The sequence below is a fragment of the Gobius niger genome, assembly GCF_951799975.1.
Source record: "Gobius niger genome assembly, chromosome: 10".
NCBI classification, from domain to species: Eukaryota; Metazoa; Chordata; class Actinopteri; order Gobiiformes; family Gobiidae; genus Gobius; species Gobius niger.
This window is the reverse complement of record NC_136861.1, coordinates 21901942-22046120: the sequence shown is the minus strand read 5'-3', so window position 1 is coordinate 22046120 and position 144179 is coordinate 21901942. Positions and strand designations below refer to the sequence as shown.

The window sequence follows — 144179 nt, the reverse complement described above, 5'->3', positions numbered from 1 at the left end:
TTGAATCAAAATTAACATTTGAATGAACAATAAATTGCTATAAGATAGTTTAAATTATTACTGAAACCCTTTCATAAACACAGATTCTTCTAATTCATTGTCTCTTTATTTACAGGTATCTCTTGTTCTACCATAAACAGTTCCTTGAATACGAATAGCATCTTTTGAGGCTCACGAAGAAACTGACCACTGCATTTGAAGGGGACTTGAGGACAGGGCGGAAAACACACAAACCTACCTGAATCTCTCTTGACTACAAGTCTGCTTCTACCGCACCCGGAGGACAGCAAACGTAGACAGCGTGTAGTCATGCAAACGTATAACTTATAGCACTGAGCTACTTTTTAGCATCTACTTGACAAAGGAGAGAAAGAGGAAAGTGATGCCCCCTGTTATCTGCTGCAAATGCGGAGCGTTATGTTCCCGGGTCATGCGTCTGAGGGCTCATCACAGTATTGAACCCCACCACCATCACCTTCAACTACTACCATTTCTCTCCATGGTGCTCTTCTTTCAACTTACCAAGCATTTAAACTTGATGGATGACAGTCCGGCTCATATGCATATTACAGTTAAAAAAGGACTGGCCGCAAAAACAAAAAAAAGATAAATCAATGTATTATCATAAACTTTTGAAAAGAAGACAAAAAAAACATTTCTAAAGCTATGGTTATTATCATTTGTGAATTTAATCAAATACTGTATCAATCTAGTATGCATCTATTTCTAGAAGGAAAAAAAATGTGGGAGAACCTAAAGATGCTGCCTTTACCAGTCGCTGGGGAAGCGCTGCCATGGAAACCAATTTGGACCTAAGTGTAATACATTATTTACTGTGTTGTTTTATTTTTAACGTCTTGGTCGAGGGCAGGGAATATATATATATTTTTAGCAACACATTGATTTTGTTTACTTGTTTTCTATTGTTTTTTTTGTTTGTTTTTTCAGTACGGTCGCGTGTAACTTCGTCGTCGTAGTACTGGAAATGTTATATTATACTTTCATTCTTGTGGAATTGTGGGTATCAAAATGGCAATGATTAAATTGAATTGTATGTTGATTGTTGAGCTATTGAGTTTTGTAAGGCAATTTGAAGACAATGTGAACACTTGTGTGTACAGTATCAGTATATGGGGGGAGGGAGGGGAAGAGTGCTGTGGTCTGTCATCAACGTACGGTTCAAAAGTCTGTGCAAATGCAACGCTTATTAATGGACACTCCGGATCTCGCAAAATGTGAAAACCAACCCAATAATGCCTCAAGGCCTGCAGCTCACAACTGATTTCTCTTGACATTTTATCTGCAATTTTGTGCAATATGAGAGGGTTACTCACATGCTGTCTTAAGGCGGCCTCACCGAGCCTGCCTCACAATCCGTCAGTGTTAATATTCTCCATGGCAACTGTGTGGTTGGTGTGGCGTGGACCCGAGTGGTTTGTGGTGTCTTTGCTTCTGCCGTGCAGTAAACCCAGTCTCAGACCAGTTAAATTTTGAGTAGTGTTATTCATATCACATCTTTTTTTTTTTTTTTTTAATGGTTAAAAAAAAAAAAGGGGCCCCAAGTGTAAAATGAGGATCCTAAACTGTCACGTTCAAAAGCCACTACCCCACATTGAGCTGCTCTGTTCTCCTGCATAAGCACCATATTCTTTTTGGTCTGCTGCAAGACTGATATCAAAGATGTGTATAAATGGATCTGTTGCATATTGTGGAGCAGTTGAGGTGAGCTATGGACATTCAGGGACGCAGCTGAAACGAACAGGAGAGCTCATTATACGTTTCAGTGATTAAACTCAGAACAAAACTGGAAAGTCTTTGGGCTATGTCTTGTCTCTTCTTTCGCACTTTTCGTAGGCTTTTTTTTTTATTTCGCATGCAAACCAATGCAAATAAGGATTGGCTTTCAAACATCCTTAAATAGATTGGTCAGTATTTTGCCTAAACCATAAGTACCAGTATTTGATTGTCCTCTTCAGTTCACATGTTTGTTGTCTCTTGAGTCTGGCGCCCCACTGTGGTCACAAGGGAACACGACAAATGCACACCGCCCAAACACCAGTGCATAGTTTCTTACCGGTTGAAAACACTTTTATCCAACACTGACTCTCAAAACTACTGTTTAGGAGTCACTTGAACAAATGGGGCTTTAAATTCTGTTCCAAATATAATACAGGCTTTAGGAAAACAAAACATGTCTTGAGATAAGTTTTTTACTAGGAAACACATATTTAAGTGACACAAATAGCATGGATGAGAGCAAGCAGGACATTTAAAACCATTAACTTCACACAATTTCAAAATTGATAACAATTTTAAAAAGGAACAAAACAGTACTTAGTATAAATAAAGTAACAGTCACAACTAAAGCCTCTCAAATTGTGCTACAATGTTGTCCTGCTACAAATGTAACACACACTAGAATGCAATTATACATTATTTACATGTTTCCCAGTAACCCCCCTCCTGTCCACTTTATATTTCTTCTAACAAATGGTATGACTTAAAGGCATAACCCTGGTCCAAACATCCCAAATCTTCACTTAGACACAAAATTCACAAATGTCTGCTGATACAATATGCTGAGGAAAAACTAAATCCACCACTAAAACAAACACAAAAGGCAGAGGGACTTTTAGCTGAAACTAAAAAAGTTCTTGGCTCGTTTTTCCCCACACGAGGGGGTTTGGAGCCAGCATGTTCACGTGACATCACAACAATGTAAACAGCCAATAGTTTAAAATGGAGGTGGAGCAGCTGAAAAGTCCAAGATGGTAACAATGGTAACTGGCAAACTGCAGATTTCTTTGTCTATTTGTTTAGTCATTACTAGGAGAATCCACATGAAACAAACACTGTATCAGAGTTCATCGTCTTCTCTGTCAGCATATAAAAACGAATGTCTTATTATCTCTGAAAGGCGTCCAAAAGTGGTGACAATATTCAAAATCATGAGCGTGATGTTGTCCAGTAGAAAGGACTTTGAGACATAAAAATAAAACGTATGGTTTCTGAATCATATCACTACTAAATACTGTTGAGGAAAAACATTTGGTTATTTTCATTTTGGAAATTACCGTATTACTCCCATAGAGTTGTATTGGACCCTGACCTCCACCTGACATTATGACATCACATTCTTATCTATTAGGGTTGACAATCAAATACATGTATACACAACTTACTCATGCACAAATATAAAAACTAATGTCATCAATAATTATGACAACCAAGCAATACCAAAGCCTTGATAAGTTAAGTGTTCTAGCCCTTCTCAAATTCATATCTCATCGAGTTGCAGAGTTGCTGCCTAGTACTCGAGATTTGCTCAGACTCGGGGATGAGTGCACCTGACGAGATATATGTATTTCAAGTGGCAGTGAGCCAGAACAGGTCTCAGGTCTTACTGCATTTAGAAGACACTGTAGTATCTGCCTTTTCTATTTTAACACATACTCACATGGAGACAGAATTGTATATAAAACATTTAGATTGATAAAGTGTATACATTCTAGCAGCATTTTGGTTAGTCTACCTGCATTTGTTCCACTGTAAAACAAAACGTAGCTGTTATCAGGCACAAGACTAAAAGCTGTACATTCTGCCATCAACCAGACAATGTGATTCGCATTTAAATTTTCTCTATGTTGAATTTTCCAATTCTCTACACATTAATCAATATCACATGTCGAGAACATAATCATTACTTATTTACAAGTCAGATTTACAGCTTTGAGACGAGGCTGTTTAGACCACAAAAGACAGAATGAGCAAGGAACAGGAAAACAACAAAATGTACTTTTATACATCACCGGAGTTTACTTAGTTACACAAAAGGTTTAACACACACAAAATAGAATTTGATTTTGAGACGGCGACAATCAAGACGCAAGGGGTCACAAAAAAACAATAAGCCAAGCCAACTTTCTGTGTCTCTCCCAAACTTGGATGAACTGAAGGGATTGAGTGGCAAGGGAGATTCAATGCAAAATCCAGGGGTGTCTCCAGGATTTTTACCTCTGGGGTAGCCCAATGGAGCCATAAAAAATGACTGAAGGGACAAAGTTATTTATTATTGGGAATTGAACAATTTAATTCCCACATTCTGGTAAATTCGCACACATAAATTTGTGCTTATTTCGGGGTAAGTATTTGCCATATTTGTTAGTTTGGTGCCCTTAGTCTAGTCAAATTAAGCTGAGCCTGTTACTCACCCCCAATATTCTGGGATAGCCAATCAAATTCCTAGACACAACCCTCTTTCGGGTGCTTTATACATTAAGGTCTTTTTATGATTTCTTTTTTCCAAGTCCATTCCACCATGTCCCACCACAACTTTTACACATTTTTGAGGTGGTCGCCATCGGGCAACTTTGAAAGAGACTCTCTAGTGTTACATTGTTTCACATTATTAAGAACAGTATTTGTTCTTTGTAGCAACTGTAACACGCCTCTAGTAAACCAGTATGCATTGTCTGCCTTTAAATGCTAGTTTGCAGATCCCCGTTGCAGAGCGTGCTCTGCGTCTCTGTAGGATCATTAATCATGCGAGACTTGTCCTGCCTGCTATCACTGCGGTCCGCCTCATCCAGCCCTCCGACTTTCTTCAGGCACAAAACATTCTGGAAACTCTTCTTGAAATTCTCCGACAGAAAGGCGTAGAGAATGGGGTTGGCGCAGCTGTTGGCATATCCCAGGACGACCACAAAAGCAAACGTGGATCTCAGGATGGGTGTGGTGGAGAGGGTACCTGTCACTGAAGTAACGTTGAAGACATAGAAAGGCAGCCAGCAGAAGACAAACACTGCCACTACTATAGACACCATTCTGGTTACTTTTCTCTCTGACTTTTTCCTCTTCGAAGATCCAACACGAATTCCTGAAGATTTGACTTTTACAATGATGAGCAAGTAGCACAGACAGATCACCATCAAAGGCAAGAAAAAGCCCAGGATGAAGGCGTAGAACATAAAGGCTGTGTAATAGGCCTCCTGGGGCTCGGGCCATACAATAGAACAAAAACACCCATCGCACTTTGTGATAACTCCGCTGTAGATGACAATGGGCAGGTTGACTATCAGCGAAACACCCCATACTGTGAGGTTGATGGTCTTGGCCACACGTGGTTTCCGCCATTTTGTGGACTTGATGGGATGCACCACGGCCAAGTAGCGGTCGATGCTCATGACCATGAGGCAGAAGATCGACGTGAATTGATTCAAAGAGTCCAGAGTCATCACCACTCGACACAGAATGGGCCCGAACGGCCAGTGGACCATTGCCAGTTGGATAGCTATGAACGGTAAACCCAACATGAACAGAACATCCGCAACAGCAAGATTCAGAATGTAAATATTTGTAACCGTCTTCATCTTAGCGTATCGCAGGATGACATATATGACCAAGGTGTTTCCACAGAGCCCCACGGTGCAGACCATGAAGTACATGCACGTGATGGCAATGGTGCTGGTTCGGTTGATGACGTAGTCCGTGTCGTTGCCATAATTGCAGTCTGATTTATTTTGCGTAAAGCTGTCGTACGTGAAGAGCTCAGAGAGATTTGGAGGAGAAGAGGGGATGATCCACGAGGACATGGCACGTCAGCGGGGTTCTGTCTGATGGCACTGTCCAATCTGCTCTGCTACAGACCTGCGGTGGACACAAAATAACTTGTATGAGCAGATTGACAATATACAAAGTAGCTTAGCTTGACATAAGCTATCAAAGGAATGTAACAGAATGCGCCGAAACATCAGGCATGTACTTGAACATGAATGCACAGTTATTTGATTAAAAGTCTGTCCTTCATAAACACGAACGATAGAGAAGGTGTGAGGAAAGTTTTGAACATCTGACAGCCTTCTACATTAGAATGAGGTGTTAAACAACTGTATTTCATTTATGGTAGACATGTGTTCTGTTGCCTAAAACCACTTGACAAACTAAGTAAAACACAACAGTCCACTGATCGAAATTTGAGGAGCTCACGAAATGAACCTGTCCATCAGCTCTAGTGTGAGTCTATGAGTGAGGAAACATGGAGAAGTAAAACATGACCTCCTCCGATCATTTTCAAGCAAATTTATAATATCAAGACCAACAAAGTAGCACAGAGAAGTCATGTATATGGTGAATGGTTTTGTACGTGCAAAGGAAGATACAATATTTGTTTTATGCCCCAGGGTACTACTAAGAGAAGGAGAGCTGGAGGAAGCCTTTTGCCACTCTTTACTGGCAGTTGTTCTGGTGATAATACTTAGTTGTTTATATTGATTTCATGGTCCAACTCTCAAAGAAAATGTATCTTTATCGTGTACGTCACAAATGGACCTATAGCTTTGCCTCCCTAAAAGTCAAGACTTATTCAGTGCAATATCTACCCTTTGCGAGTTCTTCTTATGGCAAATATCACAGCAATGATCGCTCTCATACTGGCACTAGCTTTATGGGGAAGTAATTTTTGCTTCAGGCTAACCTTTGAGATGTTCTGTGTTTCCCATGGGTGCCATGGGAAATCAGTGCACCACATAAAGCTGAATGTCTCTCCTGGGAAACCGCATGTCCATCTCATATTATGTGATGATCATCTTTCCAGGCAGTTTTTTTTAATTTACTGAGCGCTAGGTGTCAGGGGCGTGAGTAATTGAAAGAAGAGTGCCAGCAGTCAGATGAATGTGTCAGTGACTGGGATCCAAAGCTTTTGATAACTTAGACACATGCCAATAAAGCACAATGCTTCAGGGGGCGACTTGTCAATCTGTTGTGAGTTTTCTGCTCCGCTCCGGGACTTAGGAAAAACTCATAACATAGCAATAGTATATAGCAAATAATACAAGTTACATCTTAACAAGTATATTTTTGCTTTTAGCCCTGCCTCTAAAAACTGACCTTTAAGCAGACTGTACATGCAAGTCCTAGCAGAACAAGTTTGTTTAACCGTCTCTTATTGATTGGAACAAAGATCATTAACCTAATACATTCGTCAAAACACATCTGCCAGTACTTCTCCAAATAGAACATTTATTTAGCAATGAGACAGGAGAAGAACAGATACAAATACAGTTCTTGACACTGTCCAATAGAATTACTGTGGGGTCTGCAATGAAACCAAATGTCACCGGACACTTGTCATGAATAAATGTGAGTTGTGAGTCACTCTTGTATGCAGTTGGACACTCGGTGGTGAAACATGGCTCACTTACATAATACAGAGACAGCCATGTGGTAATTATTCAACAAGAACAAAACAAAAATCTCAAATCAAACTTTGTGAACACAACATAGTGCACTCTGTATTTCCCCATCACGTTTTTATGTAGCGAGAGCTGAGAAGACATGCAACAGGTATGGGGTCTTACATTTACAGCATTTTACATGTAAATAATAATATGAAAAAACAAAAAACAATTCACACTGAGACATAACTGTGAAAACATGTAGCCTAATGGAAGATCACTTTTCCATATTTGCAAAGAGCATTCAAAATATTATTCAATATGTGACTGTGAAACAAAGTGTCGGCTATGAAAAGGACGTAACATACCTGTTTTTAGAGCCACGTGCCCCAGATGCGAATGAAAGTCTGCACTCTGCAGTACATTTTCTTATTTTTGAGTGCAAGTTCTTGAATACATAATTTGTCTTCCGTGTTATTCCATAAAGCAACGAGGATCCAGAAATCCGCAGGTGGTTGATCTGTGGCTGTAAGGAGCTGCGTGGAAGCGCGTCTGACACTGTCGCGCGCTCTGTGCAACAGGACTGCACGAGAGTCACCTCTGACTGATCCTCGCGCGCACGCAGCGCAGACAAGTGAGTGCACTCATGCATAATGTGACGCTACAGTACCAGCAACCGAAAAAGAACACCATTTATCCTATAGCCCACTATATCGTAGCCTGTAGCCTGATTTGTAATCCTCCCCAATGACAAAATAAACAACAACAAAAAAACACTGATGCTACTAACAAAATTGAGCGTGCCACTTTCCATCCCCATCATCCGGGGATTAGTCCCGTTGGATCTTTGGGTACTCTACAGAGAGAGTACCCATAGTGTATGGGCTCAGTTTTAACATGGTAAATGTCACTTTGGAAAATACTGAGCTGACCTCAAACCATGCGCAATAACCAAATATATCACCCACTCAGCGCCAAAAACGGCAGAGGATGACATTTGCTAAGAGAACATTTATTTAAGCTGCAAAGTCTTGTTTGACGTATAGTATAAGATTACAAGTAACTGGAACTGGAAAATAAGATCCAGTCTGTGACCACCTCGGACCGCTCCGAACCACAAGAGGCAGTATATGTCACCGTTAACCTCAAAGTTAAAGAGACTATACAGAGTTTAAAAATGTTAAAATTATGTATTTTCCTCCCCCTACACGTTCCAACAATGTTCTAATGTGTAGAATGAGCTCAGACCTACTCACCACAACTGCCTCTAAAATCCTGCACTGTCACTCAAAAAGGTGTTCGATCCGAAGTGCCGTCATGCACAAGCTGCAGTTACACATATGACCTCAGGTGGCAGTAGTGAGCATAACATAGCAAACTTGCATCTAGCCCCTTTAAGACACTCAATCATTTGAAATCATATGGAAATATAACACCTCTATTTTGATCTGCTGTTTCCAGGTTTGTAATGAGTACTATGGTTTAGACTCTCTCTCTCTCTCTCTCTCTCTCTCTCTCTCTCTCTCTCTCTCTCTCTTCTCTCTCTCTCTCTCTCTTCTCTCTCTCTCTCTCTCTCTCTCTCTCTCTCTCCCTCTCTCTCTCTCTCTCTCTCTCTCTCTCTCTAGCACAAAATCCTACAAGTCTGGCTCGGACAACACCTGAACTATTGGAACCAGCCGTTTTTTCTAATTACTCGTGCGCCTGAACCATTAATTTGTGACTATTGATTAGAATTCCAATTAAGGCTACATTGACAAACATTGTGAGCCTGTGGCAGATGTGGCTTATTGAATGAGTGCCCCATTGAAGCTTTTGGCATTCTTCTAATGTTCTTTATGGCGGTCATAAATTAGACTGGTGCCATTGAAGCACATTACAAAAGCACAATGATTTGTCAGTGAAGCCGGTGAGCACTAAATGTCCAGTCATTATGGACCTGTGGAAAACATCAGACTGTTGTGTTTATTTGGCTTCAGTGTTAATTTCGTCGACTAAAATATTTAGTCTTAATTTTAGTCAAAGTGTTATTTTTGACGACTAAAATTGGACTAAAACTAAATTAAACGTTTTTCATGAGACTAAAACTATGACTAAAATGTCCAGATATTTTAGTCGACTAAAATAAGACTAAATAAAAATGAAAGGGAGAGACTAAAATCATCCAAACCTCTATTGACCGTCTGAAAGAGCCTCAGATCATGTCAATTCTCTGCCAAAGGATCAGCTCTGAGCTTTGTTCATGTGGAGCAGCTCCATGAAGTCGAGGACCTTGATTAAATATGATTATAATGAATATTATAAATATAAGTCGACTAAATTAGTCTTCATTTTAATCGACTAAATTGACATGCAATTTTAGTCGACTAAAACTAGACTAAAATTTAAGATATTTTTTTGACTAAAACTAAACTAAAATCAAATTACATTTTCGTCAAAAGACTAAGACTAAAACTAAATTAAAATATGTTGTCAAAATTAACACTGTTTGGCTTTTTAGATAAGTTGCCTGTAGGTTTTATTTGATTGGACAGGTGAAAGGGTGACAGGGAGTGAAGAGTGGGTAGAGACATTCATATTGGCTGCATAATATCAAAGGTTTTTACTTGATCTTTGTCCAGATGGCCCTGCCTACACAGTAGATGTATGGGGAGAGCATGCAATCTCCGTAGAGAAAGGCCCGTCCGGGTAGGAATCGAACCCGGGACCTTCCAGCTGTGAAGCACGAGCGCTCACCGCTGCGCCACCAATTCATATGATGTGAATTTTTATCAAACAATGTTTCTTCTGCTGTGCGACTTGATTTAAACTGATGAATTCAAAAAAGTAATTCCTTGTAGCCCAGTGGCTCCCTCACCCGCTATTCCTTTACATGAGGAAACACGGTCACAAAGAGACAACAGCAGAGGGGCAAGCACAAACTGCTTTGAGGAGTTAAGCGATGATAAATCATGCGGCTCATTGTGGGAGGCAGGTGGCTGATCACATTTCTCTGGGGACTGCCGCAGTAGGAGCTGTCACACTGGAGCCCGCCTGCTACGTAGTTATACACAGTTATTCAGTGGTACACACTCCCAAGAGAGTTTGATATCAGGCAATCAGGGGCTCTACTTTATATAGGTATTACTGTGGAGTGCATATATTATAGGCCTGTGCATGAGGGACTTTTGTATTGTTGCTACTGACTATATCGATTCTCACTCCAAAACCACTTCTCCCACTTTACCTTTGCATTGTCACAGGTTGGTGTGGTCGGGCCGTAGCTGGGAATCATGATACAGTCTGCCATTTCTATTCAAAGTACCTCAAAGTTCTAATTCTTATTGGCATTTAGTAGTGTATTGAGGTAAAAAATAAAGCAACAACCCTCTGAAATTCAAACCTTTTACTGCAATTCATCATTGGAAATAAGAATTTGTTTAAAGTAATATTGAAATATTGATCTGAACCCCTGCTAAGTGCTCGCGTACCCCCTGAGGTCCCATACCCCTGGTTGGGAAACACTGTGGTAGGGCATCAGCATCAACTTACCGAGTCAATATGTTCAATTTCAGTTGAGGTTTATATGTATAACATAATTAAAAACAACTTCAGATGACCACAATGTTGACCAATAACAATATGTGATCTATTGCTATAATATTATGGCTCATCCAGTCGAGCACTCTTCTAGTACAGGTACATTTTACTCAGTCTAAAGCGATGACAATTATATTAAAAATCATTTTCATACTTTTGTTAATCAGTGGCTTCTTTTTTGTTAGGATTCACCTCAACAATCAGGTCCCATGATGGATTGGTATGTTTTTATGCCAGGTGCCACGTTACTGTGACCGTACAACGTGGCTTTAGTGTCTCACCAAAGACAAACACTGCGGTCCTCTGTCTTGCTACATGCAAATTGCCACACCCCATACCGGGATTTTTAGTGAAAACAATTTGTTACACTGCATTTACAAACTAATATACTTGATTGGCTGTCATGTGCAATTGCTGTGGGCTCATGCTCATAGAATAGTCTGCTAGTTTTACAGCACCATTCTTTGTAGCAACATGTGAAAACTTGATCATATTCTCTCTTTTAGTGTATTCTGCCAAGACTGAACATATGCTTTCCATAATATATGCTTTAAAGTATTACAGTAAGTATTGCAAACACACGATATTTCAAAATAAAGCCTCTTTGGTTTGTTTTTGTTACAGATATTTACTCTCTCTCCAATCACCCTCCACCCTCATACCCCACTCTATAGCGATAAGACGAGCGGTGAGTCTACATTTTCATCTGTGCATGAACATGAGGATGTATAAATTAATGAATAGTTTCATCTTGACTCACCACTTCATCTTTGTGTCAATACTTCATGTTCAAACCATCGTTCAGCACTTCAGAGCATGGTCAAAACTACAGGGATAGCAGATTTGATACATTATATCACAACCGGAGAATATATTTTATTACCTAAATATTTGCAACTTGCAAGTAAATTTGCAATTTTGTTGAAATTCCAATTCATATCACATACTTGACATTGAAACAAGCTAAATGTAAGTGCCAGGAAGTCGTGGGTAAATGCTGTGTTTGATGTCGTCTAGAGAGACTGGCCTCTGTCACCTGTCACTGTTACATGTGATCTTTATTCAAGCTGTACAGACTTACTGCACTCACTCTATTATATACACAGCTGCTTTTAATCTCCTGCAAGATGCTGCTGTGGGTTGGACATATGGCGGACCTTTTTTGAGTTGCCAATTGAGGATATAGTGTTCATATTCTAAATCTTTTGAAATTCAGTGAAAATTTATCTTTTTCTACTTATCTCAAAATTCTGCAACTAGAGATTTCCCCCCCCTCCTGGAACCGCCACCTTAACGTGGTGGAGGGGTTTGAGCACCCGAATGATCCTGGGGCTCTGTTGTCGGGGGCTTCGTGCCCCTGGTAGGGTCTCCCATGGCAAACAGGTCCTAGGTGACGGGACAGACCAAGAGCGGCCCTTATGAGAGGCCCGGTTAGAACCATGAGGCCGACCTCCCGTGGACCCACCACCTGCAGAAGGAGCCATAGGGGGCTGGTGCTATGTGAGTTGGGCAGCTCCAACAGTCGCCCCCATGACCCAGCAACGGAAAAGTGGAAGAAAATGGATGGATGGAGATTTTTCCACTATGTCGGTTAATGTAGTACACTGAATAGAATAGAATGAACATGATTTATAAACATATGGGCGTTCGGGCCCACTGATTAATGAATGTATATGTTGCTGTAGAAGAGAATGCACTTTCATCTGCACCTCAGTCCTCAGTGAGCCTGATGTATTATTCTGTCCAGCAAATGAGGTTATTATCTGTGTTGTCTCCCTCATCCCTAATGTCCAAATATTCAGCAAATAGCTCTTAGGCATAATTGTACATACGCCAGGGCTTCTGTTATGCAGTAATGAACGCCGTGCTTGATCCTTTACTCTCAAACTTTGAACAACAAACTCCTACATGATCCTGCACCGATTTCCATGACTATTATTTATGCCTTTCTTATCAACGTAGTTCACATGCTTTTATAGCAAATATACCACAACAAATTGAGGGCATTAGACATAGCTGTTCAAAACTTAAAAGGATTGTTTCCCTGTATTTCTATCCTTTTTTTTTTTTATCATGTATGACCCATTAAAACTACATTTTGTTGTTGCATACTTATCTTTTGGCATGTAAAATTTGTTAGATATTATTAGATAACAGGGACATTCAGCAAATAGTCAAAATCAGGATATGAACTCACATTTTTTTGGTACGGTATCCCAGGTGGTGGTTTCCCAGGATCCACGATTCTGTGCTACACTTGTGCTTCCAAATTGTATTGCATTTGGTCCTATGAGTTACTGTGAGTGTAAAAGTCAATTACCTATTCCCACAGAAATAAATAAATTAACAAATGACCAAATGCAATGGAGTTGTTGGCCCGTTGCTGTGCCACACAGGGCTGAGGACAGATGGCCGTGTACGGAGAGCAGCACAGTGAGTTGTTAATGTGTCGGTGAGCTGTGTCCCTGTGCACAAACACAGGCTGGTGACAGAGATGGAGAGCTGAGGTGCCTTTAGCTGAAGCAGAGCCCTGTTTCATTAAATCATGGCCCACTCCCTTTGAATCTTTAATATTGAACCAGCGGGAACATGTTGCAGCTTTGGGGGCCGGGTCTGTGTAATTGTGGAAAATGATCGCGTAATGGAACATTAATATTAAATCATATAGATTGAGCACAGATATCATGTGGTTATAGCTGCAAGCATAACATGGATGAGATCAGATTAGGAGGCATGAATTTTGCATACATCTCTGCATTAATATTTTACTTTGTATGCAAATAGATTTGGTTTGGTTAGATATAAAAGAACGGGTATTTTTGTGTGTGAAAGGACAGGACCAATTTGACCAAATGGGAAAACTTTCTATCCCAGCATTTGTGTAGGTGTGTCAAATGAACATGGCAGCGTTGGTTTGTGCTGTTGAGAAATAAGATGTGACCTATTTGGAATTTTTGTTCCCGTTACTCTCTCAAACATGCAGGAAGCTAATATGTATAGATAAGTATAAGTAAAATTCAATGCCAGTGTAGTTTTCATAGTCCTTTGCCAGATGTACAGAGGGCAAGAAAGAGTACAGGGTTAAAAATAATAATAATAATAATAATAATAATAATAATAATAATAATAATAATAATAATAATAATAATAATAATAATAATAATAATAATAATAATAATAATAATAATAATAATAAAGCAATAGACACAATGCAGGGAGGTAGTACAACAGTGAAACACACAAGCAAAACAAAGGGAGAGAAGAATAGATATCTAGAAGTAGCTGAGGCTAGATCCTTGCTCAACATCTGGAGATGGGTTTCCTGTTGTCAGTAGCACTAATTGAAGGATGAGAATGAACAATAAACAACTAGATCATAAAATGTCTACTTATGTAATGTTAAAGGATGAGGACATAAGGTCAAGTCTATTTATATTGCACATATACTACTGCTATATAACAGCTACCCAAAGTACTTTACATAAAAAAAATACATCACAACAACACAATCATAGGATACAACAAGGCATGATAAAACTAACATTGAGAAATAAGAGAAAAGGGATAAGCTCACCTTGTATAGGAAGTTCAGAACGTGCAAACAAGTAGGTTTTAAGGGCGGAGTTAAAACTGCTTAGTGCCGAGGCCAAATGGACGCTGAGGGGCAGACCGTTGGGGACATAACCTATTTAAATATCATATTTGGCTGCCTTTATCCAACATCTCCATGGAAACAAGCCAGAGACGTCCCGCCTCCAGTAAAGTAAAGTCAGGTCACACGTTTCTTTGGTCACTTTTTTGGGACTTGTCATTAATGAAAGTTATAAATGCTTGTATTTTTTTGTGTTTGGTGAAATGGCGTAAAGCCCTGTGACTAGTGTGTATCAGCTGTTGTGTGTTGATGCACAACCGTGTATTTACAAACAGAACATTAAAGAGATGGGAACCTTCTGGCTACACAAGACAAATACTCATCCCAGGGATCCACTACGGTCTTTATAGACTAGACTAGAGCCACAATGCAGTACAGTGGTCAGTGCAAATCTAATACACCTGCATTTTCAATTGGTTTGCAGCCTTGAATGTTTCCAAGAATAGAAAATGCATCTTGCTTATCTTTTCTTTAACAAAAGTTATGTGTTTTGCAAATTGAATAGTCTCAGATAGTACACTACAGCTCAGTCTTTCTTTCTGAATAACAGAGTTTTACTTGAGAAAGTTTCCAGACAGAAATACTTTTGCCATTAGGGCCAGGTACATACGTATATGGGAAGATTTAACCATGAAGATTAGAGCACTTAAATGAAGGAGTGGAACAGGCTGGAGTGCAGAGTGCAGTGCTCACTGTGACCGGTCTTCTCTCAGCAACAGTTATTAAGAAAGTCTTATAGTCTTATTTTAGCAGAGCACATGCTGTATTACACAATTTGCAAATGCTTCTGAAATAACCCTGAGAAAGCGTTAGAAATCAGTCAATGATTGCACAAGAGTTAGAAGTATAAAGTCAGATACTGTACAGTAATTGGTGTTGGATGAGAGCAACAGGGTCAACAGGGAAATGATGGTTTCGTCGTCCCTGTTGCCATTGTTGTTTTTAAAAGTCCAGACTTAGCACTTCGGAGTCAAATTAGTTTCTGCAACAGATTGTCTTTAATGTTGTTTTAATGAGTTTCTTAGTTTGCTGAAAATATGCTCATCACTTCAGTTTGACGGAGCAAGTGTTGTATTATTAAAAGTCCATTTAAAATGTACAGCAGACTTTGTGGTGTTTTCACGTCACACAAGTTCTTCCGAAAGGAGGAAGAACACAAGAGTGACAGTAATAGTTGAGCTAATAGCTGAAGTAGTAATAGGAGTTTTAGTTGTAGTTGTAGTAGTAATAGTAAATGTAGTAGTAGTAGTAGTAGTAGTAGTAGTAGTAGTACTTTTTTTCTTTTATTGCATTCAGTATGTCTTCTTAATAACAAATCTTATCAACGTTTGTTTTACCTAGTGTCTTTCTAAAAGAACCTAAAAAATTAAAGTAGTAGTAGTAGTAGTTGTTGTAGTAGTAATAATAGTAATTGTAGTAGTAGTAGTAGTAGTAGTAGTAGTAGTAATAATAGTAGTTGTTGTAGTATTACGTATTGTAGTGACATCAAACTGTCAGTAAGTTTTACTGTTACTTTTGGTGCTATTCTGAAGTACTACAATATTTTTTTAAATGATTGATTGTTTTAAAAATATATTTTTATATATTAGAGTGAAGTTATAGTTTTTTAGTTGTATGAAGACTTTAGGCCGGAGCGCCATCAGGGCTGGTTTCTTCCGTCTATCAAAAGTTTTTTCGTTCCAAACGTTCATAGATTGAAGCAGCCATTGCACATTGGTGATTTCTCCCATGTTTAACATCATAACAGAGCGGCTTATGTGACTTCTTGTGTCCTGTGACCCGGCCCCGGATAAAGCGGAAGAAAATGGATGGATGGAAGATTGTTCACACCGCTCTTCTGGCTGATGCATCGTATAACCACTAAGTTCCTTGTTGACATCATCCGCACATATCCGGCTTTTCTCTGATTATACAGTTTGCTCAGTCACCCCTGATCCCAGACACGCCTTTGTAGGCCAGGTTAGAGGGGATGGGGACTGCGCGTTATCATATACTTTTGAAATTTCTCTCTCTCTCCTCATTTTGCAATCTCACAGACTATCAAAATTCTGCTGCGGTCATGCATATATTTATTTTATTAGCGCAAGCCTGAGACACTGTGTTTTATATCAAAGCCCATTATATTTCTCATTATCATTCCTTTAATGGTCTGATTTTTCATGCTCTGTGTGACTGAATCTATTATCCGCAGAGAGGGACAGTGGTTGGGACAACTGCATTGCGCAGCTCGTGGCGGGATATGCACTTGTAGCTTTATTACAGGAGGCCGATGTGATGAGGCAAATGGCCCGTAATGATAAGACGGGTCACTTTGAAAGAATACACATTGCAGCCTGTGTGTTAAACGTAAAGAAAACATGTAAATACATCACACCGTGGAGTCATGAGGCTGGGGCCTGGTGATAAGAAGACAAGCATACATTAACAGGTTGCCATGGCGCCCGTAGTGAAGTTGGCCAACATATCAATCATCATCTTTGGTTCGATTGATCTCTCGCTGTCGCAAGCTTAATCCGATTTATATAATGTGGCACTGTACAATGTCATGATGAATGGAAAATGCTTTAGGTAACTATATTGGAGAATGCGATCAGCCACTTGGATAACAAGGATGGATAGAATCACGTATCACAGATAATGTCATATGAAGATGGCTCGCACTTGCCTGCTTTGTGAAGTTGTACCAAATCCATTGGTATAGATTTGGTAAAACAAGCGAAGAGGAGAGTAAAAGAGATAATGGAGTCAGTCAGTGTGCTGCACGAAGGATGGGGTTGGATGGAGGGAGATGTTTTACAGAAGCCCCAAAGTCAACACTTACGAGATGACCCTTCCAAAAGCTGTTGTGGATCCATACTAGTATAGCTACCATTAAAGGAACAGGCCACCTTTTTAAAATACTGAGATATGTTCTTACCTTAGCTTAGACGAGTTAATGCGTAGCTGTCTGGTCTTACCCGTGCCCTCAGTCATGTAAACAGAGCACAGACGGCATTAGCATAGCCTGTCCTTTTCTCCTCTATGGCCCCAAACGGGAGTGAAGTTAGAAGTGACCAAGCTCTTCCACGTTTTACCTATTTTAATATGGTTACATGAGCCCGTACACAATCCAAGTATAGTCACCCAAAACTAAATTAAAGCGGATAAAAAGGAGTACTAATTTGCAAGGCATAGTAATATTACTATGAGAGAGCATAGCCTCTGCTAAAGGCTATGCTAACGCCGTCTGTGCTCTGTTTACGTGACTGAGGGCACGCGTAAAGACCAGACAGCTATGCATAAGCTAAGGTTGGAACATCCATCCATCTCAGCAGAGATGCCCAGATTTCCCACTCACACCTCCTCCAGCTGTTCTGGGGGGACCCCGAGGCGACACCAGGCCAGCTCGGAGACATAGTCTCACCAGCGTGCCCTGGGCCTTCCACGAGGCCTCTTCCCAGTAGGACATGTCTGGAACACCTCCCGAGGGAGACGGCCACCTAGCCACCTCAGCTGGCTCCTTTGGACATGAAGGAGCAGCGACTCTACTCCAAGCTCCTTCCGGGTAACTTAGCGCCTCACCTGATCTCAAATGGTGCGCCCCGCCACCCTGAGAAGGAGGCTCATTTCGGCCGCTTGTATCCGCGATCTTGTCCTTTCATAAGAACATATCTCAGTATTTTAAAACAGTGGCCTATTCCTTTAATAATATCTGCCAAAAGTAAAATAAATACATACACAAAAGGAAAAGTTACTTCAAACTGGCTTGAAGCACTGTTGTAAGTGAAGGGATTTTCTTATAGCATTGGGAAAACGGGGCCTATCAGCTCGCGGCATCCTTTTTGATGCCTGAGCGGAGAGGTGTTTGTTTTGTCCCGTGTTCAGAGCTTGGTTATCAGTGTACTCCTTAGAAACAGCAGCTCTGCCATTCACTAAAGCAGACGCGCAGCACTGCGGAGACAGATGTGAAAGCCTTTGAGTCAACACCACCAGGCAAAACACTGGAGCGAATGCTAATGTCGCTTTTGTGCCTAAAATCTATTGTAGACAAATGTTTGAGTATAGGCTATTGCTAATGTATAATGGAAATCATTTTAAGCTTAAAAAAAATGTTCACCACATTCACCACCAAGTTTTCTTGCCAATGCCAACACAAATCTGTCTTCAGTTTGATTTCATGAGTGTCTTAGATCCCTGAACTCTGTTAGTTTTAGGACTAACACAATGAAGAACCACATATACTGTTTGGATTGACTCATTTTCACAGTAATTTGGAATAAATCCATTTGACAATTTCATATTAGTGGACAGTGAAGCTAAAGTCTACAAACCACAGAAACATGCAAATAAGCCTTATTAATAACCTATACGTACAATACATGTAATGTAAATCTGTCAGTGTCTAACTAATTCAGATCTACTCTGAATTAGCTTGCCATTCAAAGTCTTAGCTCCTGATATGCCAGTGTCCCTGTGTAGAAAAAAAAAATCGCTTACTGGAGTTTCCTGTTAATATCCTGGCTTAGGATTCGGTGATTGTGGACCAGTGCGTGGGCTTCACACGTCATTAAAGTAGGTCTTGCAGGGCAATAAAACTAATTAATTTGGTTTATGTTTTTTAATGATTATTATTACATGGAAAGTTATAAAAACTGCTAAAGAGTAAAATCAAGGTCATTTCAAACCTTTGTAGACCTCTTGTTGAATTTTATGCAGGATGTAAGCCACTGTAATGAGTGGTAGCATAATGTGATTCTTCCCGATTGAGAGACCAGCAACCAAAAATATGTGCATACTGGGATTAAAAATCATAACCGTCCAAGATGTGTAAAAACAGTTTGAGGGAAAAAAAGCAATGTGAATGGTCGCTATTATTAAAATCACAAATGCTGCACAAAGTCTTTCCAAACAACAAAAGGTTTTGGGGTTTTGTCAGGCTCTAGTGTTGGAGTTTGGATGAGACAATGGAAGATTTTTGTGTTTTAAATGAAGTTTGTATAAAATATACGTCGAAGTTCATGAATCAGCTACATTTATTTGTTTGGATTGTATATAAAACAATCTGGGTTAGGGTTATCAATCAATATGAAGAAAAAAAAATCCTAATACATATATTTTTTTTGTCGTCCAGCCCTGTGGTTTTGTTCTGTATAATGTAACTAAATCTGGAATCTTGATGTTAAAACGAACTGTAAAGCTTATTTGCCAAGTCGTGCAACCCGACCCTTCATATTTCAGCTTCTCTCGGTCTCATGACTGGTTTGATGTAATTCGTGACCTGTCTGTCCATCTCCCTGTGAGACCAATAAATCCATGGCCACAACTATCACTGGGCCTTTCTCGGCTGTCATTCCCACTGACAGTCAGCTCCACATCCCCCAAGAGAGGAGAGCCAATATTTTCTGAAAAGTGTGACATTGCTCCCTTTGGAATAAGTCGGTGTCCAAGCTTCTGCTGGGGGGCTTGTTTTTATAGTTTGTGTGTGTTTTTTTTTCCAGCCTCATCAAAGAGTCATTAGTCTCAAATCTAAATGTATAAATCAATGACTGGCTGTTTCTACGGTAACATGGGCTGAAGGACATGTGCACTGTGTCACCTCCTCGTGCACCAGCTGTCACTTCATATCCTCAGCGCACTGAATGTGCCTGCAACTTATCCACAAATGTAAACACATTTTTACAGGTTATATTAGAGTCATGTTTACTATTACACAAGCAAGTGAGAGTGTGTCAATTGTTGCGCCCTCCTGGCACAGTAGCTCACAAGAAGAAAGGCCTGGGTTATTCCCAGCCTGTGTGGGCTTGGCATGCTTACCCTGTGTCTAGATGAGTTTCATTCAAGTGCTCCTGCTTCCCCCAATCATCCTCGGGTATAGCAGGCAACCACTTTCTCAGCTTTCTATTATTTTTTCGGACAACATTATCACTTTTTTTGTTTTGACAGAGCTTGGCTGGGGTTTTCTTTTGCCGGCAGTTTCTACTTTCTTTTTTTCTTTGTACCATACCTTTACCTTTGAACGGTATCCATTTGCATTTATGTCATCATGCGTTCTATCTTACTCCTCATCTTACTAAAAAAAAAGCTAAAATCTTTTGTCTCAATGGTTATTCTGACCTGGGAGTTTCGTGGCCACTTGACTATTTGACTTTCACCATACGGGTGACACTAATTACATTCCCTCACTCATTTAAGCACAGAAGCCCTGGGAAATGAAAGCACCCATGAGGTTTTAGGCAGAAGAGATAAAAAGTACTAATGTGTTTTGCTTCTTCCAGACAGTCATTTTCTCTCCATTACTGCTGCAGCCCTTATCTGCCACAGCGCTGAGAATCTCGGGTCTTGTATATTGCTTGAAGATGCTGTCAAAATGATGTGTCGCAGAAGTGAATTATGGGTAAACAGAGGCGAAAGGAGGGTGGTTTTCATTACCTCTGCAGTGGCACTTGAGGTTGTCTTGGTGAGTGGACAAAACTGGAGCCTGTTGTGCATGTTGAGATGCAGAGTCGAGTGAGGAAGTGAAGAAGTGGCCACATGGTTCTGTCTGTGATAGTGCTAATGCACCATGACCATGTATAAGCATCAAAAGCCATAAGTCATTTTCTCCTGAAAAATTACATCTATGTGGTTCTAAATAAACCGAATAACAAACACACAAACACAGCCAGGACCTTCAGTACTCTCTGGGGCGGTTTGCAGCCGAGTGTGTAGCGGCAGGGATGAGGATCAGCACCTCCAAATCCGAGGCCATGGTTCTCCACTGGAAAAAGGTGGCTTCCCCTCTACAGGTCGGTGGGGAGTCCTTGCCTCAAGTGGAGGAGTTCAAGTATCTCGGGGTGTTGTTCACGAGTGAGGGGCGGATGGAGCGTGAGATCGACAGACGGATCAGTGCGGCGTCAGCAGTGATGCGGTCGCTGTATCGGTCTTTCGTGGTGAAGAGGGAGCTGAGTCGGGGCAAAGCTCTCGATTTACCGATCGATCTACGTTCCCACCCTCACCTATGGTCCTCAGTTACCCAGGAGGAGCTCTGAGTAGAGTCGCTGCTCCTTCACGTCGAAAGGAGCCAGCTGAGGTGGCTAGGGCATCTGTTTCGGATGCCTCCTGGTCGCCTCCCGCGGGAGGTGTTCCAGGCATGTCCTAGTGGGACAAGGCCTCGGGGAAGGCCCAGGGCACGCTGGTGGGACTATGTCTCCGAGCTGGCCTGGTGTCGCCTCGGGGTCCCCCCAGAACAGCTGGAGGAGGTGTGCGTGGATCAGGAAGTTTGGGCATCTCTGCTGAGACTGCTGCCTCCGCGACCCGGCCCCGGATAAAGCGGAAGAACATGGATGGATGGATGGACAAACACAGCTGACAGTGTTGATCCAATTCTGTGGATTGTGGATGTTCTCTTCATGTCTGCAGCTTCTTCTGGGTGCTCCAGTTCCTACCACCACCAGAAACACGTCCAATAGGCTCTGGAGATGTGACTCCCCTGACTACCCTGTTATGTGTTTGAAGATAAACTTAAATCATGTTTGTTTTTGTTTGTTTTGCAGCAGAAGCATATCACGTATGTAGACTTTGGGGGAAGGGAACTTTGTAGCAACAGTACCAGACTGTGAACAATGTCTGTCCTAAAAACTTAGGACAGACATTGTCCTAAAAAGGACTTTTTAGGACAAACTTGTCCTAAAAAGTTATATATTGCTGCATCTGCTTTGAAATTCTAATTTCTGAAGGCCATGTGCTGGTGATTAATTATCCTGACATGCACAAACCCGTCTCCACCAAAGGACAATCGTTAAAGCTCTCGCTGTATCACGTGTTTTCCGCTGTGAGTTCAGGGCTGTGCTACAGATTAATTGTGTGACACTGTGTTCCTGTGGGAGTCGACCTTTAAATGGCGTTTCATGTGCTCCTTGTGCTTATCCAACAGAGCAACTTTTACATACGTACTTGCACTGTATTCCCAGTGAAGCTTTCTTTATTACCTACGTGGTGCCCAAATGCCAGGGGACAAAGGGGCTCATACCAAAGCATTGATTCAAATATACCGGGACTCAATAGAGGAAGACAATACACTGACCTGGCACTCTTCATTGTTCCTAAGGCTGTAGGAAAGAACACTGTTTATTGCTCCACTGACAATGGAGTTCATCACACAAGAACATTAACGCCATTATTGGAAAACCTCACAACTTTGTTCATTCAAACCAATCACATCCCCCATGAAAACAAGTTCAAGCCAAATTATTACTAAAAATTGTATGAACCATAGTCTTCATTTGGACTGCGTTGTTTGAGTTTCACATTTACACACAGTAAAAGTACTAAGGCTCGCCACATTTAGTTAATTAGTGTAGTAATATGGAATATTTGCCACATGGAACCACCACATTACTGTAAGTGGGGAAAGTCAGACAGTTGAAAAAGGATTGGGGTGACAAGGTTTTGTTCCCTTTATGCCAGTCCCAAACCAGAGATTTGGCAAGGTTTCAGCAATGTCTACCATTAACTGAGCAGACTATGTTGGCCTCCTACTTTTACTTTACTTTTCTTTTCTCTTCCATGGTCTATAAAAATCAAATGCAGAAGAAATTGGTTTGTGGGGGGGGGGGGGGGGGGGGCTGCATAGTTTCAGCATAGTCTAATGAAATAAAACACTCTCCAGCTCCAGTAGTTGTGATATAAAATGCAACACCATCAAATTGCCGTTCTCTGAATTTCATCGAGCATACTTTATTGTGCGTTGTTAAAACTTATCGGTTATTACTTTGTGAGTCTTAATGTAAATGAGAGGGTCGCTCATTTCAGCACATAGGAGCCAACGCCTTCCACTTTCAGCCCGATCTCAGGATTTATGATGTGGTAAACGGTGCCATCTCATCGATTTTCCTGGTGCGATCTACAACAGAAAGTGAACTGTAAATCAAATGGCACAAAAACATGCCTTAAAGGAAGCCCTCGCCCACGACTCGCAAATCATTTCAATCCCCCGTCTGCGCGGTTTGTCGACAACAAAGCATGGAGTGAGAGTTATTAGTGGTTTTAGGCTGTATGGGGTTAAATAATGTCCATACGAAGGTAGTTTTGCAAAAATGTGTATTGGAAACATTAACAAAAGAAAATATCCAGTGTCCATGATACAGAAGTGTAAAATGTGGTGTGTACAATAATACCAGCACCTATATGGCTTGGTGCCTTGTGCTTTTTCCCTCTCTGTTCGTGCCCCTCACACCTTCAGGTCTATAATTGGGTAAACCACCACTATGTCACGTGCAGTACAAACATACTGCAATGTACTTCAACATACAGTAAATCACAGTTGGTTTCCCACCTCCTCTTTTGTACCTCACAATTACTGAGCCATTTACTGCGCTGAGAGCTGCACCTCTCTGAAGGATGGTCCTGCACGGGGAGATAATTGTGGGTAAATTGGCGCGGGTGGCTGACAGTACAGGAGCCAGTAGTGATCTATCTGAGCACCAAAGCAGAAGCGGCAGCCGTGAGGACAGTGAAGAAATCATTACACTAGTGCCCAAGAGAGACCGATGGCTCAGTGCGCAGAATGAAGTCATCTTATCAAAGTGACACAGACCAGGGGCTTGTGTGCCACACCTTTAGGTCAATGGATATAAGTCCAGCCAATATGTTTATGCCCTAACAATGCATCCCACGACTGATCGAGCTGAACGAGAAGAGTGTTAGTTCAGAAAATAATCCTGAATGTAACATGCAATTGATTATTTGTTGGCAATACTTGAATGATACAAGTCCCAAAAAAGTAAAAGATAAACTGCAGGCTCAAATGATCACAGCAGGGCTATAATTAATGATCAATTTAGTTGTGAGCAGTCTTATCCATCTGTCCATTTTCTTACACTTTATCTGGGGCTGGGTCGCAGTTTCATCAGTCGAAGAGACACTTCCTCCTTGTTCTTCTCCCAACAGTATATTTACCCTTGTAATTAGTCAAATTAGTCTCTTTTCTCTCTGTGGCTTTGAGGCTTTTACAATATATTTTAATAATATTAGATAATAACAAAGACTTTGATATGATGATGTAGAATAACTACATATAAATTATCTTTCATGAAAATCAAAATGTGTATTATTATGCCATTTTGATTGAAGAACAAACAAACCTTTATTTGTTGTTCATTACATCTGTTAATTATACTCCTCTCATGCTCCTTTTCTATCTCATTAGAAAGCTAATTGGAAGATACTTTCACTGTTGCATGATGCTTCAAACGTTCATCATTGACATAGCAGTGTACAAACCGGTGCAGTGATGCCCCCTACTGGATAACCCGTAGTCGTGCATGTGTTTCCCAGTATCTCCATCTACTTTTATCTGTAAGGTTATAAAATATGAAACAGGGCGTGTCTCTGTTCCAGGCTCAGTGTTTGCTCACATGGTTTGACTCCGCTCTGGACAGAGCACTCATTGTTGGACTGCACTTTCCCTTTGTGTGTCTATGGATACGCCTGATCATTTGTCTCTATGACCACATGCGCACAGGATATTCTCTGGAAGTCAATATTTGCATCTTCAAAAACTAACCAGTGTTCTGTATTATCATTGGTACCGCACTAACCTACTTGAGTAGTATAGGTGACATTTTTGTTTAATTTGTTTACTGTCCAAAGATTTTTACAAAATAATTTCAACACATTATGGCAAATTGTGCACATTTTTCACACTTAAATAGGCTCAATTTTAGGAAGTGCTAAATCTGCACCAAAACAAGGCTTAAAGGGGCTGGAAGCAAGTTCGCCATTTTATACTCACTACTGCCACCTTAGGGCATATGTGTAACTGCACCTTCTATATTAAGCTCGTGCATGACGGCAATTCGGGCCGAAGTGACACGTTTTTGAGTGACCGTACAGGATTTTAGAGGCAGTTGTGGTGAACAGGTCTGAGCTCATTCTACACATTAGGACATGGCTGGAACATGTAGGGGGAGGAAAGTACTTAATTTTAACATTTCTGATTTGAACTAAGGAAACAGACCACTAAAACTGATATTGTGCACCTCTTTAAGTTTGTTTTCGTTTCAGACTGTGCCATAATTTCGATGGAGGGCTGTAGTGATCTTGCGATATATTGTGGCTTCTTGTGGAACAATAATATGTAGATTGTTTTAGCTGCATTAGCGCTGCTGACGTGTCCACCTCCTGTTGTTTAAGAAGGGAAAGCATACAGGCGTGAACAATGGCATCAGTGTGTATCCGCAGCAGAAGTTTCCTCTGTCACCCGTGGTAACTGTATGATGCAGTGGCTGGGAGCGCACAGCCAGAGGAATGTGCGGCTGACAGCTCGGACAACATCACTATTGTTAAGCCTCACACCTGAACCACAGACAGGGTGAAAGTGAGAGGGGACTGTGTCATATCCAGACTCAAAACTGCTGCCAAGAGATGATCCTAATGGAGCAGGAGGACATGGGAGCAAATCACACCTGCTGAACATTTTGTTTCGTAGTATCCAGGGATGTTATTTGTAGAAGTATGGCTCGGGGACCTATCTCCAGATATGAAGCCAGGCTTATCAGAAACACTTTCCTGCTGACCTATTGTACATGTTTTGTAGTGGTAGGGGAGATCGGATTACCGGAAGAAAACCAATGGGGAGAACACGCACGAAGGGCCCCGTCCGCGGATTCAACTCGGCCCTTCTAGTAATGAAGCGCGAGCGATAACCTTTGACTTCTGATTGGTCAAAGGTTTGGAGGGGCGGGCACTACAGCCGAAATCTTGGGAACGAAACATCTGGTGATTGGTGGAATTTTCGCAGTTCTTGGGACGATAGAAAGCATTTGCGGAGCTATTTGGAAAGGGCTGGAGAGCATCTAGGAGAAACCTTAATTCACTTCAGGCACTTTACTAATAATGGTACTGCTACTGATAAATTACTACTCCACAAATATCAGCCTATGTAAAATTGTTGTTCCAATAGCCTACTTTCCCTCCATCGTTTTCCTTTGGGGCAACAGTTGCTTAGTGGTTTGGGTATTCATCCACAGATCGAATGGTCAGTGGGTCAGTCCCAACTTTGACATAAAGTACATCCTTTCGTTGTGATTTTGGGCAAGACACTTTCCTCACTTTGGCAATTTACGAGTGCTCAATTGTGGGGAGTTAAGGAATGTTGTCCACAGTAGCACAATAGATTTGAGCAAAAATAGAAGAAAAAGTCGTATTCATTTGGTCAAGCGTGCATAAAAAGGCAACCAACAAGAAGTTACTGTACATCTGGGTACTTTCCATATTTCAAGTACTGAAACACCTGCAAGTCCACATTTTCATTAACCATAAAAAAAAATGCTGGAATAACATGTGCTGGGTTGAATTTTTCCCACATTTGTAAGGTGCATGTCATGCGAGGAGTGAATGGAAGGACTGAGAGGCACTGGACCTTGTGGTATGCTCCGGAAACCACCATCCAGATGTGAAGAGGGAGGGGAAGGCGACCTGCCCTCGTCCTGGGACTTCCACAGTTCATGTTACATGGCCTTACCTTTATGCTCTGTTTGTGATGTGGTGTAGTCTTAATTGAGTTGAGCAATTATTAGGACTTTGATGTTTTAAAATAGTTTATTTGCATTGGGCCTTGTGGACCTTTTGTGGCATAATAACATTATTTTTTTCTTGGACCAAGAATAGATAGATCAGTCATGAGTTTGCAAGTGTATGCCATCCAGACATAGCAATGGATTGGATTCTTAAAGGTGCACTATGCAACTTTTTATGTGAAAAAAAAACAAACAAAACTTGATATTTGTGCATATTTGACCTTTTTGTGACTCAGTGGCGTTATGGGTGCAGCATGGCACCTTTGCCTCCCCTCACAGTGGCCTCTATGATGTTCTAAAATCAATCTTTTTTGGGTTACTAGCTAGTTTCTGGAGCGAACCCCTAAAAACAATTAATCCTGGAGCGTCAGAGGCCATTGTGAGGGAAGGTAAAGATGCCATGCTGCATCCATTATGCCGCTGAGTCACAAAAAGGTGAAATATGCACAAATATCAAGCTTTTTTTCCCCACATAAAAAGTTGCATAGTGCACCTTTAAGTTCAAGTTCAGGTAAGAAGACTGCATGTCTGGCTTTGTGTTTCGAAAGCAGGAGCATTTGGGATTCCACAAGTTTGGTGAAGACAAAGATCCAGTCACAGCTCTTTTTTGTTGTACATATTTGGACAATTCTTCTCAATCATTCAGAGTGAACTTTTTAACTTCACTCTCCTCAGTGATAAGTTTGTACCTGTTGATCCGGTAGGTATCTGTAATTTTGTGTATTTATTTTGGCATATTTGTTTTAACAAAGCATGCATTTCTCTGTTAATCCGCCTGTCAATCACATGCATCCAAATGAAAACCTGGATCCCTTTTTAAGTATCTTTGAATGCGAGAGGAAGAATGTAGTCTTGGCTGACCAGGCTTGCATGTTCGTTGATTGCCTTATCATATCATGCTATATGAATGCTGATATCTATACATTATATATTTCATACTTTTATTAAGTGTACAAAGCACAGCTACCAGAGTGCCACCAACCACACGAGGCGTCCACACATTACAGGGGTGAAAGTATATTTTCCATTGTACACAGAAAGAAGTGTTTCCCTAACAAGTGGTTGCTGTGTTCTCGGGCCGGCGTATTGTAGTTATTAACTGCCGTAAGAAAGGAGTCTTTGTCTTGGCCATCATCTAAACCCAGTCACACGGGCCATCTTGTGCCAGAGAGACCAACTCACTTTTACCACTGCATTCCTGGGCTGTTTGGTAAGCCCAGAGGGGTCCGGTCCTCCTTCTATACGTCTATGTCCATACCGCTTTCTCATTCCATCCTCTTCACTCCCATTACTCTCACTTAGAGCCCAGGGAACACATGGCAGCACTTAAAGACAGAACTGCAAATGTGCAATTTTATATGTGACCTTTTATGGCATGCATTGTACTACCAAATGATATCTTGTTCCTCTACGTTTTTCTGAGCCCATACCGGAGAAAACATCCAGGCCAACACATGCATTATAACACAAGATCAAGCCACTACATAACATTTGCTTTTTCACTGCAATAATAAGATGAGCGCAGCTCGGTGGAAACAGTGTCTCAGTTCTGTGCCGGTGCGGGGTGTAGTCTTCAAAAACACCTGCTGAGGTTCAAGTGTTTGGAAACCCCGTCCACACTGGACAGATTACGTAATCCGATCCTAAATCAATCTGGGGTGTTATTTTAAACGCCACTCTCGAGGAAGTTCTCAAACGTTTTATAGTTCACTTGACAAGTATTTCCACTGGCTGCTCTTGCGTTTTCGCCAATCTATTCACAAGCTGCTCCAATGCGATGTCCATCTTTCCCTTCACCCCAGACTCAACCCTCCGACAGTTTATTGAGCCGGACGACTGACCCGAACTTCCCAGGACGAGAAAACTTTCAATCTAAATGTTATTCTTCTTGCTTCTCAAAGGATACATTGTGTGTGGATCCAGAAGGACATACCAGGGCTGTGAAAGAAGCTCTGTCTTGTGTTCAAGCTTGGTGCCCCCCCTCCCAGTCTCCCAGCCTCTCTCTCCCTACAACAGCTGCTCGCGGCTTGTGGAAGCCAGACATCTGTAGGCCTGGGACCGGCCCGCTGCGTCTCTCTGTTACACACACAGATCGGACCCTCAGTCTCTGTGGTCTCACAAAGGGCCACATTCATCCCCCTCTGCGGTCTCCACTGGTGAAGAGGGCGCCTGAAGCTCCCAAGCTCATTCTACGTGTGTCTTCGTTCCACCATCACATGTTCTGGCTATACCAAAGTGTATGTCTTTCTGAAACCGGAAATGTAACAGCTTAAAGGTGACATTAATTAAACTGTAGAAAGGGCATATGACATTGTAAACTCCCCACCTCAACCGAAGAAATAGTTTTTTCTGTTTTTCCACGTCATTTGAAATGAGCACAGGATGTGGCATAAGAAGAGGTAATCAACAACATAAATATCTGAGGCTGGAAACTATTCTATTTATTCTATTATTATTATAAGTATTTTATTGATTTTCAATGACTATTTATGTTTTACTGGTTATCAATGCCTCATAATGCAGCCTACTTTTGAAACTTTTGTTGTTCTGTAAAGTGACTTAATTTGTGTTCAGTTCAGTTTCGTTTATTATGAATATACAGTAAAAACATTTACACATTCATTCATGGAGTATTGCATATTCATAAATGGGACACCCTTGAAGCAACAGTTTGCTTATATATGGGGCCCAAGATAACTAGGCTTCTTCCAATCCATACTGTACATAAGGGCCATGAGTGAATAAGTTAAGTTACTTTATAAATAAAATTGCCACTCTACTGGTGTGAAACTATGACTAAATATTACATTACTCTTACTAGGCTTTGTCACATATAAAAAAAAGTGACATTTTGATCTGCATAGTTCTATATGGAAACTACCTTCCCATGCACTGTAGTTCATTGTATTTTTGACATTTGTGCCCCAACTTTTTTCCAATGGGGTTGTAACAACATTTGGCCATGGACCAAAATAGTTAAAGATCAAACTCGGGTCATTTATTATGCGTGCTTTGAAATCCTGGGAAAATTTGGCCCATTTATTCATCGGTGTCTTTACCTTTTAACCGAATGGGCATTCCAGCGCAGAGGACTTGCCGACGAAGTTGACAAAGGATACTGAGAGGCCAGGGCGAACAGAGAAGCTTTGTATGAAATGAATGTGGCCATGAGCTGTTTGGAAGCAGTATGTGTTCGAGAAACATCACAAAGTTACTTCTTTTTCAGAAAAAGCCTCTTTGCCAGGAGACTCTGAACTTTCAGAGCTGGAGCCTGAGGTCATTTGACAGTGATCTGCTCCAGACCACAATCACAGTTTGGACTAAACAGCTCTACAGCTCTACAGCTCTACAGCTCTACAGCTCTACAGCTCTACAGCTCTACAGCTCTACAGCTCCACAGCTCTACAGCTCAACAGCTCTACAGCTCTACATTTCTACATTTCTACATTTCTACATTTCTACATTTCTACATTTCTACAGCTCCACAGCTCTACAGCTCTACAGCTCTACAGCTCCACAGCTCTACAGCTCTACAGCTCTACAGCTCTACAGCTCCACAGCTCTACAGCTCTACAGTTCTACAGCTCTACCTTTCTACAGCTCCACAGCTCTACAGCTCTACAGCTCTACATTTCTAAATTGCTACAGCTCTACAGCTCTACAGCTCTACATTTCTACATTTCTACAGCTCTACAGCTCTACAGCTCTACAGCTCTACATTTCTACATTTCTACAGCTCTACAGCTCTACAGCTCTACAGCTCTACATTTCTAAATTGCTACAGCTCTACAGCTCTACAGCTCTACATTTCTACATTTCTACAGCTCTACAGCTCTACAGCTCTACAGCTCTACATTTCTAAATTGCTACAGCTCTACAGCTCTACAGCTCTACAGCTCTACAGCTCTACAGCTCTACAGCTCTACATTTCTACATTTCTACAGCTCTACAGCTCTACATTTCTACATTTCTACAGCTCTACAGCTCTACAGCTCTACATTTCTAAAGCTCTACATTTCTACATTTCTACAGCTCTACAGTTCTACAGCTCTACAGCTCTACATTTCTACATTTCTACAGCTCTACATTTCTACATTTCTACAGCTCTACAGCTCTACAGCTCTACATTTCTAAAGCTCTACATTTCTACATTTCTACAGCTCTACAGTTCTACAGCTCTACAGCTCTACAGCTCTACAGCTCTACAGCTCTACATTTCTACATTTCTACAGCTCTACAGCTCTACATTTCTACATTTCTACAGCTCTACAGCTCTACAGCTCTACATTTCTAAAGCTCTACATTTCTACATTTCTACAGCTCTACAGTTCTACAGCTCTACAGCTCTACATTTCTACAGCTCTACAGCTCTACAGCTCTACATTTCTACATTTCTACAGCTCTACAGCTCTACATTTCTACAGCTCTACATTTCTACATTTCTACAGCTCTACAGTTCTACAGCTCCACAGTTCTACAGCTCTACAGCTCTACAGCTCTACAGCTCTACAGCTCTACATTTCTACATTTCTACAGCTCTACAGCTCCACAGCTCTACAGCTCTACAGCTCTACAGCTCTACATTTCTACATTTCTACAGCTCTACAGCTCTACATTTCTACAGCTCTACAGCTCTACAGCTCTACAGCTCTACATTTCTACATTTCTACAGCTCTACAGCTCTACAGCTCTACATTTCTAAATTGCTACAGCTCTACAGCTCTACAGCTCTACAGCTCTACAGCTCTACAGCTCTACAGCTCTACATTTCTACATTTCTACAGCTCTACAGCTCTACATTTCTACATTTCTACAGCTCTACAGCTCTACAGCTCTACATTTCTAAAGCTCTACATTTCTACATTTCTACAGCTCTACAGTTCTACAGCTCTACAGCTCTACATTTCTACATTTCTACAGCTCTACATTTCTACAGCTCTACAGCTCTACAGCTCTACATTTCTACATTTCTACAGCTCTACAGCTCTACATTTCTACAGCTCTACAGCTCTACAGCTCTACAGCTCTACATTTCTACATTTCTACAGCTCTACAGCTCTACAGCTCTACATTTCTAAATTGCTACAGCTCTACAGCTCTACAGCTCTACAGCTCTACATTTCTACATTTCTACATTTCTACAGCTCTACAGCTCTACATTTCTACATTTCTACAGCTCTACAGCTCTACAGCTCTACATTTCTAAAGCTCTACATTTCTACATTTCTACAGCTCTACAGTTCTACAGCTCTACAGCTCTACATTTCTACATTTCTACAGCTCTACATTTCTACAGCTCTACAGCTCTACAGCTCTACATTTCTACATTTCTACAGCTCTACAGCTCTACAGCTCCACAGTTCTACAGCTCTACAGCTCTACAGCTCTACATTTCTACAGCTCTACATTTCTACAGCTCTACATTTCTACATTTCTACAGCTCTACAGTTCTACAGCTCCACAGTTCTACAGCTCTACAGCTCTACAGCTCTACAGCTCTACAGCTCTACATTTCTACATTTCTACAGCTCTACAGCTCCACAGCTCTACAGCTCTACATTTCTACATTTCTACAGCTCTACAGCTCTACATTTCTACAGCTCTACAGCTCTACAGCTCTACAGCTCTACATTTCTACATTTCTACAGCTCTACAGCTCTACATTTCTAAATTGCTACAGCTCTACAGCTCTACAGCTCTACAGCTCTACAGCTCTACAGCTCTACAGCTCTACATTTCTACATTTCTACAGCTCTACAGCTCTACATTTCTACATTTCTACAGCTCTACAGCTCTACAGCTCTACATTTCTAAAGCTCTACATTTCTACATTTCTACAGCTCTACAGTTCTACAGCTCTACAGCTCTACATTTCTACATTTCTACAGCTCTACATTTCTACAGCTCTACAGCTCTACAGCTCTACATTTCTACATTTCTACAGCTCTACAGCTCTACATTTCTACAGCTCTACAGCTCTACAGCTCTACAGCTCTACATTTCTACATTTCTACAGCTCTACAGCTCTACAGCTCTACATTTCTAAATTGCTACAGCTCTACATTTCCACAGCTCTACAGCTCTACAGCTCCACAGCTCTACATTTCTACATTTCTACAGCTCTACATTTCTACATTTCTACAGCTCTACAGTTCTACAGCTCTACAGCTCTACAGCTCTACAGCTCCACAGCTCTACAGCTCTACATTTCTACATTTCTACAGCTCTACAGTTCTACAGCTCTACAGCTCTACAGCTCTACAGCTCTACATTTCTACATTTCTACAGCTCTACAGCTCTACATTTCTACAGCTCTACATTTCTCTACAGCTCTACATTTCTACATTTCTACATTTCTACAGCTCTACAGCTCTACATTTCTATATTTCTACAGCACTACAGCTCTACAGCTCTACAGCTCTACAGCTCTACAGCTCTACATTTCTACAGCTCTACAGCTCTACAGCTCTACAGCTCTACAGCTCTACAGCTCTACATTTCTACATTTCTACATTTCTACAGCTCTACAGCTCTACAGCTCTACAGCTCTACATTTCTATATTTCTACAGCACTACAGCTCTACAGCTCTACAGCTCTACAGCTCTACAGCTCTACATTTCTACATTTCTACAGCTCTACAGCTCTACAGCTCTACAGCTCTACATTTCTACATTTCTACAGCTCTACAGCTCTACAGCTCTACAGCTCTACAGCTCTACAGCTCTACATTTCTACATTTCTACAGCTCTACAGCTCTACAGCTCTACATTTCTATATTTCTACAGCTCTACAGCTCTACAGCGCTACAGCTCTACAGCTCTACAGCTCTACAGCCAGGGGCGGACTGGGACTAAAAAACAGCCCTGGACTCTGACCAGCCTGGCCCAAGTTAGTGTAAACACACGCGTCCACAAAGACATAGTTTGACATCAATTTATAATAGGCCTAATTTTTATTGCGCAATAGCTGTGTCACCAATGAACAACAGAGCTGTTAAACAAATAGAATAGAGATTTTTTTATTTTTCGCTGCGCAATTGCAAGGCCGGGTAGCAGCACCCCCTTACAGACTGATGGCCCTCAAGCCAGCAGCCCTTCTGTGCTCCTCCAGAATGGACCTATGGCCAGTCCGCCCCTGTCTACAGCTCTACAGCTCTGCAACTCTACAAAGTAGCCTTTGGGTTCAGTGTGAAAGATTCTGTTCAATAACATGTTATGACTTACATTCAGTTCGATGTAAAGCTATACATTGTTATGTGACAATGACTCAGATGGTTGAGTGGGTCGTCCAATAACAGGTGGTTAGGTTAGGTTAGGTTAATTTATTTGTACCCGTGGGTAAATTCGTTTTGCAATTTACCCGGCAGGTGGAGACCTTTGTTATGTCCTTGGGCAAGACCCTTCACCCACTGCCTGTATGAAAGTAGTGTGAGTCAATGGTTAGTGTAGGCCAGAGGGGCCGATGGCGCAGATTGACAGCCTCGCTTCCGTCATTCTGCCCCAGGGCAGCTGTGGCTACAATAGTAGCTACCACCACCGAGTATGGAGTGAATGAATAATGACGCTTTGAGAAACTGGGTAACACAGGCTTCTAAAGCACAATACAAGTTTAAGTGTAATTGAATGCAGAACTATATGAGTTGCATCAATCAAATACTCTCATAAGGGTGAAAGTTATTGGTGAAAATTTCACATTCATCGATTAACAAGTGATTGTAGTATTGCACTTTTTTATGTTACATTTCCTGAAAACAATGAAGAGAGAGTGAAGTCCGTGTCTACTGTTGCACAAAGCCTGACAAAGGGAGGACATGCGTGCACCACAGATCTTACACACGTTAAGAACATGCCAGGTTTTATCTTTCTAATGCACTCCTGCATTATGCATCGCATTGGGCTGACTTGGTTCATTTTGCACTTCCACTAATCTCTTTGTCTTATAATACTAACACTGACACACAGTATAAAGTCTGTTACACTGCTGTGTGAATGTTTTCCATCAGTGCGTTCTGATCTTTGTGCAAACCATGTTTGAACTCCAGACTCTGTGGTAAAACCGTAAGCCCCACAGTTACAGGCGAACAGCTCAACTTGTCTGTTCATCTGCTTCTGATTAGTGACAACATGGTGATATGGATCTCATTCCTCTGCTAACAAAGACTCATTCATTGGCACAAATTTCAGATGTGGAAGAAGACCATTTTTAAATCTTTGCTTTAAGAAAGTTTTGCAGCAATATAATTGGAAGTTCAATTTCTCATTGATTCAGAACTGTTTAAAATATACAGCGTATTACAAGATGTCATTTGTTGTCCAAGTACAAGCTTACTAATATGTCAAACAGATGTGTGTATTGGATCGATTTTATCATCACATCATTCTGTTATCCATCACTCTCTTCAGAGTTAACAACCTTACTATTTAAAATCAGAATAAATCAAAATAAAGCATATTTTTCCACTGCTTATTAGCAGATTTTTCTCAGATAAAGTTATGGCCACAGGTCACTTATGTTTGTTTGTATACTTTATTGTCCCCGTAGGGAAATTTGTCCTCTGCATTTAACCCATCCTTCGATGCCGCTGGGGCAACCCGTAAGGAGCAGTAGTCGACGGCAGTGCCGCGATGGGGAGCCAGGCTGGTGGAGGATTCACCTATTGCACATGTTTTTAGTGGTAGGGGAAACCGAAGTACCCGGAGGAAACCTACGCAGACACGGGGAGGTCATGCAAACTCCACACAGAAAGGCCCCGTCCTGGTGGGAATTGAACCCAGGACCTTCTAGCTGTGAAGCAGAGGCGCTAACCGCTGCGCTACCGTGCCGCCCAAGGGAGGACCAGCAGCGGCTCTAATCAAATTGAACAAATTAATTTGGCACATTGATACAATGGAATCTTTTTAAATCAATCTTCTGATCATGCTTTAATTTGAATAAATGTTACTATTTATAAACTAGGAACATCTTTATAATAATTTATGACAAAATGCAGAAAACAAAGTGCTTTTCATGAAAGTAAAAATGAAAATCTAAGTGTCAGATCAGACCTCTGGGGACTTTTCAGCATTCTCATCAACTTGTATGCATATGTCTGTTGTAAGATTAAATTATGAAAATAAATCAATCAATAAACTACTTACAACTGCATTATAAGTTGTATGAACATCATTCTTTTTGCTCATGTTGTGCAGAGCTAGTTCAGGTTACTGAACTATCGTTCAACTCCATTGCAGAGAGAAGACGTCATACTGAACAATGTGAGATTGCTATTGTTCTGCAGGTGTGCTGTAATCACTACCATAAAACACATTCCATCTGGACTCATAACCTCTGGATGCTTTTCCCCTTCTGGACTTATGCTTTTCTCTGAGTACTACGACATTGTCATAAAGTTTTACTGCTTACCCAGAGCTTGACAAGTTGCTAATCATATCCCTGAAAATTAGATAATGCAGCCCTTTGTTGAATCAAACAGTCTTAGGTGGATATATACATAGTCAACCAAAGGTGTGGTGTTTTTGTTTTATTTGACACACTAATACCTGTTCAACTGACTAATAGGATATGATTTGCTTTGATCAAGATTGTTTTACCCCATAATTCCATTAGGTTTTTTTGGAAAGAAGAGTGTCCAATGTAAGATAGAGCCACCACAAGTCTGGCCATGCAGATACTGTAGAACTGAATGATGTCTACTTTTGAATGAAAGCCCAGAGGATTTTTCTATTTCTTCTATTTAAGTTTATCATATGCAATGTTAAAGCTGCATTTTGGATGTGTCCTAATGATGCTGATCGTCTGTCTAGTGGACCAGGTTTTCCATAATCCGCAAAAGCCAGTGATTGTTTCGTTGTAGTATTCCTGTGGTGGTCTCACTAAGCGTTCATGGAGCAGGGTTCATTTGAAAGGCACTGTTTGTTAAAGCTTTAGCGGTTAGTAAGTGCTGCCTTTGTTTGGTGGGAGCGCTGCGCTGGGGGTTAATATCTCCCAGGGAGTGTGCACAAAGAGGGCCTTGAGCCGCCCTGGCCGGAGACAGGACTGGCCAGATGAATGAGGCTAGGACAAGGGGCAAAGGTGCCGTGGAGGGCACCTAGGAGTGGGAGTGCAACCATGGGCGGGGGCGCCAGGCAAGAATCAGGGGAAGGTTTGGGGATAAAGAGTCAACCAGAGGGGTGTAACACCATACTGAGTTATAGCTGATATGAAAGGTCTGACAATCCTTCGTTTCTGAAAACTTCATCATTTAAATGTATTTTTACAATTCATATTTTGCAATATTGAATGTGCAATCCCCTGGCCAGACTGAAACGTTTCTCAACAACATACCAACATCTATTTATCAGGGATGATGTAATCAGCATAGTTACAATAGAGCTCCACAGTCCCACCCACTCCCGGTCACGTGTCGGGGTCCGACACAAAAAATCGCATGTATTTTTAGCATTGACTTTTCGAAAAAATCAATTTTAAGAGTTTAATGGCACGACGCCGGCTAGTCAGATATGTGCTAACTACCGACACTTGTGCAGGTATTTTACAAGAAAGAAACAAACAATACTTGAAAATACGACGAAATTACTTTTGCAATTTTGCAGTTTATGACGTTTTAGACAAATCTTCAATTTTACCTTGTATGTTTCATGTCTGTGAGTTAGTACATAGCTGATTAGCCGGCGCCGTGATGTTTAGCTCCTAATAGTTGACTTTTTCGAAAAGTCAATGCTAATAATACATGGGATTTTTTATGTTGGACCCCGACACGTGACCGGGAGTAGGTGGGACTGTGGAGCTCCATTAGAGTTTGCATCTGATGCAACGCATAAAGAACTTATAGCTAGTGCTAATTCACAGCTCATGTCTCTGGTTGGGCCTTTCTACATTACCTTTGCAATCACACACACATAAAAGTGGAGTTGCACATTGAGCATATTTGGGCCATGTTGCTGCCCGAAAGGTTGTATGATCATTGTAATCTCACATGGACATACATAGGTGCTACTTTTATCCAAATGTCAGTAAAGTGGGATCCACTGTCCTATCTGATCCTATCCCATAGTTCTGATAACAAAGTGCAAAGGTTGTCCATGGGACCCCCAAGGAGGTTCAGGTGGGTATGATAATGCAGTTAAAAACAAACATTTGAAAGCAAACATTAAAAAGACTGTAGGATTTATGGAACACATTAGTGTGCTGGACTCTTCTGGCAACAATTGCATGATGCATGCTGCATCATGCAATTGTTGCCTTATGGGTTGTGTGAGAATTTTAAGTGTTGTGTCTAATACAGTTCTGTGCATATGTTTTAGTTGCTCAAAAGGCTGTGGTAACAATACTGTTAAACCTTTAAAAACTATATGATTGCCCAGCTCCTTGTATTCTTCCTACTGCTCCGTTGATGTCTCCATCTCAGACCTTTCCAGGCTGTGGGACACAGACAGAGAAAAGACTGTGTGATTGAACAGTTCTTCCCACGGAGTGGCTACAAGAGTCCTGCTGTGTCTCGGGCCAAACCAATAGTCCCTTTGTGCCAGTCCATCACAACACACTGCCCTCTCTGTGCCCTGCAGCCTATAGGACCAAGGCTAACCTTAGCCACACTCAGCAGCATTCATATTGTTGACAATACCTCTTCAAAACATGTCATTGGTGACCATTACAGTGTTGTTATTGAAGTCAGTAGTTTGCATTCATTAAAAATATGTTATTGGCTATGCCTCTGCTGTCAGTAAACACTAGTGTGTTCTACGTTACGTCAAAGATCTTTTTTACTGGTGGTGTAAGAACAAAATCTTTTGAAGAAACCCTGCTGGCTTAAGAGAGGCTGACCGCTTAAGTCGAAATGAAGTTAAGCGCCAAGCAATAATCCAGACTGGATTAGATTCTGAAAACAGTTGTTGTTGTTAAATGCTCAGAGAGAATAATAGCTTTGTAGTGTGTGCTCCATTAGCTGCAGTAAGCTTAGCATCACACGTTACCACCCATCGAGCATGAGTGGTGTTGCCAAGAATTGGTTTTGGTAAAGGGTTAGGGTTTCTTACATGTGCATGAAAAAGATTTTCTTTTTTTTTGCTTTGAGAGATATCGGTGTGTGAAGAACCCTGGCCTGTCAGTCAAACTCAGAGGACAGCTGAGGTGAGCATCAGATTGTCTGCTTCTATTTGCAAGGGTGGGTGGTTGGGTGGGCGGGAATGGTTGTTTTTTAAACTGTAAAGCACTTTACACTACAAGCTTGTATGAAAAGCGCTCTGTAAATCAAGTTTTGATTGATTGATTTCATCAGTTTGAAATGTTTCCTGGATGTTTCTCTCTGTAGGTTTCTTCTATCGAGACTTATTGCTACATTGGGTCAACTGTGGGGGCAACTTCTCCGTAAGGTTTCGATGAAATGAGAAAAGCAGTCTGTATTTGGCGCGTTTGAAGTTCATACCAAGAATGATTCTGAATCAGACTTTGAAAAAACACTGTAGAGCCAGAAACCAATTGTTTATATGCCGTTTAACAAATAGTTTGCTTCGTGTCAGAATCCCAGCCTTGCTCAATCTTTCTCGCCAGTGCTATGCATTGCCCTGGAACTTTAATACAATGACCCCATGCCATTTGCCTGACATCTTGGTCAGTGTTGAACAAGAGCTGTTTAGCAGAGAAGATTTATGTTTATTTTTCTATACACCGCCTCTGCACCTCTACACATTCCCAACCTGAGAGCTGCAGAAGTGTGCCAACAATAGCACCGCTCCCTGGTTTGCTCTCCAGCTCGCCTACAGATCCCTGCTTGGCCCAATCAAAGTGGGAACAGGTGGTGAGTTGAAGAGCGTGTAAAATGTACTGGTGACTCAGAACATTTGAATTATTAACTTTATATTGCAAATATTTAAAGGGCACATGCCTGATCACTTTGTTTACAAGCTTTGAAGAGGGAGTAAGTCGCAAGTTGTGCTCCAAACACATTCCTAACATCCCAGTTCTTCACAGGGATGAGTTTATATGCGTGTTTTACTACTTTGAGGAAGCAATGCAGAGCAAATATCTGCTTTTACATTATGAAATCCTTGCTTTCATATACAACTATAAAGCAACTTGTTTGAGGTATTTTTTCACTCTGTGGAGCACTGTTCCCTGATTATATGAGGTACTTATTCGCTTTCATTCCTGTGTTTGACAAAATACCCTGCAGTTAAAGTGAGCGAAGTCTTCATCATTTACTAATTTGTGTGGGTTGGACAGAGAAAAGTGGTGAAGTAATGTGTGCTGTGTGAAGGTGTTGACAGAGGAGGGAGTTGGTTCACACTGACCTGAGTGTGCCCTGCTGCAGAGCGCTGCTTTGGGCCTGGATTGGGGACAGGGAGAGGTCAACCATGGAGCGGCCGCTGCTTCTGGCTGATTCTCAACATGGTTTTAGTTTCATGCTTTCAGTGCAGCTGGAGAGTCTTCATAAGAACAACAGCCTGTTAAAGATATAGGGACATCATGTTACAATAATCTGGTTTCAACGCTCAATACACTGGGACGACAGTGGAGTTAAGTGCTTCGCCTTCACAGCGTAAGGTTGTTGGTTCGATACTCGCTTGTGGTACTTCATCCAGCTATTTGTTGATGAATATCTCTCAACACACATCGGATTATATTTAAAGTTATAGTCTGTAAGTTTTAATGTTTTACTAATTGTATAGATTGTATATAATTGACCGCCTGGACCTGCAATTTGTAACTTAAAGGTACACTATGTAACATTTTATGTGGAAAAAAAAAAACTTGATATTTGCGTGTGTTTGACCTTTTAGTGACTCAGTGGCGTTATAGGTGTAGCATGGCACCTTTGCTTCAATCAATTTTTGGGGGGTTTCAGGCTAGTTTCTGGTATGAACTCCTAAAAACATTTGATCCTGGAGCGTCATAGAGGCCAGTGTGAGGGAAAACAAAGGTGCCATGCTACACCCATAACACCACTGAGTCACTAAAAGGTCAAAAGGTCATTTTTTTTCACCTAAAAGGTTGCACAGTGCACCTTTAAGTAATATTAAGTAATTATATATTTTCTAAAGGCCCTCCCTTTGCTGATTTCAACAGCTTATCAGAATCCCCAGGCCATCACCTTGACCAATGAGACGAACTTAAGGAGTGGCTTTCTGAGGAGGTACTTTCACTGTCACTTTCACGTCACTTTGCAATCCTACAGACTATCACTAAGTTATGCAATTTATTCAAGCCAGTAGTAACAATGGCATCCTCTGATATGAATTATAAAGTAAGAAAATGAATGTATTGCCTGTATTGGGCGATGTGCAATAGGCTTACACACCTTTTATTCACGGCTCCTCATATCACTTCATCACCTTTGTTTTCTCTCTGTGTTCGTCTCCCTCTCCTGTATATGTGTGCTGTTGTAAAGCCTTTCCGTGACTAGCTGTCATTAATCTTCTCTCTCTGGGGGCAGGATCTTGACTGTGTGCCAGCGAGCGCTTCATACAAATCCAAGACAGCCATCCAAAAACACAGTGCAGCTTTTCTTGTTAGCAGAGCGTTACAGCTCACTCACACGGCTTTTGACCTGAGGGCGGCTGCGCTCCACAACAAAGGAACGAGACACTAATTTTATGTACATACTGCAGTTACTACTATCTACTGAAATAACAAAAATACTATACACGTTAATGGATACAATTCTTGTATTAATTATAGATATCAAGACAAGCAGTAATCAGTTTACTTCAATTACCGCAGAAACTGTATTAAAAGTAGCAGGAGGAGTAGTGCGAACAGTGGAGTATCAGTGGCAGAAGCAATATGGGTATTTGGTAGCTATTTGTTTGGCATACCAGTCTTCCCGCTGCATTCACACCTGATGAGGCACTGCTCTGGATGCACTCTAACAAATATAGTAAGAATAACTCTCATCTAGTACTTGTGTTTCACTATTTTAAGTTTGTTTGAATGATTTTAGGCAAATACTGCATTAAAATAAATATATAACATTGGCTTGTGGCCCGTGTGTCTGCATTAGATTCTCATATCTCACTTGTACTAATTTAAACTAATCAACTTCAGAAGATTACAGATACACAAGAAAGTAGAACTTGTTGCAATACTTAAATTGTTGCATTCAGTATAAGTAAGTACATTATCAATCAGCATCAAATCTAACTCCAATGGTTTTTGAAAATGAGACATTACTATTCTAACCCCCTGTGTTCCAGTAAACGCAGCTCAGGGTCAGGAGCAGGTGAGCCAGACTTCAGCGTCATCCCCAGTGTGTTGGCAGCAGACTCTGGACTTTGTGTTATGACCACGAATAAGGGAACACTATTGTGTTTCAACAGCTGACCCTTATAAATGCAGAGCTGTCAACATCATCATAAAGACTCTCTCAGGTGAACAGTCTTTTGTTAATGTTGTAAAGAACTGGGGAGGGAGTGCAGGTTCACCTATGTGTGTACGGTACAGCTGAGGAGACATTACCTCAACGTGGTACATGCTAGAATACATGCATTTACTTTGGGGGCTTACATTTTTGATTTGTTAGGTATTTTGGTATTCATATAGGTATTTGGTATTTTCTTCATTTCATTATTTGACACATGCCTGAGGAAACGTAAATGGGAATTTTACTCCCAAAACTACAAGTAGAATGTGGAGGATGAGTAGCAGAAAAGTGGTTCTTGCATTTAGCCCCCGTCATTCACGTCTTTCTACCACCACGCAACAGTTCCTCCACTTTCCTAAGCCCTTATGTAGAAGAAGGCATCTGGATAAGGAACACCACCATCTTTCAAACTTACAGCACATTTGAAAACCTCTGACTTACTTACGCAAAATGCTATATATTGTAAAGTGTTTAATATTAGCAACAGCATTCAAACCCTATCTATTTAAAGCTATGTGATTCTTGCACCAATGGCCAGAGTTCTTCCTTTTAAAAAGTTCAAAAGAAAAATGTTTGATGTCCTATGGCCTAAGGCTAACAGTGTGCCGGTCGTATTTCACTGCGTTTTGTCCAGGGGGAACACATTAACCTGCCCGGGCTGTCACGCTACCTCCTGAGTCCAGACTTCAACATGCCATACTCTCACATCAAAAGACTTCGCAGCACTTTGGAAACTCTCTGTTTGTAAAATGTACTGTAGTAATAAATGGGTGGCGTTGGACACACAAAAAAGCGGCTCTTTATCTGTGAGATTTGTTCGACACTTACTGAGGTGTCTACAGTCGCCATAACAACAACACAGCCTGATCCAGTCGACAAAGTGTTGCAACAGCCTTCCCCAAAAATCCCATTCTTATGAAACCTGCCCAGGAGCGATGGTGCAAAGGCACACATCAGTGTCAGTCGTAGTGCTTTCACCAAACAAACGCTGCCTTTGAAGTGGTTACTTTGAATTGTTCTTGAGGAATAACAAAGCACTAATAGAAATTGACAAAATGTATTTTAGATATTAATCTAGCATGCCTTAAAGGTGCATCATGGAACGTTTTATCTCAAAAAAACAAACTTGATACTTGTGCGTAACTGAGCTTTTTGTGACCCAGCAGCTGTATGGTGGTCAGCATGGCGCTTTTACTCTCAATCACATTGGTCTCAGGCTCAATTGTTTTGTGTGTTTTCTGGTGTGAGGGTCCTTCTACCAGAAACTCTGAAAACAATTGATCCTGGAGCATCATAGAGGCGACTGTGATGGAAAGTAAAGGCACCATGCTAACCACTGTGTAACTAAAATGTCAAATACTCACTAACAAAAAGGGTTTTCACATAAAAAGTTCCATAATGCATCTTTAAAGGGACTAAATGATAACAAAGTATTTTCATCCCCCTACATGTTCCAGCCATGTCCTAATGTGTAGAATGAGCTCAGACCTGTTCACCACAACTGCCTCTAAAATCCTGCACTGTCACTCAGAAAGCTGTTAATTCTGGTCCGTCTTGCACAAGCTTAATATAGAAGCTGCAGTTACGCATGCGACCTGAGGTGGCAGTAGTGAGTATAAAATGACTAACTTGCATCTAGCCCCTTTAAAGTGGGACTAAGTAACTCATGTCCCTAGCATCCATAAGCGCCACTCAGGTACCGTAGCATGTTGCGGTTTTTTACTCATTAATTGAGAGTAAATACTGCGCTGACAGAAAAGACACAGGGAGAGAGGGATATTGTACACAATGGAGATCATTTTTTCACTCAAAGTTGGCTGTAAATACTGCTAAAGTTGCGCTAGCCCGCACTTAGTTTTGCCCGTTAGCCTGTTAGCTTCTTCTTCATGATTCCATTAGTGTGTATTGGTGGCTCCGACCCGGAGGCAGGAAAGTTGCAATTGCGGTTTTCTGGCCAGAGAGACCAGGGGGAGATGAAAGACCTCCCAATCATCCCATCAACACTTGTATTAATAAAGGATCTATTAAGGTAAACAAGTTACTTAGTACGGCTTTAAGATAAAAGAAGAATAGGGGCAAAAATAATCAAGGTAAAGATAGGATAAGCCTTTATATTGATCTCACAATGGAGAAATTCACTTGTTACATCAGCTCTTAAAAAACACTTTGGGTGTGCAAAATATACAGGAAATGTGCAAACAATAGTAAATAGAGGCATCTCATATACCTACAATGAATAAAGCTTTAAGGGGCAAAAAGTATAAAATAATAAAAACAAAATAAGAGCAGACTATTAAACAACAACAACAATATTATTTCACATAACAATGTGAGGTTAGACCTGAGCTACTGCAACTGTATCCACTAGGAAACCTACATTGACATGGGTAGGACTTTTGAAGGGAGCAAACTCCACACAGAAAGGTGTCGCCAGTTCAGGGATTCACCACGGGACCTTTTCACTGTGAGTCAAGAGTGCTCACCTAGTGCCATTGTTGAGGCTGTGTTTGAAATGCCAACCTCGGTTAGGATTCAAAGATTCAAAGATTTTATTTAATTTCACAATGAATCGAAGTTACAAACATAATACTAATGACAAAACATCCAATACTGCAATTGCTTTGTGTTCAAGGTAAAGCAGAGATCAGCCCCTCAGGGCCATCACCTTACATTTTGTAAACACTATGATGCTACTCTTTTGTGAGTGAAAGTGTGCCAGAGCGCAGCAGCATTGTTCTCCCTCAGGCCTATCATCATGAGCTGGCACTGGGCAGGACAGCTGTCAGGCATCAGACACAGAGAATCAGCCCCACTGCAGCAGCGCTCCAGACCTGCCCACGTCTGTGCACCTGCAGCTGTCTATAATAGTTATTGTTTATTATGTTATGGATGGACCTTAAGCTATACAATATTGGAGTTAATCAAAACTTGTATAAAGTTTTCCATCTTCTCTTAAAGCAAATTACACACGTGTTTTGTTTTTCACAGAGACAGATTGTTGGCAACAAATTGTTATTATTGTTGACGTGATGTTGTTATAAATATTTTTACTGAAACACATGTTGAAGAACTAAAAAGGCTAAAACCTTTTCACTCCTGGCATTGTTTTAGCCGTCATAAAAGTATGAACACACATTTAATACAGAATTCTTCTGAAAATGCATATGTGCTCTCATCAGCAACAGTTCTCATGAGAGCAGAAGTTTTACTTTGTGCTGTGTTGAATCTGTTGATCAGTTTTGACCATGTGGCACATATTTAGAGAGAAAACATTTTGCCAGCGCGCTGCTATGACTCTGCTCTGTCTCTGAATAACTTACACTCATAGTGAACACATTAAGTAAAGCTCTTTCATCTGGATATGATTAGGTTTGTTTATTAGGTTTGTTTGGCGACTTTTTTAATGAGGAACATTTTGAAGCCTTAAATGCCCCAACTGTATAGATGGAATATTATTTTATGCACATCAATAATACATTTATATATCATACTGCATTCATAATAATAATAATAATAATAATAATAATAATAATAATAATAATAATAATAATAATAATAATAAAGATGTTTAGCAAATCCAAGAAAAACAAGTTATTACATCATCATCTATAACAATCTCTGTTATAGCGTCATCACCACATCATCAAATAGAGACTTTTTCCTCCTGATGCTATTTTAAGGATTTGTCACCCATAGAGTGACAAATTCACCATTAAAAAAAAAGAATATTAAGAGAGTTCACGAGACCGAGTTCTTGCTTTAAGAATGTGTTTTTCTTCTCACGACGGCTCCATTGCTTCATATTCCTGATCAAACGGCCCCTTTGTCTGTGCATTCTGACCAGCGCATGAGGAAACAGTGCGCTGCATTCAGGACAGACAGATTATCTTGTTTGAATGGCCCTTTGCAGAGCAGCCGAAAGGCCCACACAACAATAGGTAACTTGTTGCAGGCAAAACAAATCTAATATTCATTTAACATAGCCCCGTTGTGGAGCACACATGGCGCTGGTACAGTAACTGTTTGTATTTGCATAATGCCCTTAGACTCAATGAGGGTCATAATTGGGCCGGTCGGGGGAGGAGTGAAAGACTGGACTGGGTACAGAGCAGAGGACACAATTATCAAAGGAGACACAACAATGGGAGGATTGAAATAATTCCCTTCCTGACACTGGCTGTCTGAACACATAAAAGCCATTGGAGAGGTCGGTTTAAGTATTGTGCTTTTTATGATGTAGTTATTTGTTGCACTTGAGTTTGATCATGAGATATATTAAGTTTTTCAGACTCTGTACTAGTGCTAAATACTATACGTTTGTTGTTTTGTATCACATGCGATGTTTAGGATTTGTAGATTCGATTGTCATATTCTTACAGCATGGAACCAGGAAGACGTTAATACCTCTCTGTCAGTCAACCACAGCCCGCTTCCTTTGCCTCTCAATAAACAACCTCTAAAACTATTCCAATAATTACACTCTCTCTCCCTTCCATCATCCTGTCATTCCAGGTACATGCCGCAACCCTCCTCTGGGGGCCCTCACCACCGCAGAAGCAGAATTACAGCCACCGCAGCCTCTCCATTGGCCTCTCCGCCATGTGAGGTCTTTGCCCCATAAGAATCCTGTCCCATGTGGCACTGGTATGTACAACCAGCTTATTAAATGGAAATATTTATTGGGCTCGTGCTGTTCAATAACCAATGAGTTTAGTTGACTCTTTCACTCAAAAAAGCCAAAGATCGAACAAATCTGCCACTTAAGTCAGAAGGCCCTTTGGCTGATAGGATTGCACTTCCTTGAGTCAGCTTAGGAGTTGCAGAGATGTGCGTGACTGAGATTGGCATTGACAACACAACACTTGGTGCTGGAACCAGATTTGGACTTGTTTTATGACTTTCACTGAGTTTAACATCTGTTAGATCACTATTGTTCACACGCACCAACAAATGCTTTGGAAATTATTCACACGTATTCCCCATAAAGGAACACTGCATGCCCTCGGGCCGTATCTCAACCATAATATCACGAAGCATACTGAGAGAGATGAGTGTTTTAATTCCACATTTATATTCCTATAAAAATCTGACTTCTTTTGTTTCTGTTCTTGTGACTCACGTCCATTGGGTTAAAAGTATGAATTTGTGACATAATATAGTAGTGCAAATCACCAAGTCATCTGGATTTTTTTTTTTTTTTAGCTCTTACGTTCCCGAACAATCTAATTCTCTTAAAGTGGCCCTCGACTCTGAATAGATTGGTGACTCCTGTATAACTTACCAAAAATGATCTTTGACAACATTTGTGGCATTAAACTCTCCCTCAGATGACGTCACTATGTGTTGAAAACATTGTTTGTTTTTTTTTGACAAATATCAGATATTCATGCTTATTCTGTCTTGTACTAAAGCAGTACTAAGCAACTTGTTTTCCTCAATAAATCCTTTTCGTAGTCCCTCTGGGGGTAATACAAGTGTGATGTTTAGGGGGACTTTCATCTCCCCCTGGTGTCTCTAGCCGGACCGGAGCAACTGATAGGTTTGTTAAGTGGTGACGTCACACTTAACAAACGTATACACACTAATGGAACCACGAAGAAGAAGCTAACAGGCTAACGGGCAAAGCTAACTGCCGGCTAGCGCCACTTTAACAGTATTTAAGTTTGAGTGAAAAAAATGATTTCCAATGTGTAATTGGATGTACAATATCCCTCTCTCCCTTCGTCTTTTCTGTCGGCGTAGTATTTACTCTCACGGACAATAAATAAGTTAATAAATCGCAACTTGCTACGACACCTGCAGTTGCACTTATGGCCTCTAGGGGCAAGAGTTACTTAAAGCAGTGGTTCTCAACCTTTTGGAGCCGCGACCCCCATTATAACAGGTAAAGGGGTTCATGACCCCCCGCCCGGGTCACACTGTGAGAAATAGGAACATTAGCCAATATAATTCTTAAAAAAACAAATGGCTGAAATAAAATTCGTCAAACTACAAACAAGTAATGGCACTCTGGTAAAATAGCATAAAACACATGCTACAATAAAACATTAGATTATATGATAATGAAAATTTGTATATTTTATTCAAATGATCTGGCGACCCCCCAAATTTGTCTCGCGACCCCCTTGGGGGTCCCGCCCCCTAGGTTGAGAACCACTGACTTAAAGCACTGCTTTGATACAGTAGTGTATAACCAGGTTAATGTGTAGGACCGGTAAAAATCTGATGTACCAGCAATAGGTCAATATATCTATGTATTAACAGCCTTCATGTCAAAGTGTGTGGGCAGTGACTGCATGACCTTCCTCGTGGCCCTTGACCCCTCTGATACCTTTACTACCTTTTGACCACATTTTCGTCAAATTAGTTAAGAGGTGGTGGAATTTGTACGAAATCGTGAAAAGTCATTGTCATAGTGGCTGCAGAGGAAGCACGTGCTGAGTCAGAATTGGGTGGAATGTAAGAGGAATGGGGCGGCGAAGAAGTGTAGTGTGCAGCGCTGAGAGCCAGAGCAGGCCGGCAGAGAACAAGGGGCGGAGTCTAGCGCCGAATTGCGTGCGGACATCAAATGTTTACCTGTAACAAAAAGAAAGGGGAAGGTGTAGAGGAGAAGAAAGCGGAGGGAAAAAAATGGCAGTGGTTTACAGGGGTGGGCGGGGCCCCGGGACCTAAGGCATGAGCTTCGCACGCAACTTAACAATACTACCTTTATGAGCAGCGGATTGCGTTAGTCACTCACAATGGCAGGAGATACCACTAGTCTTACACATGCACACACGCGTCAAAGAATTTCACAGGGATAGATAACAGAAGTGTGCTGGCATATTGGGAAGGATGCCTCACCACCAAAGAGACTGTTTTTGGGGCCATCTTAAAGTAAATGAGGTCAAACAAGCCATGTGTGCAGCAGCTGTTTGGGCCAAACCAGGGGGTCTACTTTAAGCTGAAAAAAAAAAAAAAAAATTTCACATTTGTGGGCTCTTTAATTACCAATTCTCCATCTTACAGTGCTATAAAAACAAACAAAACCAAAGACTAATGTGTACCCACTTAAATATTCTATATACTGTATTTGCACTATAATAATTACCTCTATGGGCGTGGCACTTTTACTGAGTATGTACGGTTAACAAAGGACACACTGAATAAATAAGCATCAGCATAATCATTTATTATATCAACGCAAATGTGTTCACTGAGTTTATATTTTGGCAAATGAAGAAGTGGGCCACAACTTGTCAAATGGGGCTGTGTTATAATTTTACAGTAAAACCGAAGTTAAACATATTCCTGAAAAACTTTGGAAGTTATCTATGGGAGTTGTTTACTTCTGATTGATTACAAGGGGGTAATATAACTGACTAAATCATTGGCCTCCAAAGAGAGGAATCTAAAACTGTAATTACTTTGTAATTATAATTACTCTTTATCACATTTGTTTTGAATGTTTTCATTAACTATTTCAATGCATTCATACTTGTTGCGAGTTACAATCCATATTTAAACTAAAGTGACCCATATGACTCTTTTTGACCAAACAACTCTACAGCTATACATGTATATACTTATAGATATTGATGGATGCAGAGGTGTCAGTCGGGGTGTGATTGTCAGCTTGCGTGTAAAAGGCAGAATTATTGGGATTATGCCTGGGGCGCCTGCGGTTGGTACAATCTGTGTACTATAAATAATTTGCCTGTGTCTTTGGTGTGATTATGTGTGAAGCGCTGCAGTGTGTTTGACTCTCTCTCTCTCTCTCTCTCTCTCTCTCTCTCTCTCACACACACGCTGTTGGGCTGGCAGTGCTGTGAGCGTCTGCAGCCCCAGCGCAGGTACAATAGGCTGCATTGTTCGTGTGGCAGGCCCCTGCGTGCCGGCTCCCCTCCGTACCTGAGCCACAGACAGGTGTATCTGAGCTAGTCACGCACAGCTCCGCGGCACACTCCCAGCTGCTGCAGCTAACAAAACACTCACTTGCCCTGCACTCTATTCAACAAGCCTGAATCTGAGCATATAATAGTCATGTGCCACCTTTGATTATGATTATAAATATCAGCATGCACTTACTTCATTGCCTCTATGATATTATTTTCATTTGCATTCTACATTTTATTTAATTTTTGAGGGGGATTGAATTGTTTGGAAAGAGCACAGTTGCTAGAAACTGTTTACGCACACCTACAGTAATGCTCACTATTGCAAGACTAAGCACTGGCAGTGCCAAAATACAAAACATTAAAACAACACAGAGACATCAACTGTGCTGAAACAAGCTCAGTCTGTGTAATCTGTGTATATGCAATTTACAACAGTCTTAGCAGATTTTAAAGTGTCTCAATGTATTTAATCTATTATTTTATTTTAACAAAAAAAACACACATCTTTTTTCTTTTTTTTCTTCACTTACACAATGTTTTTATGGTCTTTGCCCTTTGACATGGAAGACCCCATAAACTCCATGCACCTGCAGTTCTTGGCCATTAAGAAAGGGTGTGCCGGTCCAGGGGAAAAAATTCCCTTTGGCCCATTCAGACTTGGCTGTCCCGATGCTATAGTGCCAAAAGTTCATGAACACTTTTCTTTTTTCTTTTGGGAAAACACCTTGAGTTGGAAGTGCATGTAAAGTTTTGAAGTCCCATCATACAAGAGGATTAACTTCACCCATTTATTGAAAAGAGGTGCACTCTTATGTCTAGATTGGGGCTTTTCACACCCCCTAATCTCCACTTGCATCACAGTCAAAACCTCTCCATGACCTGTGCTTGGCTTTTGCTCAGCCACCAGTTCGAGAGAGAGAGAAGTCGGATGGAAATTAGTGTATTGGCCCTAATTGGAAAAATACCAACATCAGCTTTTCCTGTCAAGGCTTTGGCAAAGGAATTCCCGAGTCGACCAAAATAGCGCCCAGCTGAAGTGGAAATCCTGTCATCTTTTGTCGGACATTTACTTAGTTCTATATTATGAGTATCTTTTGTACCGTTGTAACGTCCATGTATCCTTCCTCTCTCTCCCACAGTGCTCCGGCTCGACACATAAGGAAACATTTGTTCTAGTGTGGGTGAATGGCGCCTTGTGTTGGAGGTAGTCAAAGAGATACAAGAGGACAGTCCAAACAGCACTAACACAAGAGCCAGCCTCTAAAGCCCCTCTCTGTCTGAGTAATGAATGTTCTGTGTAGTTTCTATCACTCACTGGAAATATGACTGAGGCTCTTGTCCATCGCTGGGATGGAAAGATTCAGGCTTGAAATATTGTTTGTGGTTTGTGTTGTCAAACAGCATTGAATCCCCAGTTAGTATCATGTGAAAACAATGGAGATTTTAAATGTAACTCAATTGGGGATGATACCTGCAACAAACATTTTAAAGATTCTGCGGGTCACTCTGCATTCTTTTTCTGTTTGCAAACATCCAGAGTACTGGCATGGGCAAGTGACAGTATGCGCCTTGAGCTGGGTTTGATCCTTATGTAACCTTATGAATGGAAGGCCACTTTTGTCCCATCTGTACATCGTAACAGTATAAGCCAAGGAGTGGTAGGTCTATATCTCCACTGCATGGGCTTTCTTAACAACCTTGGTTAATATTTTATTTGATGCTTACATTAAAGTTCAATGCGGCTGCAGGGGTTTTAAGTAAAAATTATGAAAAACAAACAAAATGCAATCAATGCTGATTTACTTACATGACAAACACTGCAAATATTCCTCATCTTGCATGTTGACTTCTTCTCTACTTCATGCACAACCATGACTCTGCAGAAAGCAATGCACAATGAGCCACCATCAGCTAAAAATTGTTGGGATGCCACAAATGGCTTATCTCTGTATTTTGTTTACTAAACATTGGTTTAACTACAATTGACCCAAACCAGGCTAAGTCACCCCTGTTTAATGATTAGCAGTTATTGCCCCAGCCTAATGGGATAAAAGTATACCCCTTGCTTTCTTCTTTTTTGCATGAAGTGGGAAAAAAAGTCTTCTCACGGCAGCGGTGGCTTTGGTATGCGAGACAGGAATGCTACCGAGTTACTATAAAGGGGGTTTGATCACAGAAAACAATGTCTTTGTGTTTTCATCCCGAGCTGCAGTCACGCAACGCCGTGTTCGCCAACCTCAAGCAACTTCTCACCCCGACACACAAGAAAGCCATCAAGTGCCTGCAATTGACAGAATCGCGTGCAGTTCAGGTGCTCCCAAAGTGTCCTGGAGGAGAGCCAAATGAGGTGCCGGAGGAAAAGCAGGACTGGAACAGGACCGGCTGCGAACATGACAGATATGAATTTATGATCACAAATTCAACAGACCGTGATAATGATATAATTTAAATTTACATATCAAAACGCACAAAATAATTATCCCCACTGTTTCACTCATTGCAAACAAATTCATACATTATAAAGAGGCTTTTTTTTTATTCAACAATATTTCAGAAACAAACAGAAAAGGGTAAATGGAGTAAGGCCGTAAAGACAATTTTACATAAGTGCATAAAAGTATGTTTTTGAATGAGAATTTTGAACGTTTTAATCAGTAAATGAAACCACCTTTTTTAAATGTACAAATAGGCCTATATTTTTACGCACTTTGTAGTAGAAGTAGTAGTAGAAGATCCCACCTCCTGAAAGTGCACATTGTTGTTGTGTCCTTGGGCAAGACACTTCACCCACATTGCCCCCAGTGTCTGCGTACATTGGTGTATGGACGGGTGAGTGGATCCTTGCTGTAAAGCGCTTTGAGTGCCTAATGTAGGTGGAAAAGCGCTATATAAGTTGAGACCATTTACCATTTACCAAGTGTGTGTGTGTGTGTGTGCAATAACAGACCAAGTAATGCACATGTTTTACAGAGCATAACTGCATTTACTTGTTTGCTTGTTGTTTGCTTAACATATCCGTTTATTTATGGACATAAGGTTTGTTATAAAGTAGCCTATTCTACCCCACTCCAATCTCAATTCCTCACTTCAAAAGAAATCCACTCCTTGTTTTGGATCTCCGTGATGCTTGAAATACATGCAAGCCTGGAGGTGGTTAGAACATGAAAGTGCGGTGAGAGACAAGAGATTCATTCATTGGGAGGTGATTCAAGGCACTGACATCTTTGTATCTGAGCGAGGCGACAGATGATCATCATTACTCACTCACAGCGCTTACACTGCGCTCACACGCAACCGGGCATCTGACTGACAGGCGATGAGTGACGGCAACTGATACGCACCAGCCCTCATGACATAACAATATAGCCTACTTATGATGAACATTCAAGTACGCTGCGCATCTTTTTCAAACTTCATCATCTTTGTTGTCAAAAAGTCAAAGTTGACAAACCAGGCAGACTTAGTTAATCATTATTTCTGTTGTACAATACGAGACGAAAACCCCGATTTTGTGTAGCTACATTTGAAAATGAATCTATAAAGAGTGAATAACCACTCACCAAAGCTGCTATCTCGCTGTGTTGCACTTACACTAGCATGTGAACCTGAGTCGCGTGCAAAAACTACATTACCCATAATGCTTGACGCGCCTACGTTGATGAGAGCAACATGTGCTGCCTCTTTCGCTCTCACTCATGGCTCAGTGTGTATCAGGCGATGGACCGGAGCGCATCCCATCAGGACGCACGTTGGAGAGACTGGATTAACGACTCATTGGACCTTTATGACCTGCTTTTATTCTGGATTTCCACTGGAAATACTGACGTTCACCCGCACGAATTTGCAGCACAACGAACTCAAAACATTTTACGCATGGGATTATTATAGTGGCTGGAACATGGTGGAGGTACAACTTCATCGCAGAGGTTGATGTTTGCTGTTTTCCAGATGGAGTCATAATGGATAAAACGGGATGTACCACTGTTTTGGGATGTCCTTGTCTGGCATGGTCAGGTCCAGCTGTTGGACGAGTTTGCTGGACGTCCTCAATACTTGACGCATGGCCACTTTCACACATGACCCATTTCGTGAAGTGTCCAGTTCCTTTGGCACAATGACGAGCAACATCCTGGATTATTGGATCTGTCTGAAATCTGTGTGACTTTTTGGGATAATGTCACTTTGAAATCCTGGATTGACAAGATCAGACCGGTAGGTGTGAGACTTTAAATAATTTTGGATAATATTATAGGTGTTTTGAATGGAAGTTTGTTATTGAATATGGGTAAAGTTGTTATAACAGCAAAATCCAATGAGCTAAAGTGGTAGGTTGTTTTGGTCCTGTGTGCTGAACTGTCTCTAACAGCGTGTGTGTAGTGTACAGTGTAGAGAGGGGTGTGTGTTTGCCAGTGGCTCCCCACAGGCTCATGTCCACCTGTTGTATGACAGTGTACAGCTTTTACACACACCTTTTGAGCACATCCTGAACTGTCCAAGTCAATACTTTTTCAGACAGTAAATCTGGCAGTGCCGCTGCATTACCTCTCTGCCTGGCTGCACATACAGTAAAAGCAGTTTCTGTCAGGATTTGGCCATACACCTGCAGAGCCAGGTGCGCACAGCCCTGCACTGTGTCAGACATGAGGGATTGAGTGCAACTAAACACATGAACAGTGTGGATACAGTGTCCAGAGAGAGGCGGTCAGTCGTCCACCCACCTGTCTCACAGAGGGTCCATTCAGGTGAGAGCGACTGGCTGAGAGTGCCTCTGTTGGAGCTGTTGTCTGTATAGCGAGTTGCTGTGAGCTGAAAGACGCCACATCTTTATAACATGTTGTTATCCAGACCTGATGTCATGCCCTGGCCCTGATATAAACGTGTCCAGCTGCACATCAGAGTTATGGAAGTGTCCACTTTGCTGAAGCACATCTCATCAGCTCCCACATCTTCTTCCTCAGGAATAAAGAATTCCATCTTTTGTTGGTCAGGGACAGAGCCCCACTATATGTGCGTATACAGCAGAGTGCACAGACCAGGCTGCCCCTCCTCTGACACTGACCCCCCCACACTCCCCTCCATTAAAAATCTTCTCCAAACAAGACCCCCTTTCTCCACTGAAGAGGGACCCTCTGTCTAATGCCAAGTGACTCTCATGGCCAGCATTGACGGTGGGACACTTGCTGCACAAAAGGGGCTGAAGTGTCAAATAAACTCGGTCAGAGCCCCCGACACACAAGAATTCCTTTATGTGGCACCCTGGGAGGCAGACAAAGACGGACTTTGTGTCAGTGAGCGGGCCTTGACTAAACACCAGGCCTATTTTACTCCTCACAACTTCTGCCTCTTCTTCCTCCTCCTCCTTTTGTGTTTTGAATGACAGAGCAGGAGCATGTCTGTTGACCTGACCTACTCACCCTGTGTCTTTCCTGCATGCAGTGATCTTCCGTACATGTGTGGCAAACAATAACCGGGAATATCCTTTCTGGTGGTGGTGATGATCCTGCTGGTCTAATGAAGTGAGGGCAAGATCAGGAAAGCAGGACTTGACTTTCTCACAGCGCTGCCTGAGCTGCCCGTGCTGTCATATGATACTCCTGTGGTGAACCGCATTACTGAGCTCAACACACACAGGGTCACACTCTGACAGCCCTGAATTTACTACACTCATACCTCACATTTTCTCAGCACTGGGAATCTGCTCTTGTCAGAAGTATACGGCAGGTTGAGTCCTAAATCACAATGAAAGGCTTTTTAATTGTACACCTTGAGCTCTGTCGCATAGATTATGTTGATATGTCATAATCATGCAAACTACTACTAATAAATAATTCACCATATTTGGCTGCTAAATGAGCATAGCAGTTATTGTATCGCATTTTCTAACTTATCTGACTTAATTATTTGCTGTAGGCCTAAACGTCTTATCTCTGGTTGCTAACCACATAACCTGGACTTACAAGGCGGTTTGGGCAAACAGATCTGGTTGCTGTGGTCAAGTGTGTTAATGGTGTGTTTATGAGCTTAAGTCGAGCTGTGATTAGTCATGTCCAAACCTAAGTCCCGCTGTGAGGCTTGCCACATTATCCGCATTTGACTGTGAGTGAATGACAGGACACCCAATTTGATTTGACTACTGTCCACCCCAAAAAGAAATAAAGGACATACATAGGGGCCTAATAGTTGTTAGCATTTCTTTGGCAGTACCTTAACTAGCTTGACATTACCTGAATAAAAAGTGTGGTAGATACGGGATAACCATTTATTGATTTCCTTGAGAATTGAACAAGGATGTTGTGTGTCTTCGTATTTGTTTGCATGAGCAGTGAAGTTTGTCAGAGGCTAGAACTGTCATTTAGTAGTAGTGAGTGAACAATGGGCAGCTTGTCTCCAGGGTAGTGGTGGTGTTGGAGGGGGGCACTTGGGGCTGGCGGAGCCAGGAGAGGGTGGCCTGAGATTGGGCCGCAGTCTCGGACCAAGAACAGGCCCCTGGCTGTCTTATGGTGAGAACTGCTGACCCGTCCTGAGGGAAAATGGCACCTTTGTTTTGGAGGTGTACGTATTTATATGTGAGAAGGAGGCCATACAGGAGGATACTGGATTCATTTTTTACATTCATGCTTTTTTTGCCTTTAAAATGTTCTTTTCTCGCCATGAACTCAACTGTTTGTGACCAAATTGTACCCAAAAAAAGGCACATTTAGGCTCTGTGCTTTTATCTGTGGCAGATGGTCATTGGTCAGGGTAAAGGCCTTGTGATTCTTGCATTAGGAAGGATGTCAGTATAAAAATCTACAAATAATCACAACTCTTTGGAAATTTGCTGATACTCTATTTCAAGTGCATTGAATTCTTTATCATTCAATATCCGTCAAGTAAAAAAGCCAGGCACGTCCAACAAAAATACTGTAATATACATTGTTTCTAAAACATGTTATTACCGAACTCTTCAGACTAATTATCTCTTAGTTATCTGTCATCTCACTGTCTCTGTTGATGTTCATAAGAAGGCAGAGCTCTCTTTTCGCTCAGGGGGTCACAGACACTCAGGGCCTAAAGGTTTGCAGGTAATGGTTTTAAGATTGCTTTTAGATTACCACTGGGGAAACCACAACTAAGGCAGCTCGTGTTTGTATGTAAGTATGATGAGGAAGCCAGTAGGAATTTGACTTTTCCCACAACAGTCAGCCTGTGCGTGAGAGCGCTGCAAGCAGCTTCTGTAAAATACTGCCCGAGATTGTAGTCATTGATTGAGCGAAATTCCACCTTGAAACCAAGAACAGTTCAGAGATTCTCATTCACTCTGTTTGTTTTAGGAGTTTGCCTCAAAAATGCAAAGATAGATAGATAGATAGATAGATAGATAGATAGATAGATAGATAGATAGATAGATAGATAGATAGATAGATAGATAGATAGATAGATAGATAGATAGATAGATATCTACCCACCTACCTACCTGTTTGTATATCTCTTCAAGGAGAATGAATGTATAGATGGTTTCTTCTTCGTCTTGACTTGTTTTTGACCCTCATCCACTCGTCCAGGGCAAACAGAAAAGACACACAGTACAGCACAGTCCATCTCTGTCAGCCTGCGCCGACAGAGATGGACAGCGGCCCATTGAGATAGACCACAAGGAAGCTACACATACACCTCCCAATAGAGGCATTCATGTAAACTGACACGGCGGCCACTTTATTAGGTGCAAAAATGTGGCTGACGACTGTGTGAGGTGCAGTGATAAAGCCTTGACCGGAATGTAGGCAGGTGAGGCTTTTTTTTATTTTTCCTGCAAAAGTCACAGGGTCAATCTTTTTGGCACAGTTTTTTTTCTTCTTTTTTTCTTTTGGGTGGCAAACCAATTCTTTGTGCTTTTTTTGTGTGTTTCTTTTTCCCCCGCACATTCCTCTAAAACCTTGCCTTTTGGGGTGTGGGTCGTCAAGGCAACGTCACTCCCAGCATCGTCACACCTTTACAAGTGAGCCATCTTTATTCAGGATGTGGGCACTTCTCTTTGAGTCCTATTCAAGGCTGCACGGTGGGAAGGAGAAAGGGGACATTTTTGGTGTGAAGAGAAGCGTGAAATTGCCAGTGTGACCTCCCCGGGACGCAGCAGACCACCAGGCTCCTTACTGTGTGTGTGTGGGTGTGTGTAAATCTTTAGCTTGTACACTGACAGGTCTTATTAGTTCACTTTAATAGGAGGCCTTGAGCGAATGAAAGCCACGCACTTAAATAGGATTGTAAAGGCTTTATATGGGACAGTGTTGAGGATTTGCTGACATTGGTTTTCATGTCAAATAAACAAAGAATTGTGACGTCCAGTGATTTAAGCCGTGGAATCGGTAGTATAGTTTGTTGGTAAGCCTGTGTGTGGTCAGGGGAATAGACTTACCCATTATTACAAATACAAGGAACGTTTTTAATTGCTTGGTAATGAAATACCTCACATGTGTGGACAGATCCGGATAGGCAGTTGCACTTGTTAGAAATGCTAGACTGTGCTGCCCTCTAGTGGATGAAGAGTGTAAGAACAAATGTGCATTTCTACCTCTGGCCGCTTACCAGTGTGGCGCTAAAGAGTCATAAAAGAGTGACTACTAAAACGAGCTACCTGTTCTTTCAAAAGCTTTGACACCAAAGTGAGCGTGAAGTGTCATAACATTGTATTTATCTATTTTAGAATTTTTTCTCATTTAAAAGCCCTCTACCTGATTTTTTTTCCCACTTTGTTTTCATTGTTTAACCTCTTACCCCCCAGTTCAACTTTAAGATAAGATAAATCTTTATTGATCTCACACTGGAGAAATTCACTTGTTGCAAATAGAGGTATCCTGATCTACAATGACTATGAGAAACTTCAAGGTGGCAAAAGGGCAGTAAAATAGAATAACCTAAACCGATTATAATACGGGGGGCAAAAAGTGCATAAACAAAAAGACAAAGTATATGCAGTAAAATAAAATAAACATTCTAAAGAAATGTCAGCAGTGCAGGTGCAGTCATAGTCAAGAGGTTATTGCAGATGTTACTTTACAGACTTGTTGTACAGTCTAACAGCAGTGGGGATGAAAGGCAAGGCAAGTTTATTTGTAGAGCACAATTCATACACAAGGCAATTCAAAGTGCTTCACAGTTGAAAAGAAAATTACAAGAAAGCTAAAATAAAATCAATAAAAACATCAACATAAAATTAATCAATTAAAGTAAAAGGAAAGAGTGCAGATAAAATACTTTCAGTCATATGCATGGGCAAAAATAACTGTTTTCAGCCTGGATTTGAACATTGTCAGGGTTGAGGCCTGTCTCACATTCTCGTGAAGACTGTTCCAGATTTTAGCTGCATGAAACTGAAACGCAGCCTCACTGTGTTTATTATTGACTCTGGGAACCACCAGGAGGCCCCTCCCTGAGGTTCTCAGGGCCCGAGATGGTTCATACGGCTGTAACATGTCAGAGATGTACTTTGGTGCTAAACCATGAAAAGACTTGTAGACAAGAAGAGCTGTTTTAAATTCTATTCTCTGAGTGACAGGAAGCCAGTGCAGAGACCGGAGCACTGGACTAATGTGGTCGTATTTCCTGGTTCTTGTCAGGACTCGAGCAGCAGCGTTCTGGATGTTCTGCAGCTTGTTTAGAGAGGCCAGTGAGTAGGCTGTTACAGTAGTCTAACCTGCTGGAGACAAATGCATGGATAAGTCTCTCTGGTTTTGACACTATTCCTCTGATCGTAGCAATGTTTTTCAGATGGTAAAAAGCTGATGTTATTGCTTTGATGTGGCTGTTTAAGTTCAGGCCTGAGTCCATGATTACTCCTAGATTTCAAACCTGATTTTTTGGTTTTAGAGAGAGAGACTCAAGGTACTTTGTGTCTGTGGGCCAAAAACAATGATCTCAGTTTTGTCTGAGTTTAGTTGGAGAAAGTTGTTTTGCATCCACAGACTGACTGTTCGATGCAGAAGCCCTGCGGTAGCGCTCCTTCTTGCGCTGAGGGTGTCTCAGTCTGTCCATGATGGAGGTGAGTTTGGCTCACTCAAATCTAAAAGCTTCTAGGCTGGAGAGCAACAGTGTAATGCCTCATTTGAAAGAAAACATTGCTTTTTTCGTCACTTTTTAGTTGTGTTTTTGTAACTTTTTTGTTGTGGTTTTGTCATGTTTTCATCTCTTTTTTCGTTGCTTTTCTGACACGTTTTTGTCATGTTTATGTTGCACTTTTGTCACATTTTTATTTTGTTGCTTTTCTGCCGCGTTTTTGTTGCTCTTTTGTTGCTTTTGTATCCCTTCTCTTTTTTTTTTTTCACTATTTTGACGCTTTCTCAAGAGGGTTTTTGATTCGGGTAAAGGCATATTGGGAGAAGTGTGCTCAGTTCTGCCGGAAGCTAAGACGTTAACACATTTCTAACATCCTAAACATCACAATTAAGTCAGTAAGTAAAATTAAAACTAAAAATTAAAGTGACACTAGTGAAAACCCATCAAGCAAAAGAAACATGCCTCCAGATCCTTTTTAACCCAAAACTAAAAGCTTCTTGACTGGAGAGATTACAGTGTAACACCTGATTTGAAACCGCAGATCTTCAAAACTCATCTTAGCTTCTTCCTTGTTTCTTGTTGTTTTTGTTGTGTCTTTATCACGTCTTTGTTGCTTTTTGTTGCATTTTTGTCCTGTTTTTTGTCATTTTTTTCGTCATTTTTTTCATAGCTCTTATTTATGTCGCGTTTTTTGCCACATTTTTGTCACATTTTCATTGCTTTTTTGTAGCATTATGGCGCCATTTTATTCTTTTGTGTAATGTAACTGTGATCAAGCCACAAAAATGCGACCAAAACAAAAAAGCAAGAAAAGCGCGATGAAAACACAACCAAAAAGGACGAAAATGTAACAAGAAAGAAGATCTATTCGTTTTGTCGGTCTTAGCTTTCAAATGAGGAGTTAAAAACTGGCCCATAGTCTGTAAGCTCCAGTTGAGAAGCTTTTAGATTCGGGTAAAGCCGAACTGGAGAAAATGTACTGGGTTAAGGCGGGGGTTAAGAGGTTATAAGAGACCACAGGGTCGGCCATACTCAGAGACAGGGTGCAGTCTGGGGGCAACAGACTGAAACTAGAAACTTTCCATTGCGATTGACTCGGAATAATACTGCTGCAGAAATGACAAAAACTGTGCAACATTGTGAAAAATGTGATAAAAGTCCCCATTTCGTTGTATTATACGGCTTTAATTTGTGAAAATCCCCATTTAGTTGTATAATACTAGCCTGGTCTCAGCCATCCGGAAAACCCCCGGTCAATTATATTTTCCCTACATGTACGTCTGGGCTTGATCTCAGTGGCTGCGTTACATCGGTTGACTTTCTACCTACCATTCAGCGAGCGGGGGAGGCGGGTGTTGTGGGTGACGTCAAGCATTTGCGCCGATTTGCACGTTGTAGTTTGGCAGTGGCGGCGGATACGAAGGTTATGGAAGCTCTTCAATCCGTCCTGGCTCGGCTCCCAAATATCCAGAAATTAAACTTAAGCCTTGGAATGTGCAAGGAATGTCCCCAAGAAGTTATGATAGCTCGCTTCACTCACTCGGGTGCACTACATACGTCACGACCAAATGCTAGCGAAAATCAGATCCAATCGTTTCAAAGGAGTTCACCCCTCCCACCTGATAACGGAGCTCAATTGAGAAAGTCCAAACCCTTGTACACAACAAAGTAAGTACGAGGGTATGGTAAAACCAGGCTAGTATAATACTGCTTTTATTGTGAAAACCCTCATTTAGTTGTATTATACTGCTTTTATTGTGAAAATCCCCATTTAATTGTATTATAATGCTTTTGTGAAAATCCCTCGGAAGGATTCCACAGTCAATCAATGAGTAATTCTTCATAACTATCCACATTCTCTTCATAACTGTCCGCACTATTCTTCACAACTATAATTATCAACTTGCCTGCTAGTGAGTGAGGAAAGGTTGATACTTGGATGCTTAGAGTCTTTTCATAATTGTCTACTTTTATTGAAGAAGGACACATTTTGGATGCTACTTCCAGGGGCGGACTGGGACAGAAAAACGGCCCTGGACTCTGACCAGCCTGGCCCAAATTAGTGAAAATGCGCTTCGGCTTTACCAAAGTCTAAAAGCTTCTTGATTGGAGAGCAACAGTGTAACGCCTCATTTGAAAGAAGCTTAGATCTACAAAACTGATGTAAGTTTTTGTCACGTTTTTTTTGTGTGTGTGGCTTTTTGCCGTGTTTTCATCACATTTTTGTCACTTTTCGTGGCTTTTTTGTTGCTTATTCATTACTTTGTTGTCATGTTTTTATGTCTTGGTCACTTTTTTTGTCACTTTTTGTGGCTTTTTTGTTTTTTTTGCTTTTTCATTGCTTTTCTTCATTGCTTTGTTGTTGTGTTTTCATCTCTTTATTGTTGTTTTTTGTTTTTTTCTTGTCATGTTATTGTTGGTTTTTTGTTTTATTTCTCGTCACTTTTTTGTTGTTTCTGTCACTTTTTTGTCGCTTTTCCGGCACATTTTTCTTCCGTTTTCATCCTGGTTTTCGTCGCGTTTCTTTTCAGCTTTTGGATTTGCGTAAAGCTTGGTCAAGACAGGTGTGAGAGGTTAAGGGGAAAATTGAGGGGCCAGAGCCAGTGGCCCTTCTGTGCTCTTCCAGAATGCCCCTGGCTACTTCTATAGTAACTTTAGACCTCATAGTATTGAAGAGGTAATTGTGCCTCACACGCTGCAGTTCAGAGTGCTGCAACGTTTTAGTTCGACCACTGGAGGGCGCCATTGTCTCACTTGGAAACAACAGTCATTCAGGACGATTGACAGGACACAGTTCAATGCAGGTGTGGACCTGATATGAAGCAAAATAGCTTTTTTCAACACCGCTAACATATTGAGTGTATGATTCAACAGTGCAGACTTTGATTTGTGGTGTGTTTTTGGTGATAGATATAAGATGTAAAGGCAAAATGAGCATTTGGTGTCTGTTCTATTTACTTACTCTCCCGATCAAAAGTGATTTCTTCACGAGTCACCACTAGATGGCACTGTGGCCACATCAAACCCTCCTTTTAGCCAGAGTCAAGGGGCTCCACTTGTTGCTCTAACCCTGTGATCTACTGTGTAATAGCAGTAGATTGACGTTATTATCTTCTTATTGCCCCTGATTGGAGCTCATCTCTCTTTGAAGATCAAAGCCGCCGCGTTTTTCTGTGTGTACCGACCACACTGATAAACCTCAGGTGAACCTCCATAAAGCTAACTGCCCTCTCTGTACAGCTGTCATACTTTGTTCAAGCGACAGAAAAGAGCGGCACGTTGAGTAAACTAAAGTAAAGCAATACATCACACATCGTCTCCGAATACAGTATTTTGAAATAAAAGATGCACACTATGTCTGGGTATTTGCGAAATGCGATACAGAAACCTGGCGGGTTCATTTGGCCCTTGTCAGTTGAGACATTATGGAATGTGTATGAGTGAGATAGTGACAGTTCAGTGGAACAGGTGGGGCCACTTTTGATTGGTCGCTGCATGTAGTACGACTGTGATGTTATTTACAATATTATCTGTGCCTATTGTCTATGTATAGGGTATATTAAGTAACATCTTGTATATAACAGCGTAAATGTATTTCATTGTTGATTTGTCTTCCCTACACTGACACTGCTTTGCTCTGCTGATTAGTGACTGATCTTTCTTTTCAAATCAGATTTTGGAGTATGCAGAAATTCAGGTCTGTGGGCCTGGCGAATGCTGACTGGATTAGTGGAAACCTGAGCCCTGAAGTACCCTTCCTAAATCTAGTGAGATGCAAAGCTAATTTAGCAATATGATTCCTAACCAGTACTTTCAAAGAGGAACAGAAATGCAAGAAATATCACATAGAAAGTTCAAGTTGTCCACAGTGTGTTCCTCTTTGTGGACAGCCTGTTTGCTCTACAGCTTACTAAGGCCACAACAGAAATGAATCCTTGCAACACTGTTTCTCGCTGCTTATCTCTCACATCTCCTCTAAGCTTTTCAGAATGACTCATCTCTTCATAATAATCAATCATCTAAATCCTTCAATGGCTTATGATAAGAGCTACCGCGGGCCAACCAAACTCGAGGACCTGAGCGAACACGTCCGTCTCAGGCAGGCGTATAGGGACTCACATGCCCGCGAGGGAGAGAGAGAGAGAGAGCGTAGGTTCACAAGAACTTGTTTACTGCACTGGCACAAAGGGAAAAAGTGAGCCAGTTTGAGTTCGAGATATGGACCAGGAAGTTTGAGCAAATGTCTGTCTAGTCGATGGCTCTGAATCAACTGTTTATCAGTAATAGTTAATCATTGACACAAGCAGACTGTGCAGTGCAATGCTCCAATAAAGTCTGCTGGTGTATTTTCAACTGAACTTAAACAACACTCTTTTTCTTCTCTAAATCGTGTTACATTTAAATGGAATTGTATAAGATCTAGTTACAAAACACTTTCTTTTCAGATTATCCTTTAAAAATAAATTATTAAAGGAATATTTCAGGATTTTTGACATTGCCTCATTTCCTAGTTTTCCAGAGTGTTGTTGATTTCTGGATATATATATATATATATATAGTGGTAACTAGTGGTAAAAGTCTATGGTAACTAGTAGCCTGCATTAAAAACAGTCTGACCCAAGCACAGTGCACCTGAGGCAAATCACTTTTAGCACCAGACTACCAATATAAATGTCTGTGTTGACTGAATATTTTTTGAAATATAACCAATTTGCATTTAAAATAACTTATAATTGAGCAGCATCAGCTTCCAGGTTGTAAGCTACACAGCGGCGGAGTGATCTGCTAGGTTACAGGATCTACAGTAGTTTGTTTACCTGCGGCCGACATTACTACACGTGGAATTCACAAATGAGTTTTCTACAAATCAGACATGGCAACATTTGGAGGACTGGGACTACTAGTTACCATAGACATGCGCTAGCCTAGCACTAGCCTAGCATTAGCCTAGCACTAGCCTAGCGCTAGCCTAGTACTAGCCTAGCAATCCTGAAATATCCCTTTAAACTACATTCCGAGTCCCTGCTACATGAGGTATAGTTGCAAATGGGGCAATTTCAGCATTTGTAGAAAAACAGATGCTGTGGGGGTCACTCTGCTCCATGCAAGTGGTGAAATCTGCTTATTAACTCATTTGAACAAAGAATCAAAATATTTTTTTGGAATATGTTTGGATCATAATTATTTGAAATTAACAAGCTCCAAAAATTGGGTACAAGGCCTTTAATGATAATCCTATTCCAGCAAAGTAACTTTACAGGTTAAGGGCCGTGCTCATAGTGCACTGTGTTCAACACATGGCTTTTCTTGCCCCGTTATGCGCCCTGTGGTCGATGTTAATGATCCGTAGTTAGTGGCAGCATCTCTTTTACAGGCCTAACACACCGTAACACTCCCCACCTTTTCTCCTCCATACATTTCACTCCTAAAGTGGAGAGACTGCAACCTAACACCGGTGCCTTTATGGGTAATATTGGCAATGCCCCAATTAAACAGGCACAGGAAACCCTAGCTCAATGAAAATGAATCACTTTGCCTTTGCCCCTGCGCTGCTGCCCCCCCACCCCAATCTGAGCTACAGCTCTCAATCAGCAGCGCCCTAATGGGGTGCACGTGTGTCGGGCCACAACAGCTGGACACAGAGAGGCTATAGATGTGGAGCTGTCAGCCGAACAATATGAAGAAAATATAGAATCAGTGCACATGATTTTCGTTGGAAGTTAGAGGGTGTACACTGTATCTCTGGTGTAGTGTTTTCCTGTCCGTTTACAAAAGGCCGCACTTTCTCCTCTCTAAACCCCGCCAGCCGAGACTCATCCACACATCTGTTTCTCGGCTCCAAGGCATAAACCACCTCTTCTATTTTAGTCAAAATTGTCTGATGCGTTACGGTCTTTTTTAACATCTTAAATTCCAAACAAGTAGCTACACACTTTATAAGCCTGACCTTGTACAAAAGATACAGCTGACCTCTCATGGCAGTGCTTGCTTTTTATTTAACCTCTTTCCATCCGCCTTAATCGAGTGCATTTCTCTATTCTCCATTTCACCTCATTTGAAAGCTAAGACCTAAAAAACTGATCTAAAGTAATCTTTTTCCTTGCATTGTTGCCTTTGCCTTGAGTTTTTGTTGCTTTTCTGTTGCGTTTTACTTCTTGTTTCTTATGCTATTTTGACGCTTTTTCCAAGAAAGCTTTTAGATTTGGGTAAAGCCAAACTGGTGAAAATGTTCTCTATTCAGGTGGGGGTTAAGTTAAGCTGATTTATTCATTTGTTTTATATTTCAGTGTCATCGTGGTGACCCAAAGAGTTAATGTCTATCATATTACTTCATCAGCTCCAATTCAAGCTTGCACTGTGAAAGTGCAAGGCAGATTTAAATGGATATTTCAGGATTTTGGATATAGGGCCTTAATTCCTAATCATCCAGAGTGTTGTTGATTTCTGGAGTTTTTCTTTTTTTTTATTCATGCAGTCCTTATAATTGAAGAGTTTAGTGGTGCTAGGCTAGTGCTAGGCTAGTGCATGTCTATGGTAACTAGTAGCCTGCATTAAAAACAGTCTGACCCAAGCACAGTGCACCTGAAGCAAATCATTTATAACACCAGACTACCAATATAAATGTCTGTGTTGACTGAATAATTTTTTTAATATAACCATTTTGCATTTAAAAGAACTTATATTTGAGCAGCATCAGCTTCCTGGTTGTAAGCTAAGCAGCGGCGAAGTGATCTGCTAGGTTACCGGATCTACAGTAGTTTGTTTCCCTGTGGCCGGCATTACTACATGTGGAATTCACAAAGGAGCTTTCAACAAATCAGATATGGCAACGTCTGGAGGACGACCCGATGATTTTGAAGAGGTTTTTAGTGCAGGCTAGTTACCATAAACATGTGCTAGCCTAGCACTTGCCTAGCACCACTAAACTCGTCAAACATAAGGACTGCATGAATGAAAAAAAAACTAAAATCTTTAGAAATCAACAAGATAACTAGGAAATGAGGCCCTATATCAAAAATCCTGAAATATCCCTTTAATGAATATTGCATATTTGTTTATGATCTGACCATTTTGTAGCTCTCATTGTTATAGTTATGAAATTGAAAAGTTAGAACTGATGTGTCTGAAGTCAGTATTATTTGAGGCTTTTTGCTTTCTTTCTATCTTTTAGGTATACAGAGGAAAGAGGCAGAACAGGTTGGGGGAAAGGGCTGTGGAAAATGTGAGTGAACAGAAGTGGCCAGGGAGAGGGTGGATACAAATGGCACTAGTCCTCAGTGCCAGTAGCCAACGTATCAAGATATATGAACCAAGGAGGCTTTGGCCGGGCAGTAGTTGCCCGCTGGGTCTTTGCACCCTTCGTCTGCTCATTGCTACTGGAGTAAAAGTGGCTACTGCTAGGGTTGGGTATGGTTTGATTCTTTTGGGTACTGCTTGAACAATACCAATTCCTGACTACTTTTGCTACATGCTACATTGATCTATAACCATAAAACAAGCTGATAGTGTTCAATAAAATCCTTGTTTTAAACGCAAAATCAGGAGTTTATCATGAACTTGTCTCGACTCTCTCATAACTTTCTACCTTTATATTTCTGTTTTTTTTTTATAACACTGAATGATGCAATTGCTGCTTGGTTTCTGTAATCAACAAAAGTCGACGCCATCCCAGAGGGTAAACTTATTTTCCGATAAACACTGTTTGATTAAGAAAGTTTTCAGCCCTGATTTGTTGCTGCCTGGGACACCTCGGGGAGAAAACATTTGCCAGTTGCTCTGTAACTGTATTTCTCCACTAACTTTGCTATCACCGTCCCCAGAGGCCCAGTGTTCACAGAAAGGGGCAGAAATAAACAGGCATTAGGCAGCAGCAGCAGCAGCAGCAGCGTGGTATTAATTACGTGGAGCTGGTGTGATTGTGTAATGTTTATGTGTGTGCAGAGTGGTGGGACGCACATGCTGTGTCAGGCCACTGCTAATCGCTCACTTTTACTGCCTTATGCAACAATAAAAATACTATTCGCGCTTAGATGATAGGAAGATGGTTAGACTATGACGACAACTACCAACGGCGTGTTTAATTATTTAGCCGGTAAGTTTGTGGGTTAGTCAGTTGTTCTGCATGAATGTAGGGCTACACAATCAATTGTAATCAAATCAAAACCGCTATTTAAATGAGCAAAAGCTAATACTTTCCAGTCAGACATGTTTCTGTTGTCGTCTTAACATCAATGACAATCATGGATCTTTCAGGAACTCAACAGGCCTCCACTGTTGATCATGGCTGTTGAAATATGCAACAACAACAACACAAAAAAGTCCATTGTTTCATATGTACCGTTAGAGTATTTTGATTCCTATAATTATACCCTAACTCTGCTCTTCGTTTCTAAACAAGATTACAGAGTGTATAAGTGCACTGTCAGTTGTGTGCACCAGTGTCGTCTCATCAAAGCTTCAGGTCTGTGTCAAGGTCTCTGTGGTGATTATGAAGGAAACGTAACAGTCCGTTGTCTAGTCCTGTGTTTCCCCGCGCTTTACTGTAACGCTATGAAATTTGTCATAGTCATAAAGCCATAAAGACACCTTACGATGTCTGGATTCTCAAGCCATTAAGCTGTAAAGGACGATTGTGAAAACCTCGATTGGGCCGATACCGTTGTAATAGATGGTGCAGTGCAGATGAAAAGGGAAAGGTTTTACTAGTTCCTTGGGAAAATTCTTTGAATTCCCCCACCTCGCACAGTCACTTGACTTTTCCCGCCTTTAAGCCAGCCTTACCTGTGTGGGCGAGACTATAAAAAGTGCCTCAGTAAAGCCCCAACCTATTTGGATTCATGTCTTCAGTGCAATGGTTGTTAACAGTAAATACATGTATTGCTTGCATTTATTAGCTGTAAGTTTTAGGGTGGCTCTCAATTGATGACCCTGTGACCGGCCCATGGGCACTGGCCGAAGTGCGTCAGACAGTAATGTTTTGCAGTTGACACCTGTGCTAAAGCTTCTAGCAGGACAATATTGTGAAAGTGGGTTCAGCAAAGCTGAAACAGTGTTTAGCAAATGTTCCTCATCCACTCGGCTGTTGTTTCTGACATCTTTATAACTGCATTGCTACGGCTGACATGACATTTATACTGTTATTAATAAATAAGTATACCCGTAATTTTCAGCTGTTTGACCCTTAGGTATATACAGTATGTGCAGTATTACATCTTACAATGTTCTTGGAAGGCAAACACTATTCCTGAGAGCTACAGTTTTGAATAGGGAGCACAATAGCTATATCCCATTAAGATAATGGGATATTTTACTGCCTAAATAATAGCAGTGTTACCTATTTGCCATATTTACGGCTTGTTTTGAAAATGCACAAAGTAATTTAGTAAAAAAAAAAGTCCAACAGTCAGTGGTCATAATGTTATTCCAAATTGTATAAAGTAATTGAATTCCGCACAGCGCTATGCAGTATACCAGGTGTAGCCGCAGCAGTGTACAGTCCCGTGTACAGTCCCGTGTACAGTCCCGTGTACAGTCCTTGTGGGCTCTTCCCTGTAGGTGGGCCACATCACAGTTTGGTCACAGTGGGCACCTTGAGCATAGATGTTCCACTTGCCTGCCATTTTCCTTTGTCTCTCACCTCCTCTATCTGTCTTTTTATAATTGTGTCCCAGACGCAGACATGTCCATAAATAAACTGGGGGCTCCCTGTGCTCCAGCAGAGCCTAACCATGTTTATGTTGAGGGCTGTTAGGGGGGGAGGGCATCTGGACATTTCTCTGCATGGGCTCAGGTGGAATCAAGATGTGTCACCAAACACCAGTGGAACTTTAAAACATTCACAATGACCCGTAAGATTTGTATACTCAGACCTATATTATCCACATGTACAGTTTCTCTGCAAAAGCATCTCGAGTTTCTTCAACAAAATTAACTGGACTGTCCCCCTTACTGAGGCACCGGCATAATCACATCAATAGACTTAATAACTCAGGGTGTCATAAGGTCTGTTCTTTCAAGGACTGACTGTTACTTCACTTCTTTGCATCCAACTTTTCCCTTTTGGAGTGGATATGATAAACTCCCACCTAGTGTTTCATGCTACAAAATATCAGCATTTGATTCAGTTTAATATTGGCATTTGGTTTTTACTTCGATCAAGTCATTTATACTGGATTGCTTTAGTGATAAGAACGTTTTGCTTCTCACCTCAATAAGCTTCGTCAGTAACTACAGATGTTTGTTTATGGCTGTATATACACCGATATAGTAGGGGACGGTTTATCTTGTTGTTGGCACCAGCCATATTTATTCTAAGAAGAGCCTTTATTTGTCAAAAATGCATCGATCAGATGAGGGTTTTCAGATCATTCACACCCCAAGTAGCTCTTATCAGGCTTGGGACTGGCACAATGCCGACTCCAAAGCTGTGCTAAATAAGAAGCCACCACCGACAGATAGTGGCTTGACCTTGTGTTTATTTATCCAGTGCTGAGTGTTCTCCTCTGCTCTTGGCCTATTACTACTAATGAACACTTATTACCTTGAGACGGATCTCAGGCCCCCTGCTACACAGCACATCTCTGGTTGTTTGTTTTACTTGTAGCTGATTTTTCAAACAGAGCCGTAAAACAACGGTTCGGACATTTTCCTCCGCTCTTTTCGGCTTGTCCCATAAAAGTGTCCATCTATGAAAGTGATTGGACAGCAGAGCCAAGTTTTATATGCACACACGGGTGGTCTGACGCTGATCATTTTGGCCCAAAGCCAAGATTCCCCATTATGAAGGGACATTCTGCGCGGTGTAGTATAAACAGCCCTTGATATTAGATAACAGAAGTATGTCAGAGTTTACACATTGTTTTATGAAGTGTGGATTTATGTTTCTTTGGCGCTTCTCTTTGAATATGACAGATCTACAGTATCAGGACATCTGCTCTGCAAATGTCCGTTCATCTGATGCAGTTCATCTGAGCACAGCGCTGCTATTCAATGCAATACTGGTCTCTTAACATGAAAAAAGTGTGTCTTACAGGAAACCTATTAATAGCAGTATTTGCAGATAAAAATTGAAATACAAACACGTTATCACATACATTTCATTCACCGTAGAGCTGCCCAGTTATGGTGGTGGGAGGGGAGCAAATTGCACTTATATGACAAGTAATGCACATTTGTTTAGATTTGTGATATACAGTGGGAGGAAAATGCATGTGAAGATTAGACGCTCACAACAATCAGGATGAATCTTGGACCATTCCTCTTTTACAAAACTGTTGCAGTTCAGCAAGGGTTCACTTACTTTTTCCTCCCAGTCCTGTGAATGTTTACATGTTATGGCCAGACCACATTTTATAACCAATTTAGGCAGAAATGTGAGAAATTCCAAAGCGTTCACGTGCATTTTCCTCCCGCTGTATGTTCAAATTAAAACATTTCATTTACATTGCAAATTTCGGAAACATGAACATTCGAGACAGTAAGATGAACTGCTGAACTAATACAAGAGTCACAGGCTTTTGAGACCACAGGGTTTATATTATTTTGCAGCTAAATGAAAAGTTAGTGTAATGCAGGAGCCAAAGCCCTAACACTTCACATTGGATCCCAACCTTGAAAACAGATTCACTCAGCCTGTACAACTCTCTGCAACAAGAAGGTGCTCAACTTTCACCTCCTTCTTGTTCTTTCAGTTACTTTGCCCCAACCCTTCCTGCCCTACAGCTCTCCTTATCCCAAACTGGAATTCCCCTGTCTATCTCTCTGTTTTAGCCTAATTAAACATTGTAGGAAGGCATGTCAGTTTCTAGGACCTCTGTTTGCCCTGCTCAAGATAAGGATTGGAGGGAGAAAAAAAAAGAGTCTTTCTTAGGTGGAAATCCTATACGCTAAAATCAAAGGTAGCAAAATGTCTATGCCAACTCGTGTAGTACACTGCGTTTTTACAAGGTATCAGGATAAAAAATCTGCAATCAGATCCTGAACACGGAGCGCCACACCTATAAATCTAGCACAATTATAAAGGCTTGTGCTGGCTTGATACCCAACTCCATGTACGTCAATGGCACAGCTGGCATCATGGCACGTAGTAAGTTATAAGACTATATCAGTCCCACTAGTACGACTCTCGCTTTGGAGATCTCACTGCAGATATTTTACTGGTGCTTTGTTGGTGCAGAGAGACTTAACTGGCAACAAAAGAAACTGGAAAGAACAGATTAGAACATGATGCCATTCGGGGATAAAATATTAAGGGTACAAGCGTGGCCTGGGCAACAGTGTAAAGAAGCAAGAAAAAGTGAGTCAAGGCCCAAAGGGGATCAAAGATCTGTGTGTAGGATGTATGCAAGGGCATTTGTGATAGAAAGTATAGCTTTGAACGAACTTTTAACAGAGGAAAATGCAAAGAAAGATTAAACCAGGCCTTTAAATCATTTCCAACTCTCACAATACATCACTACACATCCATGTATATTTTGTGCAAACAAATTTTCCCCAGTTCAGCTTTACCCAATTCTTAAAGCTTCTCGACTGGAGCTCACAGCCTACAGGCCAGAGTAACGCCTCATTTGAAAGACCTACAAAACTGATTTAAATTGCTTTCTTTTTTTTTATTCTTTGCTTTTTCATCGCATTTTGTCTCTTTTTCATCACATTTTTGTATTTTTTTTCATCACATTTTTGTCTTTTTTCATCACTTTTTTTTACCCTATTTCATCACTTTTTTTTTTTTTTTCATCACTTTTTTGTTGCATTTTCATCCTCATTTTCTTCTCATTTTTGTTGCTGTTTGACACGTTTTTCAAGAAGCTTTTAGATTTGGGCAAAGCCAAACTGGAGAAAATGCTCCGTTCAGCTGTTACGGTGTTAAGAGAGCAAAGTGAAGCCATAGAAATAAATTGAAGCTGTGCTTGTATCCTTTCGTGTTTCATGATACAAATGTGCAACCCTGGTGACAACTGGGATGCTGGAAAAGCTTTTACAAACATTGCAAAATATCCAAAACTGCTTCTATTAATTCTGTTAATTCACCACTTAATGTTTATAACTGTCAGCATTACTATCGTGTTACTTTTGCATTTTTCCTATTTGTGTTTATGATTATTTTTCATGGTTGTGCTATTTCCAACTTATCTAACCCATCTTCACAACAGGAGCCTCTTGCTATTCCCTCTCCGGGCACACGGCGCGATAGCCCACGTTTTTCTTGGACAGCCTACAAAGTCTTTTCTCTTCAAACTTCTGAAGATGTATTTCAACTCAGTCCGTTGAAGGACCAATCTTTTGGTGTCCCCGTACCCCCCGCCGACGGTGCACTTCCTCTTTTTATGCAGCCTCTCAGTCATGTTTTTTCAAACCACTTGTCTGTCCGTCAGTCGCTGCATAAGAGTAGGCAATTCAAGTGTCTGCTGCATAGAAGTCCACTTTTTGGAGTCTGGAAATGTGCTGAAAGGAAGTCATGACAAGTCAGCAAACCATGGCTAAAGTGGTGAAATGGACTCAGTGTTTTGGGATTTGAAAAGGTTGTGTGCAATTTTACAAAAAAAGAAGTGGCTTTAAACTTTTATTCCAAGCTCCAAACTTGTACCTTCTTTTACTTTGAAAGAGAGTTGCACAGGTTTGGAAATCAGCTTAATTCTATTAGCCACAAATAACCAGGCTTATGACGTGCCCAAAGAGTGTGATTTAAATCCTTACAAGAATTCCCTTTTCCCTTTGCTTTTACTTGCACGGTTTAAGTTGTAGCATCAGGAAGGTTAAAAAATAAATAAATACAACTCAAACTTCCAATAGATCGTTAAATACAAGAAAAATAGACCTTTACAGGAATAGGCTCAAAGTTATACTGCTATAGAGAGGTGCGTAGAAGAGGCGAGGCACAGAGATGGAGGGGGGTAATTGCCACATTAAGGTGAAGGAATTCAAATTCAGTTTAATCTCACAATCCCTCTCAGGCCCCAAGAGCTTTGCAGTGAGCATGCTCCGTCTTGTTGTCAACATGGGCTGAAGGAAAAGTAGACAGGGCGATGCACAGGAGTGGAGGAAACAGGCCCGGGCGACCATTATACAATAAAAATGTCACCCCATGTCCAAGTTTGTTAGCATTTTTTAATTTGAAATGGTATATGGTTTCCTAAAGTGGCAGGTAACTTCTTATTGTGAATTTATAGCATAGTTGTTTACACATATGCAAGTTTTTAGATGACGTCCACCCCTTGTCTTCATGTAAATTTTAAAATGAGGAGAGAACACAGGGTTTTAATTGTCACAGGACTCCTACCTCATGCTGAATTTACTTAATCACTGCTCAAATTAAGATCTGGAGTTGGTCCCCGCTGCGTTCTGCCTGGCGTTATTAGCACGCTGTGTTTACTTGACCAACTGTAACCTGTGGCTCCTGAGGTGAGTCATCTTCCGCTGTCAAGGTGGGACGGCGAGGTCAGCTAGAGTTCTCGTCTTCCAGAAGAGCTTTGATTGACGTTGATTTTAGCTCTCAGTTAGAAAAGGTAATTAAGATGCCTGCACAAGCCTATAATTACAGCCTCTGCTCATGTGTCACCATGTACAGTGTATTAGTTTTTTCCCCCCTCTTTCTGCATAAGTCGTACGCTAGGCTTGGACTGGCTCAGGACTCAACGGTTCATAAAGTCATAAACCGGCGTGTCTGCATTTTAGCCGGAGTGTTTGAATGACACGCCAGCTTGATTAATTTGCGGCTCCACACATCGGTGCATGTAGTCAGTGATTGCGAGGACTGGACTTATGATGTCTTATTACTTAAAGTCAAACATGCTAAGTAAATAACTGCATGTGGAAGAAATCAAGCTGGACTGAAATCAAATCATGTGTGTAAAATTGTCTTACTTTTTGTCTCACTTCAATGCATTGGTCAATTAACCTCTGTAATAACAAATAATTTACAACATTACAGGTAAGCAGCATAGTTTTTTTATGTGGAAAACGTAGCCAAATATCTGGCCCTTTGATGGCTGATATGGAAATTGTAGATAAGAAGTTTCCCACAAGGAAGAGATGAGCAAATGTGTTTGTTAGCTAACATCCAGGCTAGGGCGGCACGATATTGAAGTACCTGCGATGTGTGATACGGCACTAACAATATTATTATGATATTTTACCAAACCATTTCAACACATGTTCCATTCAAATTAAACACAAATCTCAACATTTTCAGCTAGCAGAAGTCATCAAAAACACAAAATCAGGATCAAAACGAGGGTAAAATGTAACTAACTGAAACTAACTAACTAGGCCATACCGCCTTTGCTCTGCCCGATCCCGTCAGACCTTGGAAGTTAAGCAGGGAAGGGCCTGGTCGGTACTTGGATGGGAGACCGTTTGGGAACACCAGGAAGCCTGGCAAATGTACTGAGTGTGTGAGTGGTTGGTGGTGGTCGGAGGAGCTGATGGCGCAGACTGGTTGCCTCCCTAGGGCAGCTGTGGCTACAATAGTAGCTTACCACCACCAAGTATGGAGTGAATGAATAATGCAATGTAAAGCGTCTTTGAGGGTCCATAAAAGTGCTATATAAAACCGATGCATCATTATTTTTATTATAAAGTTTAACTATTACACATTTTTAAGATCTGTTCATTGTTTTTGGCTGAGTTTGCAAAGCATGTGCCCGATGAAGACTATGGTGATGTCGCGATATATTCTGGTTTCTTGCGACACGATTATTGCATCACCTAATATCACAATACGATATTTTGTGCGATATATTGTGCAGCCTTAATCCAGGATGAAACATCTGAAGCCCAAAGTTGATTACCGCTGTATTCTTTCTCAGTCTAATGTCATATTCTCATTAAAAAAAACATACCTGGAGCCTCCCTCAAAGCCCCCACACTCCGACATACGTCACACAGAGTAATCCATGAAGTTTTAGAACCCAGAAACCTTCACCAAACTTGTTCTGATCCATTTGGTAGTCAAAGTTTCTTCCCTGCGCAGATTCGCTAGATTTTTGGCTGCTGCTGTTGATGATTCAACCACTTTGTGCCTTAAGTATAAGTACGGTATATTTAATTACAGCAATACTGTAGTCTTCTCTTGACATTACTGTTTATGTTTTACAGCAAAAATATCAAGGCTACGGGGTCATTCATGGGTAGTTTAGAAAGCCTGAACAAAGCATAAAATAGGACCTTAACTGTGCCCCTATAGCTGACAGGGTAAATGCCTTTTTCTTTTTGGGCTTGCTGGATTCGTTCATGACATAATTAGCCGGGTTATAAACAATAGCATTTGCGACGTCTATTCAGCCCATTTCGGAGCCCCATTTCAGGGTGCTGACAGGCTGATGCAGTGTGATGTGGTGCCATGGGCTCGGACACGCCTTTCCCTTCTGCTGCCAAATACTGCTTGGAGTGTTGATGGCGACTGTGGGCACCGGGATCGAGTTTCCAGCAGAAGCAGGAAGTGAGAATTGGAGTGTTCCTGCTACTACCAGGCTGCCGCTCCCCTCCATCCTGGCCGTACACGGTCCCAAACTCAAACCATGTGTGTCTTTGCCCCCGTGGACCTCGACGCACTGCCGGCCTGGCTCCTCTGGCCATCGCTTAAGTCTGTTTTTTGACAACATTTGATCGCAGGAAGCATCCAGTCCCTCCCCCCTCCCGCCATTGTTACCTGAATCCTCCGTTTTTCAGAACGTCTATGGGGAAAAGTGGAAAAGCGGTTCCTCGTCCTATCCGGTCTCCACGGACACACCCCTCCCCTGTCAGCGCTTTCGTTCAAAGTCAGACAAACGATAGATGTGATTGGGGGGAAGTACAGTAGTCAGCCGCCTGGAGTCAAAGTTCATTTCCTGATACTCAAGCTGCCATAGGTTAACTAGGAGCAGATTAGACAGAAATGAGTTTGGATTTGCCGTGACAATGAAGTAACTGAGTGAAACGCGCGGTTTAGGCAGTTGCCCAAATTTGTCATACAAATTAGGACGCCCCAGTCGGGACATTTTTCGGCGAAGCAAAAGGGCAGATTAAAAGTGGAATGTTTGGTTTGTTTGTGTACGGTGTGTTAAAGTTAGCACCGACGTGTCCCGGCAGGAGCATATCCCTGAGATGAGGCTTGTCTTCTTTGATGGAAAGAGCGGCTGATTAGGAGGAATATAGGTCTTTCCACACAATCCCTCCGCTTCAAAACAAGTGTTTACAGAAAACATGGGCCTAATCTGCAGAAAAATGCTGAACTCCCCTCCACTTTGCTCATGCATTTCTTCCAGTAAAGTGCAGTTACTGTTTAGTTTCGTTGGATGACGAGCCTGTCAGCAACTCAGCAGGTATAATGTTTGGACTGTGGCAGAAATCTAGCAATGCTCAATACCTGGATAATGTTTGGCTTTGTAAAGAGCTAGAGAAAAGATTCAGCTTAAAGCATGTAAGAGCCATTTCTCTATTAGTCGACCCTGACACTATGGAGAGCATTACCTGCTGTCCTCTATCAAAGGTGACCATGTTTAAAGACTGATTAATTTGGACGCATTTATCTTTATAGGTGGCAAGGCGTAGTGAGGAAACTTGCCCAAAGAAAGCATTTCCCTCTAAACTCGATGATTACCCATATTATGATGAAAACAATTTAAAGATTTAGAGTGTTCTTCCCTCAAAATACCTGGAGTTGTGTTGTTCTGTTTGAGAAATGAAACACCAGTCTGTAATTCTCAAGAGCTCAAAACGCTCTGCTTCCCTTCTTATGGATGGGTGTCTTTGCTTTCGATGTTCATGCCTTCACTTGATCATTTCAACACTCTAATTGCCTTCATCACAAAGCATGTCTTTGAAACGAGCACTGATTGATTTTAGCATAGTCGTTGTGTTGTTGTTGTTGTAGTGGAGGAGCTGAGCCAAAAGGCAAAACTGTATTTAACGAGATACCCACAGGAGTCATCGGCACAGAGGAGATATCCTCCTCTGGTGTAGGCAGTAGAGCGGGTCGCCTTGTGACTGGACGGTCAGTTGTTCGAATGCCTCAGTTGCACATCGTCATTGTGTCCTTGGGCAAGACTCTTCACCCACCTTGCCTCCAGTGTATGCGTACACTGGTATGTGAATGTGAGTCTGAATGGGTAACTGGTTCCTTGATGTAAAGTGCTTTGAGTGCCTAAAGCGCTATATTAATGTGGTCATTTATTTATTGAAGATGGACGGATGACATTAGTAGTACTTAAAGGAACAGGCCGCTGTTTTTCCATACTGAGATATGTTCTTACCTGTGCGTGCCCGTGGAAGAGCTTGGTCTCTTCTAACTTCATCCCGTTTGGAGCTATAGGAATATACTGGGAGAGTTTAAGTTTTTCCAACCTCTTAATCAAATCACTTTATTTTCCATTTTATATGCACATTGTCTTACTTTTGGTCATATGGGAAAGTCAATTACCTATTTCTTCCCATGCATTGTTGCATAGTGAGGCATGCTGGACACCTGTAGGCAGTCTCTCCTTCTCACAGAGCGATAGGGGGAGTTTTGGGGGCGGGACGGCATCGGCAGCTTTTAATCGAGACGCGTTGACTAATCGCCCAAGGATTAGGCTCTTAGACAAGGCCTCTTTCATTCTGACACTCAGGATACCGCAAAGACGGCGCTGAGATAGAGAAAAGCATTTTTGGGGGGAAGTGGGGGGAGCACAGCTGGCATACTGTACCTGTGTGTGCTTTGTTTGATCATGCCTGAGCCGTCTGTATACACAAGAGCATGTTTTGAGGACACACATTGACAGAATGAATCCCCTAACCCTAATTATGTGCCCAAACCGCAACCAGTGTTTAAATATGCGTATATGCCTGAACACTTTCTACAGGTCTAGCTCCGAGGGACTTCACAAATCAGTCAGCAACTAATGAGAGCATGGGTTGGAGGAGATAGCATATTTATTTACTTCATGTTTTGGTTATTATATTATTAAACTAAACCAGTTGCTAAATAGATAAAGGTTCACTGTATCCCTGCAACTATCAGACTTAATTGTATTTCCTTGGAGATCATGTTAAGATTAATGCATCTCATGTTTATGTCTTTTGGAGAGAAGTCAAGGAAGTGTCTCTGCCTATGGAAACAGGCAGACATGTAGAAAAGCACTAACCTGGAGTTGCCCTGGAGTTATTTTATGCTGTTCCAATGTGTGTTTCTGAAAAAGTCACATAGTAGAATATGATGTAGCAACACTCAACCATAAACATGACGTTTCAAGTCCAAGTTCCCCTTGACACACTTCTTTCCTAAGGCCAAATCACTCTCCAGTTTCAGCCCTACATTTTTTCTCATTTGAGTCACATCGAGGGAGCCTCCACCAGCCCAGGTGTGAACATCCCGCCTGTACGTCTCCCGCCTGTATGCCATGTACGTTGCACTACCAAACGCCGGGTCAAACCGATCGCTCAGTTGATTGTGAACAGTATCGCATTGTGTTCAAAGAGTTTATGCTCCTAAAACATGTTGCCCAAAAATGACCTGTTCTTTCTCCTCTCTTACAAACAAACAAATGCTCTGAGGTATAACTGGTGCAGAGGTGGCTACGAGGGAGTTTAGTGTGAAAGGTGTGTGTATGTGTGTTTAAGAATGGGCTGTGGATCTGTATATTGTTGCATGTAAATGAAGCAGGAGACAGTGTCGGGGCTGGGGGAGCCGTGCTGCGCTGATGCTGCCCAGAGCTCTCTGATGAGGTCATGCAGAAGGCACACCAGGGCATAACATATAGGTGGGACATACTGCTGCTCATTTCCACTTAGTAGCATTTGCAATAAACAGGATCTAAGTTCTACCTTGTTCAGGGTTAGCTTTTTTTAAATGTTTGGGCATAATAATAGTAGAAATGTTGCTTCTTTCGTCTTTTATAGGGACCTTTAGCCTCTTCACCCCACCGCCTGAACCAAACACATTTTCTCCAGTTTGGCCTTACCCAAATCTAAAAGCTTCTTGAAAAAAGTGACAATTAGTGACAAAAACGAGACGAAATGAGGATGAAAATGCAACAAAAGAGCGACAAAAACGTGACTGGAAAGGTGATGAATAACGGACAAAAAAGAGGTGAAAATGCAACAAAAAAGCAACAAAGGAGCAACAGAAAAGCGATAAAAAAAGTGGCTAAAATGTGATGGAAATGGAAATGGAAAAGTGACGACAACGTGACAATAACGCCAGGAAAATTATCTGTTTAGATGAGTCTCCTAGGTCTCAGCTATCAAATGAGGCGTTACACTGGACTATAGGCTGTAAGCATTTAGATTTGGGTAAGGCTGAACTGGAGAAAATGCACTTGGTTATGGAGGTTAAAAGGTTAGCAGGGCACATCCTGTTTTTCAGTTAGTCTTGTGTGGCGGGTGGATTGAAACTGCCTTTGTGATGAGTGTGTATAGAGTGCTAACCACTGGAGTGGATAATCTTGTATTTTTTGGGCAGAAATCTTTGAAAAGGGGCCACTTGAAAACACGGCCACTGAGAAACCAGAAAGAAGTTTTTTCCCTATGGCTTCACACCTGTAGAACAGCTCGGTAAACCCTGTAACATATAACTGCGCTTGAGCTAAATTGTGCCAATGGTGGGACAAAAGTGGACAAATACAGGTCTATGTTTAAGGGACACATTTTCCAGAGTTGTGCTTTTGTTACTCAGATTAAGTGGATTTAACTGTGTGTTTGAACAGAACAGACTTAAACCAGTAGGCTCAGATCTGTTCAAGACTTATATGGAACTGATTTGTCAAAGTGACAGTTTGTGAACACGGTCAGGTATGCTCTGCTCAGTCGTGCAGTCACGAACTTCAGGTGCTTTGGATGTTGAGGGAAAAAAATTAAATACTTTAGAGGCTGCTTATTCAAAATACAACTCAAATATGCTTTACTTCTACTTCCACCTTGGACAGCATAGCGTGACAGGGAGGAAAATGTAGGGAGAGACATTCAGGAGGACATTGGGAGGACACTGAAAGATGAGCATTTATATATTTTGTTTATTTGTTATCTTTGAGTACATACATCCCAGTTTTCCATGCATTCCAGTTGCATAGATGAGTTCACATGCTGTTCCTTGTTGTAACCTCCTCCACTTGTTGCTGGGTCATCCATTGAAGAACATTCTCTCAATCAAACTTCCTCTGTCAATGTTTGCTCTCAAATGAATGAGACTGATTTGTCGAGGCAGGAGTGGCCCCGGAAGTCCCTTTACCAACTCTTATTTTCTACCATGTGTGAATTTTCTTTCAGCTGATGATCCCAATGATAACACAGGAAATAAATGACTGCTGAAGAATGTGCAGTTGGCAACAAAAAAAAAAGAGGTCTGAAATATTCAACAGCAAAGAATGGGAGTGTAAGCTGAGGGATATGAACAGGTTTATGTATTCTGTGTCTATGGGAAGCTGGGAACTCGGTCTCCAGCCCTCCAGGTGTGTGTGTCGGAGGTTGTCGGGGCTTGCGAGGCTCACTGTGGAGGTGGCTACGTGACAGCGCTAATGATAGGCTCCGGCGGGTGAAGACATGAGTGAGTGCGCCCAGGGCAAGCGCTTGACTTGACGACACACACAAACACACACACACACAGACAGGCGGGAGGCTACAATGCAAACCTTACAGCGCACAGTCAACAATGTGCCTTAAATCAGACTGCCATCCCACACAGTGATAGCAATTAGACTCAGCGGGGCAGGTGAGCGCTTGCCAAGGAGCAAGGAGTCATACAAGTGGAGCGGGTCAGGTGATCCTCGGGCTGCTTTAACTATTGGTTTGTGAAACAAAAGCTGGAAATGGGTTACGGAGGGGTCAAGTTCACGTCAGGATTTAGACTTGTAATTAGTGTGCCTAGTTAAAAAGTAAAGTGCAGTTTCCTCTCAGCAAAGAAGTTCATACAATCGAAACAGTGAATTTATGTATGGGGGGAGATTTTAGAATATTTTATTAAGTGCCATTTTAAGTATAGGTTTCACAAACACTGATTTTTCATTAATTTGGTGATGCAGTATCCTTACATTTACAAAACAAAGCAGTGTGTGGACATACCTCGTCACTTCCGTCTGACGTCTTAACTCGTTGTTTCGAAATCGCCCATCAGTAACTAATGGTTTGGTGGCGTAGTGGTTCTATCGCTTTTGCCTCCCAGGCCAGGTGGGGCCTTTCTGTGTGGAGTTTGCATGCCCTTCTCATATCTATATTACAGTAGTTTTCTCCCTAGGGTTCTACTGAAAAGGAAATTCTGTGTGGGACTTTTCAGGTCTTTCTCAGGGGACTAACTTAAAGGGATATTTCAGGATTTTTGACACAGGGCCTCATTTCCTAGTTATCCAGACTATTGTTGATTTCTGGAGGTATATATATATTAATTCATTCATAATTCATGCAGTCTTTATATTTGAAGAGTTTAGTGGTGCTAGGCAAGTGCATGTCTATGTTTTTAATGCAGGCTACTAGCTACCAGTCAGACCCAGGCACAGTGCACCTGAGGCAAAACACTTATAACACCAGACTACCAATATAAATGTCTGTGTTGACACTATTTTTTTTAATACAACTATTTTGCATTTAAAAGAACTTATATTTGAGCAGCATCAGCTTCTTGGTTGTAAGCTACACAGTGGCGGAGTGATCTGCGAGGTTACCTGATCTACAGTAGTTTGTTTACCTGTGGCCGGCATTACTACACGTGGAATTCACAAAGGAGCTTTCTACAAATCAGATATGGCAACGTTTGGAGGACTGCCCGATGATTTTGAAGAGGTTTTTAATGCAGGCTACTAGTTACCATAGACATGTGCGACCACTAAACTCTTGAAATATAAGGACTGCATGAATTTAAAAATAAAAAAAATCTCTAGAAATCAACAACACTCTGGATAACTAGGAAATGAGGCCCTATGTCAAAAATCCTGAAATATCCCTTTTAAATAAAAAAAACAACCTCTTCACATTTGTAGCGTTCAAAGCTTTTAAAGAATAAGTCATATTTTAGGTCTTATTTTAGTGGGCATAGATAGTCGTTTTCTCCCATTAAAAAAAGCTCATTGTTTAGCCTTTGCACCTGCGGTGGCGCTGAGCTGTCCCACGTAATGAAGCCATCGAAACAAGCTTCTTTCAGACAGGGGCATTCCACGATCCACTTTGGTCGCATCTGTTTGCTCTTTTATTGTGCCGCACCATTCATTATCACAGAAACAAGTAAATACATAGACACTCCTGAGCAGACAGAAAATCCTTTGTTTGGCCTGAACATAAGTTGGACCGAAGTTTGCATCCTGAATTATGCTGTGGTTTGGTTTAGGATGGTCGTGGTTTGGTGAGATCAAGGTCTTTATGCTTTGTACCCATTTTGAAACCAGGTACCATATAAATAGTATGACTAACACAAAATACTACTCGGAGGAGAGTGTGTTATATTGCAAACAGCAGTGCTTTATTAAACCTATTTACAGGAGTGACATAGTATAGTCGGCCTAGTTGTGTGCAGCATTGGGAATAAAGAGATAGACTAACAGTTGGTGTAACAGTAACAATAAAAGCAGATGTCGTCAATAGCAAGTCTGCAAGCATGATATGAGGCAAAAACTGTTTTTTTTGCAATTACAATATTGTTCCTAGTAGTTTTGTCCTCCTCTATTTTAAACTCATGGGAAAGACACTGTGCATTACATTGCAAAGCATTTGTATCAATTTCATGAAGTCTCTGACTACTTTTCTAGCATGTCTGTGGCAATGACCCTGAAATGTGACCCTGCAATTTGTGAAATGTTCCTCTAAACTTGTCCCTGTGAAGAATTAGGATTCGACAGATATGTTATAAAAATAGGGAATGAGTTTGGACCACAACTAACATATTAATTTAGTGGCTTCCTCTTTTATTGTTTGGAATAATAAAAAAAGAAATCAAACAAAATCAGGTGTACGGCCTTGAAGTTGGTCTCACACTTTTATCTTTGTCTTAAAAGCAAATAACAGAGAAGTTAGATCTGAGAAACTTTACAATGATGACAATGATTGTGAAAGCAATAAAACTGTACTTAACCACAGACAATCACATCGACTCTGACTTTTGTTCTGGCAGATCAGGCGCTGTTGTGGACTCTATAGTGAAGTGCGCTCTTGTCAGATTATTTTTCTATTAAAGCGTGTGTTCGAAATGGGATTCTAATGGCGGGGGACTTCAAAGGGGATAGTTCCTGCTGTCTCATGGCTTAGGCCGAGTTCAAAGCCACCCAACTGTTCACGGCAGCTGGCCCGACTTTGTCCCATACTGTATGAAGAAGATCCTACTCAACAATACATCTCCATGACTTCCCATGATGCACTAGGATGAGCTTTATAATTTAAAGGCATTAAGCTGTAAGGTCAAAGAAAAAAAAAAAATCAAATCAAAGCATCAGTGTGGTGTGCAGGTTGTATCTTTAAGACTTCTCTTCTTTTCCAGTTCCTTGCGACGGCAGAAGCCCGCAGGCATGATCAGAGCTTATATTTGTTATTTTAGTTGGCAGAGAAACAATAGTTTAGTTTAGACAGTGCATTCCTGGTTACTGACACAGTGCGGTGCGGAGGATTAGTGAGCGCTATGGCTTCTTTAATTCTCTAACCGCGGCTTCAGAGCAACACCTGGGTGTATCCGTGACAACAGGCATCACAATGAGGAGACATTTCGCCACCAACCGGTTTGACCGAGAGTGTGCGAGCGCGGTGCTTGTGCAAGGAGGGTCAGTGTCAGCATGTGACAGAAAAATGCTACTCTGGCTACTTACGGCTACTGCAATTATGTACGCACTGTTGCGACAACACTACTTCAGACTAAAAACCCATAAAGGATATCTCACTTTTGAGGCAGGGCCAGCTTTGTCTAATGGCTAAGAGCATTATGCAAGGCTTGCACTGGAGAACTAACCATCAGATTCATTGATGTTAGAAGAAGATACTTAAAGGTGTATTATGCAACTTTTTATGCAGAAAAAAGTTGATATTTGTGCATATTTGACCTTGTAGTGACCCAGCAACTACTCCAGGATCAATTTTTTTGTAGGTTTTCTGGTGTGAGAGTCCGACAGCAGTGAAAACCTTCTAAACAATTGATCCTGGAGCGTCCTAGAGACCACTGTGACGGAAAGTAAAGGCGCCATGTTGACCACTCACACAGCCATTGGGTCACTACAAGGTCAAATACGCACAAATATCAACTTTTTTTTCCACATAAAAAGTTCCATTATGCACTTAAAAAAAAAAAATGAAATTGTTGTTAGAAAACAAATTGGAGTACCATATTGGAAGTGTTGGGAAGATAAGAACATGATATTTCCAAACTTTTATCTGCCATATGATATTGGGAACAAATGAAGTACCTCAGGGACATCTACACTGAAGACATGCCAGATGATGAGGACATTTACAGATAATGCAGTGTGCCCAGGCTGATACTCTGGCTATAGCCTGATGATGCTTTGCGTGTTCTTTTGAGGAATCCAAAATGGTCAAATGCCACATAAATGTTTGCCAGAGTGATCACTTTACAGGCTGAACTACAAACTTTGATGTACAGCTATATGTGTAAAAATAAATTAATGTTATCAGTATGACTTGTGGAGACACTGGCATGATTGTCTTTTTAAAATGCCAGTCTAATTGTTGGTTTTGTCCTTTTATTTTATTTATTAATGGATCACGAGTTGAGTTGAATTGAATTGATTATAGGGTAACAGAAATGGTTTCAAAGATTATATGATACAAATAAAAACAGTTTGTTAACAATTTTTGATTTTAGAACTGGCTGCATTTCTGTAAGAAAACAGGAAGCCTATATTACATTATTTTGAAATCCTCCATGGATCAGATTAAAAAACAAATATATATATATTGGGGTTCTTCGCAACATGAACATGAATCATAAAGGGAAGTCTGGGCATCTCCGCAACACGGCTCCTGATATAGCGAAAGAAAATGGATGGATGGAAGTTTGAATGCCCTGTGAAAACTGTACAAGCGCATGTCTTTTTAGCAGCCCCAAATCTGGTCTAGAACGTGATTGTCCCGATAGCAATGACTGAGGTGGTATTGTTGTCCCACAGAGCTCGTTGGTCTTCTAATGCTCATTCCTCAGCGTTATCTACAGCAGCCCACAGCACCCTCATTGAGCAGACAAGAAGTCACGCCCACTGATGTCATTCGTACTGGCCCTACACTGTATACGTGCTTTCAGACTCAAGATTGAGTTTGCGAGCTGGATTTGAAAGCCTATATAACAGAATTCAGCTAAAATCCAATTAAAATAGCAATGTAGGCCACGGATGCACAAAGGCGTTTATTGTGTATCGCTCCTAAAAGGGCGATACAACCTTTTGGATGCCTTTTCCTAGAAAATTCTGGATTCTTATCTGTAAAGAAACACAACCAATTCAATTTAATTATCTTGTATGTGAATGTGAGGACTGAACCAGGGCTTAAAGGAACAGGCCACCGTTTGTCCATACTGAGATATGTTCTTACCTGAGCTTAGACGAGTTGATACGTACCTGTCTGGTCTTTGTGTGTGCCCGTGGAAGAGCGTGGTAGCTTTCAACTTCACCTCTGTTTGGAGCTATAGGAATATGCTGGGAGAGGCCAAATGCTAACAACATCTTTGGTCGTTTTGCTAAACTCAGGGAAGAACATATCTCACTATGTAAAAACTGTGGGCCTGTTCCTTTAAGCAAATCCCTTATCACTAAACAGCTAAAGAGCAGCAAGAGCAATGCATAGAGGACGCTCTAGGTGAGGTGGCTCTAAAACTACAGCTTATTGGTCGAGGGAATAAACTTAACAATAAGTAACTGAAATAATTTTGGTGGTTGTTGGCCATTCAGTGTTCTGTTAAGATGAGTACAGTCCTATGTATGTACAAACAGTCGTGCATTAATCTTCAAAAACGATTGTTGTGAAATATCAAAGGATATTGAACAAATGAAGATATATGCATTATATTGTTTCTACATTTTAAACAACAATATACCTTTAAGTAAAAGCCTGGACCAATGGGACACAGGACAGAGGCAGTTAGAGACAGTTTAAGCATCACTGCACTGCTCGTAATCTGTGGTGGTTTTATCTCTCAAACAGAGTCGCCAATAAACACTGATAAGTCTGGTATTTAGGACGCTTGACTTGTGTGTCATACACAGGTAAAGGTAACTGCGAGTGAGGTGAGGGAAACTCATTATCAGATTGGAGTCTACTACCAGTTGAGTCACGGCTCAGTCCCGACACGGAGGCCCAGATCTGGCTGTTATTTTTTTATTTTTAGAACCATAGAAATACTTTGCTTTTGCCTCTCCTCTCCTTGCCTTGTACTTATTTATACGTAGAATTGACTCATTATTCTATTGCTGATACAACTCTCCATTGCAGTTTTGCCTCACTAGACATACGTTGCAATACTAAAGATAGACTGCAATAGCTTATAATTGCCATGTATCAGATAGATAAATAATCATTTAGGACTGAGCTTGAGCTTTTCTCTTTAAGAGTGGTTTGGCACTGTCCCTTTGTTGACACTGCCAGGTTCCCATGCATATTGGGTTGCTGTAGATCAATGGGCACCACAATGCACACATGACAGCTGGCACACTGTCCCCTGCAGACATTTTTTTTTACGTTCATGTTAATTCAGGAAAACAGAAGCTTGCATTATATTGTTTTGCATTATTGTCCATATCACCGTCTCACCACCTTATTACCCTGGTGCCTAAGTGTCTAAGAGCAATTTTAAACAACATAGCTGGTGTTTTTATTCATTGTTGATTTGTCAAATTTCGTGTTTTTCTTATTTGTCTGCTGCGATACCTGATGCATGACTTTCCTGTTGCGTCACCGTGACATCACACGCATACCAGACGCCTTTACATTCGAGTGAAACATCTGCTTTTTAAGAGTCAGTATTTATCCCCGCCCGTGTCTGCCCTGTCGTACCTACGGGGCAGTGGTGTATATTTCCTTCATGGCTCATCCCTTTGTGGGCACTTGTGGAAACTCAACTCCCCAGGCTGTAATGAAGCCTGTTACGGGCCTGAACCGTGGGGGCTCATGGTCAGAGGCAGCGTGGGAAGTTTGGTGAACTTCCTGACCTGGTACACCGCCGCGGCACATTGACCCCCGTCACGTGACCAGAAGAATGTTTTTGCCTCTTTTGTTTTAAAATTCGCCCAACTCTCACGGACTCCGGAGCGATTTTGCATACTATAGAACGATCAGTAGCTTGGCACTTTGCCCCGCCATTCTCCTCCGCCCCGTTGTTACGTCCAAACAGGATTTGCGGGCAGCCCTCCTCTCTCCCTGCATCTTTTAAATCACTTCAAGCGCTACTAAAGCCCTTTTCTCCCAAAGTGGGCACCAATCTAATGGCATGATTTGAGCCTGCACCCATCCGGAGAATCTGCCCCTCTTTTGCTTTCGCTCAAGGTTTTTGTGGAGAGGCGTAAAACAAAAGGCGGGCTCAGTGAAGCGCATCTCGACCGGCGGGCTGAATAGAGGGGCCCCTTTCATGGCTGTTTATGAGCACCCCTCTTCAAAAAACACACATACAAATCACATCCAGTTTTCCCAATGGCTCCTCGGGCTGTAGAGATGGAGGGGAGTGCCACAGTCATCTGGTGCAAGTCTTCCTTTTTATGCCTGTGCTAGATGGATGCCTCTACAATGACACCCAGTCCTCACTATAGACTTGTCATGTCATAATTAACATGTTAAGTTAAAGAAGAAGATCATTTTTATCAAAGTGTGCAGTGTGTGAGTAGGGCTGTCACGATAATTACTATATCGACTTATCCTTCAATGAATAACATAACCGATTTATCTTTATTTACATTATATTTCATGTTTATTGCCGTCTGTGTGGTATTTTAAGACATGATTAAGCCATTTTAGAGCAAAGGTTTACTGTGATTTTTGCTTTATGGCTTACAGTTTCTAGTATCGTTAGAGTCAATAATATCGTTTATCGCGATATTTTCCTACAGCTATATATCGATATTCAAACTTGTTATTGTGACAGGCCTAAGTGTGAGTCAGGAGACCTAAAAGGAGAACATTTGGCCTATTCTAGTTTCCTGAAGGAATGAAAGGAACGAAAAAGATAATCCAAACCAAAGATCGTGGTTGTTTGTCATGCATCGGAATATTTGATCTAATGTTTTTTTTTTTTTTTTTGCTTAACATGGTGGCATGGGGGCTGTAAACTCACATAAACTCAGTTCCTGGATTGTGTGGGCCTTTCTGTGGGAAGTTTTCATGTTATTTGTGTGTTACGGTTTCTCCCGTCAACATTCTCCACACATATCCTGGATATATCAATTACAAACATTGTGTAAATTGGTAGTCGACCGATATTTGGGGATTTTACAATATCGGCTATCAGCTGATCTAGGGCCAGGAAAGTCTCCTGGACCGAAAGTGATAGAGGCTTTCCAACAACTCCCTTGGCCTCAGGGGAACAGAGAAACATTGTGCTGAAAATTGGTTAGCTTCAAGCCGCGCAATATGCTGCAGCTAGCAACAGTATGCTAAGGCTAACGACAGGATGCTAATGCTAACGACAACTAATCAAACTTGGGACAGAAACTATGATGGAATCTCTTAAAGCAATAAAGTAAATTGGTCCACTGCTGGAGCATAGACCAAGTATTTATGGTTTTACAGGATTATAAACATTTGGAAAAATCGGCCAAAAATATCAGCTCGGCATCGGCCTTAGACAAAACCCATTTCGGTCGACCTCTGGTGTGAATATCCACTAATGCATCAATACTGCACCTCTTACTCAACTTGCAAACCTGCTTTCTCCTGTATGAATCACAGCTCACACTTGAAGGCAGAGCTGACAACGTTTAACTAATTACCCGTGATCCAACTTCCACGACGATGTAGCTAACTACCCTTTTCCGCTCCGTGTCACTTCTCGCTCGACAGGTAGCGTCTGACGGACAGGAGGAATGCAGGCCATGAGGGATTTGTTTTGTAGTGGCAGGCCATTCTTTGGGTGTCCTTAAGCAAACAGTGTGGCGCTATGTCCTGTTTTTACTGGTTTCACACGTCACTGTTCAAACTCTCGAGCGGGCCGGTCCCATAGAGTACATGCAGAGAGCAAACACCAGGCTAATACTTCACCGCTCTGACCTTCTGCTAACTGGATATGCACACATTTACAAACGCACGCTTTTATTTCGCACAGGCCGAGAGTGACAAAGGATGCACAAAGAGTGGCTTTAAATGTGGGGCATGTGCAAATAAATCAACAGGTGTTTTTGTTTTTTTGTCTCACACTGGGATGTTTCTTTTCGGGTTTCGCTCCAAGCAGCCTCTTGATTTTTAAAACCGGGGAACTGACACAAACAGTACCCGGGTATTTTGTAATTCACTTTGCAGAGTATTCAGTTACTCATGTACTCATTGCTCATGTTACTCATTCATGTACTTTTGTTACTTTTGTAAAGGTTCATCTTGTACTTCTATTTTTAAGCATTAATGCAAATATCAGGATTTTTATTTGAAATAAAATCAAGATTTGTGTGATTTTGTTTTTCTATTCCCTGCCTGACCAAAGACAAGGGGTGACACAGTCTTTTATTTGGTTGGACCGCCTTTAGCTTTGATTACAGCACACATTCACTGTGGAATTGTTTCAATGAGCTTCTGCAATGTCAACAAGTCCAGTGTTGCATTGATTTTTCACCAAGATCTTGTATTGACGATGGGAGATCGTGGCCACTGCGCAAAGCCTTCTCCCGCACAACCCAAAGATTCTCAATGGGGTTCATTTCATGGACTCTGTTGTGGTCGATCCATGTGTGAAAATGATGTGTCATGCTCCCTGAACTCTTTCTCCGTGTGAGCTCGATTAATCCTAGTAATATGCCCATGCTGTCATCAGGGAAGAAGAATCCACACAGTATTGGTGAACCTAGACCTGACCAACTGCAGCAACCCCAGATCAGAACAGTTAAATCCAGACAGCATCTTGTTTTTATTTTTTGTCTGGCAGTGTATCTTGACCACTTTACCCCATACCTCTGCCAGTTTGTAATGAATGCCTTGCTGTTATGTTTGTTTGTTTGTTTTCTACTGGTGATTCATCATAATTTAGTAATTTTTTCAGGTTGTCGAACAATAATAGAAATCAAGTGCCAATGGTAGCATTTGGCCCATTTACCCACAACGCCATTCTCATAAACCTGGGTGGAGGTATTTCTTGTCAAGTAGCCCCTGACTACACAAGGCGGGGCTGTCAGTGCTAATTGTGTGCCATTTTAAAGCCTTCAGGTAAAATTGAAGGGGGAAAAAAAACTGTAGGAATTCTATGGGAAAACGAGAAACCTCATAAAGTGATATATTTTCAAGTGCTCCCTTAATTCCAACAAAATGCGCTGCAACAATATACTGTCTATTGAAATTTATGGCAAGCATATGCAGCGGGAGTTTTGTGCTCCCGAGACTTTATGTCATCGGCTAAATGTTCAGCGATGGCAGGGCGTGGACCAGGCGCCCTACCAGGCACTTAATATGACAAAACAACATTACTTGTACAAATGATGGGTCAACTTCTCCACTTTTTTTGGCAGTGATTTGAAGCAGGCTGTAAGAGGAGAGTTTGAGAGATTGGTCACGCTGGGCCAGGTATCCTACAGTGAGCACATTTCTCAAGTCTATACCTCCCAGTTGTGGCTCGCTGCTTGCTTATCGTTGGCCTCTTCAGCGGTGTTCGTCACGCATGGCCTGGGTTAATCTCTCCTGTGTGCTGTAAACTGGCCCTAATAACCCTCCGCGCGATTAAAGCAAACATCTTAATAACAGCGCGCCTCATTATCAGTGCACACCGGGGAAGCGAGCGCTCAAATTGTGCACATATGGATCAGATACACCAGGTTTACGCCGGGTTTTAGGATATTTCTTAACTGTCAGTGAAACAGTAGGAGGAATTTAACGACATGGTTTACTGCGAATATTCTGCAAAGTACTAGGATTATGCATTATGGCTTTGGCTATAACGTGCTTGTGATTAATGTTTTAAAGCATTAGTGTCAAGTAACATTGTTGTACATTTGTAATCGCGATCATTTGAGCATTATTATTAGGGATGCACCGATCCTACTTTTTTGCTTCCAATACCGATACTGGGGGTTTGAGTATCTGCCGATATCCGATATTAACCGATACCAAGAGACTTTCTTAAAAGTCAATGAAGTCTTTTTGTTTTCAACTATGGCTATCTATTAAAATACTGTAATGGAAAAACATTAAACAAGAATAATTGGACTTTCTAGACTAAATATATGACCGGCTATTTAGGTCACATATAAAGTGATCTGATCACTACAACTTGTGCATAACTATTCTTTAACAGCATTTCATGAACTAAAATACAAACACTTGGCCTGTGACTGCAGTGGCCAATTTTATTTTATCAGGCTACTTTCGGTGATCCAAGCCTTGATTAGTTGACGTTAGCTTTAGCATGCTATTGCTAGCCATGGCATTTTGCGCAGCGATCACAAATATGTTTCCACTCTATGTATCCACTCAGATTTAGTTGGTGAAAGTTGTGTTTTTATTGGTTCAGTATCGGATATTTGTAGCTGTATCAGCTCCGATATGGTATCGTCTCCGATATCCAATACCAGATTGGATCAGTGCATCCCTAATTAGTATAAGAAGTTAATGTTGAAATGAAAATGGAAGTTTTAATCTTATACCCCCCACCTTGACTGAGCACATTTTTCCACGTCGTCACTTTATTTCACATGTTTTTGTGGTAACTTTTTGTTTGGATTTTTTTTTTCTTTTGGACAATGTTTTTGTTGCATTTCTTACACTTTTTTGTCACTTTTTTGGTTGCGTTTTTGTTGCTTTGTTGTCATGTTTTCATTCTCGCTTACGTCTCGCTTTCATCACTATTTTGGTGCTTTGATTTAAGAAACTTAAGCCAAACTGGAAAAAATACACTCGATCCAGGAGGGAGTTAAACTTTTTAAACTTATCTAAACTTATCTACAGCAAAGAACTATACATTTTTAGGTAAAAATGCAAGAGAATGCCTGCTGCACTCCTGTCAAAAAGTACAAAATAATGTAAAGGAATGTGTGGTATTGTGCTCCAAGGCCTTTTTTGACACGGTGTTGTTACCCCAAAGTAATCCACTCATATGTGCGCGTTTGTGTGTGTCCTTCTCACCTGTCACTAAAGCCTGTCCATGTTTACACAGTCACACACAGCTAACAGCCAGATGAGGATCTGTCAGTCAGAGCACAGCAGCACGTGGGGGCGGTACGGGGCAGGTAGATAGAGAGGAACGACCGCTTCCTCCCTGCTCCTTCTGAGACTGGAACCTCCAGGCACTATCAGGGTGTAGTCCATGACATCGGCCAGTGTTTTTGTTAGTGTTTTAGTTACGATGTTGCTTAGTTTGATTCAGGGTTTGCTGCATTGATGTGTTGTTCTTGCGAATTCCCAATTTCACTGCATAAAACACGGTAGCGACTATGGATGTGTTTGTGTGATTTATATATTATGACATGTTTAGAATTGGTTTGGAACCAATTTGGTACCAGTCACAAAAATGACCCCAAAAAAATGGAAGACAAATTTGAGGAGGGACACTGCATGGAAAACATTGTATTCCCTCCAATTGTCAGACTTTGGTCCCATGTTGTCTTAATATGCATACTTTCAACTGGAAAACAACACATAACACACATAAAATGATAACAAAGTGACAAAAACATGAATGATGAAAAAGCAACAAAACGTCAACAAGAAAACCACAAAAATGCGGCGTCACTCTGGCGTATAGGCTGTAAGCCCCAGTCAAGAAGCTGTTAGATTTGGGTAAAGCCGAAATGGAGAAAATGCGCTTGGTGAAGGCATTGCCTTGTGTTTTAAAGCAGTACTAAGTAACTTGTTTACCTTAATAAATCCTTCTCTTAGTCCCTGTGGGGGTAAGTTCGCTGCCTATGGGTCGGAGGTGCAATACACACTAATAGAATCATGAAGAAGAAGCAGGCTAACGGGCAAAGCTAACTGCGGGCTAGCGCCACTTAAACAGTATCTACAGCCAAGTTTGACTGAATAAAAAAATATCTCCATTGTGTATTTTGATGTACAATATCCCTCTCTCCCTTTGTCTTTTCTGTCAGCGTAGTATTTACTCTCACGGACAATTAATGAGTAAAAAAAATGCAACATGCTACTACACCTGCAGTGGCGCTTATGACCTCTAGGGGCATGAGTTACTTTGTACCGCTTTAAGAGGTTAAAACACAAAAAGATGTTTTATTCATTTCTTCTTCAATTCAACTTTCTTCTTCATACTTATAGCCTATGGGAACTTGTCAAAGGCTAAAATATATCATTCTCACAGTCTAAGTACAAAGTCTCCACTTAAAGTAACACCTACAGACACCAAATTTAAATGTCTTTTCATGTCTTTGTACTAAGTTTAATATTATGTAATAGTTTTCAACTGATCACGACGTAGAGAACATTAGTTGTTTCCTGATGTATTTGTCTATCTTTTATTTACTTGGTCCGTAATTCGTCATAAGTGAAGTCATGTGTTAGGAGGGGAACATTCTGGTGCCAGTGGCTTCGCTCCCTTTAAAAAAAAAATAATAGCAAACATGCTATTTTTAGACCGTAACTCAACGCTGCCAAAAGTTAGTCCCTTACTCCCCGAATGACACACCTTTCGAGAAGTGACTCTGTTCATCGGCTATTTTTATCGCCGCAACTTTGATTTTCCTTTTTGTTGTAGTTCCTTCTACTCTGACACTTTCCTAATGTTCCTCTCCTGGTTTTCATTTAAAGAGATTTCACTGGTTGGATTCCTACCAAGTGGATCCTGATTCTCGCAGAAAAGGAAGGATATGCTTGGATAGTGTTTATGAAAATACACCACGCTGACGTATGTAGCGGTGCGGGACCAGTGACTGCTCCCGTCTCCCAACACACCCTCCTCGCAGCGCTGCCCAGTTAGGAGTCATTTGTAACTTCAAACTCCTCGTAGTTCCAGCTGGATAATGGGCTTTTTTGGTTTGCCATTTTGCGGAGGAGCTGTGACGATGCATGAAGTTACATGTTGACAGAGGCCTAGCATAAATACTGTATTGAAATTCTGCGGCGACTCCAGCGTATGATGTGACATTGCTGCGCTCCACCCGTTATTACTAAGCTCCTGTACGTTTAAGTGTCTTTAAGTGGTCTGTGGTCGTAGCCATTTTTCCAATCCTACCTCATATTAGATGTCCGAAGGCTGTTCTGGCAAAATGAAGTCATCCAGAACAATGCTGGGAAAACCAAAATGCCAAACTGTCATCTCTGTGGATCAAGCGTTAAGTTACGACGACTGACAGGTGAAGGGAACAGCCCAGATTATCTCTTCATCGTGCGCCTCTGCCAAATAGGATGGATTAGTCGCAAGCTAAAGGCATGCACTCACTGTTTAGAAATTAAAGTACAGACATAAAGGCAAGCTGTCAACCCCTCTAGCAGGAACCGGTGTATTTTTAGCCTGCTGCCAAACAAAGATCAATAAAGGCCGACAAAGTCAATATCTCAAAAGTGACACCAGACAGATTTGATGCAAGTGATTAGTGGTCATAAAGTTTTGATGGATTTGAGTATTGTGCAATAATTTTTTTCCCTGCTCCGTCCACAGTGAGGGCCATGTTCCTGGAAAGAGGTGTCGAGCTGTAACCGACTTCTGCGTATACACAAAGGTGAGTCTTTCAAAAGATCGACTTTTGTTTGCTGTGTTGCCCTCCAAGAGTCGTACCATGTGCACTTTGTTATGAGGTGACGTAAGACTCTTTTCCTCACAACTTTTTGATTAAGCGTAGGAAAAGGGTCATGTTTAGTTGGACCCAAGAGACAACAACCAAACTCGGGGGGGGGGGGGGGGTTTGTCTACACTGGAATAAACATTGCCATTACCTCAGCGGCCTTAAGTTGCTTGTTCATCGGGGAAGGTCAGATTGGGATTGCCGTTCCAAGACAGATCTGAAATTATACCCATAACAAGGAGTTCTCCAATTAGATACGCCCATTGCATCAGAGAGCGTCTTGTTCTCTAGTAAAGCAACCTTTTTTTTATCGTGTTCTGTTGGAAAACGATCTAAATCAACTTTGTAGTGTGACGTCTCAGTCCTGTCTGTCATCAGTGCAAAGCTTCTGTTCAGTGAAGATACATGGGTAATTCAGTGGAACTTACGTGTGGTTTGGAGTGTAACATTTACTGTCTATTAATTGCAGGATTGTATAACAAGTTTGTTAGATGTAGATATTTATAGTGTGTCATGATATTTAATATTTGGTAAGAGCCACACTGTAAAATGGCATTGTTTGCAGCAGGAAATGCAACTCTGGAACTGAAAGCTCGTGCAGGACTTTCTAGTTTGATGAGTGTATGATAGATCAATAAGCTGAACTTCTTCTTACTCTTACTGTATTCTTCATTACTGCACCCCACACCCTCTGGAGTGCACCGCTGGGGGTTGGCCCTCTGTCCGTCACCCCTCCTCTCTATTGGCCCCTCTCTCAGCCTCTGTGAAGCCCCATTGACTCGGCACTGCTCCATGTTTGCCCAATCATTCGGGAGCCGGATGCAGAAATGAATAGTCAACTAGTGCAGGTTAGCCTGTGCCCCTCAGCATCCTCTTCCTCTGTCTGACCTGCTGTTGACTCATCTCTATGGCGACGGGCAGGAATCTGTTTTTTTACTCATGTGTCGTCTGCCAACAAGCGACGGGACACCCCCAACTTCTTCTGTTACTGCCGCCCCACCACTTGTTCTTATTGAGAGTTAACGTTAGGCACAAAGAGCTAATGCAGAGTCTGTGTGATGCATGTGTTTCTTATGTGCATTTGTGGGAATGTTGATTCTTATAACTGCTTATCAGATTACGAGTTGTTTTGCTCTGAACCGCATGTCTCACATCTTGCAGCTCAATATATCGACTTGTTTAAGTGGTATGTTCCTCCACGGGTACTGTATATTGGCTTAGGGCAGGTGTGTGTTTGCTTACCTGTCTCCCTTTTATGAGGCCACTGTTTGCCCAGGGAATGCACTGTGTCCGATTTGTCATTGACTTGTTGCGTTCATACAGCTGGAGCCTTGAGCTTTACTGGTGCAACATTATATTGTCCTTTTTTGTTCATTTCTATATGATGAATTTGTTCTTGGATAAAGGTTGATTTGATTTACATACAATGGCCTAGGACAGCAAGGGTCACCTGACAAAGAAGTATGCAAAAGACAGATGATTGTGCCGACAGTAGAAGGTAAACACTGACAGGAAAAAGTCCTAGAAAATGTTTCTTTTATTCTGTTAGAGCTGAGGAGAAGTCAATGTAGATGTTTTTAGAGGAACCAAAAACACAATAGCAATATTTGGATGGACTCATGTAAAGTAAATGTTAATTACTGCTTAGGATTGCCTTGTAGAATATACTAATACATTGTCAGGAAGGCTGAATAACTGAATAAAGGCTTTGTATATCTGTCTGCTCTGTGCAGATGTGACCGATCACTATGGTGTGTTGAGTGAGTGAATAATGTAAAGCACCAAATGCAAAATGCACTATACAGCGGCTTCTAATTTTGCCTATGTTACTGATACTCAAGTTCAAATTACTATTTTTATTGTATTTTTGGCTTGTACAGTACCTAAGCTGTACCTTTTTGAATTGAGGGCAATGAATGGAATTTACCACAGACCAAAAGGTGAAAAAAATATAATAAAAAACAGCACTCCTGTGATTGATGACTATATCCTTTATGCATAATAAAAATAGAAGTAAATAAAATAGGTCTGAAAAACTTTCTGAAGCCAGTGTAGACCAAATCTGATAAAACACACTTCATGCCTGAACAGCTTATGAACATATTTGACTTAAACTTGACTTTGCATGTGTGCGCGTCAGTTCATATTTGAGCGCCTGTCGCTGGCACCGTGTGGGTGGTCCTCACGGCTGGTTTGAGGTAATCCCCCTGTCCCATAAATCAGTGTCCAGGCCTGGCCAGGAGCTTAGACCCCACTGCCCGGTCCGTCCCGCCACACGTCAGCCCTCCACACCACCTTTAAAATAACTTGGCACGCATGACTGACTTTGGAGACTGCAGCCAACTGCAAGTGCCCAAAGTAACAACAACGAATCAGATTGTATTACTCTTCACTAGATTTCATTTCTTTCGCATTTTACTCCGATTCAAGTGAACATTATTTGGTTATCTGTGTGCAGGATAGCTAAAAGTAAAAGAAATTAATACAATTTCTCGAATGAACAAGCAGGAAATTGCTTATAATGATGTGTGCAAGAAAATATGTTGTTTAATCAAATAAAATATATTGTTTTTAAATATGGGATGTGAGAAAATGTTGAAATATCTCAACACACTTGATGTTGTTGTCTTTTTAAAGAATTGTTGCCGTGATGTAAGACAAGATAGAGCCGTTTTCTTCTGTTGAGCGTTCTGCCGTCTTCTTCTTTAAATGACCACTCTGATAACAATGAATCTGTTTGTACTGCACTCTCTTCAAATGTCCAGTTCAAACAGGCTTTGTCACACGTCCCGACCAGGTCGCCCTTCAATGACTCAACATTTTATCCTGACTTTTATTCTCAAGTATTTATAAATCAATGGAAAATCATTTTAAAAGCACAATTTGTTTGTTCTGAATATAAAAAGTGACTCGTGATAGCCCGGCCTCCGGAGAGGCCACTCACATCGAGAGTACAGCAAGATTAAAGCCCCGTCCGCCTCTGTTGTTGGCCCTCCTTGCTGGGACGAACAATGCAAGGATGAAGGCCTGTCTCATGGTCTCTCCACTCAGCTTTTATCTTGGCTCGGTCCGGCCCGAGCCTCCTGCAAGTGCACAGTGCCGGAGACCTGTAGCATTAATAAAGATAATACTGTTTGGAATAATAACAACACTCCACTCCGGCTAGTCGTGGAAACAGAATACAAAAGAAGCCAAGATGAAAGCCCTGAGCGACCTCTGTGACTCTTTTAGGGGAACATATATCAATATACTCGCACACAAATAAAACGAGGAGGAGTTTGACCCTCAGGTGGGGAAATGCAGAAACGCAATTTGTTCTTTTGTCTGCCAAGATCACAGAGGGGGACCACTGACTTTTCTTTCTTTGCATTTTTTGTGTGTGTGTGTCCCTATTCTATTCCTGCATGGGTTGCAATTTAGTTTGTAGAGCAGGTGGTCTTTTTGAGTTCCCCTGTTCCTTTGGCTACCACCTCTGGCGTGTGGGGGCTCGGGCGCAGTCATGTAGGATTGTATAAGGGGGGGAATAACGGGGAGGGAGGTGTCCACTAAGCAACCTGAACAGTCTCCTGTCCAAACCACACAGAGCGCGTGTGAATAGTTATTTTGTCCAGATAAAGCTGCACCCCTGATGGCTTTTTTTGTGTCGGGGGCGACATGCTTTGGGACAGGGTTAAAACCTGTGAGTCACAGTTGGCCCAGCAGGTTAGTAAGAAGACCGTGGTGGGCCAGACAGACCGAGAAGCAAAAAAAAAAAGGCATTTTCCACTCTGAATTTGTCCGGCGAACCTGAACAAAATAGCACAGCACACGGTGTACAATAAGACTCAATCAACCGTTCCATCTGGGGTCAAACAAAACCACTTCCTGAGTGGCGCAAATGGAATTACAACCTCCATTGACTGGTTTACCTTTGATCGAAGTTTCATAGTGCGCGGATAAAATGTGCCGCTGCCGCTGCTCTTGCTGCGACTGGAGAATTTATGATCCAGTTTGTTATCTTAGTTGCATACCTTACGATCGGTCTCCACGGTGACAGCCATCGATACCATGTCAATAATTGGAGAACTGGAGGTGTGCTGGTGCCACTGTAAACTCCGCCCGGTCAGTCGAAATGTCAGTCACATAAAGAGAGAGGCATGTTTAGTGAGCAGGGGATGATGCAAGAGTGTTTGTGCGGACTTTGTTTCTGATTGTCAAGCAAGAAAACAAAAAAAAATGTACATGTTGCTACATTTCAAGATCAGAAAACAGACTGGCAATACCAAACATGCTCCTAATGTTCGGTTATACACCAACTCCAGACCTGCCTCAGGGAAAATACTGCGGAGTCTGGACCAGTAAAAGGTCAGATTGGAGTCATCTAAAATGGAAGTCACAAATAAATAACACAGAAGGAAAAATAGCGAAATTCATCACGGTGTTACACAAAGTCAAATTCTCTCTAAATCAATCCGCTTTACTCACTTTATACAACACGATGATTATGCCATAAAAGAGATGGGCTGAGGCATTCTGAGTGTGCAGATAAAATGTATTTGCATGACTGACGCGTTTCGACTCAATCAGAGTAAGTCAGGGTTAAGATTATGCCATATTTAACTTACTGGGGCTCAACCTGTAAAACCCATTCATTCTACAAAAACGGGCTCTGAAAACTACATATAATATTAGACATAGAGATCCATCAAATCCACAGTTTATTAAATGTAAGTCACTAAAATTCTATATGGTTGACTATAATATCCTTCAGGTCTTGTATAAAGCAAATGAAAAAATACTGCCTATGAAAATCCAAGAAAGGTTTGATAAAAGAGATCATCTGAAAGGAACAGACATCTTTAAAAAAAACAAAAAAAAAACAGGTTCAATTCTAAAGCAATGGAACGAACTGTTACAGTGACAGGAATCAGTTTATGGAATAAACCTCAGAAAGAAGTGAAAGAGTCAGAAACTCTCCTGGAGTTTAAGAAACACATATAAGCTACAATGAGAAAAAAAGTAAAAAAAAGTATGAAAATTAGGCTTGGACATGAATAATGTGTGATATTTGATTTAAACAAGCATTTTGTATTTGTAAACATTCATGAAATAACATGAATATGATGGTTCTGTATTTTAAATATTGTAAATTAAAAAATGTTTATTTTGTAAATATATATGTATATATATATGTATGTATATAGAAGTAACAAAAGGGGCAGATATTATAAGTCTTGATCTTCTCTGCTCTGTTTCATTCATATTGCTTGGCTTGGCGGTGATTGTTAGATGTCACTTTTGAATGAAATAAGTAAATGAAATGAAATGAAAAATGACAATTGAGAATAATTTTAATTAGATTCTTTTGTGAGGACAAAGGAATTCTCAAGTCTTTTGTGTCTTGCTTTCTTGCTTACTCTTCACACACATAAACCAAAGTCTTTCTGATATAATTGTGGAATATTGATTAAAGCCTTGTGTTTGATCTGAAAACCTCTTGAGGTGCAGTTTCCGTGTGTGAGTCCTGAATTGTTTGTCATTTTGCTTTATTAAGTGGCCACTTCTCCGTGCACTGGTAAACAAGCGGGATTGGATCCAGACGCTGCCGGTTCCTGTTGGAGCCCAGGGCCTCTCCACCAAACTGAATGTTGCCCATTTGTTTATCATTACTAATATTTGCCTGTTTCTAATCCCCTTGCTGGATTAGCGTTACTGAGTTTACTATTATTCCTTTATTTTCCACAAGATCCACCCACTGACATTTACATAAGAGTTTGGTGCAGAGTTGAATTGTTTGCATTAGTTAAAAGTATTTGCATACATGCTTAGTCGTGTCGTCAGTTAAACGTGCCTCAAAGACTGGGTGGGTGACACAATTTTCACTTGAACTGTCATTTGGAAAAGGAGGGAAATATGGTAGAAGTGATGATCTTTTTTTCATATTAATCAATCTCAATTTTTGATTCAATTTTGTTTTCTCATGTTTACAACTATAAATTTCTATATTTGACCACGTAGCATGGTTCATGAACATAAGCAAGATTGTCCTTTCTCTCTCTCTTTTTTTTTTTTTGCAGTTAATTGATTATTTGGCCGTGTGGAAGAATTGATCATACACCCCAAAATAAAATGCAGCAGAACAAATTTAGTTGGACACTGGTGTATAAGATCTGCATGGGGGAAAGAGAAGGAAAAGGAAATCTCTGACTGCACTTTTGCTCTGTGGCTTTATTACTATTTTCAGTTTATATTTTGCCAAAGCTCAAAGTAGTGTAACAGCTACATTTATGAAACAGCAACATGTAAAACAAACATACTACATTTTTAAAGCTGTAATCACTAATATAGAACAAATTACAATTTTTATGTAACTTGCCCAACACTGCTTGTAAGTGATGTATTAGTTAGCAACTGAAATTATTATAACACTAAAATCTTGTTGAGATTGCAATTTTTAAATAATGTCTAATGTCTAATATTTATTTACTATCTTGTGTCTAAAGTCCATTAACACATTGAGTGCCAAAAACGGAAACACTTTTTTTGCTGGGTTTTTTTTAATTACGAAATTAGACACTCTAATACACCTTATGTGTGATTTTGACAGCTCTGTGATGAACAGAGGTGAAATAAATGACAATTAAAAACTGGTGAAAAGTCACGATCTGGACATTTCATATATATTACTGCGTTTCTTTTCTTTCCTTTTTTTAGTCCAAGGGGGTTGTGCAGCGAACAGCTGTAAAGCCGACACTTCTCTCTCGCTCTCTGGAGCGCGTTTGACAAAGCAGTTAAGATTTTAATATTTCTCTGAATTTTTAAATGGTTAAAATCGGCCCAAGGACGGCTGAGAAACATCCTGTTAAAGTCTTCAATCCAAGAACCAGGCTGTTTAAATGCACACGCCACAATTAGCGAAAGCGACAACAATGTTGTCTTTGAAAATTGACTTCTTCCCATGATGTTAGTGTCTGTCCAAAGAGGAGGAGAGAGAAGTTAATCAGAAAGGAGAGTGTTTCATAAAACACGCAATATCTCTGTTTTTAGAAAAAATCTGTGATTTTGATCAAAACTAGCCCCTGTTTATCTGTTTAATTGTTTTCACCTATGTAGAGCTTAGAGTCTCGTCTTTCAGCCATAGCATGTGTCCATGCTATGGCTGTAACATAGAATACGCTGTGGTGCTACAAATATAATGAAAAATGGTCTGGATTGTTGACACTCTACAGCCAAATCCCCAAAACAGTGCGGCACTCAATGTGTTAACTGACAATACGATATTTCCTTTCAGTTCATTTCTGTTGCTTGTGCAAAGGTAAAAACATCTGCAGCAAGTTTAAAGGTAAAACGTACCACAGAGTTCTGTCCTTCAACTCCATAGCTCTGTAGAAACATAAGGCACATGAACGCAACCTGTTGATCATAATGAATACGCTAAAAAGCAATGAGTGTAGCTAAGGTGAATGCGTATGTTCTTGATGTCATGTACAGTACAGCATGTACTCTGTGCACAGGGTTAACCTCTTCAAAGTCACCTGGGCCCAAACCGAGTGTATTCTCTTTGACCTTTGAAGAGCTGATCTCAAACGGCTCGTAAATCAGTTTCCATTTCCAAAGCACGCGCTGAACCGTGTCATTCTGGTTCCCTCGCACTGTGTTTTTGTGGGTGTCAACGTCCTCTTCTACATCATAAACATGTAGAACTTGATGCGCTCTCGCTCAGACTGACAGATGTGCTATTATCTGTTATTTATGTGTGGTTCCGGGGACAGAAGGTTACAGCTCGTGGTGCATCATCATTTTTGAAATCATGTTCTGGCCCTAGGGGTGACTCTAACTAATTGTACTTGCATGATGAGACACGATCAAGTATAGGACATAGAATAGCAAATAGGACCAAAGTTACCAAGTAGTAAAGATCATAGGCTACTGTGTTGGTATAACTTTTTTTGAGATGTTCAGATGGCTCTTTTATCCAGGCACAAAAGTTGCCCCGGCTTGTGCCCCCTGTAGCCAGATTTCTGCTTTGATTCAGCATGTTTATAGTCCTAGAATAAGCCTTTCCCTCTAGCTCCACATGGTAACATTAATATTGGTCGTGGCTAATCGCCTGTAGCCCTCCCTGTGCATTCTTCTGCCCGGGCCTGGTCTGAGTCAGTGCACATGGAAGCCATCCAGCCGCACGCTTCCATCACAGCTTCACGGGGTGTTGGTTAATTGGTGGTTTTTGGTAAAGTGTAGATATGCTTCACTATGCATATCTTCCCCAGTGTCCCCTACACTACCGGGCCTTTCAAAGTGTCCGTTAATTGGCAGTGCGGTCACAGTCTCGTGCTCTAGCTGTCCCCCGTGGAACCTACATGTGGCCTGCTTGACCCTCGGGCCCGTGGGGGGAAAGCTTAGTGCTTGGCAGCCCTTACCAACAGCTGTGAGCGACTCAGCCAAAACTCCATTCTTGCTATAGTCTTTTTTTAAATCCATCTCGAGGGCCAGAAATGTGAAGTCCGCTTGATTTCAACACCTTTTCATTATGTGTGCTTTTCCTGACTGTGCGCTGGAGTCCGACAGACCTTGATTCAATTCTGTCATCATGCTACTATTCCTGCCTCCTTCACTTCAAATAGGATCAAGTTCAGGCTCCGAGGAACAGTGGATATTCAACTCGACATGTGGATATGACGTATAGAGGTGGAGGATTCAGAGTACGCACTCTCAATCTAAACCCAAACTGTTTCTTGGGGGAAAGATTTTTTGGCATCTGACACTCACTGCTTACAGGCCAGTGTAACACCCCGCATTGTTGCCGTATTTGCATTTATTGCCACATTTTTGTTGTGTTTTCATCGCTTTTTTGTCACTTTTTCATCACTTTTTCCATCACTCTTTGTTTTAGCTTTTCTGCCACATTTTCTTCTTGTTTTCGTCTCGTTTTTGTCGCCATTTTGACACTTTTTTTCAAGAAGCTTTTAGATCTGGGTAAAGCCAAACTGGAAGAAAATATGCTCAGTTCAGGCGGGTGTTAAGAGGTTAAACAGCGTTATAGTTGCTTCTTTTACTACTACCGCTAGAGCTATGAGACTTAGTGCATGTTGCCCCTGCTTCACACTGAGGGCGAGACAGATGAACCGTCTTTGCCAAGGACACAACAACTGTACTATGATCCTTTAAGACACATTATCATTACTCATCATCATCAAGCATTAAGTAAAAGTGCTCAGCAAAATTGGCCGCTACAATATTAAATGCCCACCTATGAACAAAAGTGTAAAGTTGTCTGCACCTTTTCTTCTGCGTTGTGGCACATCCTGGCTTGTCCCCTCTCGCTGCATCAGCACTACAGACCTGGAGCAGTGATCCCTGTATGGGGCGCAGTGGTGTGGGTCCGGCTCCTCTGCACTTTAATCTCTCTCCTTTTAACCACAATAGGAAACATGTGCTTACTGCATGCAGGCTCAGGCCCACCATCAGAGAGGCTGTTTACTTTCACTCTAAAACTAACACTTCACAGCTCCGATGACCACTGCTGCTTACTACCACACAGACAACACGTAACATTTGAAACAATATCCCGGCGTATTGAAGAAGCAATATTAATATTATGTAGTTTGATACTATTACAAAACCTTTTCAGATTTTATTGTGGATATTGTTGAATTAAGGCACACTTTATGGGTTGGGGACAAGCTGTTTATTTGAACAAAAACAGTATTTAGTAGCTGTAATGCTGTCTAAAGATCCACTAGGCTCAATATCTTAAAGCAGTACTAAGTAACTTGTTTACCATAATAAATTCTTTTCGTAGTCCCTCTGGGGGTAATACCAGCGTTAATTAGATGATTGGGGATCTTTCATCTCGCCCTGGTGTCTCTGGCCAGAAAACACACTTTCAGCTTTTCCCTGCTCCGACCCGGAGGCGCAATACACACTAATAGAATCCCGAAGAAGAAGCTAACAGGCAAAGCTAACTGTGGGCTAGCACCACTTAAACAGTATTTACAGCCAAATTTGAGTGAAAAAAAAAGATCTCCCTGGTGTAATTGGATGTACAATATCCCTTTGTTTGTCAGCGTAGTATTTACTCGCACGGACAATTAATGAATAAAAAAACGTAACACGCAACACCTGCAGTGGTGCTTATGGCCTCTAGGGGCATGAGGGAAGAAGTTCTGCTTTAAGATTTTTCCTTTTCTGTGACCAGTTTTTGGTACTCATTAATATTTTTCCAACATCAATTCCGATATTCCAATACCTCAAACATCAGTCGACTATTTCATCATGTTACAAGCAAATGGCGTTGTCAAATACTATTTCCCCACAACAATAATACTTGCTCAAAAATGTTTCTGTAAAAAACTAAATATCTGAAGGTCAGAATTAGGAGAGCTGGGAATGCTGCTATATTTACCGAAATTGTCCTGCAAACATTTTTCCAGATGCAGAGACTGAATTAGGTTATACCATTGTGCTTCACTGTAGTGCATGTAACCTGTTTTCACTTGAGTCAGTTGTTTCCACACAGCAGAGAGATGCAGCCGTGTGAAACAGGAGCGGCCAAGTGCCAACCCGGAGCACAGGAAATGCACTCCAGATGAAGATAATACAGAGTGGAGTGTTGTACCTTTGTAGCACTTTTGTTTTGAAGACTGTACGCTGGAGAGTTGACCATATTTAAGTATTTACAGCGCTGCCATTTACAGTAACTTTATGGTGGAATTATACAGTGATCACACAAGCACAACAGGCAGGAGTCTTGCCTTTGGGTTTGGTCTGAGTGAGAATGCTCTTCATTTCATGGATATTATTTACAGTTATATCCTTTAATACGTTTTACAACTGTTGTTGGTTATTACATTATTGTGTAGCGTTTTCGCCTTGACTGAAACAAGCACATTTTCCCATTTTGACTTTACCTAAATCTAAAAGATTAATAAAAAACAGTTACAGAAAAGTGACGAAAAAGTGACCAAACGTAACAAAAAAGTGATGTATGAAAATGTATGAAAATGCAACAAAAAAGCAACAAAAGAGTAACAGACAAGTGACAAAAAAGATGAAAAAGTGAGATGAAAAAGTGACAAAAGAGCAACAGAAAAGGGACAAAAAAGATGAAAAAGTGAGATGAAAAAGTTACAAAAGAGCAACAGAAAAGGGACAAAAAAGAAACAATATAGTGATGAAAAAGTGACTAAAATGTGTGATGAAAATGCAACAAAAAAAGCAAGGAAAATTGTCAAAAAAAATAAAGTGACAACAACGACGCGGCAACAATGCAAGGAAAAAGATCCTTCTAGTGTCTAATGACTTCTGTTTGTTTTTTTTGGTTTGTTTTTGTCTTTTGTTGTTGTTGTTATTGTTATTGCACAGTTGTTGTTTTTATATGTTTCACAATTATAAAATAAAACACATTTAAGAATTCAACGGCTCTCGCATCACCTTTGGGCACTATGCTAATGGTAATCATTAGAATAGAACAGGTAACTGGGGCAATAAGGCCATTTCCATCCATGTTTTCATATTACTAGCAAGAACGCCTGATAATGTAAGGCTTTCACACACATAATCTGCACCTATGCCTATTGGCCTTGGATTTTTTTTCATTGAATTATTTTTCTAGCGGCCCAGGCCCTGACTCTTCCGATTACCCAGCCTGCCACTGCAATAGTCCCCACATAGTCCGTGGCAGAACAGCCCTATACTAGCTGGTGTGTCTGTCGCCCTGTGAACCTGATCTTGTCCAGGTGTGGCAGCCGATCTGAGGGATGACTGAGCTCTTCCTGTACATACAGCAGCGTGTCCTTCTCTGTCCCCTTATCTGCTGTCCCGAATCATCACAACCTTCTCACATGTTGCTCCTGTCATCTCCGCTTCCTGCAAAATCTCAACCTTTTCACCTGACCGACCTTCAGTGAACGTGTCACAAGGGCAGCCAGCGCGGCCATGGAGGAGGGTTCGGGGGTTTGCGTGTGACTTCTTATGGGATTTCCGATTTGATTTGCCGAACATGAAAGGGAAAAAAATTTGGACGCACTGCAAAAGTGAATTAGATTTAGTTGTTAGCTGTGCCAGGGGGACTTTGAATTATCCGTGTGTTGTGGCTAAACTGGTGGAGACTTGAGGTCACTGCACATCATTACAAACACTCCATCCCATGTACTTGTATAACGGCCATTTCAGCAGCAAAGACAGATCTCTTTTTTTTCTTTTAATAGCGCTTGGTAACGTGAATAGGATTTGAATCATTTGCGAATCATGTATCATTTTGTTCCCGCTAAGCTCACTATAAACATGTTTCCACTTGCACTCATTCCTTTGCTGCAGTGCCAACACACTCCTCCAAGCCAAATACCTTTGCTTCAACAGGAAGAAAAAAGAAATTGTCTAATTCGACTTAAAGTAATCGCTGAGAATCCATTTTTTGACAATTCAGTATTTGTTTATTTCACGAGAGTTTCTGCACATTGTGTTAAAACGTGTGCGTTGTGCGGACCTCCAGCCTTTGTGTGTGTGTGTGTGTCTGTGTGTGTGTGTGTGTTGAAGTGTGTGGTCTTTCAGGCCTGGGCTCGCAGATTTAATCAGATTTGCAGAAATGAGCAGGTCGTTTCACATGACTGGTCTAAGGAGCCCTGGCGTAAGCTTGTGCCAGTGTCCCTCCTCATACGGTCCCTCGCATGCCTCGGGGCAAGTCACTTCTTCCCCAGTGTGCACTGCGGGAGCACAAAAGTGAAAGACAGATAAGTCTTTTTGCTCTGACTCAAAAACTCAAAGCTCAATATTCTTATATTGTATTTATAATCATTATTTCACAGATGCATTAAAGTGATAGTCTGTAAGTTTGGAAAGGAGGCGAGATTTAAAAAAAATTAAAGTAAACCATCAAATTCCTCCCCTCTTTAACCAGAAGGCCTTTCTTAGTTTGCAAAATGAGGAGAGCAGGAACAGCATTTTCAAATGTAAATGATCAAGCTCCTCCCCCTCTCCTCCTGATTGTACCTGACTGGAAAAACTCATCTCATTGGTCAGTGCGGGAGGATACTAGACTCTGATTAGTTGCTGAAATCCGGGAATACTGTATATAAAAAAATGTTTTATATACAGTATTACAGTATTAGATCAATATGCAAGACTTGATTTAGATTTAGCACATTTTATTACATTTGTAAGAACATTTAGACTTCAAGACTATCACTTTAAGTCAATCACTTCACCGCTTAACCCCCGCCTTAACAGAGTGGATTTTCTCTGGTTTGGCTTTACCCAAATCTAAAAGCTTCTGGACTGGAGCTGACAGCCTAGTAATAGATCTTTTTCCTGGCTTTGCTGCCATGTTGTCGTCACTTTTTTCACTTTCTTTTTCCATCTCATTTTTGCCACTGTTTTGTTGTATCGCTTTTGTTGTCACATTTATGTTGCTCTTTTGTGGGGGGTTTGCCACTTTTTTGTTGATTTTTGTTGTCACTTTTTTATTGCATTCATGTCATTTTTCTTGCAGATTTTCTTGCAGTCACTTTTTCGTAGCACTTTCATCAGTTCATTTTGACAAGTTTTTGTTTCAGTTTCATCCTCATTTCCTTCTTGTTTTTGTCGCTGTTTTGACGCTTTTTTCAAGAGGCTTTTAGATTCGGGCGATGCCAAACTGGAGGAGGAAATGAGGTTAAAGGTCTTCTCTTTTTTCTCTTTTTTTTTTGGTTTACAAAGGATCAGTTTATTTAACCGGTAACCTTTAGGGCGCTATACTTTCATGATCATGTAAAAAACAATCGGCTTGCTAGTTAAAAGGCTTTTATAATAAGATACAAGACAAACAAATATAAGCTTATTCAATATTCAATATTCTTAAGGGCAAAGCTTATTCATTCCACTACTAGAAAAATAGATAGTCACCCTGTGGGGCTTTGTCAACTTTTGTTTCACTGTAAATCATGTCCCTGCCGGATTTAGACAGGCTTCACTCTGCACTTTTGACTCAACTTGTGACCAGCTACTGTATTGATAAAAATCATTCAATAACTCGAGTTTAATTCCAGGGTCCTGTCCTTTTTCAGCCTGTAAAATCCTGATCGGTGGTTTGTTTCCTTGTGATTTGAGTCTCGGCTGTGGTTCTTGTCCATCATGTGATTTGAATTGACCTGAGGAGAGGTGAGCCTGAGAGTGGACTTGTGTGTCATCTTGTTAATAAATGCAGGTTGTTTTCAATGGAAGGGTCATCTACAGCAATCTCAAGCAGAAGGCGGTGGGGATATAGCTTTTCACATGAGAGGAGTATTTGAACCACACGGTGAGTAGTCAGGAAGCTCTGATCCCATCGGGTGTGTCAGCGGGGGCAGTTTTTCATAAGGCAGTAATCTCGCCACACAAAGGGGTGTCCAATATTGCAGACCCCTACCTCAGAGCTAATCAAGGCCGGACCCGAGACGCGTCCAAGCTCGCCAACTCTCAAAACATTACCTCATCTGATGGCTTAGTGTAGCCACACGCAGCTACAGTCTGGCTCAGGGGTCCGCAAACTGTGGGGCGAGAGCCACTATCGGTAACCCAGTCTCATGTTTGCTTGTGCATGGCTTGTCCTTGAGATGTTGTTGTCAAATAATAATGGAAAAAGTGTGTATTAAAGAGTTAAAGCCACTTTGCCTGCACCGGATCGGAAACACCAATTCACACTTAGAAGCTAACTGGCACAGGTAAAGCTAACAGCGGGCTAGCGCCACTTAAACAGTATTTACAGCCAAGTGAACAAAATTATCTCCAAGTGTGGAGAATATTTATAGAGAATCCAAGATAAGAGAATCCAACTACTCTTGGGTAGTATGTACAATGAATGTACAATATCCCTTTCTCCCTTTGTCTTTTCTGTCAACGTAGTATATACTCTCACGGACAATTAATGAGTAAAAAAACGCAACAAGTTACGACCTGCAGTGGCACTTATTACCTCTTGGGGCATGAGTCACTTAGTTCTGCTTCAAGAGTCAGATCTTAGGAGAGGCAAGTCTCCATGCTTTTTTATTCTTCTCCAATAAAATCCCCCACAATTAAATTATTGCTTGTATTCAATTCTATTTTTTGGGGTGAAATTCTTTTATGGCTTTAAGTGCTCATGTTCACAAATCGGACATTTATTGGCACTTTTGGCACAGGTCAAGCGAACACCACATTATGAGCTCTTCATTGTGGCACAGCTTAGTAAGAGTAATTCACAAGGCAGCAACTTCACATTTTGTTCCCAAATGTTGATGTGTTAGAAGGAAAATGGGCAAGCGATTTGAGTGACTTTGACAAGGCCCAGATCATGGTGCCTAAATTACCATGTCAGAGCATCTCCAACACTGTAGCACTTGTGGGGTACAATCTGCTGTGGTCTGTGGACTAGCCGTTAAAAGCGGTCCAAGAAAGGAACAGTTGGGAATAGAGTTTCAGTTAAAAAACTCTACATGTCGTTACTATAGTAATCCGCCATGTTTGGGGTTACTAGCAAACATTAGCTAAAAACTTTGTAGAAGCATATAGAGCAACTACCGATCTCTATACAGATTATTTTTAGCCAGCTGGTCATTATACATAACATTGTCTTTTTACAACTGGAGTAATGTTGTAAAATGTACTCAAAACCAATGCTCAAGCTACATGACAACTTACTTTACTCCCTTGAAAGAGAAAAAAAACAACGACCCTGCAACTCGAGACCTCTTCGGTGCTCGGCTACCTGTGGCGATCGGTGCCAGGTGAAGGTATTTTAAAAAGGGAGAGGAAAAGTAAGAGGAGTCATTTCTCCATGTCCTCCAAGAATCTCTGGGAAGCAATTTGCCCGGATTGAGTTTCTCTCCCTGCTGTCCTGTTATTGCTGCGAGTTTATGTGGAAAAAAGGTGCATATGTCGCCATGGTAACAAGTGTAAAACCACCTTTCTTTGTGATTGGTAAAAAAAGAAAGAAAAAAAAAGTCTAATGTCTGTATCAAGAAACACATGCGTTTATTGCCAATATATCTTACCTGAACTGCTTGACCTCATGAGAGAGGTGCAGCGATCCAAGTCATTTTAAATGGTACAATGGAAAAGCCAGCATTATCCCAGTTTACCAGGTGCCCCCAAAGCTCCACTGAAACCTTATACATACATGAAGCAGAGTGCGCTGGCCTCTGTTGTTTCTCCAGCCTGCATGTTTAAGTGTTCTATGAGGATATTTGAAAACCTTTAATAACGCGCCTATTAAAAGGCAGATCAGGTTGAGCAATATCCCCAACCTTTAAGAAGGCATTGGGGACGGTCATAGCAACAGATTTCTACAAACATGTTTCAACTGTATAAGTTTACAAGAAGGCGCATGAAGCCTTTTTTTTTCAATGTAGGGAATAATTGCATACTGGAAAAAGTCACACCAAATTGCATGCCATCATCTTCACATCGTATCAGAGGCTACTTCCTGATTCAACCCTCATTTAGTCTTTGTCGTTTGTCTTTTTCAGATGGTCTCTGGTGTGTCACGGTGATGTGGATGGGACCACTCAGCAGGTAAGAGGGGCAATGTGTCTTGATAATGGACCCGTACTATGTGGCTAACACTTTATAATTAGTTAAGAGATGTGCAATGTAGATTACACTAGTAGCTCCGCTGATTACCAAATGTAGGCAGGCACTCAAAAATGCTTTTACTGAGTGCTTTATTGGGGTGGCGTCAGCGTAATAGTGGAAGAATAGGAACTAATATTAACAAGAGAATGTGGAGGCATCTTCTCACAACCACGGAATAAGCACCAAACCCATGTGAATGTGCAGTAGATGCTGGAGAACATTTCACGACAAGGAGGTTTAGACAAAACATTATAAGCTCGGAGACAGCTAAAGTCAAGATAAAAGTCGTTTATGGAGATGTGTGCTTGTGGAAATAGATTTTTCTAAAACCAGTGTTGGAAAAGTGTGTGTAAATAAATTTATATGCACTAATGGGTCTGTGGTTGGCTAAAAACAAGCTGCAAAAATGTGCATCACTACCAGTATCAGCGTTGGTTCACCTCTTTTAACCAGAATCAGGGCGGCGGCACTGGCCCTTTGCCCGTGCTCCAGCTCCAATAATGTAACTCAAGTCATGACAGCTTGGTAAAGAATGCAGTGGCACAGAGATATGACTTCAAACGGATCTTTTGAGTGGAACTGAATGAAGATCTGCTTTGATGGCCCACCGCAGAGCCGGCCCATCAAAGAGACCTGTTGACTGCACTGCGCAGGGCGGCCAGCGTTCTCAATGAGCACTACTGTATACGGGCCGGTCGTGGGTGTTCCAAATGGAGGTCAAACACGCTTGACCTTAACATGAGTAGTCCCTCTGAGTAGTTTTTTTTTTTTTTCATACCGGCCTCTAAATGACGAGAAGGCGGCGTGGAGGGCGGCGTGCCAGCAGACAGGTACCGTAGCTACGCTGATGATGACAAGTGATATGGGCGTACACTATATGGGCAGGCTGAGGCTTTGGGCAGGTCTGAACCTATCTGTGCACTGGAGCTGCTGACTGGCCTGGCTCCAGCGCGGGACTCAAGAAAGGAATCATGAGAAATCAGTGACAGGATAACAAGCAAATAAAGACTAAGTAAACTAAGTGAAAGATGACATGGGTTTGATTTTGTCTGCGCTAATGAAAACAAAAGGGCTTAAGAATAAAAAGCCGAAGAATAAAGTGTGAAAAGACGGCACTTCCTGTTGGCAGAGGGAACGTGACTCGCCACAGGTAAACGTGCGCAGAGGTGCAGACATGCAGAAAGCAGATGAGAAACACTGATGGATGACTATCCACTATGACGGGCCTCTTTATGCTCCTGGGTGAAGCACGGGGTACAGCCCCCACTCGCTGCCATGGCGATGAGCGTGATGCAAACAGAATGAGCGGGCAGGTCATCAACAGCCCACCTACCTGCACAGCAATGTCCTGGATAAACTGTAGATGTCATACACCGATCAAGTCAGCTTTATCTACACAAGTCTCATCTGCCACATAGTATTCCAGTGTGTGGTGCAGTGACTATGACCTGTTTAGATAAACATTGTTTCCAAGGTTGTTTGTAGGATTCACTGTTAGTGGTTTAACCGCCTTATCCAAGTGCATTTTCTCCAGTTCAGCTTTACCCAAATCCATAAGGTGACAGCCTCTAGGTCAGTGTAAAGCCTCATTTGAAAGCTAAGACGGACAAAACTCATCTAAGCTTCTTCCTCGTCAGGATTGTAACGTTTTCGTCCTTTTTGGTTGTGTTTTGGTCACATTTTTGTGGCTTGATCACAGTTATATTACACAAAAAAGCAACGGGAAATGTGATTAACATGATAACAGATAACAGGTAAATAGATTCATTTTGCAGCTTTGAAATGAGGCATTGCACTGGCCTCTAGGGTGTACGCTCCAGTTGAGGAGCTTTTAGAACTAAACTAAAACTGGAGAGAATGTGCTCGGTTTAGGCGGGGGTCAAGGAGTTAAAAAGGGCACTACAATAACAACTGAACTAGTGTTGGCTTAAGTTGCTCGAGCAAGACACACAAGGTCACTGTGAATGAATAAAGTTGTTCTGCCGAATTAACATCTTAAAATAACTCCACGGTTGTGACTGTCTTTGATTATATAATGCAGCCATTTGTCTGTTTCTCTGTTTGACATCTGTACCGTAGCTGGTTTTCAAACTTTGTCAATCAGTAAAGGCAACTTCTGTTGAATTCTCAGAGTCTGGATTGTCAGTATTCCCTCATCAAACCAAAGATCATATAGAAGCCTCCCAATAAAATGCAATATACTAAATACATAAATATACTGGGACCGAGGACTCTTTTGACTTAAAATGGACTTGGATCCATTTTGGGGCATTCGGTGTGCCAGTGTGCTGTATCTGGCCTGCTCTTTTCTTTCCAAAGACTGCAGGAACTTTCAACAGCTGAAGTTTGCCACCAGTTGTTACATGATCCTTCCAGCTGTGCACAGGCCTGTGGGCTGTTCCTCTGTGGTGCCAGCTCAAATTCAGGTCCAAATTGTCAAATGTTTTGTGGTCGTCCTTACCCAAATGCTCAATCAAATTTTGTTCTGTGCTTGTGTTTCTCATCAAGCTTGCAGTTTGCCTTGATTTCCACAGTCAGTAATTACTTTGTGTTGTGTTTCTAGAATCATACTTTGGAAATCCTTGCTGGAGTCTGAAGATGCAGATATTAGCTCCTGGCGTGGCTGTGGAGTCCCATCTCATCACGAGGATACAGCTCCAACAGCTCGGAACAAAAGCAATAATTCTTTGACTTTTTTTTTCTTGCCAATAAAAGTCATCAGTCAGTGCCAGACACATATCGTACAGCATGTGAATTTTCCAATGGTAAAAAAATCTGTTTTTGTTTGTTTTGTCAGTGTAACAATAACATTGGCATTATGCTTTAAGTTGCAATTACAATCTTGGACATGAAGTGTTATGGCAAAAGAAATCCATCCATAAACAGAAATGTGTTATTAGGGGGTAAATGCTTTTATCATTTACAGCATTCCTTAAGACTATACATCAAATGCTACAGAATACAACATATATATTTTTTGCAGCCCTCTGTATTTCGGGAAATATGATTCTAGTCGATGTGTAACTTTCTTTCTTTTTTTTTATGAGCGCTGTCACAAAATTCTTCTTGTATAAACTGCTGTAATTACAAGGACAAAGTCGTCATTGTCTCCAAAGTTATTATTAGAGCCAAATCAGGAAACTGTCAGTACATTTCATTGTTGAGAATTGGACGCTGCATCAGGTGACTGTTGAGTTTATCTGTCATCGAACTGGTTATTAATGCGGGTAATTACTGCGTGAATTTTGTTGTGTCTGTGAAACCACATTAGCATCAATAAAGAGTGGGTCCAAGTCATTGTTTGTTGTCTTTACTGGAGAGCTTTAGCTTGAGTTACCGATCCAAGTCATGGCTACGTGAACAAATGATGAAACCTCATCAAACCTGCAATGTTTATATTACGAAATCAACACTGTCATTTCTAGATAATAGATAAAGATTAATCCAACCGCAAAGGATGGCGGGAGCTGTAAACCCAACAGGTTTCTTAGTCTTTGTTCGGCTTATTTCCGAAATGAAGCTGTGCAACTCAAACACCTGTTGCATTGGAAAACTCAATCAGATGTTTATCAGCTGCACCACACTATTTCAACTCTGCTGTGCTTAAATAAACAAATAAGTTGCGCAATAATTACGGCATTCCTTGCATCGACACAGGAGGAAGCATTGACCTGGTAAATGCACCTGCTCGGCTTGAAATTTTTTGTGCATGTCAATGTCACGGCGTAAGTCAAGTGACGATAAAAAAACAAAAAAGTTCCCGCAGCTCCTGCCTCCACAAAGGCATTCCAGCATACAGTACACTACGAATGTATCTATTGTGCTCCATTAATCTGAATGACTGTCGACTTGACTCCCCTATTCACCCGTCGGTCACTGTCAATTTTAGTACATTTTGGCCCTTGGCAGCTCTGAGGGCCTGGCGGGGGCTGGGAAGTGAGTGCTGCTGGATTGGGGCATACTGCAGTTGCTAAGGGGTAATTATTCTTCAAGGGGTTGCTTATTGTCGTCCGATAAAACAAAAGGCGAACTGGGCCTGAGTTCCACTGCGATGCGTTTAGGCTCTTTATTCAGCGTTTTGACAAGTTTTCAAAGTATCATAGGACTCCGATTTGGAGGTCAGCGTGGTGTGAAAAGGGAGGGGGGGTGGGGGGGGGGGAGAAGTCTCGGTGCAAATGTTTTGGAAGTTTCATGACATCTTTATGGGAGTGCTTACGGTCAACAGCATTTGCATGTTCACAATGCACTTCCCTGCTTGTCGCCTCCCCTCCGGCTCTCCTCCCGCTTTTCTCTCACACATACACACACACTGGGGTTTGCCAGGGGGGGGGGACTGACCTCTCGGCAGCTCTCAATTCACTGCACTTCTATAGACCTGAAAGGACCGGGCGCAACAAAAGGTGACATAATTTTCTCAGGGTTTGATTGGGCCCCCTCCGTGCTTCAGGATGACATCATTGACCCCCCCCACACACACACACACACACACACACACACCACCACCACCCCTCTCCCGATCACTACGAGCTCTAGTGCACAACCAGGCCCCCCCTCTTTCCTGTCCCGGGATGCGAGGTTGCCAAGGCGACCTAGCTTAAGCCTAAGGGGCAGAACTTGGCCCTTGGAGTTTAGTCTTGGCTGCCTGAAATGAGTTGTGTTTGCCGTAAACAGAAGCTGTTCGTGACATAGTGAGGTAACGGTGTGTTTGAGGATTTGTTCTTGTCAAAGTATATTATTTTAGATATTTATTTGTATTTGTTATCATTTGTGGCTTCTGGATGCAAAGCGTCTTCAGTAAATATAGAGCTAGGAGGTCCTCTCAATTGGACTACAATTATAGGAAGGTTGACAATGGACAAAAGTAATAGCCTTGAATTAAACAACTAATGAATGTGCTATAAAATCCATATTTTCCCAAATCTTCAGTGTACAAAGCTGATGGAGTGTTCCACCATTCATTCCCTCATGAAATAAACCCTCAATTTTCCCACATAAACGTAAGCCAACGGAACTGCTCTCAAATTTTTAAAAACCACTTTGCATAATAACTTTGCATCTCGGACCATATATATTTTTATTACTTACAGTCACACATGTACAAATGGACATTTCCCATCGGAACAGTTTTTAATGAGGATGATTTGAAGCGAGGTTGACACGGAGCCGTGAGCCAAACCCTGGTGGTTTTACAGACTTGTGCAGTATGGACGCCCATAAGTTCATTCCAAATCATTATTTCTAATTGGGACTGTGCAAACAATGAGTCAAGACCACTAGGTCTTAGGGAAAGTTCACATTTGTATATAACTTACATGAATGAAAAATGACTGCAGTGGTCAATAGGAAGTATCTTCAGTTAGAGTAGTTGTAGTTTTGGTAAAAGGTTTGCAAATTTAAGTAATATTCAGGTTCATTACAAGTAATTAAACTTTATTTCAGATTTGTATTCCTTCCACCTCCTCTCAGCTGTTTCATCATGTCATGCTGAGCTTCCTCTCGCCTTCTCTCTGGGCTAATCCTCCCCTGACTAGAGGCAGGGGTGTCCCAGGAAGCCTGCCCAGGACGAGGGAGGGGGGGGCGGGTGAGCCGCAGAGGAGCAGGCCAAAGGCTCCCCTCACGTTCATGGGAATGTGCAGATCTATTCAGCAGTAATTATCAGCATCAATGCAAAGAGGCAGTGACAGGACGAGGGGTGGGGGGTGGGGGTTATGGGGGTGGGGGGGGCGGGATGGGCACAGCGACCAGACATTGCAGAGATACAAACCAAAGCAGGGGATGAGGTAGTGTTTTGGTGTTGCTTAGGGCAAACATGATGCGTCTCTAGGACTGTGTAAGTTTTGGTTTTCTTTCATGTCTGCCGTCTTAGGAAGTGATCACTCATGATAAATGTATGGACAGAGGAACGTGCCCCAAGAAAGACGGCGTTCCCAGAACATACAAATACATACATAAATACATTTTTATTAGAAACCTTAATGGCAGCTAATATTGTCTTTTGCCACCGCAGCCCTATAGTCCTAAACTTTGACTGCCCACAGATTATAAAAAGAAAAAAACATCCCACGACCCTGTCCTGTTGATGTCAAAAATGGCATGCAAATTTCAAGTACAGCTACTGCCCATAACAAAATATGCAATCCCAGATAATAGTGAACTTTTTTGTTTGTACTCGATAACTACCTCAGTGTGGCGAGTGAATCATGGCCCAGTAGATAGTTCCAGGTCTGGGATGCCAGCCCTCTGTCCTCCCCCTCTCATAGATCACACTGACAGGCCGTTCACTCCTGTGCGCAGAATTTCGGTGCAGAGACCACCTCAAAGGGTTGGGTGAGTCTGGTTTTGGTGAGAACGTCACTGCAGCCCGCTCCACACCACAACGTCGACGGTACCCCGAGCCAAATCTGTCCAAAACGGGGGAAATTATGACAAACGATTTTTATTTTCACCAATTTGTACCTAAACGTTGACAGTCTTCCAGCCCTGGTGATTTACTGCACTGGTTTATCGGATATTTAAGGACAGCCGAGGGAGAAATATCAAAATCCAATGCATAGTATACTGTATTCTGACCTGTAAAGACTAGCTCTAAACCTGGACCAGATGAAACCAGGTCTTAACCAGGCTTTAACCTTTTATATATAGCCAACGTTCCACAAAGAAAGTTGAAGATGGTGCTTCTATTTTGGCGTGCTGGATCGGAATAGGAAGTCACTTCTTGCGCGGCGTTGTTATGATTTGAAGCTATGCACAGAGTCAGTTACATCTACCCGGTTAATGATCCTTAACTTTTGTAAAATAAGGATAGCACACAGCACAACAATAGGTTTGAAGCCTCTCTCCTGATAGATTAGTCATGGCAAAGAGGGCTCAAAGAAAAGTCACAGTAATTTATCCTGGTGAGTTGATGTCTTCTATTACTCTGCGTTAAATGGGCCAGCACTTGACTGACATGTAAACAAACAGCGCCTCGGAATGATAATAATAGTGCATTGGTTTTATATAGCGCTTTTTTGACACTCAAAGACACTGTACATTGCACTATTCGTTCACTCCATACTCGGTGGTGGTAAGCTAGTCTTGTAGCCACAGCTGCCCTGGAGTAGACTGACGGAAGCGAGGCAACCAGTCTGCGCCTTTGGCCCCTCCGACCACCACCAACCACTCACTCACGAACTACATTCGCTAGGCTTCCTGGTGTTCCCAAACGGTCTCCCATCCAAGTCCTGCCAGGCCCTTCCCTGCTTAGCTTCCAAGGTCTGACGGGATTGGGCATCGCAAAGGCGGGATTGGGCATAGCAAAGGCGGGATTGGGCATAGCAAAAGCGGGATTGGGCATAGCAAAGGCGGGATTGGGCATAGCAAAAGCGGGATTGGGCATAGCAAAGGCGGGATTGGGCATAGCAAAGGCGGGATTGGGCATAGCAAAGGCGGGATTGGGCATAGCAAAGGCGGTATGGCCATGATGTAATCAGGCTGCGGCTCATGCGCTTGTGCAGGTGTGAGCGTAGGCCAGCAGGGAACTCGGACCTCGGAGTATGACATGGTTCAGATGGACAGGAGTGTGCGCTAAATAAAAAGAGATTATCATGTAGTATTTATGTTTTTTAGTTGACTAATATGTCAGACATTATACAGCATTATTACACTTTCAATAGTTAGAAAGCACTCATGTTCATGACATACTTTTTTAGTGTGCCTGATCTGACAGCTCAGCGTCTGGGACTGCAGAGGGAAAGGGCTGACCCTGTGACCCCCGCGCACAGAGCTCCCTTTTTACACGCAGCACTTGAATTTCGTTTTGTGATGTGCAGAGCTGGCACAGAGGTGAGGAACAGCACCGGCCTGGCAGAGCAATCTATCACGACGAACACGGCTGCTCTGTGATATAAGACGGTCGGTGATAAAGCTAAAGAATGCATTGTATGTCTGCTTTTATTGGTGTAAACACTTATGTGAATGCAAACGTCTATCGTGATCTTAGTCCATCTTTGAAAGGAGCATTTTGGTGACACTGAGAGACAAATTGAAAAGAAAAAGAAACTTAAAATGATTCACACATACACATTTTTATTTTAACTTTCGCTTTACAAAAAGTTTATTCTGGGAAAAAGTTAAAGTTAAAGGGTAGGGCGTCCTGCAGGCGGAAATTTGAGCAATCTGGGATGTTGTTAGGCAAGCTTTTATCTTGAAATAGAGAATGATCAAAATACTGCAGACTCAGGATTGTTCCTCCGTTTTTGCATCTGTGTTTCAAAAGCAGCTTTGTCTCCTTCGCTCGCCTTGAAACGCTGCCCAGAAAGTTGACATTGTGAGATCTTTATCTGCAAGTCCCAAAATGTCTCTGTCCAGAGCGGTAACTCTAAACGCTTCCTTTAGGTCTTCAGCAATTATTGTTAGTTTTCAGTTTCATTTCTTGTCTAAAGCGTGATCAGGAAGTCTGTGTGATTGTATCAAGTCCAGAGACTGTGTTACTTTCTCTGGTTCTCATCAAGCGTTTTAATAGTCAAAACATAAACACATGACATTTGGATTTAATAGATTTGGAGTCACTACGTTGTTCTTTTTACGCTACTGTGTCACTTCAGAAAATGATCTGCTTCTTAACCTCTTAAAAACCACGTGAACCGAGCACATTTTCTTCAGTTCGGCCTCAAATCTAAACTCTTCTTGAAAAAAGCGCCAAAATAGCAACAAAATAGACAAAAATGAGGATGAAAATGCGACACAAAAGTGACAAAAATACGACTCAAGAGTGATGAAAAAGCAACAAAAACATGACAAAAAAGCCACAAAAAAGTGCAAAACACAAAAAATGAAAAGTGACAAAGTGACAATAATGTTAGCATCGGTTATTCAGGTCTTAGCTTTCAAATGAGGGGTTACTCTGCAGCCCTTAGGCATCAACAAGTTTTTAGATTTGGTTCAAGGAATAGGCCACCGTTTTTACACACTGAGATATGTTCTTACCTTAGCTTGTAAGGCGTAATAATACCAGGAGTAGTTTGACATCCGCGCAGTAATATCTTCACTTTACTGCGCGGATGTCGAACTACTCCTGGTATTATTACGCCTTACAATACAGTTCCAGGACTTTTTATCCGTTTAGAACATCCACATTGTTTAATATTGTGTAATTATACTTTTGTAGTGTAACACTTCACGTAACCATATTTAAATAGGGAAAACGTAGAAGAGCTTCTATCTTCACCTCGTTTGGAGGCTAAATGCTAACGCCGTCTGTGCTGTGTTTACGTGACTGAAGGCACGTGTGAAGACCAGGCAGGTACAAAAGAACTCGTCTAAGCTAAGGAAAGAACATATCTCAGTATGTAAAAACTGTGGTCTATTCCTTTAAGGTGGGGGGTACGAGGTTAAATACATGAATTATTTGTAGATTTAAACCAGATGCCCTTCCTCTCTGTATCCATGGCCCTGGCCCGCCCATTTGAAGGAGGAAGTACAATGGCTTATATAACCCTTTATATAAGGTAACATATGTAACACGACCAACTATTTGGTTTGATCTGTCCTGTAGTGCATTGATTTTTTAACTAAACTAATGCCTTTTAGTTTGAGTTATTTCAACTCTTCATGCACATGATCCCACATAAGTCAAAGGCTCATAACTGTGGATGTTTGGACAATATAAAAGCATCAATCACCGCCAGTGTCACGCCGGACCTGTGATGCAACTCAGTCCTGGATGTGACTTTTTTTTTCTAGTGACTGGCTTCATGCATGTCGCAGAGCTGAAATGTTTATGCGAGTGGGAGAGGACCATGTTGAAAGTATGATCGCTGTTTATATTGTTTTCGGTGTGAAAAGATGCAGGCACCTTGAAAGCGTATGTTTACTTTATTGTAAACAACATGGAAAGTGTTTTATTAGTCAACACTGTTCCCTATGTGAACAGAGCTGGTCATGTTTTCTCATATTGTCTTCACGGGCGTGTCCGACCAGGTAGTTCTCAGAACACTCACAGCTGAGATCATCTGGTCAAACTTGAAATCATACGAAGAGAAGGAGTGGCTATAAAGGAATTGACAACGATTCTCACAGCCCTGCAGAAAACCTTAACCCTTCAGTTTTCTGAATGCCATTCCTGTTTCAGTTCAGTGAATTTAGAAAGCCCAAAGGTTACAGAAAAGTTTATAGTCATATCATTTGTCACTGGAATTTAGTCGATGATATCATATTCAAATTAGTTTAGCAACAAACTGTTTAAAAGTTTCCAAGTTTTGTTAACCATTGCAGTGAGCTTTCTTGTTAAATTTGGATTTTTTTTTTCTAAATTTCAGCTTGCTCAGGGTTCTATATCATCTCAAAGTGTCATTTGTCAGCGTCAAGCTGGACACTCCAAATGCCTTCGGTCAGGGCAAAATGGGAGGAAAAGTGGATTGTGTGGAATAATTTGTAAGAGAAGTAGAACTGGGGAAATGTGTTTCTACATTGAACTAAGGGGGAATTATAGGAATTCCCCCTGACCCTGCGTCGTGACGTGAGTATGTCAGAGTATTTCTCATTAATAAAAAGAAGGAACCGGTCGTGTCTGCGGTGTAGATATGAGGAAGCGAAGTTATCAGAAGAACCCCTCCACAAGTGTTTGCAAGCTAATTTCAGTGTAAAATAGAATTATTGTTCAATCTTATACACATTTTTTATTCTCAGTAGAACAAATTGCAGATGTGTAAACTGAATTACGTATCACAAATATCAAAAATCAGCAACAGTAAAAAGCATTTTGACTTTTTTCTATAAATACAGACATTTTTCCATTTTCTTTGCCATAGTATTGTCATGGTGTCATTGTGCATTTCACCGAGTCACTTCTTGTGAATATGGAGGAACTGTGCTAAAGGTTTAGGGCGAATTCTGTGGCTTCAAGGAATGCAGTGGGCCAGGGTTACACAAGGGCTAAGACCAAACTATGACACCAATTATTCCACAAGATTCACTAATTGCGCTCATTTAGACAATTTGAACGGGTCGCTTTCAACCAGACGACATCCAAATATTTGTGACTGTGGGGGGAGAGGAGATGAAAGTTTGATTGATGACTGGGATCCAAGATGGCGGGTGACTGTGCGGGGACACGTTCCTGCCCCATACACCGAGCTCTTGAGAACAGCTGGGGCTCCACCGTGCAATGGAATCACGAAGAAGAAGCTAACAGGCTAAAACGTAAAGCTAACTGCGGGCTAGCGCCACTTAAACAGAATTTGGGCCAGATCTTGTGGTTCATTGCACAGGCTGTAGAGAAGACGAATACGCAGACGGGTGGCGCTCCTTGCAATCTTCAGTGTCATACCTGGCGCAAAAAGTGGGCAGGACAGGAGGGGGGGACAGACTCGCATTGCGATGTTGTGGTGCCGCCCCCTCTCCATGCTTTCCCCAGACCTGCGGAAGGCGGTGGGTAGCGGGGATTCTCTTGTAAACGCGTAACATGCGTGATGCAACGCGCAATGTTTAATAAAGATTAAAGAAATAAAACTGTCCCTCCGCTGCTGCAGCCACTCGCTGCAGATCCAAGGTGAGCGGGCGGGACAGAGAGGCAGCAGCCTCGCGTTGGACACCATTCGAATGCGCAAAGTTACGAAATGTACAGGATTTAACTGATCAGAAACTGTCATATCGGCTGCGGAGGAGTTGCAGAGTTATGCAGTAATTGCAAGAAAACTGTAGCGTATTGGAACATTTGCGCTACAGCTGCAGGATTCTTGGAGCGGCTGAATTGGAAAAGAAAAAAAAAGTTGCTATGCGCCCTGAGCTGTGGCTACACAAGGAGCATCATCAGGAGGTAAAGATTGACACACGATGGAAATGTCTCCTTAAAACTCAGATCAGACGTGGTGTTGTGGCACTTGAAGGCATGTGTGGTTTATTTATGGAAAACTGTTGTTTTGGTGTTGTGTTGTGGTGTTGATCTACTGTAGAAAGTAAGCCGTGTGTATCCTACGCTCGAACAGACTTTTCAAGGCAATTTCGCTTTTGAATTTAATTTGACATGGATTCTAAGGAAGAAGACAAGGCAGTGGGATGTAAAGAGGAACATAATGTGAAGGTTGCCATAGAAGAGTAGTGCTGCTTGTAATGAACCACGCCTCAGTCGGCCTCTTTTTCTTAAATAACGCCCTCTTCCTAGCAGCACAGCCTTTAGCGCAAAACCTGCGCCACATGCAAGATCGCGCGTGTACCGCGTTGTGTTTAGAGTTGTGCACGGACTGCGCCAGTCACAAGATCTGGCCCTTTAAGTTTGAGTGAAAAAAAATTATTGTGTAATCGGATGTACAATATCCCTCTCTCCCTTTGTCTTTTCTGTCAGTGTAGTATTTACTCTCACTGATAATTAATGAGTAAAAAAACGTAACATGCTACGACACCTGCCGTGGCGCTTATGGCCTCTAGGGGCATGAGTTACTTAGTTCTGCTTTAATCTCTCACCAGGGCCGAATGTATTGCTATACAAAACACATTAACCTCCTAAACTATGGATTCTTCTTGGGATACACAACATTCTTATGGTAATTCAGAAACCATCATTTAATGCAATGATCAGTGTTCATTGTTGTGCGTCACTAACTCCCTCGAATACTTAACCCAGCCCATTTTTCTTGCTTCACAACAACTTTATAGACAAATTGGTTACCGTCGATCTACCTCACCAGTCAGTTTTCATAAAGTTATCCGTGTCTGATGCATTGTCAAGAAGCGTGCTATTGTGGAATAAGCTGAAAATGTCCGAGAAGGTGTGCGTAAGGTCATGGAGGCTGACTTAGCTTTGTAGCAGAAGGTTGACCATCCAGGCAGCTGCAGTTCAGTCAGGTGGAAGGCTCTAGGCTGGGTGACAGCCACGAGGTAGCACCACTCCTCCCGCGGTCACTGATCTGGCCAGCGTGCACCGGACTTAGGCCAAAAGCTGGGGATTATCTCCATTGCACTTCCACCCATACCACCCACCACCTCCAAGTAACTCCACACAAATCTACATTTCTCTTGTGTATGTCTACATATTGTAACAGCTATATTTACCATTACCCTAATGGGATTTCAAAAGTTACACTTAATCATTACCTTTACTTACTTTCTCCAGTTCGGCTTTACCCAAATCTAAAAGCTTCTCGACTGGAGAGCAACAGTGTGATGCCTCATTTGAAAGCTAAGTGATCATAACTTTTCGGTCACGTTGTTGCTGTGTTTTTGTCACATTTTTTTAAGCGTTTCTGTTGTTTTAGTCTCGTTTTTGTCATGTTTTTGTTGCTTTATTGTTGTTGCTTTTTTGTGCATATTCGCCACTTTTTTCACTTCTTTGTCAATTCTTTGTTGTTTTTTCATCATGTTCTTTGTTGCTCTTTTGTCACTTTTTGTCATGTTTCTGTTGCTTTTTCATCACTTTTTTAATTGCTTTTGTTGTCATGTTTTTGTCACATTTTGTTCACTTTTTTAAAGCATTTTTTTTTTTTTAAGCTTTTAGATTTGGATAAAGCCAAACTGGGGAAATTGCACTCGGTTCAGGCGGAGGGTAGGAGGTTAATCACTGTCTTTTTAAAATTATAATCTCTCTAACATGAAGCTATATTTATTGTACCTCCATAATGATGACAATCACTCATCACAATAAATGATTGTTATTTTCGCTGACGTACTTGTGTCATTCGTTTTTGGCACATGACTGTGTCTGCCCGCAAGAGATCAAACTTGTTTTTCATGTCTTTCAATGTCTTCTTGTTAATATGAATCATAATCAGCCATGACGGGACATAACAAGGTTAATAGTATAATATTAAGCTTAATCACTGCTCATTATATATACAATCAATAACTAATTAATCTACTTGCATAGTTCAGGTTCTTTGGTCCTAAAGAAGTGCATTATGTCATAGAGCCTCTCAATTGGTGTCACCCATCTTAAGTCCATAGCAAGTTGTGACACACATTTGCAAATACTCACTTCAACTTTCGTTTAATACAGTTTGTAGTTTGGACCTGTTTAAAGCAGTACTAAGTAATTCATGCCCCTAGAGGCCACAAGCGCCACTGCAGGTGTCGTAGCATGTTGCGGTTTTCTACTCATTGTCCATCAGAGTAAATACTACGCTGACAAAATGACAAAGGGAGAGAGGGATATTGTACATCCAATTACACAATGAGATCATTTTTGTCACTCAAACTTGGCTGTAAATACTGTTTAAGCGGCGCTAGCCCGCAGTTAGCTTTGTCCGTGAGCCTGTTAGCTTCTTCTTTGTGATTCCATTAGATTGCCTACCCAACCAGGGAGAGATGAAAGACGTACAATCATCCCATAGATACTTGTATTACCCCCAGAGGGACTACGAAAAGGATTTATTAAGGTAAACAAGTTAATTAGTACTGCTTTAAGTAAATCTAAAATCCAAATGGGGCATTTCTTCACAGAGCTCATTGATCATAAAATAATAATAATTAAAAAAACAATTTGTTTTAAAATCAATGATTTATCCACAGTCATTTGACCCATGACTCACCGAAAAGATTTTTATGACAGACTTTCAGGCCAGTAGAGAACCACCACATCTTAGAGCACAAGTGAGTAATGTGGCCTTTGTGAAACCAGGTAAAAGTCCTCTCCACTTTTCCCCTGTCAATGAAACACACTGTATGCTCATATCTGCTGTCTGCTGTATGATCTCATCACACTTCCTCTTGTCACACCAGCACTCACTGACAGCCGATCTATGAGGTCATGTAGCTCTGACAAGCTATGACTATGTGGATACAAAATAAATAGTCGCACCAGATCTGTGGCGATTACATCAAGTCAGCCTTTAGGATTTGGTAACGACGTTGTGTTTTTTCCCGTCTGTATTTGGTCTTCAAAGCACAGGCAGAAAGTAGTGGCAAAGTAGTGGCACTAAATCATGACCCTAACTATACAGTAAAGACTAAATCACCAGGCATGGTTCATAATACTATGGAAACAGGACAGCAAACTGTATTACTAAATTACACAAAATCAACCTGTTCATTTCCACAATAGACTCGGGTAATTGTACATAAATGTGTAAAGTTTCTCTTAATGTAATCGGAAAGTTCTCCTCGCTTTGTCAGGCAAATCTACCCAGCGTATCTAATGCTCAGGTTGAGGCAGGCCGGACCGACAGCGGGCATGAGCTGACATGTTTCGGGTTTTTAAGTCGACATGGCAGGCAGCAGGGCACTGGGGCAAAATTCACCAGCCCCAAAGCCAAGTGAGATAATAGTGAGGAAAGATCTCAGTAAAAAGGCGTTGATAGTAGTCGTTGTGGACACGATGATGTCACTTGGTTCACGCTAGGTGGCAGAGGGCGGAGGAGATCGAGGCCGGGGAGTTCCAGAGGAGTCAGCGCTGTTGGGTAGTTTATTTGAGAATGCACACGTAACATGAAGATGGATATGATTGGAGCAAGAGATTACATATGTGGACCATGAAGGGGCATGTTGTGTGCAGAGCATGGTGGTAGAACTGTAAGAAGTCTTGTTTTTGTGCTTTCACTTCTATAGGCGCATCCCCAACCCGTGGACCCCTTCACAGTCACGTAGCCACTAACTTTGTCAGCTGAAGTATGTAAGCAAATGTAAAGATAGCATCGGTGCAGAGGGACGCTGTTGCATTGGAATAAACTTGATTCGGCGATGGGCTTTGGGATTGTTCAGTGGTTCTCAGACAATGGTAGAAAGCAGTTGTCCAATAAATAGTTGCTGACAATGTTTTTTTTTTTTTTAATGATCAGCACCTATATCATCATACCTATAAAGAGAAATACTGTATTTTGGATTTAAAAACTACACAATGGTAAATACAAGTTGAAATAAGTAGTTGTGTTTTGACCACGCCTTAAAGGTGCACAATGCAACTTTGTATGTAAAAAATGTGTTCATTTTAGTGTGTATTTGACCTTTCAGTGTTTAGCTTAGTGCCTTTACCTTCCTTCCCGGTGGCTCTATGAAGCTTCAGGATGCATCTTATTTCAGGTTTTTTAGGATTACTGGTAAGTTTTTGTAATGTAATGTATATGTAACCATGGATACGGTTCAATCAGCAGTGAAAACTTAAAAGAACAATTGATCCTTGAGCGTCCAACAGGCCATCGGGACGGTAAGTAAAGGCGCTATGTTGACCACCCACGCATTCGCTGGGTCACTGAAATACGCACAAATATGAACATAAAAAGTTGCATAGTGCGCCTTTAAGATGGGTTACAAGGTTAAAGATACATGGGCTTTTTCAATTGTGAACCACTGTGTGCGGCAGTACTTGGTGAGAAAGGTTTAAGAATCACTCTGTTGTAGTACATAAAATAAACGCACAGTAGAGCGTGTAGCCTTAATCAGAGGTCCATTGGTTAAAACCCATATGTCAAACTAACAAGAACTGACAACAGGTAACGCACGCGCCCAACAAAAACACAACTCACACACTGTTCATAAACAACACAGCTAAAATAAATATGGCTTGTTCCTAAAAGTTTATCAACCAGCCACACATTTAATCTTAACCAAAAACAGGATGTTCTGTGGCTAAGTAAGGCCTGACCTGGTGCAACAAACAAGGTCAACAAATAAAACTATATTTATCTAAGCTCCACTGTTGCCAGCAGCAGTTTGTTCACATCTCACAAAAGTGCGATTGAGTGCGGGGCTATACAACTATATTGAGAATAATTTGCTGTAAATGTCTCACTGTGTAGGTGGGCCCGATGCGTTAGCCCGGGCTCTGACGGGACACCTGGGACTGGTTAGCATCCTGGCCGGAGCTCGCAGAGATACAGTAAAGGAGCTGGAGAGGGTTCAGCTCTGTAGGAGAGGAGTAACGCTAACCATGAGAGAATGAGAGAGAGGGAGGCACTTTCAAATGTAAGCATGACATAAGAGGTGCCTCGCTTCCCACAAAACATCACCGGGAGGGCAGATTAGGTCACATAGTAGGCAGGGTTTGTTTGTCTGAAAGGGTTTGCAGCACATTGCACTGGGATATGTACAGTCTTTAAGCAACTCTGTCAAGTTTGCGTACTGCAGGATGGAAAAGAGAGGCAAAAATTGTGTAAAATATAGATTTACATGAAATTGTGACAGTAACCTATTCATGATTAGACAATGGTACAAACATGATTTATTTGACGTTCAGGGTGCTCTTTTCTATTCTGAATGAGTCACCGTTGTCACTTTTCTTAATATTTGACATTAGATATGAGTTCCTGCGTGAATCAGTTACGTTTTATAAATAGGGGTTGTAGGTTTTGCCATGTAAAGTTATCCTGTAAGTCTCACTCTGAGCTTGAACCATGGTATTTTTACATTAGTGAAACTACAGGGGTTTTTACCCAGGAGTTGCTCTGGTTCAGGCGGGTGTTCCCGAGCCCAGCGCAGCTCTCACCAGGGCTGACCCGACGAGACGACCACAAGCACTTGGCCGGCTCCACATCATTTTGGGGCTGCCAGAGCTCCTTCCATGTTTTGTGCTCCATTTGGGTTTGTCTTGATCCATCCCGGAGCAAACCACAGCGCGGTTCGGGCTAATGCGGAATGACTCTACCCCGCCGCAGAGCAGTGAGGTCATAAGCGTGTGCCCTAGTCCCAGATTTGGCACAGCGCATGGGAACTGTCTGTAAATCTTCCCCCACCCCCCCCCCCCCCAATCCACTCATCCTTTTCTCGTTTCCTTTCCTGTCCTCCATCACCTTTCTCTCCGAGTGTGAAGGGTCTGACATTTTTGCACCTCATCATCTCTGTAGCCACTGAAAACATATGGTATCTATATCATCTTCATATATTAGTCATCGCTCGACATCCCATCCATGCACGCCGAGTTGGCTTTCCCTCAAAGCACAAATCATTAGCGTCTCTGTATCTTGGCATGGAGATGTGCTATGAGCTAGTATGTTAGCATAAAGCCACAACACTTGGTTATATTCAACAGATGATAGAATGGTGTTACAAACAGTATAGTCTTTTTTAGATTGGGTTTAATTAATCAATATTTTAAAAATTCAGCAATTTTAACACTATATTGATGTTAGACCTACAGAACCACCTCAAGTACAACAACTTGTTTGAGAAGTTCCAGTCAGGCTTTCGCTCTGCCCACAGCACAGAGACAGCGTTGCTCAGGGTAACGAATGACCTGCTAATGGCAGCTGATGCCGGATCACCATCTCTACTCCTCCTCCTTGAGCTGACGGCGGCCTTTGACACAGTGGACCATGCCATTCTCTTGGATCGTCTCCACACTGCCATTGGACTGTCAGGCACGGCTTTACAGTGGTTCCAGTCGTACCTATCCGGCAGAACCGAGTCTGTCCAATTGGGGACATGCAAATCCAGGCCACACCCAGTCACCTGTGGGGTCCCACAGGGGTCGGTACTCGGCCCCATACTATTCACAACCTACATGCTCCCCCTCGGTAATGTCATCAGCAAACATGGGATATCCTACCACTGTTATGCTGATGACACACAGCTTTATGTCCGAACTGCCCCAAGTCCACCTGCAGCACTGAAGCGAGTCACGGCATGCCTTGAGGAGATAAAGGCATGGATGCATCAAAACTTCCTTCAACTTAACAGCACCAAAACTGAGGCAATACTTGTTGGCACATCTCATCAGACTCACCCCTCATCCATACCGCAGCTCAGCCTTGACAATCAGACCATAAATCTCTCCCCTGCAGTCACAAACCTCGGCGTCCGGTTCGACCCTCAGCTAAACTTCTCTCATCATATCAAGAACCTGTGTAAAACGTCATTTTTTCACCTCCGAAACATCGCAAAACTCCGTCCTCTCTTAACCGTTCCTGATGCAGAAAACCTTATCCATGCCTTTGTTTCCTCAAGGCTGGACTACTGTAACTGACTTTTTATTGGGCTCCCTGCCAAAGACATCCAGAGACTCCAGTACATACAGAACAGTGCAGCGAGACTACTACGTTTCTGCCCGGATCGACTACAAAATCCTGCTACTCACCCATAAATGCATCACTGGTCATGCTCCACAATACCTGCAAAAAATCATAGCACGGAAACCCTCCAACCGCACCCTCAGGTCATCCAGTAGCCTCCACCTCCATGTTCCTTCAACTAAACGCCGAACCATGGGGGGCAGAGCCTTTTGTTCTGCTGCCCCAAGGCTTTGGAACAGCCTCCCCGTGGAGTTGAGGGAAACAAAAAACCTGGACTTTTTTAAAGCTAAATTGAAAACTTTCCTTTTTAAGAAAGCTTATAATTGTTGATGTTTTTAATGTGTGTGTTGTCTTGTTGCACTCTGAGATTCTCTGAATGAAAAGTGCGTTACAAATAAAATTTATTATTATTATTATTATTATAATTTCTACTGCAGGGGTCTCCAGCCTTTTGTACTCAGTGAACAAAAACTGTATAACATAGACACTTAAATGTTTGCAGATGTTCAACATTCTGGGTTGTGCTATCGACTTTGCCCCCCTCCATGTCTTGATCATCTTGACCGTCTGCCTCCGGCCTTCACTAAATCACATATAATCTAAATTCTGTGAATGTAAAGACACTGAGTTGCTGCTGTAGTGGAGCCCCATCCCACTGTCTGAACAAGTCTTCAAGTGCAATTTTGTTGTCCCGTACAGTGCTGAATAGCAATATCCCTGTTATCCAAACGGTACGGACCACATGACGGGACATGCCGCTGCTCGGTGCAGAGCAGTGCTGTCAGTCACACACGGCCTCGTCCTCACACCTTCAGACACACAGGTGCCACTATTGTTCCTACAGCACTCCTCCTCTTCCCAGGCTTTAATTCTTTATTTTCGATGAGTGAGGAGAAAAAAAGAGAAAAAAAATGAATCATTTCCTCCATCACAACGTGTCAAGTTTCTGTCTCACACAAACAGGGCCTTGTCTTTTCGTGCAATTTAGCTGTCCCATAGCCATGAGGGCTGTTGTTCCCTCTTGCTTCATTATAGGGCACACACAGCGGTTCATGCAGAGGACAGCACAGTCCAATGAAGAGATAGTAAAGACGCAATTATGGTCCATTTTAAAACAGCAAAAAGTTCTGAAATATTATCACTCATATCCATATCAACTAAAATACATGAAAATTGGATTTTCTTTATCTAGACTTTTTCATACTGTTGCCAATCAGCCAATCCTCTAACAAGATCAACTATTGAAATGGGACAGGTGTGACAATGGAGGATTTTGTGGGACCATCTCTCTTTAGCAACGCTTGGGGTAGTATTTAAGAGTACATTGCTTTGCAGAGTGACTCTCTAATGTTGTGTAATTTACACAAGTAAAAATAAGTTTTGATCCTAATGGCAAAATCCAGAACATATATATATACCTCTAACGCATAACTCGAGAGTGTTTCACCCATTTCCTTTGTGTCTTTGTAGATGTTTACTCAACTCAACCAGATTCCTGCAGCCAATTATTCATAGTTGGAATAATTGACTTGGAAAAATGCAAAGTGCGGCTAAGTGCTGTACTGCGATGCCAGCTCCTGTGCCAGTGTAATGGTGTGCACTGGTCCCACCCTGCTCCTGCCTTCTGTGTCTCAGCCTGAGGCCACAGTGAGTGTGACTGGATAAAAGCTGCAGAGACATGTTCCACCTGTCACTGTAGCTGTCGGGTATCAGCAATTACATGTTGCTTAGTCGATGTACCATATAACTACATTTTGGTCAACACACAATGCATATTGTAATCTACCGCAGTGCATTAAATCAAATTACCCAATCAGGCATAATCTTAATTTTCTCTAAATAGATAGATAGCGATAAACGGTCCATCTGTTCTACATCATACTAGAATATTTACCACTAATAAAAGTGTGGACCACCAATAGGGGTGGAATCCAGAGTCAGACTGGTGCACAAATCAATAGACAAACTACGAGATCATATGCTGGGACAACCTCACAGAGGAGAAGACTAAAAAAACATAGGATAAGGCAACTGTGAAATAAATTGTGCAAAGTAAATTACACCTTGTGAATGAAAACAACCTCAGCTAACCCACATGTTTATGTGCCTTATTTCACATCATGTGACGCAACAAACGGAATAGTATACTTTGATCTACCATTAATCTGTCATCGCATCACAGCTGCTCCACTGCTTTACACTGCTCACCTTAAAAACCTCATGCCCTACGAGGAAAATTAAAAAGGGAGTAGAAAATGAGATGAAACCAAATGAAAAGGCACGGCAAAACTTTTACGACACTTTTGTGCTTGTAAAACTGTACCCGTTAGGATTTCAATTTGCAAAAAAAAAAAAAAAGTTATCAGAACTCTTTGTAGTGTGATAAATGTGTCGAATCTTGCATTTGACTGTCAGACCACGACTGTGCACAACTGTCTAATGGTTTCCTAAGATGCATGTTTTTCTGCATCTCAGATTTCTCGTGGGTTAGTGCCACCAACCTGGAGCTCGCTGTTCCTGTCATGAGGCCGAGATGTTTGACGAGCCTTCATCTTGAAAGTGGGCCGGGTCTCGTCAACCTTTATTCAGGCGACATGTCAACACATCCTCAGGTGAAAGACTTCAAGGGCATTTCCCCCGCGTGCGTAACTACAACAAACAGTGGAGCAAGAAAAACACTGAACCGAGACATTATTCACTGTGTTTATGTAGTTAAACATGTTTTCAGAAATATCTTGTTGTTTGACAAGTTAAAAAGTCGTTTTGATTATAAAGGCTGTAGCTGACTTTCTTTAACTCTCTTTAACTTAAAAGTAACATATTATATGGCATTGCAGGATTTGGGTTTGGCTTCAAACTTAGTTGGACTTCAGATAAACAGAAGTCCAACTAAGTCCATGTTTACAGCAATATTTCACTGTTGGAAATCAGAATCGTGGTGTTTCATTGTATTTTGCACCATAAATCAATTGTACAACAGTATCATTCATGTTGAAATGCATTTTCTGCATTTGACCCATCCTGAGCAGCAGGAGATCCACTTGGCTCAGATTCATCAAGAAGCAGACTCCACATGGCCTGGGACTTGATTCAAACCATATATGATGTACATGAAACATAAATGTAAGGATGAAAAATGCTACATTGTGATTTGTTATTTGCAAAGGATTGTCACCATAACTTGTGATTTCTTCTTGGTTTTGAAGAATTGCCTGTAGCTGCTTGTATCTATGCAGCTATAACACAGAAAGAGTGAGTCACTCAGAACACATAAGCCCATTCCCTGTAAACTGAGCAGGGAGGGGGCAGCCCTGGTACAGGAATGTGCTCCTTTATGCTACTGTTATATACATACTAACAATGACTGACTGCCTGTTTACACAACACATGACGCATTCTGTTGCAATATGCCTCCAAAATGTATGCTCACTCTCTCATATTTTACAACCTTTACCCTCTATCTGTGCTATATTAGTTAGAATAAGATCAATGTTGTTTCAATTGTTCTATATGTAGTGAAATACAGCAACAATATACAACTTTATGAAACTTTTTTCTTCTATTGTACATTTTCCATTTTCTTATTCTTAATTATAATTGGGGTACAAGTGTAAAGCAGGAACCATCTGAATTTCTTTTGGATTATTAAAGTAGAATTATGACTGCTGTGATTCGGTCAAAGACAAAAAATGTGTCGCTACTCAGTAAGACGCCTTTGACAAGTTTCTGACAATAGAAATGATAGCGCTGCGGAGTGAAGTGTCCTCAAATGGAGGGCTGGAAAGTCTGCTCTGACACGGGGCTGTCAGCACCTCCCCGCCACCATCTCGAAAAGCAGCGCTGTAACCATGGCGACTGGCGAGTGTTTTCTTTAATAATAGGCAACTGCGAGATCCACTTACTCATACTTTAACGACACCTGTCAGAGAGGCTAAGAAGCTGATGAGCTCAACAGCTACTGCGAAGACACTGCACACTTGCACATGTCCCGGGACGGCCGAGCGGAGTCACCAGAGCACTCGACAGACTTGAACAGTCGTCATAAAACCAGGCCTGAAGGGAAGCGTTTTTTTTTTTTTTTGATGAGGCATCTCTTTGACTGTCTCCTACATTGAGGTTAACTCACGGAGGAAATCATAAATGCACAAATTAGTCAGTATTGTTCATGGAGGGATGTTTGTGAGTCTGTATGAGATGCTATCACGGCCTGCCTGATACTATCTCACCTTGAACTTGAATCTCAACACGACGGGGGCATTACTCAGTGCAAGGGTATACACAACATGAAGACTGAAGTACACAAGCCAATATTCTAGAACAAGCACTCGATGGAGCTGTAAGCTGCATTTCATTTAGCGATTTATGGATAGAGCCTCACATAATGCAATCAAAACATGGATTTGAAGACGTGTTACAGAAAGAGTACTGGCATATTCTCTTATTCCCTTTTTCGTGATCAATATGATATGACATTTTGCATGATTTGGATCGCAATACTTTGTGCTGCAATACCAAGTATCAATACTTTTTCAAATATCACATTACTTTCAATACTTGTGTTTGGAGGCATTTTTATCCTGCACTCCTTTGTTTTGCAGTAACAGCACGTTGTTACATTTTGTGTTAATGCACTTTCGATCTGAACACTTCAATAACTGTCAAATGGCATTGGGTTTATAAACTTTGGACACATTTTTGCAAATTTGAAGGCAAACACATTACAAATCAATAACAAATAATAACAAATAATAACTTACTGTATCACAATACGTATCGGATTGGCCCCTGAGTATCGTGATACATAGTGGATCGTCTCAGCCTTAGCAGTGGAAGTAACTCATGCCTCTAGAGGCCATAAGCGCCACTGCAGGTGTCGAATCATGTTGTGTTTTTTTACTCATTAATTGTCCATGAGAGTAAATTCTATGCTGACAGAAAAGACAAAGGGAGAGAGGGATATTGTACATCCAATTACACAATGGAGATCTTTTTTTTTTCACTCAAACTCGGCTGTAAATACTGTTTAAGTATTGATAGCACAGTTAGCTTTGCCCGTTAGCCTGTTAGCTTCTTCTTCGTGATTCTAATAGCGTGTATTGCGCCTCCAACCTGTAGGCATTAACACTTGTATTACCCCCAGAGGGACTGCGAAAAGGATTTATTAACAAGTTACTTAGTACTGCTTTAAAGTACTTCGTAATAGACTTACCTTTTTGCGTTTGGCTCCTCTCTCAAAATATGGGGTGCCATGTAGAACACTCTTCCATAAACAAATGCACGTTGTCATTAAACAATAAATCGTTCTTTGCCTGACATCCGATTATAGGAACAAACATGCCTTATCATAAATTTCGTTTCTCATGTCCCCACGGGGCAGACGGAGGGAAGAGGATCTACTTATTAAACTGAGGTGCTCATTAAAGGTGAAATAGATCTGTCTCTTTCTCCGATGCCATTGTTCTCTATGGGAATGGCAAAATAACTCAGAGTACTTGGCAGTTGCTCATTGTCGTGTTTTTGTCCATTACTATAGGCCTCAGCGGAAGTGGCTGGATGCTGTGTGGGCCAGGAGCCACACTGGACAGCTGAAACCCTGGGAATGACTGGAAAACACAAGCACAGGGCACTTGTATTATTCAATATTGTAGTGTAGGCATTAGTGGACCTATAGTGGATGTAAGAGGGGAGGCCCTGAATAACAGGCTGGGCAAGGGAAGCATAGAAAGTGATGTTGAGTGCAAACACAATTGTCCTCCCATAAGGAAATCGATTGCTGACATATCACATAATTCACAGAGGTGTGCATTAGTAAAGTTTCTCATTAAGTTACAAGTATTGGCCTTTGCATTGGCCCAAACACTAAACAGGTATTTGTCATTAAGAAACATTACAATATCAAAAATACTACTATAATGTAATTTGTTATTTATTTGGAACATTGTTTTGATCGGTGAATCTTGTCAGATAAAATTTGAATAAAAATTCTGATCCTGTAATCACTCTGTTTTCATGTAACAAAGACCAGGCAAAGCAAGTAAATCTCATTCAGAGAAAATGTGTTCAATTATACGGAGCAGGAGAGTGGAAAGTGATACTCATTCCTCTGTGTCCAGGAAAAATCTGCAGAGCATTGGTTGCAACAAATATCTCCTAAACATGCAGTTTTGTTTGATGTTTTGTGGAACTTGTTTTTTTTTTCTCTCTTCTCTCTCTTTTTTGGCAAAATGTACACATTAGCGGTAATCAACTATGACAACAACTATGAGTTTTGGGCAAGAAATATACCATTCACCGTAACCTTTAGTAACTATGGAAAATGGTAATTTACCATCAAGTTTAAAGGGTTAAGGTTAAAGGTACGCTTTATTGCCTCGGTAGAGAAAATTGTCGTACAATCTCATGCCAAACAAATCTCCAGACCTACAATACATCTTGTCCCTCAGTCCTGCTAAATGGCTCAGAAACATGACCTCTGAACAAGACCCTGGCTGCAAGAATCAGCAGTGGCTATCAGGGAAAGGAACAGAAGCTTATTTGTATAGTGTTTTTCACATGACACAAGTCACCCAAAGCACTACAGGACCGTCAAAATCACAGCAGCCTGAAGACTCCCCTTATCACAAACCCATAGATTTGTCTTTAGTGGCACGTGGCTACTGTGAGAAGTAACACCAAGCACATTCACAAAACAAACTTTGACATCATCCGTCACAAAAAAACTGGTGTAACCATAAAAATGTACAACTTATCACAAAGTGCAAATCACATAAGGGCTTTGTTGTCCTCTCAGTAAGGGAAAAGCTGAAGTCATTTTCAACTCTGGATTATGGCGCTGGTAAAAAATACTGTAGCATTTAGTTCTTCAAAGCTTCCTCACATATGCGGGTTCAGTGTCATGGTCCACTTGTGTCACTTGCATCTGATCTCAATGGGAAGCTGTGACATCATTGTGGCTTCGGCTTGAACACTGTGCATTTTCACTTCTCATTACTTTTCCCCTTGTTAAAACATCACAGATACAGAGGCAGCTAACTTTTAATGTTTTTAGAGGAAGTTGTAAGTTGGTGACAGTCCCTCGATAAGCCCCTATATACGCATTTCCTTACTGTACATTGAGTGTGGTTTGTGGTGATTTCTTGAGAAGTGGCTGTGAATGTCCAGTGGCATCATGTCTGACGCCACAACATGCAAATGTTAGAAAAGTTACCCTTTGTAGCGAATGAACTTTGGCATTTGACCTCTGAGGCCAAGAGCAGTATTTTGAAAACATTGTGGCCAAATTCACACATGGGCCCTCAGCAGGACATTTTTCTGGAAATGTCAGGGTTTTTGGAAGAGAACCCTGCCTTTATCCTGACAATGTCCTGAGGAGGGTGTGCGTGTGGGAAATTGGATTTTGTTCTTTCCAGCGAGGGAGTACTTTTTTCATCTTAAATGTTTGACGTCTACATTAGTAAACAAGTTGACTTTAGGTTCAAGTAAACTAAGAAGAGGCATTTAAACTCATGGGATCCCCAGATTTACTGCAATAGGCTCACAGCATGTGCCCCTCCAGATAAAAAACAAACAAAAAAAAACACTTAATGTGCATCAAACATCTGTGCACTCGCATTCCCTTAACAGACTGCAGACGTATGTGCACACAACTACAGCGCATTAAAGCCATTGTGAGTGACTGTTGCAGAGCCAGATTTATGGTGAGAACAGAACCCAGAGCAAACAAGCATCACGGAGCAGAAGAGCTCATGAATACTAATTTTGGGGAGACAGCCCCTGCAGCGACAGCCTCAAAATGTCTAATAAAAAACACACATACTCACACAATGGTGACCCTGCAGCTGTTCGGCTTGAGACTGGTTCAAAAATATGGACAGAGAAGGTAGGAGTTTTACCTATTACATCTCAGGCACCAACAAGTGTCCTTGCTCTGACCCTCCTCCAACGTCAAAACACAAAAGGTTATTCCCAAAGCATTCCCAGATTCCCCGGTAATCCCGCTCCTTTCTTATGTTTGTCATAATCCCATATCCCCTGGGATGTAACATGGATTAATGTATACTGGATACATATGCTCTGTGTGTTTGCTGCATCAGTGCGGTAAAGCCAGAGAAAGATCTGGGTCAACTGACATGAGAAGGTGATTAAAGTGTAGCTCATTGACAGGCCCCAAAGCCTGACGAACAGAAGAAAAAGTTCACTCTAAGCTTTTTTCGTTTACATGCTGTGGGTGAAGGATGGAAATAGGCTGCACAGATGGATGGTGATACATTGACATCTTGAGCTACACACACATTTTTTGAACAGAGCCAAAAACAAGGATGCACGCCATATACTCCAATTAAAACATGTAGGTCGCACACTATACTACAATAATAACATGGTAATATGAACAAGCATGACAAAACCATTTTCAGAATAGATCAACAAATGCAATGTCACCTGGGCCAATTGTGCGCAAATTGTTGTCGTGCTTTCATTTTCACATCACCTTTTCCTTAATGTTTTACTATCTCCCAGATGAGTCATGCAAGTGAAGCTGATCTTCCATAGAGGCCTATAATACGGCAGCACTCTGAGTTTCAACTTCACGGTTCAGGGTTTACTGTAGCTTTTGCTTGGCTGTAATTTAAAGCAGCTGATGAGAGCAGAGCCACAGAGGTTAAAGTAGCTCTTGCCTCATTATACGGGAACAAGCCATGCCCCTGCCCTCACCTCCTCCTGCAACCAGACCTGCTATTAATGACATCCACTGTTTGGAGGCACTATAGAAAAAAAAGGAAAAAAAGAAAGTATTTTATGTGACAGCGATAAAATAGTTTCTTGCCTGTGCCTAGCAATGCAGCCGCTCAGCGCACTAGACCATTAAGTCAAAATAAACTTAATTATTTTGTGTGCCGTTGCAAACATGGCCCCTCATTCCTTACCACGCATTTAGACTAATGCCTCGGCCGCAAGGTCCTGGGTCTCATGGTTAACAAGTTAAGAATAACATTTCCTTGTTACGACTTACAATCGGGCTTACAATAGTTTAGCCGTTCATTTTTTCAGTCTTTTCTCAAATATTCACACTGCTGTTTAACATAAATTGCAGTTGACTGTGTGCATAACTTCAATCCATAACAACGCTGATTAGTTTAGCAGGTACTTGCAACATTACAGGAATATAATTAAGAATATAAAAAAATATAATATATAATATAAAAAAATACACACTGTTAATAGTTAGGCAGAAAGAAAGTTGAATGAATGAACTGCTGAACTAATGAATAAGATGATGCTTTTATTTTGGCGTGCTGGATCGAAACAGGAAGTCACTTCTTGGGCGATGTTGTTATGATTTGAAGTTATGCACAGAGTCCTTGCAAATCAAATTGGAAAGCCAGAAAAAGCACAATTAGCTAATTTGACAAAGTCTCACAACCCTTGAAATGCTTATGTGATGTTTTATCAAAAATGTTTACCAGATTATAGTTTCTTTTCTTTTTTTTAAGCCTCTGAATAAAAGCGATTTTAGAGATAGGACACCAACTACCACTACCAATCATAGAATAACAGAGAGAGAAAATGAATAGCGGTGGCACAGATGCAGCCGCGCTTCTGTCGGTCTGTCCCTAAGGGCAGCCATGGCCACATATGGAGCTCCAGAAACAGAAGGATCAGCCCAGCTCTTCACCACCTCCCACGCACTGGTTCAAAGAAAAAGATGAAAAGATGATCTGAAGAAGGCCACAGGGCCGAAACCTTATGTATTTTGACATCTGCAAAATGAGTGTGAGATGCTATTTGAACATTTGAGAGTTTTACCTCTTCATCTGAACCTCAAACTAGACTTTTTTGGTGTGCGTTACTCTTCTTCTTCTTCACATATGGATCTTACCAATACTGGGTATGGGGTGGATGTAGCTTTGTCTCATGTAAACCGCTTTGTGACTATGTCTGTGGGGGCGCTAAACAAATAAATTCCATCCTTTGTTCCTCCCCCCCCCCCCCCCCCCCAAAAAAAAAAGGTCAATTACTTTATAGTAGCTTGTAAGAAACAATAAGCCAATAAAGCCTTATAGCTACGGCTAATCTAATTCTAAAATTGAATAAAACAACAACACATTTTTGCATCAGTTCTGCTTGCATAAAAACAAACTGCTTTCCATAATTATAATAGCATAACAACCAGTGACTTGCTCATCCAATAACTGCAACAATGGATTATACTCTGAAACCGCTATCAGCAGACTTGATCTTGTAGTGTCCTCTTTTGCTGCATTAACTTTGGCCTGACGCAAAGTCTGTTTTTCAAACTTTTACCAGAAAGGACATATCTGGTCCATCTTAATCTAATAATTCCCGTTTGGGGTCAAACACATATGTAAATGAAGCGGAGGGATTGGCTAAAAGGGGCAAACTGTGTAAGTCGGACATGCTACAAACATAAACCATATGCGCCTGTAAATGTCCTCAGATGCTCACACCCCCTGAGAGAAGATTCTGTTCAAAGCATTTGCTCTATATTCCGTTCATCCCGTTTCCTGCAGGCAGCCACAGACCACTGTAGCCTCGCACAGCTTGTCATTTCCGGGAAGCTCCTCCTCTGAGTGCCTCTCATAGATAAGTATGATTTGTGTGCAGGCAGTTTTGACCACAATGAATCTTAGTACATATGACCAAGTGTATTTTACTGGACCGGAGGAGCCGCCAGGCATGGGCCACCACAGTTAAGGACAAGCATGGCAGCACATAGGTGGAGATACAAAGCATCTCACAGGGATAAATGCAGTTTATTTCTCAGCTGGCAAGTATTGTCATGTACAAGAAGTACCGCCAGCCTTAATAATGTCTATAGTAATGGCTTTGCACTCTGTCTAGACTTGAGACGGTTACATTGGGTGTGCAAGGGTGTTTGGGGGGCGCGTTGGGGGGGAGACAACTCCTGGAATGGGTGAGTAAAGTGAGCATTCTATTGAGGTCTTAGTTTTGCTAATCTCCGCCATGTGACAGCACAGCCAGATTTGCTGCCATGGAATGCCACAGGCTGTTGTGCGGGGGACAAAAAGAGACAGGGGCTTTAACTGCAGGGGGGCAACACTCCCTGGTCCTAGAGAGCGGCCCAGCTCCTGCAACTGGGGACGAAAAGTTCTCATGGTTTGCATACACACACCCCCACCTCATATCACTATAACAGTCGTCTACAGAAGGCACTGGACAGCAGATATTAACATAACTTAATGCTGCAAAGGTCATCCAATCCAATAATAATAATAACATGCACTGACATGGGTAAGTCGAGCTGTCAAACATCCTGGAGTCATGTGTGCAAGTGTCCTGCATGTTGAATAGTGAGCAGTTTCTAGAGCAACAACGCTGTTTACACAACAATGCGCTTGCCCCCAAAATTTGTTGCATTCATTAATATGAGGACAGCGTTCTCACTGAAGAAAATGCTAATTTTACAATCCAGTCTGTCTGGGACATGTCTATACTGGGGATATTCAAAAAACAATATAACCATATTAACGCTGCTATAACTACAAAAACTTAAGTTAATATAAATTATATATGTATTTATACTATCACTGTATTGAATTAAATCAAACAAATCTCTTTTGACATTGTAACAGTTTTGCACATTAAAGGAAAAAAGTAATTTGTGTAAGTAGAGATGTTTTAATTTAACTAAATAAATCAATACAAATCAACTCATAGAATAGAATAATGCATTTTGTCAACAATGTCTAAATGTTCTGCTTGAAAACACTGTTGTCCTTTTTGGTTGACACTTTGATAATATTGGGTGCTCTCGCGTGTTTTGAGTGACCTGTGTCACATATTCAAAGGCTCGGCCCCAATTCCCTGGATGGAGCTGCTCTTCACAAAACCAGCCAAATCCCCTGGAGCCCCAGATCGCAGTCTGGACGGACGTGAGAATCCTGCTCCGGTCGGGGTGTGCCCCCGCGCCCCCTCCCTCCCGAGCTTTAATTAAAGAAATAATCAGCATTTGCATCACAAAGGCCCACAGGGCTCTCACTATTAGTGGCCCGTTTGCCACCAGAAGTCTAATGAAAATGTAACATCATCTAAGCCCTCCTTCACAGATTCTCAGATTAGCTGTAGCGGGCTCTGAGAGAAAGCTGGGACCCTGAGTTGGTTTAATTCTTTTGTATGATAAGCACTGGCCGGCTCAATCCAGCCTCACCAAATCCTCTTGAGTGGGGCCAAGTGGCAGAGCCAGGACTCTGAGTGGACCAGCATGGACCAGTGAGGATGACAGGAGCGCACTGGAGAGAGAGAGAAGTGAGGCGGTAACCAGGACAGCCAGCAGCTCCTGGCCAAACCCCACCTCCATATCCCTGCCTCCGCCCAATCGCCTTCCCCCTCAGCTGTCCCGCGCCACAATAGGCTGAGCATCTTTTGTGGCATTAACGGTTTGTAGGAGCAGCAAAACAATGTATGAGAAGTGAGGCGCACAAGGTTCCCACACACATGTCCACACACCCCCACTGCAACCAGCTGATCACCCCCTCACCACCATCATCAGCGCCCCAACACCCCCTTCTCCTACACACATGCATGTACAAACACTCACTGGTACAGAGCAAACTCTCTCATCCACATAAAAACACATAGCCAGTTAGTCAGACATATTTGCTCATGTATAATGCATGAATTAGATTTATGACTCGGGTGCAGTTGTTGATATAGCGGCATGCTAGCGTGCACACATGAGCGGGCACATGCTCATGCAGTT

General features: G+C 41.5%; 2 protein-coding genes and 1 long non-coding RNA gene across 4 annotated transcripts in view; 2 read left to right on the top strand and 1 right to left on the bottom strand.

Moving 5' to 3' along the window:
- The window catches only part of LOC306969462 (ubiquitin carboxyl-terminal hydrolase 22-like), a 20533-nt gene extending 18719 nt beyond the window's left edge, over positions 1–1814 (top strand). For both annotated transcript variants that reach the window (XM_079565083.1, XM_079565084.1), the window contains one exon: positions 116–1814. In XM_079565083.1, the coding sequence (XP_079421209.1) occupies positions 116–158 (43 nt within the window). In that variant the 3' untranslated portion in view covers positions 159–1814. The remainder of the gene's footprint in view (positions 1–115) is intronic.
- A 2521-nt stretch (positions 1815–4335) lies between these two features.
- Positions 4336–7765, bottom strand: LOC306968505 (somatostatin receptor type 2-like). Its single transcript, XM_079563888.1, has 2 exons — positions 7541–7765; positions 4336–5646 (listed from the first exon to the last, which is right to left on the bottom strand). The coding sequence occupies exon 2, from the start codon at positions 5589–5591 to the stop codon at positions 4479–4481; it is 1113 nt and encodes a 370-aa protein (XP_079420014.1). The 5' UTR covers positions 5592–5646; positions 7541–7765; the 3' UTR covers positions 4336–4478.
- Positions 7766–53881: 46116 nt separating this feature from the next.
- LOC306968507 lies at positions 53882–115526 on the top strand. Its single transcript, XR_013793260.1, has 4 exons — positions 53882–54384; positions 95861–95921; positions 112424–112469; positions 115093–115526. It is a non-coding gene; the product is annotated as an uncharacterized lncRNA (long non-coding RNA).
- Positions 115527–144179: the final 28653 nt, after the last annotated feature.

Coding starts and splice junctions, on each gene's coding strand:
- LOC306968505 (XM_079563888.1), bottom strand. CDS start 5,591: ATGTCCTCGTGGATCATCCCCTCTTCTCCTCCAAATCTCTCTGAGCTC.